Genomic DNA, 144,179 nt, shown 5'->3' with positions numbered 1-144,179 from the left:
TGTAGGGTGAGAGGTGAATAGCATTTATTGTAAGAAGTCAGGTGTGGGAGGTATGGTAGCCAGCCAGGCCACCCCACCCACACATAATATACTACGACATTTAAAGTGTCCCAGAGTGATAAAATGCATAGACAATACACTCATTACTTACCTTAAAATATCTGTAGTCTTACTGTAGGGTGAGAGGTGAGTGAACAAGGTAAAACGAATAAAAAGAGAGAGAACGGGTAAATGAGAGAGGAGAGACACGCAGAGTATGTAAACAAGCAGATGAACACGTCTGGTTTTGGTTCATACACATTCATCTACATGTAACATCTCATATTTATCTTAATTTATTCTACTATGGAGTGTATTTATCATGTTTATGTGTTACGTAGCATGTTTATTATATAATTTTGCAAAAATATCTTAGATGGATTAATGAAAATGTTTATATTAACATAATACACAACATTTAATGCACCTCAGCCTGATTATTATTGCATATTATTATCATTATTAATATGGCATCCTCAAGATTAATAAGGCACTCTTAGTGATTTTAATGTGTGCCTGGATGCCAGCACAGTGTGTAAGTTAATTTAGGTACAGGTACACATAAGTATAATTATCAGTGTATGTATAAAATATGAAATAACTTTAAAACACTTGAAATTTTGGAATGTTTCCAGACATAATAGACACGCGGTGCTCACGGAGAATGTAAACAAACCGGGTGGGGTGCGGTGAATATATTAGAAAGTCAGGTGGGGGATCTGTATAGAGAGTTTTGGTCATAATTTGAAATGTCCGTATTAGCAGAATGCCGTAAGGTGAAACTCTGTAAAGCGGGACCCTACTGTAATAGGCTAGGTATTCTCAATCACTGACCTTCAGCTATATTACAATATCCCTTGAAGATATGTTATATTTTTTTTATAATTACATCATCTTTTCAACAAAGTTGCTCTGTGCTATACTAAATTTCTCTTGCTATCTTTTTATGTAAATAATGTTGTAAGTACATACATTCATCTCTAATTTTTAGAAAGTGGCCATAAATCAGTAATAACACATTACTTCCAAACAAATGAAATGCACCAGTACGTTAAGTCAGGATCAAGGAAAAAATTCTATCTGCATTCTCCAACCTACAGGGAAGAACAACTACTATACCACAGAAAAAAAGACATTAAAGACGGTGATGAACTGGCAGACAAGATCTGAGATAGATAGAAAAACAAAGACCCACAATGTAAACCAGCTTACCTCCTGTGGTCCACAAATCATCTTCAAACTTTGTTCTTATGACAGTCCTGGGTCTGTTAGATCTTTTCTTATTAGCTGCTGCTATTTCTTTCAGTTTCTGCACAGCTTTTTTGGCTAATTTTGGATCTTTTGCTTCTAACTGTGCCTTTTTCTTCATTTTTACAGACAGTCCATCTTTTTTCAATCTGTAATGTAAATAATAGTATGAACAGTGAGGTCCGGGTTTAATTCCCAGCGAGCGTAGAAACATTGTGCATGTTTCCTTACACCGGTTGTCTATATTCACCCATCAGTAAAATGGGTACCTGGGTGTTAGTTGACTGGTGTAAGTCACATCCTGGGACAAAACTGACCTAATTTGCCTGAAATGCTCTGCATAACAAGCTAGGCCTGTATACCTTGTACATGTACTTGTATAAATAAAGACATTATATTATTATTATTACTACTATGTAAATGTGTATGATCATTTGAACTGCACAAAATAATTTCTTGTCAGCCCAAATTATGATTCTATTTATACTTAGAACACATATTTGACCTAGGTAGTAGGTTGGTAGACAGCAACCGCCCAGGGAGGTACTACTGTCCTGCCAAGTGAGTGTAAAACGAAAGCCTGTAATTGTTTTACATGATGGTAGGATTGCTGGTGTCCATTTTTTGTCTCATAAACATGCAAGGTTTCAGGTACGTCTTGCTACTTCTGCTTACACTTAGGTCACACTACACATACATGTACAAGCATATATATATACACACACCCCTCTGGGTTTTCTTCTATTTTCTTACTAGTTCTTGTTCTTGTTTATTTCCTCTTATCTCCATGGGGAAGTGGGACAGAATTCTTCCTCTGTAAGCTATGCGTGTTGTAAGAGGCAACTAAAATGCCAGGAGCAAGGGGCTAGTAACCCCTTCTCCTGTATAAATTACTAAATTTAAAAAGAGAAACTTTTGTTTTTCTTTTTGGGCCACCCTGCCTTGGTGGGATACGGCCGGTTTGTTGAAAAAAAAAAAAAAAACATTTGAATAGAGTATGTATTATTTTGCAACATTTAACAAAATTATTTTCTGATTAAATTAAGTGAATATCTGCATTATCAATAATTAGTAAAAGTTACTTTCCTCCCACAAAAGCAATAAGATTTAGCTTTCTCACTGGACTTTAAATATAAAGTATTTAAAGTTGCACCAGTTGGTAAGTGTGAATTCTTAATATATACAGTTGACAAATTAATAAAACTATGCACATTAATAATTTTATAACTAGTCATTTTCCAAGCAATGGCCCAAATGGAGAGTGGCTGAAGTTAATAACTAAATTCAAGGGCCCCAGTGGAAATACTAGTACCATCCGACTTACAACTTGCTTGATATACGACCACTCATACTTACGACCATACATCTGGCAGGGTTGGGCGGGCCGATGCATACCACCGTACGACAGTTGATCGCTACTCATGGCAATGTGCCATCTCGAGAGAGCTCTCACATCACTCGGGCAGCATCACTTTGAGTTACCCTGCCCTATCAGCAGCATCATACTGTATTAACTGTACTGTACTGTATATATGTACCTGGACAGTAAATTTCACCATGGCCACTAAGAGGAAATCTGAATCTTGCACTGAAGCTTGTGGCAAGAAGGCAAGAAGGCAAGAAAGGCTCTTACTCTCGACCAGAAGATGAAAGTAATTAAGCAGTATGAGAATGGATAAAACGTCAACAACATTTCTCGCGACCTTTAGTAAAAACTAACGTACGATACTATGTAAGTACTTTATATAGCAAAGGTTTGACATTATGCCCTACCCAGTATGTCGGCAATTTTCTAAGGCTCGACTTGTGTCCATTTTGACTTATGAACGGTTGGTTGGAATCAAGCTCGGTCGTAAGTCGGATGGTACTAGTTAGTCACTGACTTTTTTGGGTTATACAATGGAACCTCTACTTACGAGTTTAACCCGTTCCGTGGCCTTGCTCACATCTGGATTTGCTCGTTTGCAGAGTAAATTTTCCTCATTTAAATTAACTGAAATGGAGTTAATTCGTTCCAGTGGAATTCCAGGCACAAAAGAATACTTCAATAATTTCCCTAATATCAACCCTACGGCTTATTTATCACAATCCATCTAATATGACATAACAAACATAATAATGTATCCTAATTTCACTGCAAGAAAAAAAATTCACAGCTATACTGTATAAGTAATTACATAACACGGATAAAACCTCTTTAATAACTATGTAGAAATTGCTGCATGCCATGACTTACACAAATGTATTAAAAGAAATAGGGAATTATCACCAGCCAGAAGCAAGAGAAATTTTTTTTTTATTATTATTATCACACTGGCCGATTCCCACCAAGGCAGGGTGGCCCGAAAAAGAAAAACTTTCACCATCATTCACTCCATCACTGTCTTGCCAGAAGGGTGCTTTACACTACAGTTTTTAAACTGCAACATTAACACCCCACGTATGATGGGAGTGCACTAGTTTTATGTTATATACATACTGTACTACCACAAAAGCATTTCCTCCACTTTAAATCTTAGCAGTGACATAAAATAGATCCCAACTTCTGAAAGTTTCTAGGCCAATCCCCATGACTTCCACTGTCAAGTGATCTTCATTCTCTTCCTCTCAAAAAGTGGGTTATGCTGCATAGTTTACCAATGCACTTGACAGTGACTCCTAATACAGGTAGGTTGGGCACATTAACTACAAGTATTGTATTTTAAATTGCCTGATAAGCACTGTTATACAGGAAAGTACATACCTTGGCTTGTGGGGTGGCTTAACTCCTTGTAAGCCATTTATAAACTGGTGGGCCTTCAATGTCTTCACCTGATGTTTCTTAGAGCTTGGCTTCAATGCAACTTTTGTGGCCTTTTTTGCACTACAGGAATCCTCTGGTATCTTATCCACAGTGTATTCAAAAGTGAAATCTGAATATTTCATGTATATTAAAATGTGTTCATACTATTAATTTGGAGCCAACTAAATCTGCATGAGTTTTAGATTTATAAATAATAAATAAAACAATAGCAATAGTATAGAGGAAAGAAACTGCATAAATTAAACCAAATGCTCAATAATGTTTTAATTAAAATAAAGTGAATACTTGGTATAAAATATTGCACATTTATATCTTAATTCTACTCATATTATCATTCTGTCTATGCATTTGTGTATTCTTTAACTTAACATACATCTAATGTAATTGGACAGAAAAAAGTACTAAATACTGTAAATGAAAAAGCTATAATAATAACTCGCCATCATGCCAAATATAACAAAATAAGACATGCCACCTACAGCCACTTATTATAATTAACTTTCATTCAGTTAAATATTAAGAGTACTGTATATACAGTATTTCTTTTTTCTCCTCATTCATGCAAAAGTAATTTATTTATAAGTAATCACACCTATAAAAGTTTTAAGAATTTTGTTTCTATGGGTTATTCTCTAAGCATAACTATTGTACATAAAAAAAACTTACCATCATCTTTCAACTCCACTTTGGGATCTGCCTCCCCAACATCCAGAAATAGTAACTCTTTATCACATCTCTCCTCTAGGGGACCTCTGTGTAATACACAAAAATAAGATTAATAACAACCAATCATAAATCTACAACTACAAATACATTACAAGGAAAAACTATCAGATATAAGTGTATAGAATAAACTACGTGCAACCTTTCACATGTACAATATAGGTATTGTTTTATTATTTTAAACCAGTTTCATTTTCAAACAAACAATATAAACATGGAAATAAGTTATTATCTGACATTTTTGGGTTATCTTATGATAATCTATAAACTGTATTTGTGTATACCTGAATAAACTTGCTTATGATAATTGTAGTTATGTTTATATGTACCTAAATAAACTTACAACCTAAATCAACATTGTTTTGTAAGAGGCAACTAAAATGCTGGGAGAAATGGCTAGTAATCCCTTCTGAATAAATTACTAAATGTAAAAAAAGGTAAACAGGTTTAAATTATTATTATTATAATCAAGGGGAAGCGCTAAACCCATAGGATTATACAGCGCCGGGGGGACGTGGAAGGTATTCAGGCTTAATTCGGGGAACTGGAGCACAGATCCAATTCCCTAAATCAAGAGCCCCTCACCAACTTCAAGGAACCTTCCGTGAGGTAAACAGGTTTAAAGCAAGTATGAGCCTAGAGACATTACTGCCACTAGGTAGATACCTAGGAGTTAGTGGACTGCTGTGGGCACTGACACAGACATACTGTATATATACAATTCTTGGTATATATACCATGCTCTTCTATGTATGGAAAACATGCAATTACTATTTAAGCCAAAATAATGAAAGTCAGGAACACAAAATAGTAGTATGGCAGATGATTCAAAGTTTATTCTCTATAAAGATTACAATGTTGAATTTACAGAATTTGGTTGTTGTGTGGTTTACATGTAGTTAAATAATGATTACAGAGTGTACCACTAGAACGCCTAGCATGGCTAGGCATTTCGGGCAGACTTAGTTTAATTCTTTGTTTTAAAATATTACAAATTATGAGGTAAGTTGGTATTATGGCTAAGTGACTAAATACTAGTTTGTGAGTTTAGCAATGTGAATGCTTTTGTTTTGGCACAGTACATAGTTTCAGTATTGGAGTATCATAGGATTCATTATTTTAAGATTGAGATTAATATTTCTGTTTATGGTCAAATGGGTGAGTGAGTGTAAGTGTGAACCACCAGGTGGTATTTGTGTAGTTAGTTGATGGGGTGTATCAGGGAGATAAGATGTTTTCTAATGGTAGTTTTGAAGGTGATGAATGTGTCTGCAGTTCTAGAGTTCTCAGGTAGGGTGTTCCAGATTTTAGGGCCTTTGACATACATTGAATTTTTGTAAAGGTTTAGTCGGACACGGGGAATGTCATAGAGATGTTTGTGTCTGGTGTTATGCCTGTGGGTTCTGTCACAACTATCAAGAAAGCGTTTTAGGTCAAGGTTGATATTGGAGTTTAGGGTCCTGTAGATGTAGATTGCACAGTAGTAAGTGTGGATGTCCTGAACAGGGAGTAAGTTTAGATCTATGAAGAGTGGGGGGGGTGTGTTGCCAGGGATGGGATTTAGTGATTATTCTTACTGCAGCTTTTTGTTGGGTTATTATTGGCTTTAGGTGTGTTGCTGCAGTTGATCCCCAAGCACAAATAGCATAGGTGAGGTATGGATAAATAAGTGAGTGGTATAGTGTGAGAAGGGCATTTTGCGGCACGTAGTATCGTATCTTGGAGAGGATCCCAACCGTTTTGGATACTTTTTTGGTTATGTGTTGGATATGGGGGCTGAAATTCAGGTTGTTGTCAAGGTATAGGCCTAGGAATTTGCCCTCATTATGTCTGGTAATTAGAGTGTTGTCGATCTTAATGTTAATTTGTGCATCTCCTGCTCTGCTACCAAACATAACATAGTAGGTTTTGTCAGTGTTAAGTGTAAGTTTATTGGCTGTCATCCAAGTCGATATTTTGATCAGCTCCTCGTTAACAATGGTGTTGAGGGTGGCAAGATTAGGGTGAGAGATGACATAAGTCGTGTCGTCAGCAAAGAGAATGGGTTTCAGGTGTTGGGATACGTTTGGAAGATCACTGATGTATATGAGGAAGAGCAGGGGACCAAGGACACTTCCCTGCGGAACTCCAGTATCAAGTGGCCGTGTTGTTGATGCTGTGTCTTTAATGGTGACATACTGATACCTATTAGTAAGGTAAGATTTGAAATAAGCAAGCGCATGGCCTCTTATACCGTAATGGTCAAGTTTGTGGAGTAGGATGTCGTGGTCTACTGTGTCAAAAGCTTTTCTTAGGTCAATAAAAATTCCTAGTGGATATTCCTTATTTTCCAAAGCTGTGTAAAGCAGATCTAGCATTTTTATGATTGCATCATTAGTGCTTTTATTTTTCCTGAATCCAAATTGGCAGGGGTTGAGTATGTTTTGTGTTGTTATAAATGAATATAGTCTCCTGTGCACGAGTTTCTCAAAGATTTTGGATAGCAATGGTAAGTTTGATATTGGCCTATAGTTGTTTAAGTCTGTAGGGTCACCACCTTTATGTATTGGTGTAACCCTTGCCATCTTGAGTAGTTTCGGGAAGGTGCTAGTTTCTAGTGACTTGTTAAAAACTAATGAAATAGCATGCGAAAGGATATGGGCCCCTCGCTTGTACAGTAATGGTGGGACATTAGACAGATTCCCTGAGTTGTTTTTAAGTGACTTTATAATCTCGGTGACTTCCGAGGGCTCAGTTGGTGCAAGATAGAAGAAGGAATTTGGGAAATTCCCATCTAGGTAGTCCTTGGCATGGGCATTGGTATGTGGGATTTTATTGGCGAGATTAGATCCTATGGTTGAGAAGAAGTTGTTTATCTTGTTAGCTGTGTCAGTGGGATGTAGTGGTGTTTCATTAGGTTTAGTTAGGACAATATTCTTGTTTTTTTTCAGTTTGTGGGTCCCTAGAATCTGAGAGAGTGTTTTCCAGGTCTTTTTTATATCTCCTCTAGTGTCTGTGAATCTACTGGAGTAGTATAGTTGTTTGGCTTTCTTTATTACTTTGGTGAGAACTGATGAATAGTGTTTAAGAATATCTTTGTGTATTAAGCCCTGTCTATATTGCTTTTCATATTGGTGTTTCTTGTCAATGGATTTCAGAATGGTACTGGTTAGCCATGGGCAACCAAGCCGTTTGTTTGTGATCTGTTTTGTTTTTATAGGACAATGTTTGTTGTATAGTCTAAGTAATTTGTTAAGAAAAATGTTTGTCCAGTCATCAATACCATTGGCCTTGGAGAATTCTGTAGGCCAGTCAACAGTCTCTAGGTCAGCTGTGAACTTCCTTATTGAGGCCTCGTCATGGAGTCTAAATGAGACTTTGTTGAATTCAAGTGGTGGTTTACTAATGTTTGTCAGGAAGAAGGTAGGGTAGTGGTCTGTAGTGCTATCTGTGATTATCCCTGATTTAAGGGGGGCTAGTATATTGGTCCATATGTGGTCTATTATGGTTGCACTTGTCTCAGTGAGCCTGGTTGGTTTAGTTATTGTTGGTATGAGAAGTGTGTTGTTCATATTGTTGATGAAATCAGTTACAGGCTGATCATCTAGTAAGCCAAGGTTGATGTTGAAGTCTCTAGCTAAGAGAAGGTGGTGCTTATTCATTTGTCTCTTTGTTATTAGTGACTTTAATTTCTCACTGAAATTTGGGATGTTTGTGTGAAGTATCCGGTAAATGGCACCGATTGTTATAGGTGTCTTAAGGTTTTTTACAGTAAAATTAGCAAAAATGTATTCCCCATATTCATCACTAAAGCAAGTGGTGCTAATACAAGATAATTGGTTAGAGTAATAGATTGCAATACCACCCCCAACTTGGTATGGTCTGCAGTTGTGGATTGCTGTATATCCTGGTAGAGGGTAGATATCTATTGTGTCCTGCTTAAGCTAGGTCTCAGTAAGAATAATGCAGGAGAAGGGTGTCTTTAGTGATTCAAGGAGTGCCAGGAGGTCATCATAGTGTTTGCTTAAGGACCTGATGTTGTAGTTAAGTACTGATAGCCTTTTAGCATTGTTTAGGATAGTGGTGGCTTGTGATGCTGTGTAATAAAGGCAGTTACTTTCCAATAGGTTTTGATTGTGTGTCAGATTATGGAGGTTTAGATCAGGGTCAACGTGATCAATCATCTTCTAGGTTTAAATTATGGTTATTTATATCCTGAGTTATGTGTTGAGTTCTAGTACTGATATCTGTAGTGGTGGGAAGTTTGGACAAGTATATAGCTAGAGTATTTTGGTCATATAGAGTATAGTCACTACTACACATAATGAAGTTGATGTTGTCTATGTGTTGTGTTGGAATGAACTAAAGTACAACTAGGTATAAACTAGTAATATAAAAATACAAATTTAAAATAGAATAAGACTCTCACTTGTAATTGCACTAAGGTCTAATGTAATGACTTTTGTGGAGTCTATGTTTTGAGCTAGAATGAGCTATAGTACAACTAGATTTAATCTAATAATATAAAAATACAAATTAAAAATAGCACCAGTCTCTCACTAGTAATTGCATTATGGTCTAATATAATGAATTTGGTATTGACTATAGTACAGGATAGTAACAGGATATGCAGACCCTTACCCGTATCTCTCTTCCCTTCTTTCTTCTTCCAGATTTTCCTCAACATCGTCTATATTAGTCTTCTTCCTCCACGCTTTCTTCTTATTCTTATTAAAGCGCCTCCTCTTCCTGGGAACAACTTGCTCCACCACCTTCACCATGTTGTCTTGTTTACACGTGTACAGTGACCATCCTCCCCCACCCCGGACCCACCATCACTCCCACCAACCTTCCTCACACTCGCATTATTCTGGTAAGTAAGTAGTAAGTTTATTTAGGAATAGGTACACATAGGTACAATTACCATACCTAGTAACATATGTGTAAATTACCTAGGATAACCCAAAAAAAGTCAGTGATTTGTTTCCATTAAGGGTCCTTGTAATATCTTATTTTGTTATTTATATTCATTATTTGGTTTTTAAAATGTTGCGCTTAATGCTAAATAAATATTTACTTGTAAAACCTCTGCAAATTTGTGTTGATGTTTTTACATTTGTTTTATTTGGTCACATCTCCTTACAGTATTAGCATTAATGATGATAATGATAATGCTAATGATAAGATAAGATAAGAGATAAGATTTCGTTCGGATTTTTAACCCCGGAGGGTTAGCCACCCAGGATAACCCAAGAAAGTCAGTGCGTCATCGAGGACTGTCTAACTTATTTCCATTGGGGTCCTTAATCTTGTCCCCCAGGATGCGACCCACATCAGTCGACTAACACCCAGGTACCTATTTGCTGCTAGGTGAACAGGACAATAGGTGTAAGGAAACGTGTCGAAATATTTCCACCCGCCGGGAATCGAACCCGGGGCCTCCGTGTGTGAAGCGGGAGCTTTAGCCACCAGGCCACCGGGCCACCCGATAATGACTTTATTTCGAATTAAGGTACATAAACAATAATCTGAAAGTTCATAGCATGCATAGCATTTAGATAACATCTCAGAGTTACAGTTCGAATACTTCAAATTCAAAGTTTATTCTCTATAAGGATTACAATGCTGAATTTACAGAAATTTGGTTATTGTTTGGTTTACATGGCGGTGGGCCGCATGCCCAGTATGCTGCAGACATTTCCCCTCTGGTTCGCAACAATGAGGTGGCCGCCCTGTGATCCTTGATTTTTCTGATGAGTTTTTGACCCAGCTCTTTGAGGAACTTTAGGTCACACTTGCCCCTATTGGGATCAAGTTATAGCAAGGGGAAAGACCTTCATATTTGCAGGTCTTCTGGGTCTCCCTGTAGCTGGCAGCTCCACCCCCTTTACCTTCAGAGTATTGCAAGTAGGTGTTTACCTGGAGACCTGGAGTTTACCTGGAGAGAGTTCCGGGGGTCAACTCCCCCCACGGCCCCGTCTGTGACCAGGCCTCATGGTGGATCAGGGCCTGATCAACCAGGCTGTTACTGCTGGTTGCACGCAATCCAACGTATGAGCCACAGCCCGGCTGGTCAGGTATCGACTTTAGGTGCTTGTCCAGTGCCTGCTTGAAAACAGCCAGGGGTCTATCGGTAATCCCCCTTATGTATGCTGGGAGGCAGTTGAACAGTCTTGGGCCCCTGACACTTATTGTGTTGTCTCTTAACGTCCTAGTGACACCCCTGCTTTTCATTGGAGAGATGCTGCATTGTCTGCCGAGTCTTTTGTTTTAGTAGTGAGTGATTTTCGTGTGCAAGTTTGGTACTAGTCCCTCTAGGATTTTCCAGGTGTAATCATGTATCTCTCCCGCCTGCGTTCCAGGGAATACAGGTTCGGGAACTTCAAGCGCTCCCAGTAATTGAGGTGTTTTATCTCCGTTATGCATGCCATGAAGGTTCTCTGTACATTTTCTAGGTCAGCAATTTCACCTGCCTTGAAAGGTGCTGTTAATGTGCAGCATTATTCCAGCCTAGATAGAATAAGCGACATGAAGAGTATCATCATGGGCTTGGCATCCCTAGTTTTGAAGGTTCTCATTATCCATCCTGTCATTTTTCTAGCAGATGTGATTGATACAATGTTATGGTCCTTGAAGGTGAGACCCTCCGACATAATCACTCCCAGGTCTTTGACGTTAGTTTTTCGCTCTATTTTGTGGCTGGAATTTGTTTGATACTCTGATGAAGTTTTAATTTCCTCATGTTTACTTTATCGGAGTAATTGAAATTTCTCATCGTTGAACTTCATATTGTTTTCTTCAGCCCATTGAAAGATTTGGTTGATGTCCGCCTGGAGCCTTGCAGTGTCTGCAATGGAAGACACTGTCATGCAGATTCGGGTGTCATCTGCAAAGGAAGACACGGTGCTGTGGCTGACATCCTTGCCTGTGTCAGCTATGAGGATGAGAAACAAGATGGGAGCGAGTACTGTCCCTTGCGGAACAGAGCTTTTCACCGTAGCCGCCTCAGACTTTACTCTGCTGACTACTACTCTTTGTGTTCTGTTTTTGAGGAAATTATAGATCCATCTACCAACTTTTCCTGTTATTCCTTTAGCACGCATTTTGTGTGCTATTACGCGATTATCACACTTGTCGAAGGGTTTTGCAAAGTCTGTGTATATTACATCTGCATTCCTTTTGTTTTCTAGTATATTTAGGACCTTGTCGTAGTGATCCAATAGTTGGGACAGACAGGAGTGACCTGCTCTAAACCCATGTTGCCCTGGGTTGTGTAACTGATGGGTATCTAGATGGGTGGCGATCTTGCTTCTTAGGACCATTTCAAAGATTTTTATGATCTGGGATGTTAGTGCTATCGGTCTGTAGTTCTTTGCTATTGCTTTACTGCCCCCTTTGTGGAGTGGGGCTATGTCTGTTGTTTTTAGTAACTGTGGGACGACCCCAGTGTTCATGCTTCCTCTCCATAGGATGGTAAAAGCACGTGATAGGGGTTTCTTGCAGTTCTTGATGAACACGGAGTTCCATGAGTCTGGCCCTGGGGCAGAGTGCATGGGCATGTCATTTATCGCCTGTTCGAAGTCATTTGGCGTCAGGATAACATCATATAGGCTCGTGTTTACCAAATTCTGTGGCTCTCTCATAAAAAATTCTTTTAGATCTTCGACTCTCAGTCTGGTTAGCGACTTGCTAAAAACTGAGTCACATTGGGACTTGAGTAGCTCACTCATTTCCTTGCTGTCATCTGTGTAGGACCCATCTTGTTTAAGTAGGGGCCCAATACTGGATGTTGTTCTCGACTTTGATTTGGCATAAGAAAAGAAATACTTTGGGTTTCTTTCGATTTCAATTATGGCTTTTAGTTCTTCCCGCGATTCCTGACTCCTATAAGATTCTTTTAGCTGTAGCTCGATGTTTGCTATTTCTCTGACCAGTGTCTCCCTACGCATTTCAGATATATTGGCCTATTTTAGCCGGTCTGTTATTCTTTTCCGTCGCCTGTAAAGGGAGCGCCTGTCTCTTCTTATTTTACATCTACTCCTCCTATTTCTTAAAGGAATGTCCGCCAATGTGGCGGCACATGTGTAGTCCCAGGCAATCTGCTTACCATCCTTCTGTCAGACCTCTGTACATGGGGTTCCCGTTGAGCTTGGCAACGGGCTGTGGTGAGGCTTCTTTTTATGATGTCGTTGACCTCATGTCTAGCATGCTTCCCTTCTGATGTGGCACACAAGGTCATGAAGTCCGAATTGATCAGCCGTTGCCCTGCCGCAAATACATCTATGTTCGGTGAGTATGGGGGTGGCTAGGCGAAGAGCAACACCAATCCGAATGGCCTGTGGGCCGAGTCGAGTGCCCAGAGAGGAATTGAGAACAGCTAGAAGGAAATCTCCTGCATGCTGTGCCTTCACCACTAGGAGACGAGCTTTGTCCTTTCCTGATGCATTAGTGAGCATTGTGTTGGCTATTGTTTCCATGATCAGTTTGTCCCAGTGGGACTGTTTGTGGTCTTTGGGAGAAGCTGGTCTACTGGAGGAGTCGGCAAGGGTGTCCCACCACACGGCTGCTCCAATGAACCTGGGGTCTTGAGCTCCTACCACACCTCTCAAGCGTTCAGGGGCAATCTCCTTGACTAGTCCATCGGAAGCCAAACACGAAGACAGAAATGCAGGTAAAGCTGCCTGCGTTGCTTTGCGCACCCCTATACCTCCCTGTCGCACTGGGAGGGTTGCCTGATACCACTGCTGAATTCCAGAGACAAATTCAGTGCTTACTTAAAGATTGATCTCAGGAGTGAGACTCCAATCTTGTCCCTAAGATGTTCAGGGAGAATCGCTGCTACAAGCACTCTGGATGCAATACACGAGGACAGAAAAGCAGGTAACGCAATCTGTGATGACTTGCGGACACCAATGCATCCTAGTCTGACTGGAAGTGTAGCTTGGTTCCACTGCCCGTCTTCTAGAGTAAGGTTAAGTACTTTCGTAAAAATCTGCCTCAGAATACTGTCATATTCGTGCAGTATAGGGTTATCATATGAAGGTGCACATCTTAGGAAATATGTCAACCTGGGCAGACTCAAGCACTTTGTGACAAGGTACAAGGCATCGTGGGTGTCCAGATTGCCTATTCGTTGTTCCATTCTCCTTAACTCTTCCAATTTCTTCCTGAGAATTGTGTCAATGGCATTGCTTCCCAGAGGTGCTCCTAGCAAGACACTATTTGTGGGGGCAATAACTGCTGCCCCTGGTAGTTTTGATCTCACTGCATTTATCACTTGTTGACTGACTGAGATGATTTCACATTTGGATGGATTCAGGATGAGACCCATTTCTGTCCCCGTGTCATTACCTGTGTAAGGTCATGTAGGAGGGACTCCTTTGTACCTGCTAGTGTGCTATCATCTAGGAACCAGATGTTTAGCTCGCTGGTCAGTCTGACTGTGATTTCCCTAACTGCTATATATATATATATATATCTTTATATATATTTCTTTATATATATATATATATGTATATATATATATATATATATATATGTATATATATATATGTATATATATATATATATATATATGTATATACATATATATATATATATACATATATATATATATATATACATATATATATATATATACATATATATATTACCTGGAGTTTACCTGGAGAGAGTTTCGGGGGTCAACGCCCCCGCGGCCCGGTCTGTGACCAGGCCTCCTGGTGGATCAGCGCCTGATCAACCAGGCTGTTGCTGCTGGCTGCACGCAAACCAACGTACGAGCCACAGCCCGGCTGATCAGGAACTGACTTTAGGTGCTTGTCCAGTGCCAGCTTGAAGACTGCCAGGGGTCTGTTGGTAATCCCCCTTATGTGTGCTGGGAGGCAGTTGAACAGTCTCGGGCCCCTGACACTTATTGTATGGTCTCTTAACGTGCTAGTGACACCCCTGCTTTTCATTGGGGGGATGGTGCATCGTCTGCCAAGTCTTTTGCTTTCGTAGTGAGTGATTTTCGTGTGCAAGTTCGGTACTAGTCCCTCTAGGATTTTCCAGGTGTATATAATCATGTATCTCTCCCTCCTGCGTTCCAGGGAATACAGGTTTAGAAACCTCAAGCGCTCCCAGTAATTGAGGTGTTTTATCTCCGTTATGCGCGCCGTGAAAGTTCTCTGTACATTTTCTAGGTCGGCAATTTCACCTGCCTTGAAAGGTGCTGTTAGAGTGCAGCAATATTCCAGCCTAGATAGAACAAGTGACCTGAAGAGTGTCATCATGGGCTTGGCCTCCCTAGTTTTGAAGGTTCTCATTATCCATCCTGTCATTTTTCTAGCAGATGCGATTGATACAATGTTATGGTCCTTGAAGGTGAGATCCTCCGACATAATCACTCCCAGGTCTTTGACGTTGGTGTTTCGCTCTATTTTGTGGCCAGAATTTGTTTTGTACTCTGATGAAGATTTAATTTCCTCATGTTTACCATATCTGAGTAATTGAAATTTCTCATCGTTGAACTTCATATTGTTTTCTGCAGCCCACTGAAAGATTTGGTTGATGTCCGCCTGGAGCCTTGCAGTGTCTGCAATGGAAGACACTGTCATGCAGATTCGGGTGTCATCTGCAAAGGAAGACACGGTGCTGTGGCTGACATCCTTGTCTATGTCGGATATGAGGATGAGGAACAAGATGGGAGCTAGTACTGTGCCTTGTGGAACAGAGCTTTTCACCGTAGCTGCCTCGGACTTTACTCTGTTGACGACTACTCTCTGTGTTCTGTTAGTGAGGAAATTATAGATCCATCGACCGACTTTTCCTGTTATTCCTTTAGCGCGCATTTTGTGCGCTATTACGCCATGGTCACACTTGTCGAAGGCTTTTGCAAAGTCTGTATATATTACATCTGCATTCTTTTTGTCTTCTAGTGCATTTAGGACCTTGTCGTAGTGATCCAGTAGTTGAGACAGACAGGAGCGACCTGTTCTAAACCCATGTTGCCCTGGGTTGTGTAACTGATGGGTTTCTAGATGGGTGGTGATCTTGCTTCTTAGGACCCTTTCAAAGATTTTTATGATATGGGATGTTAGTGCTATTGGTCTGTAGTTCTTTGCTGTTGCTTTACTGCCCCCTTTGTGGAGTGGGGCTATGTCTGTTGTTTTTAGTAACTGAGGGACGACCCCCGTGTCCATGCTCCCTCTCCATAGGATGGAAAAGGCTCGTGATAGGGGCTTCTTGCAGTTCTTGATGAACACAGAGTTCCATGAGTCTGGCCCTGGGGCAGAGTGCATGGGCATGTCATTTATCGCCTGTTCGAAGTCATTTGGCGTCAGGATAACATCGGATAGGCTTGTGTTAATCAAATTTTGTGGCTCTCTCATAAAAAATTCATTTTGATCTTCGACTCTCAGTCTGGTTAGCGGCTTGCTAAAAACTGAGTCATATTGGGACTTGAGTAGCTCACTCATTTCCTTGCTGTCATCTGTGTAGGACCCATCTTGTTTAAGTAGGGGCCCAATACTGGACGTTGTTCTCGATTTTGATTTGGCATAGGAGAAGAAATACTTTGGGTTTCTTTCGATTTCATTTATGGCTTTTAGTTCTTCCCGCGATTCCTGACTCCTAAAGGATTCTTTTAGCTTAAGTTCGATGCTTGCTATTTCTCTGACCAGTGTCTCCCTGCGCATTTCAGATATATTGACCTCTTTTAGCCGCTCTGTTATTCTTTTCCGTCGCCTGTAAAGGGAGCGCCTGTCTCTTTCTATTTTACATCTACTCCTCCTTTTTCTTAGAGGAATAAGCCTTGTGCATACATCGAGTGTCACCGAGTTAATCTGTTCTAGGCATAAGTTTGGGTCTGTGTTGCTTAGTATATCTTCCCAGCTTATATCGGTTAGGACTTGGTTTACTTGGTCCCACTTTATGTTTTTGTTATTGAAGTTGAATTTGGTGAATGCTCCCTCGTGACTAGTCTCATTTTGTCGGTCTGGGGCTCCACGCATACATGTCTGAACCTCAATTATGTTGTGATCTGAGTATATTGTTTTTGATATGGTGACATTTCTTATCAGATCATCATTGTTAGTGAAGATGAGGTCTAGTGTATTCTCCAGTCTAGTAGGCTCTATTATTTGCTGGTTTAAATTGAATTTTGTGCAGAGATTTAAAAGCTCGTGTGAGTGTGAGTTTTCATCAGAGCTGCCTCCTGGTGTTATTACTGCAACAATATTATTTGCTATATTCCTCCATTTTAGGTGCCTTAAGTTGAAATCCCCCAGGAGCAAGATGTTGGGTGCAGGAGCTGGAAGATTTTCCAGACAGTGGTCAATTTTTAACAGCTGTTCCTGGAATTGCTGGGATGTTGCATCCGGAGGCTTGTAGACTACCACAATGACTAGGTTTTGGTTCTCGACCTTTACTGCTAAAACTTCCACTACGTCATTTGAGGCATTAAGCAGTTCTGTGCAAACAAGTGACTCTGCAATGTACAGGCCAACCCCCCCCCTTTTGCCTGTTCACTCTGTCACATCTGTATAGGTTGTAACCTGGGATCCATATTTCGTTGTCCAAGTGATCCTTTATGTGGGTCTCAGTGAAAGCCGCGAACATTGCCTTTGCCTCTGCAAGCAGTCCACGGATGAAAGGTATTTTGTTGTTTGTTGCTGGCTTTAGACCCTGTATATTTGCAAAGAAGAATGTTATCGGACTGGTGGTATTGTTGGTACTGGGGGGGGGGGGATTTTTTTTCCGGCATTAGTATCTGTATCTGTTGGTTTGGAGTGGAGGCCATCGACTGTGGTTCCACTCCAGGAATGACTGGATTTGGTGTACGATTTCTGCCATTTCCTGCCAGTTTTTTTTCCTTCCTGGCACTAAAAAACCTCTCCCTCTTGAGTGGCTGTGGCTACCCAGGTTTTCCCATGGCCTGGATGTTTTGTATCTTTTTGTCCCCTTTAGATGGTATGCCTGGCAATTTAAGTTATAGCACAGTCTTTCCTGTACTGAAGAGGTACACATTTCAGGGTGAAAAAGCTTACAGGAAGGGAGTTTGCATTTTCCTGTTGTCATATGGGCATGACATTTTCTAGGGTGGTCATAGTTGCATGTCCCATCTGTTTTTCCAGATTTCCCATGCCAGCAGATACCAAGTGCATAGTATGTGCACAGGCTTGGTTTCCGTTTGCCTTGGGTTTCTGTGACTGTATTCCCTGTTGGTGCATGTTTCCCTGTCTTATTCCTATCCTCCCTATAAGTAGTGATGGAGGTGGCTCAGTGGCGTCCTCTCTGTGGCTTCTTCTACAGTATGGCTCCTCCTGAAAGGGGCTGCGGCTGAGTGGCTCCTTTTCACACCTATGTGCTAATGACCTTGACCTCGCCCTCGAGACCACCTCACCCTCGAGACCACCTCACCCTCGAGACCACCTCACCCTCAACCCCCTCACCCTCGCGCCCCCCACCCACGACCCCCACCCGCGCCCCCGTGCCCCCGCGACCCCCACCCGCCCCCGCCCTCATGCTCCCCCGCCCTCGCGCCGACCCACCCGCCCGTCACGCCCTCGCGCCCGCCCGCGCCCCTCGCGCCCGTCCGTCGCGCCCGCCCACGCCTTCTGCTGCGCCTTCTGCAGCGTCGTCCGGATCGCCCCCGCTCCCTGAATTTTTTTCCGATTTTTTTCAAATTTATTTTTAATTTTCTTGTGCTCTCTTCGAATCAAGTTTTGAGGTTCCCTCCTCCCACTTTCACCCCCCATCCCAATTATTTCTCGATAATACAAAGACTCAATCTCCTTGGATCAGGTTTTTCTCGATATCAAAGATTCCAATTCCTCGGATCAAATTTTTCTCGAAATCGAAGTCTCCATCTCCTTGGATCAAGTTTTCTCGATAATACCAAGTCTCCATCTCCTTGGATCAAGTTTTTCTCGAAATCAAAGTCTCCATCTCCTTGGATCAAGCTTTTTCTTGATAATACGAAGACTCCATCTCCTTGGATCAAAGTTTTTCTCGATAATACAAAGACTCCATCTCCTTGGATCAAAGTTTTTCTCGATAATACAAAGACTCCATCTCCTCGGATCAAAGTTTTTGGATTCCCCCCTCTCAGGGTAAGCATTCAAATGAACTCCTCCTGGGATCAAGGTTTTCTCCTCCATCTCCTTGGATCGAGTTTTTTTGGGATTCCCCCCTCTGGGGGTAAGCATTCAAATGAACTCCTCCTATGGGGCATGGTACTTTCTCTTACTACAGGTCTAAACAAGTGTGACGTCAGTATTCCTCTCATTAAGTTAAATGAAGTAAAAAGTGTGTTTACTCGGCGGTCAGTGACGTCACGTGATGACCTCACACATACAAGCTGAATCTTGTCTACTTCCCCCTATGTCAGTGACGTCACGCGATGACCCCACACACACAGACTGAATCTTGTCGACTTCCCCCTACACATTTCATATACAACATAGGGAAAACATTTTCACTCTTAACCCAGGATAATCCAAATAATTTCACATTTTTTTCGTTAATACCCACAACAATCCACAATTTCTTTACAAAATACAACACAAGTCTAGACATTTTTCTCGTTTTAACTATTTCATCTCAGGTCACTCCCCACGAAGTAACCTTCTCTCTCTCCTCCTCCCCACCCTCCCGAACCCTCACACTCCAACCAACACCTCACAATTTACACTCATAATCCCCAATTTTTTCTCGTTTTAACTATTTCATCAGAAAGTCACCACAACACATATAACCACTTTTCGATAAATTCACTAGTCACAATTTTACATATTACGAAGTTAATACGCACACACACCTCACTTTACTTTGAACACCTTCAAAACACTCTCATAAATCATTTGAATACTCACAAAAATACCTTTGAACATTTCCAAACAACACTGAAACACTTCCAAAATATCATTTTGAATACTCCCAAATAAGATTTGACAGCTCTAATTTATCTGCACTTACACATTTCATTAAATTACAACTCATCCCCCCAAACTCCTCCCTCAGTCTCCAGACTTCACAACATTATCACAAAAACTAACTCAAACACTTTACTTTGAACATCACCAAAAAACACCATCAATTACCTTTAAATACTCCAAAAACATCATTCGAACACCCCCAAATCACCTCTGAATACTCCCAGAACACCTTCATAAGTACTCTTGCACATCATTTGAACACCTTCAAAAACACCTTTGAATAACCTCAAAACACCATTTGAGTACTCCCAAATACACCACTGAATACTACTAAAACACCACTGAATACACTCAAAACACCACCAAAATCACCATAAACTAAGATCAACACCCACATCCCACCCACAACACCAACACATCCCACATCACCCACAACCCACATCACCCACACCCCACAATTTTTTTCTCTTTTAAACTAATTTCATCAGAAAGTCACAACAACAACAACCCACAACTTATAATCACACCTTTTTTTCTCGAATATCCTCAAACAACGCCATTTGAGTACTCCATCAAAAGTACACCACTGAATACTACTAAAACACCACTGAATACACTCAAAACACCACCAAAATCACCATAAACTAAGATCAACACCCACATCCCACAACACCCACAACCCACAACACCCACATCCCACATCACCCACAACCCACATCACCAACAACCCACAATTTTTTCTCGTTTTAACTAATTTCATCAGAAAGTCACAACAACCCACAACTTATAATCACTTTTCAACAACTCTAGTTCGACAACAACACCCACAACCCACAACGCCCACAACACCCACAACCCACAACACCCACAACCCACAATTTTTTTCTCGTTTAACTAATTTCATCAGAAAAAGTCACAACAACAACCCACTTATAACATCTTTTTCGGTATCTCTAGTTCGACAACAACACCCACAACCCACAACACCCACATCCCACAATCCCACAATTTCTTCACAAAATACAACACAAGTCTAGACATTTTTCTCGTTTTAACTATTTCATCAGAAAAAGTCACCACAACACTTATAACACTTTTCAGCAACTCTAGTTCGACTACATTACCCACAACCCTCATCACTTACCATTTTATTCACAATTTATTCGGTACAAATTTTTCCCCTTCTTTTAATTGAATCTTAAATGTAATGCACATTCCTCCCTACATTACTAAAATTCTAATAAATTCCTCTCCATACCCATCTCCTTGTATCCACATAAATTGATATTATACTCACAACAACTAATCTCACTACCCAACTACTGAGACATGTTTCTACACCCTCCATTCTTTTCCAATATATCATAACTTTTCAATTCTATAAATTCTTTTAAAATATTCACATATTACCTTTATTTTCAGTAAAATCCCCCCATATTTCATTAAATTTCTAATACAACCCTCCCCATACCCCTCTCCATCTCACTCACATTTCTTCACATCCACTCACCCGTTTCCCAACACACCTCTTCAGAACAAACACAAAAATCACATTTCACATCCACAAATGCATCTCATCACCCATCTCAAATCCACTAAAATCACTGTAACCAAGATATTCACAAAATTCTATAACCACCTAACACACACAGACAACTCACTTTACTTTGAACACTACCAAAAACACCATCAATTACCATTGAATACTCCAAAAAAATATCATTCGAACACCCCCAAAACACCACTGAATACTACCCAAACTAAGATCAACACTACCAGCTAATATCCATTTTATAGAAATCCCCACATTCCTCCCTACACTAAATTTCTAATAAAATCTATCTCCTCATCTCCACATACTTTAATATTATACTCATAACCACACAATTTTTTCTCAGTTCAACTATTTCATAAAAAAAAAGTCACCGGCACTTTGACTCAGTAATATTCACAACATGTCACAAATTTTTAGAAAACGCTCTTTTTTTATAAATATATCACGAACACATCCAAGTAAGATATGATATAAATCACATTTTTAGCCACATTCCCTCAATTTCGGTAATATGAACAAAATTGATTGGGATAACATTTAGAATATTTCCAAATTACGTTGGAGCACATTCATAAATATATTGGAACACTTCCAAAATACATTAGAGTACTCCAGAATTACTTTGAACGACTCCATTTTTGGATATTTCCAAATTAGTTTTGAAAACTTTATCTTAAAATCGAACATTATTTTCTTGTTGGTAAACACACGCAATGGTAGAAATATTTACTCGATTTCCGAATAGAAACACATTCCTCGCTCTGAGAGACTCCTTGAGCTTATATGCCTTACCCCAAAGTATTGCGTCATGATTTTTGTACACCCCTTCCCCCCTCCGACGACGCCATGAAATGCGGTTCACATCCAAGGTAGAAAATCACATAGTCATCTCCTTACCGAACACCTGCGTCAACTCAGGTCAGACAGACGCCATGAAATGGTGTTCACACCCAAGGTAGATTTAAGATAATCATCTCTTTCCAGACCAACTGTGTCCTCTTGTGCTAAAATTTGGTGAGGTCACAGGGCTGACAGACACCATGAAATTAACTTAAATGAGATATAACATTTGTATTCTACCTCAATCCTTTTTTTTTTTTCATGGTAAGGTTTGATTGATTTAAAATTCATCATGTCTTAAAAACTTTTATTAAACATTTCTCTTTTTAATGAATGAATGAAACATCATATATTATTAATCTTGGTGTAACAACACGCTCTAAACATCATAAATCCTCCTCTCTAAGTCTTGTTCTTCCAAGCCCCGTCACATCGGTACCTGTAAATTTTAATATATTTTTTTATTTCATTAGCATATAATGGGGAGAAATTTGCACCATCACCTGTAAAAGATATAAACCAACTAAAAGTTACATATTTTTTCACTATCCCAAACATATGCTTCTCGTTAACTTAAATATCTTCCCATTCTTGACTTAAAAGCATAATCGTACTGTGTCCCCTTATTAACTTTAATGAATTAAAAGCGTCTTATTAACTATGGTATTTACTACTTATGGTAGACATGATTCTTGGTGTTCAGGTAGAGAGAGAAGGTCGAAATGGTAAGTGACACATTTCATGAAGAGATAAATATGAGTTATATATATTAATTCAAATATATCTCTCTCTCTCTTCAAGTTATAATTACTTCCTCATAATAATTTAAATGAATTAAACCGCTGATACAAGGTAAATAATTTTGCTTACCTCATGAGGGATACCAAGCACTTCCTTCAATTCTAGAAGACAATAACTTCGAATCATCTTCTAATTCTTGACCTTGGTTAATGTTTTTCATTTCTTCTTTGACAACCATTGTTGATCGAATACCTTCTTCCTTAAATTTCATTATCATATCTTCGAGTATAGGTTTATAATGTGTATTCCAGATATAATCATTTGAAGTTTCATACCTCCCAATACCTTTCAGAAAGATAACCTCTCGTATATTTTTATTGTCTTTCACACTTTTTATGACTCTCTCAATGGATTCCTTGAAATATCTTATTCTGTCTGCGATAGTATCTTTCTTTAAACCATACACCAAATGGGAATCTCTTGATTTTTCAATTAAATTTTGAGAAATGGTATTTTCCTCCAATGGTCCAGCAATACCAAATTGGCTTAATATGGCTGCTAAATAAGGAAGATTCAATTTTCTTTGATCCGGTGAAGGTTCAAGCTTGATAACAGTTCCAGGAGTATCACGATCTTCAACACTGCATCTTCTCAGATTAAATAAAGGTTCTCTACTCCGATACACATCAGCATAAGGATATTTCTTACCCAAATAATAACTTGCACCATATCCTTTTATAGCAACACAATTCGCATGGAAAATAATGCAGACGTTGTCACGACAATATTTTTCATCGTACAATTTTCCTTCTTCAATTTTAAAATATTTTTCCATCCTATTGGCTGTCTCCATTTTCTTGAGATGGTTAGTCGCACCCTGGTGGAAGAGGTACTAATGTATGAACAACAAAGAACAGAGATGTTTATACTCATCACCGTTCCTGCCAGACGTATGATCTCTATTCAGTTGCCTAATAAGGTTTTAGAGTGCTGGTGAATAAAACAAAAAAAAAAAGTATTATAGAGATATTTTATTTGTCATATTTTACAATAATGATAACAGTATTTCTATGCCATTTTTTTAATTCCTTTGCAAAATCATGAATAATTTTAAGATATGCATGCCAATCACCTCCGGCTGAAGCACATCCAATTCCTTCTGGAAACACAACTTTTTCCATTATAATCTCGTTGGGATCTGTTAATAACCACTTAACAAGATCATTCATGCACTCTTTGAATATAATCTCACGACCTTTCTTTGTATCTAAATATTTGCATGTATTATAGTAGGCCTTATCAACTTTACAGTTCATATAATACTTATGTGGAGGTCCCATCGCATACTGTGCGAACATATTGACAATCATGGGGTTATTTTTTCCATTATTTACAAATTTTATGCTCCCAAATTTATCACGAGTGACTTCACTAGCTAGATTTGCTTTATGACATCCAGGTGATCTAAATAAATATGGATTGCTAAGTGGTAAAACCTGACTTAAAGCATCAGCAAGACCTCCCTTTTTCAATTTAACAGCACAACAATTTGCTTGTTGTACTAAAAGAATTTTATCACTGCCACTAAAATCTTTTGTAATATTACCTTTCATTAACGAAAGATATTTTTCTTCATCTTTTGTTGCTTCTTTACCTGTAATTTTGATAAAATATAGTATTATATCCCAAAAATTAAGTTTGTTACTCAACAAATGAAAAAAAAAAAATTTCTCATTAGAATTTCTAAAAATTACATTGTGGGTGAATTTACTCAATAATATCTCATTAAAAACTCACGTTCAAAATCTTCCATTGCTATAAGCATTTCTTTATCGGTGAGATATTGTTCAGTCACCTTCCTTCGTTTTGGAGGGTTGTGATCAAGGTCTTCTATCGAATTAATCATTTCTTTATCAGTTCAGTGATGTGTAGATACTTGCTTCTGTAACAAATTTTTTCACATGTAACTTCCACGTCTCCATCTAAATACTCTTGTAACTCAATACAGATGTGTCTTCTTATACTCTTTTCACCACGAGGGTTGTCGAGTTAGTAGTTTTTATAACTATATGTGTAGAGAAATTTGTTCCATGAAAAACACTACGTGGCATCACCATGATGTTAGGTGAATGAACCACCACGAGTTTAGTGTCATACAGGATGGGAATCATAACTTACTTCAATGGTATTATGACATGTTATTACTATACCGATGGTGCATACTTGGAAATGCATGAAGACAATTAAAGGTAAGATAATTTGTTCAATGAGTATCGTGACGTCATGCTTTTAGTTCATTTAAACTAATAAGGGAAAGATGCTCTAACCTGTTTTAACGTGTTGCTGGATAGTGACGTCACAAGCAAGTGTTGCCAAAAAAAAAATTGTCTGAATATTTCTTTTTACTGAAAAATAAGGAAAGTTAACAATGACTAAACATATTATTTGAAATATACAATGGATAATATATATGCTTTGAAGAAATCCCCTGTAATGTGTATTTGTATTATTAAAAAAAAATGATATTCGATGATGACAACGATTGAAATTTTTGGTATAAATATTTGGAGTGAAATTCACTTGATCAGAAGAAGAAATATGGAGGTGGTTGCGACAAAACATACTAGTGTGGTGTTTATAGAAATGTTATATACGATTAAGAGAGTCGAACCCATTCAAAAAAGAGTTGATGCGGAACATGTTCTCTCAAAAGAAGTGTTTGTAGCTGAGGTACGAGAAATGACTCAACGATGGAGTGAAGAAATATTGGAAAATTTATTGTTACAAGAATGTGAATGGAGTAGTCATTTATCTCAAACTTTTATTATACCAAAGCCCAAAAAATTAATTACGAAAATGAATTTTGAAATGGCTGATCCTAGTTTAGGTAAGTTTAATGAAATTTTTCATTTAATACTATTTAGCAACTCTTTATGTGTATGGGAGAGTTGTGTGTAAGTCACCCCCAGACATTGTCCGGAAACCACATGGAAAGCATCTAATATGGGGAAACATGGCGATTTCATTGTTATTTATGAAACGGTGAAAGATCTTCCTTGGTTGGAATTTTGCAACACTGTCAATCAACTCTTAAGGAAAGATGATGAAACATTGAGTGAAAAGAATTTTCAGCGAGTTAAAAATTGGTTAGAAAATGAACTTGATTCACATAAATTCATTGATGAAATGGTAACGGAGTGGAGTGATGATCTGGTATATTATATTTTGGAAAACAATATATCTGAAAACTTTGTCAGTCAAATATTTAATAGACAGTATAATCTGTGCATTTTGCATAGATGGTACAACACAAAGAAGTGGAAATTAATTTGGAGAGAACTTTTCACAGATATTAAACATTATATTAAAAACATTGAGCCTAATGTGTGAGTAACTTATAAGGAAAGCAAAATTATTTACCTTGTATCAGCGGTTTAATTCATTTAAATTATTATGAGGAAGTAATTATAACTTGAAGAGAGAGAGAGATATATTTGAATTAATATATATAACTCATATTTATCTCTTCATGAAATGTGTCACTTACCATTTCGACCTTCTCTCTCTACCTGAACACCAAGAATCATTGTCTACCATAATACTTACATCATTTAAGTTAATAAGACGCTTTTAATTCATTAAAGTTAATAAGGGGACACAGTACGATTATGCTTTTAAGTCAAGAATGGGAAGATATTTAAGTTAACGAGAAGCATATGTTTGGGATAGTGAAAAAATATGTAACTTTTAGTTGGTTTATATCTTTTACAGGTGATGGTGCAAATTTCTCCCCATTATATGCTAATGAAATAAAAAAATATATTAAAATTTACAGGTACCGATGTGACGGGGCTTGGAAGAACAAGACTTAGAGAGGAGGATTTATGATGTTTAGAGCGTGTTGTTACACCAAGATTAATAATATATGATGTTTCATTCATTCATTAAAAAGAGAAATGTTTAATAAAAGTTTTTAAGACATGATGAATTTTAAATCAATCAAACCTTACCATGAAAAAAAAAAGGATTGAGGTAGAATACAAATGTTATATCTCATTTAAGTTAATTTCATGGTGTCTGTCAGCCCTGTGACCTCACCAAATTTTAGCACAAGAGGACACAGTTGGTCTGGAAAGAGATGATTATCTTAAATCTACCTTGGGTGTGAACACCATTTCATGGCGTCTGTCTGACCTGAGTTGACGCAGGTGTTCGGTAAGGAGATGACTATGTGATTTTCTACCTTGGATGTGAACCGCATTTCATGGCGTCGTCGGAGGGGGGAAGGGGTGTACAAAAATCATGACGCAATACTTTGGGGTAAGGCATATAAGCTCAAGGAGTCTCTCAGAGCGAGGAATGTGTTTCTATTCGGAAATCGAGTAAATATTTCTACCATTGCGTGTGTTTACCAACAAGAAAATAATGTTCGATTTTAAGATAAAGTTTTCAAAACTAATTTGGAAATATCCAAAAATGGAGTCGTTCAAAGTAATTCTGGAGTATTCTAATGGATTTTGGAAGTGTTCCAATATATTTATGAATGTGCTCCAACGTAATTTAGAAATGTTCTAAATGTTATCCCAATCAATTTTGTTCATATTACCGAAATTGAGGGAATGTGGCTAAAAATGTGATTTATATCATATCTTAGTTTGGATGTGTTCGTGATATATTTATAGAAAATGAGTGTTTTCTAAAAATTTGTGACATGTTGTGAATATTACCGAGTCAAAATGCGGGTGACTTTTTTTTTCTGATGAAATAGTTGAACTGAGAAAAAATTGTGGGGTTATGAGTATAATATTAAACTATGTGGAGTTGAGGAGATAGATTTTATTAGAAATTTAGTGTAGGGAGGAATGTGGGGATTTCTATAAAATGGATATTAGCTGGTAGTGTTGATCTTTGTTTGGGTAGTATTCAGTGGTGTTTTGGGGGTGTTCGAATGATACTTTTTTGGAGTATTCAATGGTAATTGATGGTGTTTTTGGTGGTGTTCAAAGTAAAGTGAGTTGTCTGTGTGTGTTAGGTGGTTATAGAATTTTGTGAATATCTTGGTTACAGTGATTTTAGTGGATTTGAGATGGGCGATGAGATGCATTTGTGGATGTGAAATGTGATTTTTTTTGTTTGTTCTGAAGAGGTGTGTTGGGAAACGGGTGAGTGGATGTGAAGAAATGTGAGTGAGATGGAGAGGGGTATGGGGAGGGTTGTATTAGAAATTTAATGAAATATGGGGGGATTTTACTGAAAATAAAGGTAATATGTGAATATTTTAAAAGAATTTATAGAATTGAAAAGTTATGATATATTGGAAAAGAATGGAGGGTGTAGAAACATGTCTCAGTAGTTGGGTAGTGAGATTAGTTGTTGTGAGTATAATATCAATTTATGTGGATACAAGGAGATGTTTATGGAGAGGAATTTATTAGAATTTTAGTAATGTAGGGAGGAATGTGCATTCCATTTAAGATTCAATTAAAAGAAGGGGAAAAATTTGTACCGAATAAATTGTGAATAAAATGGTAAGTGATGAGGGTTGTGGGTAATGTAGTCGAACTAGAGTTGCTGAAAAGTGTTTATAAGTGATGTGGTGACTTTTTCTGATGAAATAGTTAAAACGAGAAAAATGTCTAGACTTGTGTTGTATTTTGTGAAGAAATTGTGGATTGTGGGATGTGGGTGTTGTGGATTGTGGGCGTTGTGGATTGTGGGCGTTGTTGTCGAACTAGAGATATCGAAAAAGTAGTTATAAGTTGTGGGTTGTTGTGCCTTTTTCTGATGAAATTAGTTAAAACGAGAAAAAAATTGTGGGTTGTGGGTGTTGTGGGTTGTGGGTGTTGTGGGCGTTGTGGGTTGTGGGTGTTGTTGTCGAACTAGAGTTGTTGAAAAGTGATTATAAGTTGTGGGTTGTTGTGACTTTCTGATGAAATTAGTTAAAACGAGAAAAAATTGTGGGTTGTTGGTGATGTGGGTTGTGGGTGATGTGGGATGTGGGTGTTGTGGGTTGTGGGTGTTGTGGGATGTGGGTGTTGATCTTAGTTTATGGTGATTTTGGTGGTGTTTTGAGTGTATTCAGTGGTGTTTTAGTAGTATTCAGTGGTGTATTTGGGAGTACTCAAATGGCGTTTTGATGATATTCAAAGGTGTGATTATAAGTTGTGGGTTGTTGTTGTTGTGACTTTCTGATGAAATTAGTTAAAACGAGAAAAAAAATTGTGGGGTGTGGGTGATGTGGGTTGTGTGTGTTGTGGGGGTGTGGGTGATGTGGGTTGTGGGTGTTGTGGGGTGTGGGTGATGTGGGTTGTGGGTGTTGTGGGATGTGGGTGTTGTGGGTGTTGTTGTCGAACTAGAGATACCGAAAAAGATGTTATAAGTGGGTTGTTGTTGTGACTTTTTCTGATGAAATTAGTTAAAACGAGAAAAAATTGTGGGGTGTGAGTGTTGTGGGTTGTGGATGTTGTGGGTTGTGGGTGTTGTGGGTGTTGTTGTCGAACTAGAGTTGTTGAAAAGTGATTATAAGTGTGTTGTTGTTGTGACTTTCTGATGAAATTAGTTAAAACGAGAAAAAAAATTGTGGGGTGTGGGTGATGTGGGTTGTGGGTGATGTGGGATGTGGGTGTTGTGGGTTGTGGGTGTTGTGGGTTGTGGGTGTTGTTGTCGAACTAGAGTTGTTGAAAAGTGATTATAAGTGTGTTGTTGTTGTGACTTTCTGATGAAATTAGTTAAAACGAGAAAAAAATTGTGGGGTGTGGGTGATGTGGGTTGTGGGTGATGTGGGATGTGGGTGTTGTGGGTTGTGGGTGTTGTGGGATGTGGGTGTTGATCTTAGTTTTATGGTGATTTTGGTGGTGTTTTGAGTGTATTCAGTGGTGTTTTAGTAGTATTCAGTGGTGTATTTGGGAGTACTCAAATGGTGTTTTGAGGTTATTCAAATGTGTTTTTGAAGGTGTTCAAATGATGTGCAAGAGTACTTATGAAGGTGTTCTGGGAGTATTCAGAGGTGATTTGAGGGTGTTCGAATGATGTTTTTGGAGTATTTAAAGGTAACTGATGGTGTTTTTTGGTGATGTTCAAAGTAAAGTGTTTGAGTTATTTTTTGTGATAATGTTGTGAAGTCTGGAGACTGAGGGAGGAGTTTGGGGGGATGAGTTGTAATTTAATGAAATGTGTAAGTGCAGATAAATTAGAGCTGTCAAATCTTATTTGGGAGTATTCAAAATGATATTTTGGAAGTGTTTCAGTGTTGTTTGGAAATGTTCAAAGGTATTTTTGTGAGTATTCAAATGATTTATGAGCGTGTTTTGAAGGTGTTCAAAGTAAAGTGAGGTGTGTGTGCGTATTAACTTCGTAATATGTAAAATTGTGACTAGTGAATTTATCGAAAAGTGGTTATAAGTGTTGTGGTGACTTTCTGATGAAATAGTTAAAACGAGAAAAATTGGGGGTTATGAGTGAAAATTGTGAGGTGTTGGCTGGAGTGTGAGGGTTCGGGAGGGTGGGGAGGAGGAGAGAGAGAAGGTTACTTCGTGGGGAATGACCTGAGATGAAATAGTTAAAACGAGAAAAATGTCTAGACTTGTGTTGTATTTTGTAAAGAAATTGTGGATTGTTGTGGGTATTAACGAAAAAAATGTGAAATTATTTGGATTATCCTGGGTTAAGAGTGAAAATGTTTTCCCTATGTTGTATATGAAATGTGTAGGGGTAAGTCGACAAGATTCAGCCTGTGTGCGGGGTCATCACGTGACGTCATTGACGTAGGGGGGTAAGTCGACAAGATTCAGCCTGTATGTGCGAGGTCATCACGTGACGTCACTGACCGCCGAGTAAACACAGGTGGGGGTGACGTCACACTTGTTTAGACCTGTAGTAAGAGTACCATGCCCCATAGGAGGAGTTCATTTGAATGCTTACCCTGAGAGGGGGGAATCCAAGAACTTTGATCTGAGGAGATGGAGTCTTTGTATTATCGAGAAAAACTTTGATCCAAGGAGATGGAGTCTTTGTATTATCGAGAAAAACTTTGATCCAAGGAGATGGAGTCTTTGTATTATCGAGAAAAAGCTTGATCCAAGGAGATGGAGACTTTGATTTCGAGAAAAACTTGATCCAAGGAGATGGAGACTTGGTATTATCGAGAAAACTTGATCCAAGGAGATGGAGACATTGATTTTGAGAAAAATTTGATCCGAGGAATTGGAGTCTTTGATATCGAGAAAAACTTGATCCGAGGAGATGGAGACTTTGTATTATCGAGAAAAAAAAATTCGAAAAAATTTTGGGTGGGGGGTGAAAGTGGGAGGAGCAATCCAAAAAACTTGATTCGAAGAGAGCACAAGAAAATTAAAAAAAAATTGAAAAAAATCGGAAAAAAAATTCGGGGAGCGGGGGCGATCCGGACGACGCTGCAGAAGGCGCAACAGAAGGCGTGGGCGGGCGCGACGAATGGGCGCGGGCGGGCGCGAGGGCGCGACGGGCAGGTGGGTCAGCGCGAGGGCGGGTGGGTCAGCACGAGGGCGGGGGGGCACGAGGGCAGGGGCGGGTGGGGGGTGCGGGGGCGCGGGTGGGGGTCGTGGGTGGGGGGGGCGCGAGGGTGGGGGGTTGAGGGTGAGGTGGTCTCGAGGGTGAGGTGGTCTCGAGGGTGAGGTGGTCTCGAGGGCGAGGTCAAGGTCATTAGCACATAGGTGTGAAAAGGAGCCACTCAGGAAAAGGAGCCACTCAGCTGCAGCCCCTTTCAGGAGGAGCCATACTGTAGAAGAAGCCACTGAGAGAGGAAGCCACTCTGTAGAAGAAGCCACTGAGCCGCCTCCATCACTACTTATATATATATATATATATATATATATATATATATATATATATATATATATATATATATATATATATATATATATATATATATATATAAACAAATTTCCTAAATTTTCTTGTGACAGATAAGTGAACTGTAGCTATAAATCCAAATGTACACCTGTTAACCCTTTTGAAACCTAGTTCCGAGGCCATTTGTGTATCCATATGCTCTTGCGCTACCGTCCACAAAATGGATATGGGGTGCACAATAAACTAACCACTTCGGTGGCAAAATCTAAATCTGTATGACCGCTACTGGTTTAGCGCTTTCTCCTAATTAAAATCAAAATAACTGTGAACGACATTAATCTCTAATGGCTGTTTCATCTTATGTAATGTATGAACCATTTCCTGGCTTCAGGCTGTGTTGGTGCACATTTTGTTGGATTCTGAACAATAACTGGAAAATGCATTTTCTAGTCAGCTTTCATGTACCAGAGTATTAGAGTTTCAGGTTTCCTCAACCTTCCACTTAAAGTGTGCCAGCGGGCATGGAACCTGAGGACAGGGGATAGACAGAGAGGCTCTTCGTCCCTCTGTCAATGACCATCGACTTGGAGGGAGATAGGAGACAAGGAAGTCAAAGTAACGTTAGAACGAACAGAGTTGTAACCTAGATGTTACAACTTTGTGAACTTCAGAAGCAGTCTCAACTCAAACCTTTCATCTGCTGTACCGTCGAGGAAGAACTAATGGGTCTAAACAAGAGTCTTCTTGCAGGGCTGCATCTGCTCTTGTTTCCACCTCCCTGGTTAAGAACGATAATAAACTTGTTGAACTAGGCATAAGAATTAACAAATGGGCGTCTACACTACAAACTGAGTTGTTTGCAATCTTAATGACACTGAGCTTGACTCTATCATCATTACTGATTCTATGTCATCACTGAAGGCTCTTGACTTATATAATGACTCCAACAACATGCTCATTGGGGAAGCCAGGTATAGATACTCAAAATTTCGGGACAAAGGAATTAATGTACAATTGCTATGGATTCCATCACACATTGGATTACTCCTTCATGATAAAGTTGACATGTTAGCCAAGAAGAGTACCCAGAAGGAGAATGTAAAATATAACTTTGGCATATCTGTGTCTAGCATTAGGAATAATATTAGGAGAGAAGTAAATAGTGAAAATGATTGTTATAGGAATGCAGTTAGAAGCCTGAGTAGATCTATAACCCACTTTGTTAATATAAACGTAGATAAGTATGTTCATGAAGCAACTTGCAATGTGAACAGACTGACTGATGTTATAGTGGCCAGGCCTAGGCATGGTTACAAGTATTTCTGGCAGTTTGGGAGACACACAAATGATGATCAGACTAAATGCATATCATGTGATCAGGCATATGGTCACTGTCTTGAACACTAAACTACAGACCAGTGTCACTGACGTGTATAGTATGCTTCTCCTACTTTAGCATTTAGGTCCCTTACCACAATTACTCTTTCACTTGGCTCAAAAGTTCTTACATACTCATATGGTCACTTACATAGGCATATGGTCACTGTCTTGAGCACTAAACTACAGACCAGTGTCAATGACGTGTATAATATGCAAAGTCATGGAGAAGATTATCAAGAGGAGAGTGGCGGAACACCTGGAAAGGAACAAGTTTATAAACGACAACCAGTAAGGATTAATAGATGGCAAATCCTGTGTCACTAACCTTCTGGAGTTTTATGACAGTTACAGAAGTAAGACACGAGAGAGAGAGGGGTGAGTTGATTGCATTTTCTTGGACTGCAAGAAGGCCTTCGACACAGTTCCTCACAAGAGATTAGTGCAGAAACTAGAGGATCAGGCGCGTATAACAGGAAGGGGACTGTAATGGATCAAAGAATGCCTGACATGGAGGCAACAACGAGTCATGGTACGTGATGAGGTATCACAGTGGGCACCTGTGACGAGCGGGGTCCCACAGGGGTTGGTCCTAGGACCAGTGCTATTTTTGGTATATGTGAACGACATGATGGAAGGGTTAGACTCAGAAGTGTCCCTGTTTGCAGATGATATGAAGTTAATGAGGAGAATTAAATCTGATGAGGACCAGGCAGTACTTCAAAGAGACCTGGACAGACTGGACACCTGGTCCAGTAAATGGCTTCTCGAATTTAATCCTGCCAAATGCAAAGTCATGAAGATCGGAGAAGGGCAAAGAAGACCGCAGACAGAGTGCAGGCCAGGTAGCCAAAGACTGCAAACCTCGCCCAAGTAGAAAGATCTTGGCGTGAGTATAACACCGAACACGTCTCCGGAAGCACACATCAACCAGATAACTGCTGCAGCATATGGGCGCCTGGCAAACCTGAGATTAGCGTTCCGATACCTAAGTAAGGACTCTTTCAAGACACTGTACACCGGGTACGTCAGGCCCATATTGGAGTATGCAGCACCAGTTTGGAACCCGCACCGGGTCAAGCACGTTAAGAAATTAGAGAAAGTGCAAAGGTTTGCGACAAGGTTAGTTCCAGAGCTAAGGGGAATGTCCTATGAAGAGAGGTTAAGGGAAATCAGCCTGACGACACTGGAGGTCAGGAGGGTTAGGTGAGACATGATAACGACATATAAATACTGCGTGGAATAGACAAGGTGGACAGAGACAAGATGTTCCAGAGAGGGGACACAGAAACGAGAGGTCATTCATGGAAGTTGAAGACGCAGATGAGTCACAGGAATGTTAGGAAGTATTTCTTCGGTCATAGAGTGGTCAGGAAGTGGAACAGTCTGGCGAGTGATGTTGTGGAGGCAGGAACCATATATAGCTTTAAGACGAGGTATGATAAAGCTCAGGGAGCAGGGAGAGAGAGGACCTAGTAGCGTTCAGTGAAGAGGCGGGGCCAGGAGCTGAGTCTCGACCCCTGCAACCACAATTAGGAGAGTACAATTAGGCGAATACTATGGGCTTAATTGTCCACTTATTGAGGAATACAGAGATAGACAGTATAATAACCTATGTGACATGTCAAGATATCTCATTAATGAAAATAAGATACCAGATATACATAGCAAATTTCCTAAATTTGCATGTAACAGATAAGTGAACTGTAGATAAATAAAAACAAGTATGTACACCTGTTAACCCTTTTGGGGCCTAGTTCCTAGACCTTTTGTGTATCCATATGCTCCTGCGCTACCGTCCACAGGATGGATATGGGGAGCACAATAAACTAGTCACTTCAGTGGCAAAATCTAAACCTAAAATCGAGGAAGAAAGAATATCAGCTTCCAGTTTTTAGAAGTTCAGATCATAAAACTAGAGCACCAACTTAAGTAAAAAAATATTGCAAACTAATTAATAAGATCGACCTGGAACATTTCTTATCTTATCACAAGAAGAATAAACAGGGAGCTCTTATCGGCTACTTCGTAAGAACCTGCAAAATGTGCAGCTGTGAATGCCTGGATTGGAAATGTGGCATTATTAGTGGCACCTTTACCTCGTTGTACTTTTCTCCCATACTTCATCTGGGATTGCAGATGAGTCCAGAAAAGAGGACGAAGATTCTGACATGCCTCTTCCCCCCCTCCCCCAGGAGGATGATATAGCTACAGGTCATTGAAAAGAATAGCACTAATGTCGCAGTCATCACTTCAGAAACTATATCAGCCATACCATGCCAAACCAGAACAACGGTTAGAACAGTACTAGTGCTGGAGTCTACATCATTATCTGAGCCTGACGTGATAAATATTACATATGATAGTCTTCACGCTGTTAAAACACTAGAATATATGACCAAGAATACACTTTTAGAGGTCACACCAGCAAATGTACAATGTATGCATTATCCACGGGAATAAATATGAAGAGATTGGACAGGACCAAAAGTGGCTGACATTAGTACATAGAACGCTAATGAATATTATATAGGTCAGTGATTCTTAACCAGAGGCAAATTTACCCCTTGAGGTAAATAATTACACGGCAAGGGGTAAGTATTTGATGTACCTGATAATTGAATAATTTACTTTTTTTCTGACCTTGTTTTTCTGTCCCTTTATGATGGCGATAATTTTTTTGTATGGAAGTAAAGGGTAAATGGAGAAATACATCAAGCCGAGGGGGTTAATGATGGAGGAAAGGTTGAGAATCCCTGATCTAGGTGCTTTTAGCTTATATGAAGAGTTACCAGTCCTTGATTAACCAATATCCCAAACTTGATATCCACCAGTTGGTCTGTGTTGTATTGCTCGTCGCTTCAGCCACCTAGAAACCTTGATCTATGCCGTATGACCTTTTGATTTTCATACTTCAGTGATTCTGGCTCAGACGACCACCATCCACGAGAAACCTAACCTCTCTTATCAAATCAAATCAAATCAAATCAAAAGTTTATTCTCTGTAAAGATTACAATGTGGGGTTTGCATATTATAAAATACTAATTACAGAGAGGGCCACTACCATACCTAGCATGACTAGACATTTCGGGTAGACTAATAATAATTCAAACTCTATATCGATACAGGTTATGGAGCATTACAGTTTGTAAATTTAGCATTGAGAATGGTTTTGTCTCGGCATGATACATAGCTTCCATTAAAGCTCCTATATTGGAGTATCTCAGGCAAACTTATGACTAGTTTAAGATTCATTAGGTAATAGCTTTATTACGTAATTTTATGTTTGCAGTCATTTGGGTGAGTGTAAGTGTAAATTGGGGGGAATCACAGGTATCGAGAGTAGGTCTAGTTTGTTTTTATGTGTGTATTATACAAGTAAGAGAATATGTGGTTTTCATGTAGTTACTTTACATTTTACGAGAGATACAATCTATATACACCACAGAATAAGTATTTTTTTGGAATTTGTTATTTTGGGAGTTATTAGCGAAAATAGTCCTGGGTGGGTTACCTAATTAGGTTCGGTTAGGTTCCGAACTTAGAGCACCAGTAGCTAATATGATAATTTTATCTCTCTCTTTCAACACAGGCAAGATACAACAAACGTAAAAGGTCCAAGAGTTTTCAGTACTCTCCGTCCTTCATAACAGAATTGTCTTCAAGAGGGAACTCGATAAGTTCCTAAAGTCGGTTCCTCAACAGCCTGGCTGTTCTGCTAGCACAAGTAGCCTAATTGATTAAGCCATCTACTAACAGCTAACTTAGCTCTGTGAAGACCTGTTTGCGCGCTCTCTACGAATTGAAGCAAGATGCCCTCCATCGAGCAACTTTACCAACAGCTTAAGGAAGAATTGAGGATGGCGAAGATGGAGATTCGGCGACTGACCGAGGAAAACAAGAAGATTCGTAGTAGTCCTCCTGATTTGAGTTCTCATGTCAAGAAAGGAAACTGGTCAGTGGCTGGACAGCAGGGAACGAAGTTGACGATCAAGAAGACGAATGGAAAGGTAGAAATGATGAAGAAGAAAGAGACTGCTGTGGAAACTGTTGTGGAAACATCTAATACATTCTCAGTGCTACCCGACGAATGTGAATCGACTACTCAGATATGGTAAACATGAGGAAATTAAATCTTCATCAGAGTACAAAACAAATTCTGGCCACAAAATAGAGCGAAACACCAACGTCAAAGACCTGGGAGTGATTATGTCGGAGGATCTCACCTTCAAGGACCATAACATTGTATCAATCGCATCTGCTAGAAAAATGACAGGATGGATAATGAGAACCTTCAAAACTAGGGAGGCCAAGCCCATGATGACACTCTTCAGGTCACTTGTTCTATCTAGGCTGGAATATTGCTGCACACTAACAGCACCTTTCAAGGCAGGTGAAATTGCCGACCTAGAAAATGTACAGAGAACTTTCACGGCGCGCATAACGGAGATAAAACACCTCAATTACTGGGAGCGCTTGAGGTTCCTAAACCTGTATTCTCTGGAACGCAGGAGGGAGAGATACATGATTATATACACCTGGAAAATCCTAGAGGGACTAGTACCGAACTTGCACACGAAAATCACTCACTACGAAAGCAAAAGACTTGGCAGACGATGCACCATCCCCCCAATGAAAAGCAGGGGTGTCACTAGCACGTTAAGAGACCATACAATAAGTGTCAGGGGCCCGAGACTGTTCAACTGCCTCCCAGCACACATAAGGGGGATTACCAACAGACCCCTGGCAGTCTTCAAGCTGGCACTGGACAAGCACCTAAAGTCAGTTCCTGATCAGCCGGGCTGTGGCTCGTACGTTGTTTGCGTGCAGCCAGCAGCAACAGCCTGGTTGATCAGGCTCTGATCCACCAGGAGGTCTGGTCACAGACCGGGCCGCGGGGGCGTTGACCCCCGGAACTCTCTCCAGGTAAACTCCAGGTCACGATGAACGATACCAAGGAAGGTAAGAATATTGTTGTTGTTGGGGATAGCCAAGTTAGGTATATGGATAGGGCGTTCTGCTTGAAGGACAGGAGTAGGAGACAGAGGGTTTGCTTTCCTGGGGCTGGGATGGAGGATATTGTTAGCCATCTGGATGACATTATGAGAGGTAATGGGAGCAATCCTATTATCTGTCTCAGTGCTGGAGGCAACGATGTTGGCAGGCGTAGGAGTGAAGACCTGATTAGCAGGTATAGGTCAGCAATAGAAATAATTAGGAGGAAGGGTGGGAACCCTGTCATATGTGGTATTTTGCCAAGGAGAGGAGTTGGAAATGAATGGCTGTCCAGGGCAATTGGTGTCAATTGCTGGCTGGACAAATGCTGTAAGGAAAATGCGGTAACATTCATTGACAGCTGGGACCTCTTCTATGGCAGAAATGACATGTATGCCAGGGATGGGGTTCACTTATCTAGGTCTGGGGTGGGAGCACTGGCAACTGCAGTGGAGGGAGCTGTTAGGACTTTAAACTAGGAATAGTTAGTGGTATGGGTTTTGGCAGGAAAACAGTGAAGTCCCAGTGTAGTAATATTATGAGTTCTAGGGGAACTAGTAATAAGCAGAACGAGGTAGATATTGAAAAGCCAGTGACACTGGGTGATAAGGACAGTAATAGGTTTAGTAGAAAAACAGAAATGAGCAGGAAGGGTAAAGAGAAAGGAGAGTCCTTCAATGTTTATTATGCTAATAGCCGTAGTGCTAGGAATAAGATGGACGAGTTGAGATTAGTTGCTAGTGCAGGTAACAATGATGCATTTGCCTTAACTGAGACGTGGTTTAATTCAAAAAGTCGGGACATGCCTGCGGAATGTCACATTCAGGGTTTTAAATTGTTCCAAGTAGATAGAAGTATCGGGAAGGGGGGTGGGGTGGCATTGTATGTCCGAGATCGCTTGAACTGTTGCATAAAAACGGGTATTAAGTCTGAAGTAACACATACAGAGTCTGTTTGGATAGAATTTTCAGAGGAGCATGAAAAACTGATTTTAGGAGTGATATACCGTCCCCCAAACTTAGATAGGGACCAAGGGAGACTACTATGGGAGGAAATTGTTAAGGCCACAAGGCACGATAATGTAGTAATTCTAGGAGACTTTAACTTTAGTCATATTGATTGGAATTTCTTGACTGGGAATTTAGAATTATACGACTTCTTAGAAGTAGTTCAGGATTGTTTTTTGACGCAGTTTGTGACAGAACCTACAAGGGGAAATAACCTGCTTGACTTAGTTCTGGCAAACAATGAATCCCTTGTTAATAATTTAGAAATTTCAGAGGAACTGGGTGCTAGCGACCACAAATCAATTACATTTAGCATTGAATGGAAGTACAATAGTAGCGATAACTCAGTAACAGTCCCAGATTTTCGCTTAGCAGATTACGATGGGCTTAGAGAACACTTATCATCTGTTGACTGGGGTAACGAAGAGAGCTATCAATATGACAGTTTTCTGAACACAATACATGCTGCTCAAAGAACGTTTATCCCGTATAAAGAAATTAGATCAAATAGAAATGATCCAAAATGGATGAATAATAGGCTGAAATATCTAGTAGGGCATAAGAAAGGAATTTATAGGCGTATCAAAAGAGGTGAGGTCATCTTATGAATCAGTATATTGACATTAAGAGGGACATTAAAAAGGGGTTAAGAAAAGCTAAAAGGGACTATGAAATTAAAGTTGCTAGGGATTCTAAAACTAACCCAAAAAGTTTTTTCCAGGTCTATAGAACAAAAATTAGAGATAAGATAGGTCCCCTTAAAAATAACTATGGGCATCTTACTGACAAAGAGAATGAAATGTGCTCGATTTTAAATAATTATTTTCTCTCGGTTTTTACACAGGAAGACACTAACAATATTCCAGTAATTAATTTTTATAGTGGGCTAGAAGAAGATAAATTATGTAACATCACAGTCACTAGTGAAATGGTTGTGAAGCAGATAGACTGAAGCAAAATAAGTCGCCGGGTCCTGATGAGTTTTTTTCAAGGGTTTTTAAGGAATGCAAAATGGAACTCTGTGAACCATTAACTAATATTTTTAATTTATCTCTTCAAACAGGTGTAGTGTCTGATATGTGGAAGATGGCTAATGTAATTCCTATTTTTAAAACAGGGGACAAGTCGTTATCGTCAAATTACCGCCCAATTAGCCTGACCTCAATTGTAGGCAAATTACTAGAGTCAATTATAGCTCAGATTATAAGAAGCCATCTCGATAAGCATAGCTTGATTAATGATACTCAGCATGGATTCACAAGAGGCCGGTCTTGTTTAACTAATTTATTAACTTTCTTCAGTAAAGCTTTTGAGGCTGTTGACCACGATGAAGAGTTTGATATTATTTACTTAGATTTTAGTAAGGCTTTTGATAGAGTTCCGCACCAAAGACTGTTAAAGAAAGTGGCAGCTCATGGCATTGGGGGAAAAGTGCTCTCATGGATCGAGTCATGGCTCACAGACAGGAAGCAGAGAGTGTCCATAAATGGGGTTAAATCCGAGTGTGGATCTGTAACAAGTGGCGTTCCACAGGGATCAGTCTTGGGCCCGTTGTTGTTTATAATATATATCAATGATCTTGATGAGGGAATTACTAGTGATATGAGCAAATTGCATGCATGAGCGTGTTTGATAGGAGTGAATGGAGACAAATGGTTTTTAATACTTGACGTGCTGTTGGAGTGTGAGCAAAGTAACATTTATGAAGGGGTTCAGGGAAACCGGCAGGCCGGACTTGAGTCCTGGAGATGGGAAGTACAGTGCCTGCACTCTGAAGGAGGGGTGTAAATGTTGCAGTTTAAAAACTGTAGTGTAAAGCACCCTTCTGGCAAGACAGTGATGGAGTGAATGATGGTGGAAGTTTTTCTTTTTCGGGCCACCCTGCCTCGGTGGGAATCGGCCAGTGTGATAATAAAAAAATAAATGAGCAAATTCACCGATGACACAAAGATAGGTAGGATAATTGATTCAAACGTAGACGTTAGGGAACTTCAGGAGGATTTAAACAAACTATATTCTTGGTCAGAAAAGTGGCAGATGCAGTTCAATGTAGATAAATGCAAGGTTCTGAAGCTCGGGAGTGTCCAAAACCCTAGCACTTATAAGTTAAATGATGTAGAACTTAGCCATACAGATTGCGAAAAGGACTTGGGGGTTATGGTGAGCAGCAACCTTAAACCAAGACAGCAATGCCTAAGCGTACGTAATAAGGCAAATAGATTACTGGGATTTATATCAAGAAGTGTAAGCAACAGAAGTCCAGAGGTCATACTGCAGCTTTATACATCATTAGTAAGGCCTCACCTAGATTATGCAGCTCAATTGAGTTTCTTGAAGAAGAATGCACGATAATTGAACAAGTATTTTCTAAACTCCACTATCCTTGTCACTTCATCAGAGACTGCAGACGACGGGCATTAAACATCTTCAACACACCCAGAGAAGACACTGCCGAGAAGAGATACATAGTCCTCCCCACCAACTCCATTGCCAAACACGTTTCCAATATCTTCCAAGTATCTACCTCCACAACCACGACCATCAAGGACATTACCAGTGATAGACAGGACAAGCTTCCACCCTCTGCAGGGGTATACATAATCCCTTGTAATGACTGCAACAAATTATATGTGGGCGAAACATCAAGGGACCTCCAAACACGTATTTCAGAACACCAGTACGCAAGCAGGTCTGACGACACAAGGAATGCCTGTGTACAACACCGTAATTCACACAACCACTTGATAAACTACAGAAACTCAAGACTTATCGCCACAGAAGACAACACTCAATACCGAAGAATCCTGGAATCATCACTTATTTCTATATCCGACAACTTCAACCAGAATAGTGGCTTCTATAACATAGCTGAACCACTTGCCAAGAAGCTTCATCGCTATCCCACATAAGAACACAGGAATGGAAGAACACTGTAGAAGGTCTGCTCACAAACTTATCCAATCTCCTTTCCAAGCTACCCAAGATTTTAGACTCTATAACCCCACTCGGTACCTGGATACCTCGGTACCTGCAGCATTCTCCACCTGACCTCAACATTCTGAACCTGACTATAAATACTCGCGTCCCTTCCACCCTAGGTAGATCTGTTTGTGACTTGAAAAAGCCCACTGTGTGGGCGAAACGTAGTCAATAAAGGATCACATTATACTGCATATGTGTTTATATTTCCATTGTGTCGGTATTTTATACCATTTATTTCCTTCTCCAGGCTGAGGGACTGACCACCTCAAAAACTATTTCTCCAAGGGTGGTGAACTAATTATATCATGTTTACCTCGCCACTACTACTGCTGACTCCAATTAATTTTCCTCTGCAGTTGACTGAAGAAGCCTACTGCGTAGGCTAAACTTTTCAACAATAAAGACACCCAACTGTTGCACGTCTCACCAATAATGAGGTGTGTGTCACATCCTGGGATTAAAGGACCCAAATGGAAATAAGCCAGATAGTCTGATGACATGACTTTATTGAGTTATCTGAGGTTATTAATCGTCCAAAGTAATCTTATTGGGAGTTTTGCCCTGGATATTACTTCCAGCAAAGTTAGAGAAACTGTTTGAAGATGCTTCACAATCAATGCCGTATTCCACCATTTAAACTCATTTATTATTCATATAACACACATGTTATGATTCAGTTGAATGATAAAGAACTGAAGTTAATTATGAACATTAAAAATGTAAGGTCAATGACGTATTCTGCAAACCAGGGGGTTACTTTCCCTAGAGTTTTATCGTTCCAACGCACATGATGATGGGACCTTTGTCCACTGAAATTCTAATGCATCGTCCCTAAATAAAGAAGAGACACCAATTAGTATAGCTCAAAGGCTATCGCTATACAAAGTGTAATATCAGAATTACTTTATAAAGCAAAATGAATACAGTATATGAAATTGACCGCCGTTGTGCGCAGTTTGAATGTATTTTGTCCTGTTAGTCGGTTTGTAAACAATAGAAGCACTAGCTTCCCACGGCGGGGGAGTTTAGCTGTTATTTTTATCCTATCCGTCACACACAATGTCGACAGCACACGAATTGAGAGGAACTATGGGTCACGGAGGCTTCCATCGCTGGGTGAAGTAAGTTAGAGGTGGAGGATGGTAGGAGAGAGGTGTAGGGCGTCAGTAGCATCACTGGTGCGCGCCAAGCCAGCGGCCATGGCTGGCTCCCACAAAAGCCGAATTCCTCTAAACTCATCACATTTTCACCTTATTAAACTCACCATATACCCTAGTCATGTCATTTTAATTAAAACTCGCCGAAATGAAAGATTATTCTACTTGTATGGCTTAAAAAATATGAGGAATAATCACCAGGGGATTTAAAATTGATGTTTTCCTGTGGTGATTTAAATTACTCTTCCACCCATGGGTGCTTAGCAGGGCTATAAAGGGGGTTAATTATTGGTCATAATGTGGCTAATTGACACGGTAGTTACTCTTCATTGTTTACACATTGATAGGGTTTATAGGATACTTAATAGTTACAGAATAATTGCATGTTGACTTGTTAGCAACTTCCTTTGGACTGCAATTTGAAATTTAGCAAAGTAAATAAGTTTTACATTGGTTATAAATATGTCGAAGTTGAATAAAGTTACTAAGTTACAAATTAGTTACATTGTAATACTTGAAAATCTAATAATTAACAATTAAGTTGATTAGTTATACTGATTTCCAGTTATCTCACTGATGTTACCAAATCATTGTTTGGTTAGGTAAAGTCTCTTGACATTTTTCTATTATTGAAGAGTTCTCCCACATGTAAGTTTAGTAAAATTATTGAAAGCACTAACCTAAACTTAAAATGAAAAAAATAATGTTTGATGACTCGTGGTTAGGTTTTAACAATTCACAAAACCTGTAGCCTGGATTACTTATTGCCATTGATTTGAAACCTCCGTAATTCCGTGCTAGGTGCCATTATACTTATTACATTTATCACCCTTACATTTGAAACTTGCTGGTTGGCCAAACAAACTTTGATAGTTTCTTACAGGAGACTTTATAATGCATAGCATCATTGATATTTATTCTCACAATAGTTATATTATAATTTTTATTTATTATATAGTATAATTTTCATGTAATAAATTGAAAAAGATGTATTTAAGTACAGAAGTAACACATCAGTATTAAGGGATAAAGAAGACATTAATAATATTTACAAATTAACACATTTATGTTGTTGGATAACTTGTCGGTGCACAGTAAACCCCCCTCATAATTTGGGGTGAATGTTCTTAACCCTTCATCGCGCAAGGGGTCCGAAAATTTGAAATTCGAACTGAACTCCCTATGGTGGATAGAGTAACTCAATACAAGTTCAATGATCCCATATAAATTGATTTCTGATGGTTAGTTTTCGAGCAGTTGCTAATCTCCGGAGACCGAAAATATCCGTCTGCGCCCGACAAAGTGATTAAAAAATTTTATGTTGCAAAACTTGCAATTGTTAATAAAACACACCAAAACAATTTTTTAAATTTAATATACAAACAGACAATATAAAAAACATAAATGGAACTTGAATCAAAACATTTTTTAATTGTTACAAAAATATAAAAAGGAAGCAAATCTCAACAATGACAAATTGCAAAGGGATGCAACTTTCAATCCCTATATTCCTGAGATTCATTTGGATGACCAATTATTCTATATTGCTAATTGATGGTATGGTAGTCGCTGAAGCAATTTCTATCACTCTTTATCCAGATTTACTTTGCATACAGAACACTGGAATGAGGATGTGACCAATTTCTTCGAGTGGCTGCAATAGTTGCAATCGTAATACCTTACTTTTTCTTCACTAATTTCTGTTTTTTGGCTGGCCTTTCTTCCTCCTCATCATCACTTGACACCTGTGCATCCGGTGGCAAGTATTCATCACCACTATCCAGCAATTCTGGTTCATCTACCTCTGCTTCTGAGTCACTCTCTTCAGAAACGCAGACATACCTCGACCTGCTGGTGGACTGCTCCCCATAAAACAACTTCTCATTGATCTGGAAGGACAATAGAAACCTCCTGTATAGATCCAGACCACTACAGAGTTCATATATGCAATTGAAATTTTTTTATAAATATTTATTTGACTAAAATTGGACATTCCCGGAAACTCGTGCAAGACTGAAATAATTCGGTATAAAATGTTTGCACTTTTTTCAACTGCATGCTACACTCATATTATGCTTCACACGGACTTTAGGAAATCAGCATGTCATGAAAACTAGCTTTATGAGAGATGAACATATGGGTAGAACAAGGTTATGTTCGAGAGACCTCCAGATTTGTGAAACAACTTTTTTTTTAAACTATACTAGGTACAAATTAATAGTTTATCTTACCCCTACATTCTAATTGTAGTTGCTTGTTGACATGGAAATGTGGAGAGGATTTATGTGGCCCTGCTGGGCTGAGATGGATTGCTGTAGTTCTTGTGCTCATGTGGCTACAGAGTTGTCAGTAGTTGTTGGTTGTACTGGAGTTCTCTTGTATTCTGTAAAATGTCCTGGTCTGTTTTACCCTGCAGTACAGTGAATCTTTCATTTAACCAGACAGATGGGGGGAGTGGGTGGCTGGTAATGACGATTGTGGTTGACTGAGATGTTGTTTTGCCGTGATTGTAATAGTAATGGACCTATCTCTAACAAATGAACTTTGTTCCTTGTTTCTGAATGAATTGACCCGGCAGATATTGTCCGGTATTTCTGAAGTCCATTAAATTAAGGTTCACTGTACTTTATACAGCTGATGATAAGGTATCTTTATATCAGTGCTTCTAGATTTGTTAGGATCCTTTTCAGTAATAAATTCTGCAACTTTACCAATAATATAGAATTGTTTATGTAACTGCTGCAGTGTTATTACATAATCTGTTGCATTGCAGAGAAGCAAGATAGTGATCCTTAGCTCCCGTAAAACAAGCTACAATGTTTTTGTGCTAATGTATATACATTCTTAATGGCATGCCCTTCAAAAATAACCCTGTCTCATCAGTATTAAACATATGGTAGGGAATATACCCATTCTCAGAAGTTATTTGAGCAAAATCAACAAGAGAATTTCCCTCAGGAATGTGATTAGCTGAGGCACTCTCACTGCTAAAATTTATGTTATGAAGTTGATTTAAATTTTTTTTAAAAGCTTTTAAACCATCTAGAACTAAAGATGCACTTGTGAAAGCCTACCTGCCTGCCTTGTACAGTTTAATAATATAGTAGAGTTTTATACCTTATCTGAGTATTAAGCAGGGCCCATTTCCTTGTTTTCTTCTCTGGTCACACATTCAGTAACATTGCTGTTTTAATTAGCTGCACTGGCCTCTTTCACATTCTTTTCGCCACTTTACAGTCTGCTCTGCTTGTTGCTAAAGCTCGTATCTTCTTGTCATTGTCCCTAATTGGACGGATGGCGAATTCTCTCAGAATAAAAAATACTACACTCAGTTTTCATCACACTTTTCTGAAATTTCCACGTTCTTCAATACCCATGGATCTTCACATTTATTTGTTTTGGCACCTCTAACATCACCTTGTATTTTTCTTGAGTGCCACAGTTAACCCATTGACTGTTTCGGTCATATATATACGTTTTACGAGCTAGTGTTTCGGACGTATATGTACTCAATAATTCTAGCAGCTTCATAGCAAGCAGGAGAAAGCTGGTAGGCCCACATGTGAGAGAATGGGTCTGTGTGGTCACTGTGCACTGTATAAAAAAAATCCTGCAGCACGCAGTGCATAATGAGAAAAAAAAAAAAACTCCGACCATGTTTTTGGATTAACCCTTTATGGGGCTTTGAGGTGAATTTTCGTATAGTATTTATGGTTATATTCTCGTTTTAGTGGTCTCATTTGATAGAATGAAAAACATATTACAGATATAGAGATGATTTTGATAAGTTTCACAATGAAAACGACCTTGAAATTGAGCTCAAGGTAGCGGAAATGTTCAATTTTTACCTATGTTCAAGAGTAAGCAGATCACACCACACGTCCAATACACGTCAAATGGGGAGTCTGATATTCTTTCACTAGTGCACTGATATTATTTACACAATTTTTACAGTAATGCAGTAGTCTGCATAACAGTAAATCTTCTATTTTTTGTGTGAATAAAAAATCAAAATAGAAAGCAAGAGTAATATAAGAGGGGCCTAGAGACATGACTAATGAACAGAGGATAGGCTATTTTAGTGCCAAGAATGTCTGCATTGTTTATTCTGGACCCTATTTTGAAATTGGCATCTTTTTTAATTTGCATGAAATTGGCCAAATTGCCAATTTATGACCGCCATTGGGTAGTTGAAATCGGTAAATGGGCAGTTTCTTGTACTTAATTGATAGAAAAAATGGAGTTCTAAAGAAATAGCTATGAATTTGGTCGACTGGAACAAAGGAATTGGCCGAAAATAGGGCTCAAAGTCAGCGAAATAGCCGATGCATATACATCACCGAGATCGCTACCTTTGTGGGAGTGTAATTCCTTAAGTTTTTGATCAAATTTCGTACTTTTGGTGTCATTATCATCGGAAAAAGATTCTCTATCATTTCATAAGAAAAAATAATTTTTTTATTTTTTTTTTCAAAAATTTTTCAACATAGAATGACAGTTTCAGAAAGGGGCTTGCGACAGTCAAAGGGTTAATATTTAGAGATAAGATGGGGTGATGAAAATTCCAAAATCACTTCATGAGCACACACTTGAAAAAGGTATGCAATGCTCCCAGAAAGCAGCTGTGGGCAGTTTGGGTGAAGGTACACTCTCTCCAAATGCTTGACTCTTACGCCAAGCTTGCATTGGAGGGGAAAAACCTGCTGACTACCAAGAGTTTGTGCATAATGTGATTCTTCAATGCTTACAGAGCGTACTATTAAGGCTTTTTAAATTACTTTGCAAAAAGGGGTGCATTTTATCACTTGCATATAGGCAAAATCTGTATATTGTCATTTTTGTATAGTTTAATCTATTTCATAAAATTACTGATTAGCCTCCAGGATAATTTGCTGATATAGGCAAATTATTCTGCAGGTTCTGTTTATCTTTCAAAGTTATATGGCAAAGACAGTGATTCTTCAAAGCACTGATATCCACTAATTATCCAAGCTGCAGTTGTGGCAGTTAAAATATAACCATTAGTTATTCAAAAACATAATTTAGGTTAAAGTTAGGTTATTTTAGGTTAGTGCTTACAAATATTTTTAAGAAATTTGTGTGAGAGCTCTTTGCAAGCAGGAAAATCTGATAATTCTCCAGAGCGATTGATGATTTTGTAAAATTGGTCAGATCATTGGCATTCCTTTCAAACTGAAACTTGATTGGGGTTCCCTATCATATTTTATTTATTTTACCTTGAAGAAAAGTGCGTGTTTTTGTATCTTTAACCCTGGCACTGTCACAAACTGCAAAATTAAATGCTGATAGTGTCGTGATTTAATTTTTTTTTATCTGAAATGGTAGAGAATCTTCTTCTGAAGGTAATAACACCAAAAATGTGAAACTTGGTGGAAAAATAACAATTGTGCAGGTGCAAAGTTGGACTGGGTGCAATTTATTCATCAACAGTTTTGCTCACTGTGAGTCCTATTTTAAGTCAGTTCTATTGCTCAATTGGATCCAATTTCTGGCTGTCTCACTAGTATGCTTTCCATTCTACTGATTAAACAGAAGAATCTGCCCATTCAATTATAAAACGATAAAGTGCACAAGTTTTATAATTTGGCCAATTTTACATAAAATTCAACAAATTCCATCTTAAAAGACTCCAAAATGAACATCGCAGGCATTTCAGCCACTAAAGCAACCTTTCTTCTGTTCATTGATCATGTCTCTGGTCTCTCCTATATAACACTTTTCCTTCATTTTGAATTCAAAATCACACACAAAAATCAAAGTTTTTACCCTCATTCTCGGCTTGATAAAATATAACTAAAAATGAATGGTCATGGTTTAGGTTGTCCCAGTAATGAAGCAGACATGGTAAAAATCCCTGAAATAAACTGAGGGGGAGGGGGCCTACCCTTCCTCAGGAAAGTCATTAACTCTTCCAGGGTTTCGGCCGTACTAGTACGGCTTACGCATCAGGGTTTTTGACGTACTAGTACGCCTAAATTCTAGCGCCCTCAAGTCTAGCGAGAGAAAGCTGGTAGGCCTACATATGAAAGAATGGGTCTGTGGTCAGTGTGCGCGGTATAAAAAAAATCCTGCAGCACACAGTGCGTAATGAGAAAAAAAAAACTTTGAACGTGTTTTTGTTAAAACAGTGACTTTGTACTGTATTTTTGTATGGTATTTATTGTTGTATTATAGTTTTCCTGGTCTCATTTTATAGAATGGAAGACATATTACAGAAATTGAGATGATTTTGACTGGTTTTATAAAGAAAACTACCTTGAAATTGAGCTCAAAGTAGCAGAAATGTTCGATTTTTACCAAAGTTCAAAAGTAAACAAATCATGCTATGCGTCCAATACGCGTCAGCTGGTGAGTCTAATATTCTTTCACAAGTGCGCTGATATTATTTATACCATTTCTACACCAATGCAGTAGTCTGCATAAAATTTCAAAGTGGAAAGCAAAAGAATGTAAGAAGGGCATGGGGACGTGACTAATGAACAGAGGAAATGTTATTTTAGTGCCAGGAATGTCTTTCTTGTTTATTTTGGACCCTATTCGGAAATTTGTGTGAAATTGGCAAAATTGCTAAATTCTGACCACTATATTGGATAGTTGAAATCGGTAAATGGGTGATTTCTTGTACTCATTCGATAGAAAAAATGGAGTTCTAGCAAAATAGTTATGATTTTTGTTGACAAGTACACTGGAATTGGCTGAAAATAGGGCTCAAAGTGGGCAAAATCGCCGATGCGTAAACATCGTCAAGACCGCTAACTTCGCGAGAGCATAATTCCATAAGTTTTCCATCAAATTTCATACTTTTGGTGTCATTATGATCGGGAAAAGATTCTCTATCTTTTCATAAGAAAAAACTTTTTTTTTTTTTTGAAATTTGGCCGACCCTGAGAACAAGTCTCGGAGAGGGCCTGCCGACCCTGAAAGGGTTAAAAATCAGATATTTACAGTGGAACCTCTACTTGCGAGCGCATCCATGTGCTAGTTTTTCCAAATACGAGCAGTCGATGGGTCGATTTTTTGTTTTCATAAGCGAGCAGACCTCAAGGACCTCAAGGCAGGTTCCTTGACGCTGGTAAGGGGCTCTTGCCCCTCTTGCCTCTCGTTTGTTTGTTGGACTATCTTATTGAAACTTGGGCAATGTATGATGGAAAGATGCTTCTTAACATACACCAAAAATGAAAGAACTCTAAGCATAAATAATGGAGCTCACTTTTCAGCAATTAGCCACCCTGTGTTATTAATATTGTTTATTATGTCTTATTAGATGAACTGTGATAGATAAATAAGCCGTATAGATGATATTAGCGAAATTATTCAAGAAGTATTTTGTCCGGTCTCCAGACAAACTCTCGTCCACCACCGACACTACCCATACCACTACATGAATTACTTATTTTATTCATTTTAGGGTATATATATATCAGGTTTCTATGTTATTTATATTATTTATTATGTCATATTAGATGAAGTGAGATAGATAAATAAGCTGTAGAGTTGATATTAGCGAAATTATTGAAGCACAGAATTCCACTGGAACGGATTAATTGCATTTCAGTTAATTTAAATGAGGAAAATTGACTCTGCAAACTAGCAAATCCAGTTGCGAGCAAGGTCATGAAACGGATTAAACTCGCAAGTAGAGGTTCCACTGTACACCATTTTGAGGTCTGCTTCAAGTTACTCTGTCTGAAACTGATCAAGTCATCTATTTCATTAGTATTTCTTCTATTTTATCAGTCCATACTGAAGGACAACCAATGAAACCATAAAAACCACTCTAGAAAGCTCCTCAAATTCACTATTTTAAACTAAACACAAGGTCATGGGTTTTCCCCCGCATCATGCACTGCAGGGGAAGGGGGGGGGGCAGTATTTTTTTTATATTGTAGCTACCCATTGCACAGACCCATTTTCTCATGTTTTCTAAGCTAAAGTTTACTGCTCACAGCATATTTGAAGAGCTGCAATCTGCACGTGTTACACTGGCATGGTAAACCATGAAAGGATTAATGGTACTTAGGCTTGACAAAGCTCCTGGAGAGCGAAACGTTGCCACAATAAATTGTCACATTAGTTGCACTTGTGTCCTTTTACTTTACAAAAAAAAAAGTTGCAAGGAAATTGATTTTTGAAAGATTAGGAGCCAAAATTAATAATGCACCATGGAAATAAACATAATTTGTTTATTTAGGAAGGCTATATATAAATGTACAGTGGAACCCTGAGTTTCAAACTTTCTTCGTTCCAGAAGGCTGTTTGAGTGCCGTTACCAAACGAATTTATTCCCATGAGGAATAATGTAAACTAGATTAGTTCGTTTCAGACCCCCAAAAAACACTTACAAAAGCACTAACATAGTTACGTATTCGAGTTGGGAGCTATTTGAAACTCGGGGTACTACATGTAGTATTCAGAACTCAATAATTTTACACATTGCATGGTCATGGATACAGTATTTATAACTAACATGTTATAATGACTTAACCTAGAAATATCCTTACATTTATAAAAATAGGTAATGTCTGCTTTCTATATGAATGTTACCAAGTTTACAGTACAGTACAGTGCAGTGATATAACAGAAGGCACACTAGCAAAATTGCTAAGGTTTTGGTTGAAATGAGCAATGGTATTGGCTTAAAACAGTACTCTCAAGTGGACAAATTGCTGATGTGTATTCTGCCTTCATAATTCTGTAAGTTTTCCATCAAATTTTGGCAAAATCGCCGATGCATAAATATCGCTGATACATCAAAATTCGCGAGAGCACAATTTCGTCAGTTTTCCATCAAATTTCATACTTTTTGTTTTATTACCTTCAGAAAAAGATTCTCTATCATTTCATAAGAAAAAATAACAAAATTATTTTATGAAAATTCTTGGACCCTGGTGTGCACTTTGAAATTTGGCCTCTGGACCCTGAAAGGGTTAACAGTAATAACAAGTCTTTAATTTTTTTTTTATTTCAGACTGTCGACAGATGACTTGCCACTGATAAGACCTCCAAGACATCACATGCTTGCTCACATAACGGGGGGTTTGACCAATCTCTACGAAGAAGTCAAACAATCCAAGAAAGAAGATGCAGATGAAGTAATAACTCCATATCATGATAGTGAAAAATTTAAGTTAGAATCTAAAAAAGATGAAGAAGAAGCTGCAAAAACAAACAATGGACATGTAGATAATGAAGAATGTGCAGAAAAAACAGATATTGATAATGTAAAGCCAGAAGAAAGTGCAAAAGAAGAAGTAGAAGAAGAAAACAGTTTAGAGAATACTAAGAAAGAAGATAGTGGTGAATTAGATAATACAGAGGATAAAAAGAAAGAAAGCAGCCAGAATGAAAAGAAAGATGATGAGGGAGGAGGGGATCCTAAAAAACAAACTGACGAGGATGAGGAAGAGGAAGGTAAGGAAAATTTTTCCAAGAGTGAAGAGGATGACTTAGATAATGAAGATGAAGAAGAAGGTAAGATAATATCTTGGAAGATTGTAATTATAGGATGCTATATATGAACATAAACATGAAATATAGAGACCAGGTTGTAGACTGGTTGGCTAAAGTTGCCATGGGAAATGGAAGATGATTTCTCTTTTTTTTATTTGCAGATATGCATAAACTTTGTAGTTCCATTTGTTCTTTCTATGTCAGATGCCCTTTGATTCCTATCTTTATTTTCTCAGATTTTTAGTTTTTATTAATTTTATTTCACCTTTGTATTTTTGCTGTGGTTGCATTTATTCTTTCAACTTGTTCATATATTAGCACAAGTAAATGTGTGACAATACATGGTATTGTTCCTTTTTGTTTTTTTAAATGCGTGACAGCCAAACAAGCAAATTAAATTCTGTATGACATTAGGTTCTAACACTTAAAGATAGTAAAAATATTAGGAAATGGTAAACTAAATCATTGTGTTTGCAAAAGACAAACTCAGAAATACAGTGGACCCCCGGTTTACGATATTATTTCATTCCAGAAATATGTTCAGGTGCCATTACTGAACGAATTTGTTCCCATAAGGAATATTGTGAATTAGATTAGTCCATTTCAGACCCCCAAACATACACGTACAAAAGCACTTACATAAATACACTTACATAATTGGTCGCATTGGGAGCTGATCGTAAAGCAGGGGTCCACTGTATTAGAAATAAGAGGATCAGATTCTTGAATGTTTAAAGGTGTGTCATGGGTATATGAGGCATTACACGACAGAAAATAATAAGCACTACCAAGGCCAAAATCTGGGTTAATGAATCGATTCCATAATGTTCCCTCTGTGGGAATGTGTAGATATTAGCGTCATCTGTAAATTAGGCTCAGAACCCCATTGCAGAATATGGTAATATGAGCTTTATGGCTCTGATCTCCCCTATGCCTGTGTTTTTCTCCATTGTTTGAAATTGGCAGTTATTCTTTTTTTTGACAGTGTTTCGTGAGATTTGTAGAGTAACACTATTTATTATATAGGTAATGTTACAGGTGGTAGGCTCTTGAAATGCTGTGATGTGTTTAAAGATTTTTATTATGATAAAGCAAAGTGATAGAAAAAGTTTCAAGAGTATTATATACTACAGGAGGGCCCCGCTTTACAGTGCTTTGCTTTACAGTGTTTCGCCTGTGCAACAGTTTTCAATTATACTCTTTCTTCATGTATTCAGACTTTTTACAATAAATGTTTTCACCACTTGCTATAAACTAAGGACGAAAATATTTTAAGGAAAGTAATGTGTGTACTGTATGGTGGAACCTCGTTTTTCGGCCATATTCCGTTCAGAAGGTCGGCCTAAATTTGAAGCAATATTTCCCATAAGAATGAATGTCAATACAATTAATCCATTCCAGACACCCAAAAATATTAACAAAAAATACATTTTGTAAAGATTAATTGTAGTTTTACATACACAAAACAGTGAGAACTAAATAAAATAAATAAATAAACATTTAAATCACTGTTACATACCTTTATTAAAGACTCTTGTTGGCTTATGGAGAGAGGGAGGGCTGATTATTGTTTGGAAGGGGAATCCCCCCTCCATAAGGACTTCAGGTATAAAAGAACCTCTGGAGTTACTTCCCTGCCTGCCTGCTACACTCCCTGCCTCCCTTCCACACTCCCTGTTTTCCTGCCACACTCCCTGCTTCCCTGCTACACTCCCTACATGCCTGCTACACTCCCTCCATTCTACACTCCCTGCATGCCTGCTACACTCCCTGCATGCCTGCTACACTCGATGCACGCCTGCTACAGTCCCTGCCTCCCTTCCATACTACCTGTTTCCCTGCCACACTCCCTACCTCCCTGCTACACTCCCTGCATGCCCGCTACACTCCTTGCCTCCCTGCTACACTCCCTCCATTCTACACTCAGTGCATGCCTGCTACACTCCCTGCTACACACCCTCCATTCTACACTCCCTGCATGCCTGCTACACTCCCTCCATTTTACACTCCCTGCATGCCTGCTACACTCAGTGCATGCCTGCTACACTCGATGCATGTCTGCTACACTCCCAGTCTCCCTGCTACACTCGATGCATGTCTGCTACACTCCCAGTCTACCTGCTACACTCCCTCCAAGCTACACTCCCTGCATGCCTGCTACACTCATTGCATGCCTGCTACACTCCCTACCTCCCTTCCATACTCCCTGTTTCCCTGCCTCTCTGCAATACTCCCTCCCTCTATGGTACATTCCCTTCCTCCATGCTACACTCCATGCCTGCCTGCTACACTCCCTGCCTCCCTTCCACACTCCCTATTTCCATGCTACACTCCCTGCCTGCCTGCTACACTTCCTGCCCATGGTGGCTTATTTCACAGTCGCACTTAATAAACAAGCCACATCAACTTCCTAATACTGCTGATATACGAGGCAACAACCGAAATACGGAGCAAAATTTCCGCCGAAAAACCAGCCTAAATATGAATTGGCCGATAAATGCAGCAGCCGAAAAACAAGGTTCCACTGTATATGCATTTTTTTGGGCCTGGCTGTATTGCTCACTTAATATATGATAGTATAAACATGTTATCAGGCTTTTATGTGCATTTGAAAGTGAAAAAAGGCTGTTTCACTTTACAGAGATTTTCACTTTATAGCAGTAGCCAGGAACCTAACCTGCTGTATAAGTGGGGGCCCTCTTGTAATTAGAAAAATAAAACTGAATAGTTTTGGTGATGTATTCAAAAGGCAAAGTAGATATGAAAAGATTGGTAATATACTGAATACCAGGAATTTCTTTTAGGCCGATAGTATGTTAGAAATGATGCAAGCAGTAGGACTGCATGACCTATATAGAGTACTGTATATGCTTGCCAGAATAGCAGTATGCAGTCCATTGTGTGCACAAAAAAAAAAAATCCTATTACAATCTGGATAGAAGATTAAGGTATATGATTAGATTGTCTCATAGTAAAGAAAAATTCTTGTTATGTCAGATTCAAATACATTATTAGTAAAGGAGAAAGAATTGATGGTATGGAAGAAAGTGAGAAATGTTTTATTAGTTTTATTTATTTAAATGCAAATTCTAACGGGTTATAATGTAGTGATCAGAGAAGTTTGAAAAGGTGTGCATCCAGTGAACATAAATGAACCTAGAAGGCAAGGTGGAAAGTTAGGTGAAACATAGATCATATTCCAAGTTCAGAGGTGAAGAGATCTTGCTATTGGTGGGATGTCATCTGATTAGGAATTAGTGATAAGTGTAGTGTAGGTTAGGTTTGTGGGTTGGAGTTTAGGATCTCTTCAACTAACTGATTCCCTAATAAGATGTTTGTGGCTGTTTTAAGGGTTCTTTTACCCATGAAACCCAGCATGCAGCCAGGCTTCCTGGCCGACTGCCTTCTCAGTCAACGCTATTGCTGCTAGCCACCTGCAACCCTACTTAAGCACAACTTAGGTGATCTGGCACTTTTTATAGGTAGTTACCCAGTTCCTCTTGAAAACTACCTTTTTTCTGGCAGTAAAATAAACCACTTAGATTTTTAAATTTGCTGTTGTGCTTATTTTCAACAATTTCATCAGGTGTAGGTGAGTAGGATTTAGCAAACAGAGAAGTGTATAAATTAAGTGGGATGGCAGAGAGAGTATGAAATACTATACAGTTTTGTGGGGCAGTAGAGTGGGTCACAAGAGATACTGATAGGTGGCTGATTTTATGTAGGCTTGTAAGGAAAAATGCTCAAGAGAGAAGTACAGGAGTGATATGTAGATAATTTCTCAATCAGTTGCATAATGTTATAGATTGTATTTAGGGCTTTCATTTGTTTCTCATGGCCACCCCTTGGAGGAGGGTTTCTAGGGAAAATGAATCATAGTAAAAAAAAAATGTTGTAGTTATACAGTTAACTTTTCTGTATTCTAAAAAATGCATCATTAAATAAAGGAAATTCTTGCAGAAGAGAAAATACAATATTAAGTGTGGATGGATTTATAGTTTGCATGAGAATTTGCCTGGCTAAATCGATGTCTTTTTAAAAAGGCTTTTCCTGATTTGTCTTTAATTTTTCTAGCAGTTAGATTAATATAAGTGCATTGTACATTTGAACAGCATTCCTTACTATCACTTGTTGCATAGAACAGCACGGTCAGAACCTTAAGTGTTACTTTATGTTTCTGCTAGAAGAGAGAGAGAGACATGTGGGAATATTAAAGGAAACAGTTTTGAGGTAAGGAAAAAAAACATCCTATAGGGAAGCAGTGTTTTACAATTACGGTAAGTGCACTGAGTAATACAGAAATACACGTTATTGTGCAACATATGTAATACAGGTACAGTATACTGTAGTCCAAATTGAAGAGAAGATAAAAGAATGTGGAGGATTCCAGACAAAAATCGAGCAGATGACTGTGTACATACTTAGCTTTGGTACAGTATTTTTTGGCATATCAAACTCTGCAAGGAAAGTGCCTTGATGCTGGTGAAAGGCTTTTGATCCAAATGATTGAAGCCACCCTCCACTTTCTTGGGTTGAACCTGATTACCTCCAGTTTTCCACACATAGTATGACCCCTATGGGTTTAGTGCTTCCCCATGATTATAATATCATAACAGAGTAATAAGGTTTTAGAGGAAATGCCAAAAAATGTAGGACAGTAAATTTAGTAGATATGAATGAAAATCAGAATGCAGTATACAAGGACAGTGTTTTAGTGTTCCTGTGTGTCTTGGGCATACAAAAATGTGAAAAACTTAAGTGTATCATCATCTGGGCTGCTGAATCCACCTGTCAAATGTTGGCAATTAAAACTTATTATTAAATGTACATACTAAGAAAACCAGTCATTATATTTTGCAGAATATGTCTGACTAATAGATGGCATTTTTTCTCAGTTTTGCCTCCAAAATAGTGAATATTGTTCAGCAGCCCTACAAAACATAAAATACAGTAGGTATGTCTTATTAGAGAGGACATTCACAGTCTTCCCAATACTTGAGGTGCATATTATCTAGTTCTACCCATGAATTGCTCTTTTGCCACTGATGAAAGCCATTAGCTATTTATGTTAATTTTGAGTCAGAATATATTTTTTACTGATTGAAAACCATGCAGGTAGAAGTCTGCATTGGGGTCTTGGGAGATTGTCCACCTTGAATAGAGCATGTCAAATTTTCATTTGTCATGCTCATCCATATGCTTACTATAGGGGGGCTATGGTGGCAGCTGGCAAACCCAGATTGGCTCTAGTCCCAGTTATCAACAGTTCATGCTAGTCCAGCATTTCTCCACCAGATTTTTTAGGTTGCCCACAGTCCAAAAATTTGATGATAATAACCTGTCATCCATACCTGAAAATAAAATAAAAAGGAATTTTAATTATCTTTTGCTTGTACATATATTGAAAACATTCACATCCACTTTTGCCCCTATGGTTGATCAATTCTGTATTTTGCAGAAGACTAAACTCTGGGCAGTGGAGTTTTACCTGGGTTTCAAGTTTGCTTTTTATTCTTTTGTATCCCCACCTAACACAGTTGCCATGGAAAGTGCAAGTATCTTGGTCCATGCTTCTGTCCATCACGGTCAACTTGTCTGTTCTTGTTCCTGCAGGCTGTAGTAATCAGAGTGAAAGTGCAAGGAGATCTGAGTGTATGCACCTTATACCTTCCTTCAGATTGGGTTTTAGACTGTTCTACTTTTGCTGACCTAATCTGTGAACTACCCAACCCATACCATTTCCTGGGTGACTTTAATGTCCATCACCCTTTGTGGATGGCTCTGTATCAAACAGGAGCGGTAATTTTCTGAAGATTTTGCTGACTCATTTGAGTGTTAGCAACCTGAATGATGGGTCTCCAACCCATCACACTGTTCATATGAATGCCTTCTTGTGCGTAGACCTCTTGTGCCCTTGATGATTTATTTCCATTGTGCACAGAGAAGGGGCTTACAACCACTTTGTCCATGTTGTCTTTGGAGCACGGCTACCATTCCTTGGTTAGGGGGCTTGAGGTTCCATCTGCCACCCTCTTGTGGAACTAGGACCACGAGAAGCACTTCCAGATTGTGCGTATGATCTAGCGCCACTATTTGCTAGTAGGCTGATATACTGGCAGGTGTTGGCCATGAAGGTGTTCCAGAATGCATGGCAGTTGTCCTGGGTTCATTATGTGGACACAGGATCTTATTCTGTATCTATCCTCCCAGACAGATATAGATTAAGATCAAAAAGATATCTGGGAAAGTATACTTCTGAGCCTACTGCCCAGCCTTCTCCATCATGTACAGGTGGTGAATAACACTTCAGAGGTGGTGAACACCTTTGCTAGGGGCTTCTGTCTCTAGTATTGGGAGCCACAATCCTGAGTTCCTGACCCTAAGGCTTTGGGAGATGGTCTCTTAGCCCATTGTGAGGCCACTGGGAAGTCTTGTGATCATTGTTTGGTGTGGGGGAGTTGTCATCTGCCTTGTTGCTTTTATTGAATACCAGTGTTTGTCATGTAGATCTGGGTCATAAACTCAGCCCACTCAGATAAGCCTGAGTGGTAAATTTTGGCCTGTGTGGGAGAGCATGTGTGCATGCACATGCACAGTATAAAAAAATCCTGTCTCAAGCAGTACATGAGTAGAAAAGCAAAACTCTGACCTTATGTTTAGTTTAAAATACATCCTCTCCTCACTTAGCGACGTATTCGTTTACCAACGTCTCAGACTTACAACAGGCTCTCTGATCAGTATGCATACCTAAATAATGTACATATATTAGAGCTGATTTCCTCTATTCTCTTTATTACAATATACTGTACACTGCTGTATAAACATTTAAAAATATGCCAGAAATGTTATAAATGGTGCAAAGGTGACATTAAAACAATATCAAAGATGGTTGACACAAACCAACTACCATTATAGTATGCTCCTCACTTAGCGACGAATTTGTTTACCAATGTGGTCTTAGAAACGGAACTCTGTCGTTAAGTGAAGAGGCTGTAGTGACTATGAGGGTGTTTTCTAGGATGGTTTTATTTGTTGTTTCTTGGTATCATTTGATACAGTGGAAGATTTTGGTTGGTTTCTGGACTGGAATTAGCTTGAAATTGGGCTCAAATTAGCAGAAATGTTAGATTTTTCCTGAACAGGTAAGGCCTCCCTACACCCTACAGTTTAATAGGTTTTAATAGGTCTGATTAAATTAGGATGCCATAAACCATGACCAGTCATTCCTGATTATATTTTATTTTCCAAGAAACGGGGTAAATCTTCGATATTTTTTTGTTGTAAATTCAAAATGGAAGGCAAATGTAATATAGGAAAAGCTTGGGAATATGATTAATGAACAGAGGAAATATTTTAGTACCTGGAATGTCTACTACATATTTTGAACACACTTGACATAGATCATGACAGATCTATATGACAAACCCTGGCATCAGCAACATAGTTCTACATGATGGACAGTGAAAGGGTTAATATTTAACCTTCTGGGTTATTTAATATCTATTGGTCAACAAGCATTTGTTTGTACATGTATATTGAACATAGTTTTTTTTTTTTTTTTTAATTATAATAAGCATCTATCAGCCTAAAATTGAGTTGGCATTGGCAATAATTTTGGTATCATCCCATCCCTGCTATACAAGAACCATGGCATGCTTTTCTGCTATCAAATAAGACACACCCTTCATGGGCCAAGATTGTTGCAACCTGTCCACATTCTGCCGCCACTATTTTTTGGATGCTTGTGGTATAATACGAAGGTCATGGTGAACCATGGTTGCCCTTGCTTTCCCAGTTGTGCTCTGTTTGCCATCTAAGACTCCAGCCAAAGCTGGGTTATCAGGTACTGCTAATCGCAACAGTAGTTGAATAATAGTATGCATTCAAAGCTAATGAGGCACTATACTTAGCATAGGGTGCATGTATACCTTACTAGGGTTTACCTGGAGACAGTTTTGGGGGTCAGCATCATCATGGCCCAATGCCAGACCAGGCCTGTTGGTGCTAGCTGCATGCAGCCCAATGCATGCACCACACCTTGGCTCATCAGGAACTGACTTGAGAGACTTGTGAGGTTTTCTCATTGCAATAAGCAAAAGTTACCAGCGGGTGGAAAAGAGCCTAATAACATGTTTAGACTATTACATTAAGTGCTCAATATACCTAGGAATAAAAAAAGAAAGTTAAAAAGTAAAATAAATATTCAGTACATAAAATACTTACCTTTAAAATATGGCACTGACTGCCCTTCCCTTATGTAACTGTTGTGTGTTAAAGCAGTAAAAACACAGAAGATAAGAAAATGTGGAACACTGAAAAGAGGGTGCTGAAGATGCAGGGCCTTTCTGTATGTCATGAATGAATTGACACATTTTATGTAGGTTGTAGTGCCTCGGATGCAGCAATGTATCTTTCACGCTTCAAAACATAGTTTTGTACTATTGTACAAGGTGTTTAAGCAAAACACCTTGTACAGTATATCAAGAGATGTACAAGAGTTGTAGGTTTTTACGAAAAAAAAACCTAATGCCTCCCTAAGCTGTCCGTAAAATTCCTAAAGCAGCATCATACTGTAATTAAAATCAATTGAATTTATTTGGACACTTTTTCTAATGCATGTATTGTAATGTGAAACTAATATACATCAAACAGTGAGCCTAATACTGTACAGGACACTTTTATCACCTAACAAATAAGGAATGCAACTGCAATAAAATGTAAACCTTGGAACTAATATAGGTTTGCTTAAAGACCTAGGAAGAATTGTGGAATGTTATTAAGTAGAGTGAGACATCAAATTCCTTTAAGAACGTGACATTCATTTGTGAGCACTAAGACATTATGCACTCTTTTTCTGAACCAAGTAGAAACAAAATAAAAAACTTTATTTCTGTAAAGTGGAGTACTGTATAGTATACAATTAGGGTTGATATGTGTAAACTATAGAAAGCCCCTTGTTATGCAAGGCAGTTTGGGCAGCAGTAAAACTAAATAATAATTACTAGACAGTGAGAAATGTATAGTACATGAGATCCAGTAATTCAATAAAAAAATTCTAAGTAGAGATATATTAAGGATAAAGCTAGGCACCTGAATTGATACAAAAATTGCCCTTCTAGTAATAAATACATGTTGAAGGATTGAACAAGAACAGGGAAAGTATTGGATGAAAAATAGGGTTTCAGGAATTTTTCGACATAATAAATTGTCAGGATCATATTAAGGAAAAGCCCTTGTGGCTTAGCGCTTCTTTTTGATTATAATAATAATAATAATAATAATAATAAGGAAAGGCAGTATTTTTCAACAGTAGTTTGAAGTGGTTGACAGATAGGTAGCCTCTGGAATCCTCAGGCAGAGTTTTTCAGGTTTTAGGTCTTTTTATGCACACTGAGTTTTTGCTCAGGTTTAAGGGCAGGATTGATATTAGAATTGTATGCTCTGTATATGTAGTATGAGTGAATTTTATGTACAATAAGTAAGTTTAGACTTTTGAAGAATGGGTTAATATATATGGCATTGGATTGGATGATCATTCGTGCTTTTTAGTTATTATTGGCTTAAGGTGATTTGCAGTAGTGGATCCCTGGACAAATAGCTTAGGTGTGGTAGGGATAGATTAGAGAGTAGTATAATGAAAGTAGTACTGTTTGAGGTACATAGTAATGCATCTTGTATCTTAGAGAGGATGCCAACTGATTTAGATATTTTGTGCTAAATGTGGATGTTGAATTTCAAGTTGCTGTCAAGGAACAGACCTAAGAATTTTCCTTTGTTTTGTTTTGATATGGGAGAACCATTACTAATGAAATTTAGTTGGACATTTGTAGCTCTGTTCCTAAACAGCACATAGAAATTCTTGTCAGTGTTAAGTGTGAGTTTATTGGTAATCATCCAGTTAGATGTCTTTATGAGCTCCCCATTAACAGTGTTGTTGAGAGAATTCCGATTTGGGTTGGAAATGACAAGAGTTGTGTCATCTGCAAACAGAACAAGTTTAAGTTGTTAGAGTTGCATTTGCAAGATTATTGATGTATATGAGGAAAAGCAGAGGGCAGAGAACACTAGCCTTGGGGGAACCCATTTGTCTGTAGCGCGTGTTGATGAGCTCTTGGAGATGTATTAATGTCTGTTGTTAAGGTAGGACTTTAGATATGCAAGTGCATGACCTCTGATACCATAATGTTCAGGTCTACTGTATCAAAAGCTTGCCAAGATCTGTAAGGTCTAGTGGATGTTCATTATTCTCAAGAGGTGCATAAAGGAAGTCTAGCATTTTTAGAATTGCATTGGTTGTGCTGTTATATGGTCTGAAATCAAACTGTCAGGGGTTGATGAGTTTGAGTGATGCTAGAAAAGGGTATAATCGCTGGTGGGTTAATTTTTTGAAATATAGGTGTGCAGTTATTTACATAAGTTGGGTCTCCTTTGTGTATTAGGGTAACCCCTTGCTATCTATAAGTATTGTCAGGAACATATCTTTATTTACTATAAGTACATTTACATGGTATACAGGCCTAGCCGAAATCAATGACATACTACAATATAGAAAGCTCCTTGTTATGCTGAGCATTTTGGGCAAATTAGGTGAGTTTTGTCCCAGGAAGTTACCCACACCATTCGACTAATACCTGGGTACCCATTTTAAACTAATGGGTGAACAGGGACAGCAGGTGTCTTATGGAAACACATCCCTAATGTTTTCCATCCGTACTGGAGGAGATTCGAACTCCGGACCTCAGTGTGTGAGCTGAGTGCGCTAGCGATTGAGCTACAGGACACGCATGTTGGCTTCTAATGAAATTGCTGGCCTGGAGAGTGTACAGAGAACTTTCACAGCACACAAGTATGATCAAGCACCTAAATTACTGGGAACGGTTAAAGTCCCTTGATTTCTCTGGAACACAGGCGAGAAAGATACACGATAATATACACTTGGAAAATCCTAGAGGGATTAATACCAAACTTGCACACAAAAATCACTTCCTATGAAAGCAAAAGACTTGGCAGGAGATTCAACATTCCCCCAATGAATGCAGGGGCACCACAAGTACACTAAGAGACAACACAGTAAGTGTCAGGGGCACAAGACTGTTGAACTGCCTCCCAGCATACATAAGGGGGATTACCAATAGACCCCTGGCTGTTTTCAAGAAGGTGCTGGACAGGCATCTAAAATCAGTACCTGACCAGCTGAGCTGTGGCTCATACATCAGTTTGCATACAGCCAGCAGTAACAGCTTGGATGATCAGACCCTGATCCACCACGAGGCCTGGTCACAGACCGGGCTGCAGGGGCATTGACCCCTGAAACCCTCTAGATATACTCCAGGTATGACTGGAATAATATTGCAGTGGTGGGTGAAAGCACATGGGCTCTTTTGAACAATAGTAATGGTACTTGCTCTAAATTTCCCGACTTGTTTTTTAGTGAATTTATTATCAAAGAGGCCTTGGTAGCATGAGTTGGAGCAAGATAGAGAGAACTTGGAAAACTTTCAAGATGGTAATCACTCATTCAAGCATTGGTACTTGGGATTTTGCTAATTAGACTTGATCCTATAGTACTGGTAGAGAAGAAATCTTGTAACATATTGGTTGTTTCAACAGGCTGGCTATATGGTTCATTGGGTTTGGTTGGGATATTATCTCTGGTTATGGTCAATTTCTGAGAACCCAGGATTTGTATGTTTTCCAGGTCTTCTTCATATCGCCTCTTATTTCATGGAACCTGCTAGCATAATACAGTTGTTTAGACTTCCTTATTAATTTGGTAAGTACTATACTTGTTACTGTCTACCTTATCTCCTCATTTTCATAGTCTCTGGTCTACCACATTTTATATCTGAGAGATGTATAAGGCTATCCACCCATCATTTTTTTCTGTGTAAATTTCTAGTTTCATCCATGCATTTTCTTATTCTTACTCTACTTTAAAAATCTAATAGTTTGCTCCTTGCTTGGCAGAGACCACTCCATACACAGATGAAGAAGGAGAATTTTCTCCTGAGAAGGAAATGCCACTTCTTGCAGGACGGTTCAAGTATACTCAGGTCTTGGCCAGAGGACAGTCGGCCATAATTATCAAAGTTCTGGTAAGTGCAAGTGGCAGCATGAAGAAAAAGGATAATTGAAAAAATATTCAGGTGAGAGAAGTGCTGTCCAGGGGATATATACAAATTATGGAATAAAATAGCAGTCTCTACTAATATGTACTTGAAATTACAAGGATGCAAAATAATTAAATAAACTGAGTATGTGAAAAAACTACAGCAGTATATTTTGGGATGAAATAGTTTTATGTAGGTACTGATGGTTCTTATTATAATAGAAAGTCTCTTCCAATTGTACAAAAGCATGTGAAGTATGCATTAATGAAGGTAATGAACACATTTATAGGTAATATAAGGCCTAAATTGTAAATGGTGAAAAAGGGTGATATACAGTATTTAGTGTTGTAGAAACTCTTTTAAGGAAACATCTGTGAATCTAAGAATTTCATAGGGTTGTGTGGCCACCAATGCCTCACTCACACAAGAGCTCTAGCTCTGAGCCTGACCAAAGCTAAACACCAAATCCCTCACATAACTACTTTCTCTGAGCTTATAAAGGCCTCTACAACCCCATTCCCCATAACTTCTGGTTTCAGTTTCTAAATGAGTTGTTTGTATTAAAAAGAATAGTAGAAAGGATGGTAGTTTAACTTATGTTGGTATTGTGGCTCATTAGGTGTATAACTTTGATTGGTTAATAAGTGCTCTGTTTATAAGTGTGGATGGAAGTAACTTTAGGTTTTTGTAAGTTGCTAACCTGTATATGACTGCCCTCAAATATTAAATATTGATAGATTTAGTACATCATATTGCTCTATTACAAGTATCTAATTACAGGACACATTTCACAAGAACCGACCTCTGGCGATAAAGGTGCTACACCGAGTTTATAAACCCATCGGATCACAAGAGGCTGATATTCTGTTAGAACTACACCGAGCTGACCCCTGGTTACACGTACCTTTTGCTAGACTTCTGGTATGTTCACTGCTTACTAGAAATTTAGTACATAGTACTGTACTATTAGAGTTTGTAGCAGCACAAATGAATGTAATTTAAGAAGTGCTTGCATGTACAAAAATATGAATGAAAAGTCTCTAATTAAGTCATAATAAATAAAGTGCTGTTAATTTATTAGAAAACAAATATCAATTGTCCGTAGACTTATTTGGCGTTTTAATAATTTTTTCGTGTCTGTCCTTATGATTGAGCAAATAAATAAAACTGGAATAAACAAAAATATTTACATAATGATCTCTAGCATTGTAAACCCATACCAGGTTACTGGTTAAAAAATGAAAATATATCTTGAATTGTTTTCAATAGCAAATTTATAGAAGTGAATTTTTCTGCCTCACCTCATGAAAAAGCTTATTAAAGTGAGAGAAAACAGTGTAAGAAGCAGGTTGACCTAAATCATTCCATAAGCATGATCGGAAACTGTTAGTATTAAAGGTTTTTAGATATGATGTGATAAAACATCATATATTAATACAAAGATAAAATTTTTTTTTTGTTCTTTGGTCATTAAATTAGAAAGGGAGGTTTACAGACTGCTTGAGTAAGTGCATGGTCAATTAGATATTGATGACAACCATTTGTTGTCTTAGAGGAACAGCCAGTGACAGTTTGACTGATTAAGTAGTCACCAAAGAGACCTAGCCTGTGCTTATTTTTCTAGATTAGCATTCACAGTATCATTTGCAAGTAATTTATAAATAACACTGATTAATTAAGGTAATTTTAGTAGGTAGTAGGTTGGTAGACAGCAACCGCCAAGGAAGGTACCACCGTACTGCCAAGTGAGTGTAAAACAGAAGCCTGTATGTATTTGTTTTACATGATGGTAGGATTGCTGGTGTCTTTTTTTCTGTCTCATAAACATGCAAGATATCGGGTACGTCTTGCTACTTCTACTTACACTTAGGTCACACTACACATGCATGTACGGTAGGGCCCCACTTTATTGCATTTTGCTTTGCAGCGTTCTGCTAATACGGCGATTTCAAATTATGACCAAAATTTGCTAAATGGCGAGCAGTCTTTCAAATACAGCAGGCCCCACCTGGTTTGTTGACATTCTCCATGAGCACATATCTCTATTATGTCTGGAAAGTTTCCAAAATTTCAGGTGTTTTAAAGTTATTGTGTATTTTATATGTACAATGGTACCTCAAATTTCGAACAGCTCCCAACTCGAACAGTTATGTTAGTATATTTTTGTAAATGCTTTTGTAAGTGTATTTTTGGGGATCTGAAACGGACTAATCTAATTTACATTATTCCTTATGGGATCAAATTCATTTGGTAACGACACTTGAACAGACTTCTGGAACGAATTATGGATGAAATTCGGGGTACCACTTTACTCTGATAATTATACTGTACTTGTGTACCTGTACCTAAATATGTCTACACACTGTGCTGGCATGCAGGTACACATTAAAATCACTGAGTCTCTCTACTCAGTGCCACATAATAATCTCTTGGGCGCATTAACCCTTTCAGGGTCTAAAGGCCAAATTTCAAAGTGCGCACCAGTGTCCAAGAATTTTCAAAAAATAATTTTGTTATTTTTCTTATGAAATGGTAGAGAATCTTTTTCTGAAGGTAATAATACAAAAATTGCAAAATTTGATGGAAAATTGACGAAATTATGCTCTCGCGAATTTTGATGTATCAGCGATATTTACACATCGGCGATTTTGCTGACTTTGACTCCCATTTCTTAGCTATTTCACTAGTATTGCTTCTATTCTGTCGATTGAGCACAAGATTAGATTTTGCCACCGAAGTGGCTAGTTTATTGTGCACCCCATATCCATCCTGTGGACGGTAGCGCGAGAGCATATGGATACACAAAAGGCCTAGGAACTAGGCCCCAAAGGGTTAACAGGAATACATATGGATTTATATCTACATATCTATAGTTCACTTATCTGTTACAAGCAAATTTAGGAAATTTGCTTAGTATATCTGGTATCTTATTTTCATTAATAAGATATCTTGACATGTCACATAGGTTATTATACTGTCTGTCTCTGTATTCCTCAATAAGTGGACAATTAAGCACATAGTGTTCAAGAGAGTGACCATATGCCTGATCACATAATTTACATTTAGTTTGATCATCATCTGTGTGTCTCCCAAACTGCCAGAAGTACTTGTAACCAAACCTAAGCCTGGCCACTACAACATCAGTCAGTCTGTTCACATTGCAAGTTGCTCCATAAACATACTTATCTACGTTCATGTTATCATAGTGGGTTATAGATCTACTCAGGCTTCTAACTGCATTCCTATAACAATCATTTTCATTATTTACTTCTCTCCTAATATTATTCCTAATGCTAGACACAGTTATACCAAAGTTATATTCTACATTCTCCTTCTCGATACTCTTCTTGGCTAACATATCAACTTTATCATGAAGGAGTAATCCAATGTGTGATGGGATCCATAGCAATTGTACATTAATTCCTTTGTCCCTAATTTTTGAGTATCTATACCTGGCTTCCCCAATGAGCATGCTGTTGGAGTCATTATATGAGCCAAGAGCCTTCAATGATGACATAGAATCAGTAATGATGATAGAGTCAAGCTCAGTGTCATAGGTTAGCTTTAGCGCCATTAGGATTGCAAACAATTCAGTTTGCAGTGTAGATGCCCAGTTGTTAATTCTTATGCCTAACTCAACAAATTTATTATCGTTCTTAACTAGGGAGGTGGCAACAAGAGCAGATGCAGCCCTGCCAGAAGACTCCTGTTTAGATCCATCAGTGTATATAACTTGTGATAACTTGTTACTACCAGCTAGGTGAGAAATTTCTTCTTGAGCAGTTGCTCTAACAAGAGATTTAAGGAAGGGATTACTAGCAATGAGCTTCTTGGGAGGGACTTGTAGGTATGTGATATTAAATGAACACATCTTCCATGGAGGGGTGAAATGCTCTTGTTGCCTACAGTGATACAGTTCATGCAGGTTATAAAACTTAATGCAATTGCACGTTTTCACAATCCATTTAGATCTGTGTGTATTTACCTCTAGACACTTGGTAAGATTCACTGTGACAGTGTCTGGTTCGTTTCTCAACATTCTAATACCGAGTACAGTGTTAATTTCAACAATCCTATCACTGATACTAGAAATACCAAGCTCCTTCCTCATGTTAAGAACTTTTGTAGATCTGGGACAGCCAAGAATAATCCTGAGAGCTTCATTTTGCATTAACTCCAAGGGTCGGAGAGAACTTTCTCTAGCTAATATCAACATGGGAGCAGCATAATCAATTAAGGACCTAACATAGGCTATGTACATCATTCTCACGATTCTCACATTTGCACCATAGTTGGGATTGTAGCCAGCAACAGCTTTGAGAGCATTTAGCCTAGCTTTACATTTCTTGTTTAGTTGTGGTATAGTGGATTTGTTAAAGGGTACATCTACACCAAGATATCTGTAAGTTTTAACGTAGCTAATGATTTCACCCTGCAAATAGATGGGTGGGGGATGTCGTTTGCTTGTTAATATCTTAGTTTTAGAGGAAGATATTATGAGGCCTAGTCGATTACAAATTGCTTGAACTTCATTAAGAATGGTATTCATCTTCTTATGCCCTGTTGTATGGATCATGATATCATCAGCATAGCTTATAGCTATATGTTTAGGTGAGGCAGGTAGAGCATTTAGGAGAGCATTAATCAGAATATTAAATAGCATGGGACTAAGAACTCCTCCCTGCGGTGTACCTAAAGACATTTCTTTAGAATCACTTCTGAAGCCTTGGTAAAGGACAGAGGATACTCTATTTGACAGGTATCCTATTATCCAGCAGAGTAAGCTACCACCAATATTCATTTTGGCTAGTTCATGTAGTATAACGGTTCTGTTCGCAATATCAAATGCAGATTTTAGATCAAGAAAAGTGGTAAAACTAGTAGAGGTGTGTGCAGTGAGAAAGGTGGAAATACAGTTCTGCACACTTTTACCTTTCATGAACCCATAGAGGTAGGGGGAAAGTTGATCTCTGATTCTGTAGTACAGTCTGTTAAGCATCATTCTTTCAAAAGTTTTACAAAGACAACTAGTTAAGGAGATCGGCCTAAATGTATCAGGCTGTTGGGGCTTAGGGATAGGCACAATGAGACTATTGGTCCAGGAAGTAGGAAGAACGCCCTCAATGTAACTGAGATTATACAGTGCCAACAAAGGGTTATCAGGCATGTGCCTTAGAGTTCTGAGAATATCATAGGTTATACCATTCTCTCCAGGAGCAGTTGATCGACCTTTGGTTAATGCATTATCTAATTCATACTCGGTAAAGAGGCAATCACTCTCATCAATATTTTGGCTCATAAAATTAATCAGTTTCAACATTTCTTCAGAAGTACTCTCTAAATTTTTTCTAATATGAGATGGAAGGCTTTCATGCCTGGATGTTTTGGACCAGTCATTTATGAGGTCATTTGCTTTTTCAAGAGGAAAGGGATGAGCAACATTGCCAGTCTTTTTCCTGGTTATTTTATTTATACCTTTCCAAGCCAAACTCAAAGGGGTGGACCTATTTAATCCACTAACAAACTGTTCCCATTCCTGTTGCCTAAGTTCTTCCTTTCTATTCCTTGCATTTGTTAGTGCAGCTTGGAACGTTCTGAGCAGGTCTGGGGTTCTACATTCACGGTATGCTTTACCAATCCTCCTAGCTGCATGTGTTAGATTGTGCAGCTGTGGATCATTATAGTATTTACATTGGTTTTTATTGTTATTTATAGTGGAGGGTTTTTGTTTCCTATTCCTGCCCACTTGATCTGTGAGAACACTCTCAATAGTGGTAATTAAATCATCATTAAATTTTTGTGTGCCAATGGGCTCGTAATTCTTATACCATTGATCCAAGTGGTTAATAAAGTTGTCTCTGTGTTCTGGTTTGAGAATAAGTTTCCTCCTTCTGTATTTAGCTCCTTGATTGCTGGAGATGTGATCAAGATTGACAGTTGTTAAGTTCAAAATATTTTAATTTCAAAATAGGGTCCAGAATAAACAATGCAGGCATTCCTGGAACTAAACTAACATTTCCTCTGTTCATTAGTTAGTTATGTTTTCAGGCTTTACAAATGAATCCCATTTTGATTTTTTATTCACATAAGGAATTTTTATTCAAACCAAAAAATAGAAGATTTACTGTTATGCAATACTGTAATAATTGTATAAATAATATCACCACATTTGTGAACGTATATTAGACCCACCAGCTGGCATGTATTAGACGTGTGGGATCATTTGTTTACTCTTGAACATCGGCAAAAATTTAACATTTCCTCTACTTTGAGCTCAGTTTCAACCTATTTCCATTACTAAAACCAATCAAAATCATCTCTATTTCTGTAATATATCTTCCAAGAAATTGCAAATACAGCTATACAGAACATAAAAAACACTGCAAAGTTGCTGTTTTAATTGAAAATTACGGTCTCAGCTTTTTTCCTCTCATTATGCACTGTGCTGCAGGATTTGTTTTATGTGGTGCACACATACCACATAGATGCATTCTCTCATATCTAGCCCCAAATTTACCGCTCAGAGCTTATCAGAGTGAGCTGAGCTCATGGGGTAGATCTACGGTTTGGACCCTCAACGTATAACCATAGATCTACGGCATGGACCCTCAGAGGGTTAAATGTCATATATTACATTAATATAGACATTTCCATTAATCTATCTATGATATTTTTTCAAAATTATATAATGAACATGCTACATAACACATGAACATGATACATACACCTACAGCATAAAAATTGACGTAAGAATTGACGGAAGAATTACGTTTTCTCTAGTCAAACACCAGTTACTTAACTGTAGAAAAATATTCTTTTCGTATGCCTTCTGTCTGTAGCTATTCACGACCCTTGTGGGTTTAGCGCTTCTTTTTTATTAAGATCGTAATAACTTGTAATAATAATAATTTGTAATAATAATAATTTGTAATAACAACAACTTGTAATAATAAAAATTTGTAATAATAATAATAATCACTCTGAGTAAGTTTATTCAGGTATACACAAGTATGGTTACATAGCTTATCATACATAGCAGCATATGAGTAGGGAACCTATGATAACCCAAAAAAGTCAGAGGGTGAGGCGCATTAAATGTCGTATAAAATGTTAATATAGACGTTTTGCTTAACCCTTTCAGGGATGGTGCTGTACTAGTACAGCTTGCACACCAGGGTTTGTGCCGTACTAGTATGGCTTGCACGCCAGGGTTGATGCCGTACTTGTACGCATCAATTCTAGCACCTTCAAGTCTAGCGAGAAAAAGCTGGTAGGCCTACATATGAAAGAATGGGTTTATGTGGTCAGTGTGTGCAGTATAAAAAAAATTCTGCAGCACACAGTGCATAACGAGAAAAAAAAAAAAGACTGTTTTTGGTTTAAAACAGCGAATTTGCAGTGTATTTTCGTATGCTAGTTAAGGTTGTATTCTAGTTTTCCTGGTCTCATTTTATAGAATGGAAGACATATTACAGAAATTGAGATGATTTTGATTGGTTTCGCAATGAAAGCTACCTTGAAATTGAGCTCAAAGTGGCAGAAGTGTTCAATTTTTGCCGAAGTTCAAAAGTAAACAAATCATGCCATGCATCCAATACACGTCAACTGGTGAGTCTAATATTCTTTCACAAGTGCGCTGATATTAGTATTTATACCATTTCTACACTAATGCAGTAGTCTGCATAACAGTAAATTTATTTTTTTGTGAGAATAAAAATTCAAAGTGGAAAGCAAAAGAGGTGTAAGAGAGGCCTGGGGATGTGAATAATGAACAGAGGAAATGTTATTTTAGTGCCAGGAATGTCTGTCTTGTTTACTTTGGACCCTATTTGGAAATTGGCATCTTTTGAAATTTGTGTGAAATTGGCAAAATTGCCAATTTCTGACCACTTTATTGGATAGTTGAAATCGGTAAATGGGTGGTTTCTTGTACTCATTCGATAGAAAAAATGGAGTTCTAGCGAAATAATTATGATTTTTTTGATTGGAACATGGTATTTAGCTGAAAATAGGGCTCAAATTGGGCAAAATCGCCAATGCGTAAACATCGTCAAGACTGCTAACTTTGCAAGAGCATAATTCCGTAAGTTTTCCATCAAATTTCATACTTTTGGTGTCATTATGATCGGAAAAAGATTCTCTATCGTTTCATAAGAAAAATATAACTCCTGCTGTCCTCTTTCATGTACTCATTCTCTGTCTCTGTCTCTGTCTCTCTCTCTGTCTCTGTCTCTCTGTCTCTGTCTCTGTCTCTGTCTCTCTGTCTCTGTCTCTGTCTCTGTCTCTCTGTCTCTGTCTCTGTCACTCTCTCTGTCACTCTCTGTCTCTCTGTCTCTCTCTGTCTCTCTCTGTCTCTCTCTGTCTCTCTCTGTCTCTCTCTCTCTCTCTCTCTCTCTCTCTCTCTCTCTCTCTGTCTGTCTCTCTCTCTCTCTCTCTCTCTCTCTCTCTCTCTCTCTCTCTCTCTCTCTCTGTCTCTCTCTCTGTCTCTCTGTCTCTCTCTGTCTCTCTCTCTGTCTCTCTCTCTGTCTCTCTCTCTGTCTCTGTCTCTCTCTCTCTCTCTCTGTCTCTCTCTCTCTCTGTCTCTCTCTCTCTCTCTCTGTCTCTCTCTCTCTCTGTCTCTCTGTCTCTGTCTGTCTCTGTCTGTCTCTGTCTCTCTCTCTCTCTCTCTCTCTCTCTCTCTCTCTCTCTCTCTCTCTCTCTCTCTCTCTCTCTCTCTCTCTCTCTCTGTCTCTCTCTGTCTGTCTGTGTGTGTCTCTCTCTCTCTCTCATATTTATTATTTTTTTCTCATTTACTCACCTCTCACCCTACATTAAGACTACAAATATTTTAAGGCAAGTAATGAGTGTACTGTTTATGCATTTTATCATTCCAGGGCTCTTCAAATGCCTAGTATTTAATGTGTGGGTGGGGTGGCTAGATGGAGTTACAATACCTAAAACACTATTTGATACATACCTATCCTACTATTCACCTTGCACCCTATATTAAGACCACTAAGACTACAAATATTTTAAGGTAAGTAATGAATGTACACTATATGCATTTTATCACTGTAGGGCTCTTTAAATGTTGAAGTATATTACCTGTGGGTGGGGTGGGGTGGACTGGCTGGCTACCATACCTACCACACCAAACTTCTTAAAATAAACACTGCTCACTTCTCGCCCTACATTAGGACTACAAATATTTTGAGGCAAGTAATGAGTGTACTGTGTGTGTATTTTACTTTATTGTTTTTTTAATCCTTGTTCTATTGCTAACGTAATACATGTATATATTTTTTTTTTTTTTTTTTTTTTTCAACAAGTCGGCCGTGTCCCACCAAGGCAGGGTGACCCAAAAAAAAAAAAAAAGAAAATCCCCAAAAAGAAAATACTTTCATCATCATTCAACACTTTCACCACACTCACACATTATCACTGCTTTTGCAGAGGTGCTCAGAATACAACAGTTTAGAAGCATATATGTATAGAGATACACAACATATCCCTCCAATGTATATATGTTTAATGTATATATGTTAGTGTAAATTTGTTATCTGAGATATATAAGTGGAAACAAATGATGTTCTGCTTTCCGGCAGTGTCTGCTTTCCAGCAGTAGCCTGGAACCTAACCTGCCGTATAAGTGGGCCCCTACTGTACACGTTTATGTATACACACTTGTCTGAGTTTTCTTTGATTTTATCATAATAGTTCCTGTTCTTATTACTTTTCCTTTCATATCCATGGGGAAGTGAAATAAGAATATTTCCTCTGTAAGACATGCGTGTTGCAAAAGTCAACTAAAATGCTGGGAGCAGTGGGCTAATAACTCCATTTCCTGTATTGCTTACTAAAAAGAAAAAGAAAACCGTCAATGTGGGATGTTTGAATGTGCGTGGATGTAGTGCGAATGATAAGAGATGAATGTGGATATTATGAATGAAAAGAAGCTGGATGTCCTGGCTCTAAGTGAAATAAAGCTGAAAGGGTGGGAGAGTTTCATTGGGGAGAAATAAATGGGATTAGGTTAGAGGGTTCTAATAGAGTTAGAGCTAAGGAAGAAGTAGCAATAATGTTGAAGGATAAGTTATGGCAGGAAAAGAAGGAATATAAATATATAAATTCAAGAATTATGTCGAGTAAAATAAGGGTTGGATGTGAAAAGTGGGTTATAGTAAGTGTTTATGCACCTAGAGAAGAGAGAAGTGTAGAGGAGAGAGAGAGATTTTGGGAAATGTTGAGTGAGTGTATGGAGAGTTTTGAACCCAGTGAGAGAGTACTTGTGGTTGGGGATCTCAGTGCTAAAGTGGATAAAAATGTTGTGGAGTAAGAAGTAGGTAAATTTGTGTGTGCCAGGGGTAAATGAAAATGGGGAGCCTTTAATTGAACTGTGTGTAGGAAGAGGTTTGGTAATAAGTAATACATATTTTATGAAAAAAGAGGATAAGTATACAAGATATGATATAGCATGTAATGAAAGTAGATTGTTAGATTATGTATTGGTGAATGTAAGGTTGATGGGTAGGCTTCAGGATGTGAAGGTTTATCGAGGGGCAACGGATATATTGGATGATTATTTAGTTGTAGCTACAGTTAGAGTAAGAGGTAGATGGGAGAAAAGGAAAATGATAACAGCAAGGAAGAATGAGGTGAAAGTTTATAAACTAAGGGAGTAGGAAGTTAGGGTGAGATATAAGCAACTGTTGGTAGATAGGTGGGCTAGTGCAAGTATGGGCAGTGGGGAGGTTGAAGAGGGATGGAATAGTTTTACAAATGCAGTGTTAGAATGTGGGGCAGAAGTTTGTGGCTATGGAAGGATGGATGTAGGACGAAAGAGGAGTGATTGTTGGAATGATGAGGTAAAGGGTATGATAAAAAAGAAAAAGGTAGCTTATGAGAGGTTTTTACAAAGCATAAATGATATAAGAAGGACAGAGTATATGGAGAGTAAAAGAAAGGTGAAGAGAGTGCAAAGGGAGAGCAAATGATAGAGTGGGAGAGGCACTGTTAAGAAATTTTATTGATAATAAGAAAAATTTTTGGAGTGAGATAAACAGGTTAAGAAAGCCTGGAGAAAGAATGGATTTGTCAGTTTAAAACAGAGTAGGAAAGTTAGTAGATGGAGAGCTAGAAGTATTGGGTAGATGGTGGGATTATTTTGAGGAACTTTTAATTGTTACTGAAGAAAGGGAGGCAGTAATTTCATGCACTGGACAGGGAGGTATAACATCTTTTAGGAGTGAAGAAGAGCAGGATGCAAGTGGGGAAGGAGGTGCATGAGGCATTACATAGAATGAAATGGGGTAAAGCAGCTGGAACTGAGGGGATCATGACAAAAATGTTAAAAGCTGGGGGGAGGATATAGTGTTGGAGTGGTTGGTATTTTTGTTTAATAAATGTATGAAAGAGGGGAAGGTACCTAGGGGTTGGCAGAGAGTGTGTATAGTTCTTTTATATAAAGGAAAAGGGGACAAAAGAGATTGTAAAAATAAGTTAAGTTTACCGAGTATACCAGGTAAAGTGTATGGTAGGGTTATTATTGAAAGAATTAGAGGTAAGACAGATAGTAGGATTGCAGATGAGAAAGGAGGCTTTAGAATGGGTAGGGGATGTGTAGATCAGGTGTTTACATTGAAGCATATATGTGAACAGTATTTAGATAAAGATAGGGAAGTTTTCATTGCATTTATTGATTTAGAAAAGGCATGTGATAGTGGATATGAGAGTAATGTGGCAGATGTTGCAGGTATATGGAATAGGTAGTAAGTTACTAAATGCTGTAAAGAGTTTTTATGAGGATAGTGAGGCTTAGGTTAGGGTGTGTAGGAGAGAGGGAAATTACTTCCCGGTAAAAGTAGATCTAAGCCAGGGATGTATAATGTCACCATGGTTGTTTAACATATTTATAGATGGGGTTGTAAAAGAAGCAAATGCTAGGGTGTTGGGGAGAGGGGTGGGATTAATGGGGAATCAAATACAAAATGGGAGTTGACACAGTTACTTTTTGCTGATGATACTGTGCCAGTGGGAGATTCTAAAGAAAAGTTGCAAGTGTTAGTGGATGAGTTTGGGAGGGTGTGTAGAGTTAGAAAATTGAAAATGAACATACATAAGAGTAAGATGATGAGGGCATCAAACAATTTAGATAAAGAAAAATTGGATATCACATTGGAGGGAGGGAGTATGGAAGAAGTGAATGTTTTCAGATATTTGGGAGTTGACTTGTCAGCAGATGGGTTTATGAAGGATGAGGTTAACCATAGAACTGATGAAGGAAAAAAGGTGAGTGGTGCATTGAGGTATTTGTGTAGACAAAAAAACATTATCGATGGAGGCAAAGAAGGGAATGTACGAGAGTATAGTGGTACCAACACTTTTATGGGTGTGAAGCATGGGTTGTAAATGCTGCAGCAAAGAGGTGGCTGTAGGCAGTGGAGATGTCATGTCTAATGGCAATGTGTGGTGTAAATATTATGTAGAGAATTTGTAGTGTGGAAATTAGGTGGTGTGGAGTTACTGAAAGTATTAATCAGAGAGCTGAGGAGTGATTTGGTCATTTAGAGAGAATGGAACAAAGTAGAATGACTTGGAGAGCATATAAATTTGTAGGGTGAGGAAGGTGGGGTAGGCATCGGCCTCGAAAAGGTTGGAGGGAGGGGGTAAAGAAGGTTTTGTGGGCAAGGGGCTTGGACTTCCAGCATGCGTGAGCGTGTTGGATAGGAATGAATGGAAATGAATGGTTTTTGGGACCTGACAAGCTGTTGAAGTCAGCTTAATATTTTGTGAAGGGATTCAGGAAAACCGGTTAGCTGGAGTTGAGTCCTGGAAATGGTAAGTACAGTGCCTGCAATTTAAAGGAGGGGCTTGGGATATTGGCAGTTTGGAGGGGCATCTAGATTGTCCTATCTGAGCACCTCTTCAAAGACAGTGATTATACACGAGTGATGGTGAAAGTGTTGAATGATGATGAAAGCTTTTTGTTTTTGGGTTTTTCTTTTTTTTTATTTTTGGGTCACCCTGCCTTGGTGGGAAATGGCTGACGTGTTAAAATTTTTTTTTTTTTAATGTTTTTTTTTTCCCATACTATTTAGAATTATGAATATTGCTTTAAAATGTTTGAAATCATATTTGAATTTGATTAAAATCATATGATATTTGAAAATCCTAAAATCATTTACAGTATGATGATAGTAAACATACTTGTTGAATGATTCCAAATGTGTGAGGAATACTGTATTCCAGTTAGAGAAAGCTGATTTCATCACCAGAACTTTTAACTTAATCTTGCTATTAACACATAAGAAATGCTAAATGTTTTAAGCTATTGGGCAAGATGGTATTATACTCAACTATAATCATTAGACTAGAATAGCAGTTTAGCATGCAAGTGATTATTGTATAAAAATTTTATTGTTAAGAGTTTAAAGTACTTTACTGTGTGTATTACATATTAGTTAACTACCAGTAATGCATAACAGGTAAATAACATAGATATTAAATATGAATGTGTTGTGTTTTGTGTTGCAGAATCAGTTTTTATATGGCCCTCACTACTGTCTGGTATTTGAGTACTTGAGCCCAACACCACTATATACTCATTACGATCAGCGGGACATCAGGGAAGCTACAGCCCTACCCCACATCCGTGACTTAACTGTCAAGCTTCTCACCGTCCTTGGTTTCCTTTACAAACAGAATGTCATTCATGCTGATCTAAAGCCAGAAAATATACTTTTAAGAAGTGGTAAGCTTTACAGTACTTTGAAGCTTGTTTACATTTTAAGTTTAATACCTTAGAGATTAAGAAATCTTAATACACTGCACTGTAGATTTAGATTTTGCCACTGAAGTGGCTAGTTTATTGTGCACCCAATAACCTTCCTGTGGACGGTAGCGCAAGAGCATATGGATGCAGAAAAGGCCTAGGAACTAGGCCCCAAAAGGATTACAGGTGTACATTTGGATTTATATCTACAGTTCACTTATCTGTTACAAGCAAATTTAGGAAATTTGCTTAGTATATCTGGTATCTTATTTTCATTAATAAGATATCTTGACATGTAACATAGGTTATTAAGCTGTCTATCTCTGTATTCCTCAATAAGTGGACAATTAAGCAAATAGCGTTCAAGACAGTGACCGTATGCCTGACCACATAATTTGCATTTAGTTTGATCATCATCTGTGTGTCTCCCAAACTGCCAGAAGTACTTGTAACCAGGCCTAAACCTGGCTGCTACAACATCAGCCAGTCTTTTCACATTGCAAGTTGCTCCATAAACATACTTGTCTACGTTCATGTTATCATAGTGGGTTATAGATCTACTCAGGCTTCTAATTGCATTCCTATAACATTCATTTTCATTATTTACTTCTCTCCTATTATTATTCCTAATGCTAGACACAGATACATGTATACCATAGTTATATTCTACATTCTCCTTCAGGGTACTCTTCTTGGCTAACATATCAACTTTATCATGAAGTGTAATCCAATGTGTGATGGGATCCATAGCAGTTGTATATTAATTCCTTTTTCCCGGATTTTTGAGTATCTATACCTGGCTTCTCCAATGAGCATGTTGGAGTCGTTATATGAGTCAAGAGCTTTCAGTGATGACATAGAATCAGTAATGATATTCAAGCTCAGTGTCATAAGTTAAATTGTAAGTTTTTGTAATTAAATATTTATATTTGTAAATTTGACTTACATTTGTTCCAGTCATTATATATTAGTGAAGAAAGTAATTGGTATACACATATTCAAATTGCAAGTTCACTTTTACAGAGGATGACTTGGCATCGCTGATGGTAGTAGACTTTGGCAATGCTCTTCGGAATACAGATGAAGAGCTCTCTCTCTATTATTCAGATTTTGAGCTGCAGACTCTACTGTACAGGGCACCTGAAGTTATTTTTGGAATGAAATTCAGTTTAGAGGTATTTAGTAAATTATTTTGTGCAAGAAAGGTATCTTTATTGTAGATGTTTCGCCATCCAGTGGCTTTATCAATACAGATTCTAGGACATAACTTGAAGACAGTAAGATTATGTACAGAAGATGAGGTAATCAGTCCCTCAACCTTGGAGTAGGTGTGAAGAGCACCGAAGTCATGGAGATTCTGAATCAGAAGCAAGGAGCCTGGCGCTTATATAGTAACCCATCTCTTTGGGAAGGACCTACTTCCACTGGGGAATCCCGCCTACCAGTGACTATGCCTTCGTCTGCTACACCTGACGTTACTATATAAGCACCAGGCTCCTTGCTTCTGATTCAGAATCTCCACGACTACGGTGCTCTTCACACCTACTCTAAGGTTGAGGGACTGATTACCTCATCTTCTGTACATAGTCTTACTGTCTTCAAGTTATGTCCTAGAATCTGTATTGATAAAGCCACTGGATGGCGAAACGTCTACAATAAAGATACCCAGATGTTGCACATGTGTCTTAATTTCAAATTATTTTGTATATGAATTAACATACGTTGAAACGATTATTTTACCTGAAATGTACAGCTTTTTTAAATATGAATGCTAATACTATTTCTGTTATTTACATTGTAATCATTGTGCAAAGTGTCTAAATTTAATTCTAGTTTAGTATTTTATAATTTTTACGCTTTGGTATTTTCTTAACCCTTTCAATGACCGTCACATAGAATTACATTATTGATGCCAAAGTACCTCACGTAGATCTAAATTTTGAATACAGCTCCCTCAGATAAGCTGTGAGCAGTAGTGTGCAAAGTACTAAAAAATCCTGCCTTGTGGTGCATGATGGGAAAAGCATAACTCTGACTTTGTTTTTGGTTTGAAATAGCAACTTCAGGGTGTTTTCTAGGATAGTTTTTATGGTTTTATTGGCTCTCTTGGTATCATTTGACAAAATTTAAGATATTCTGCTGAAATAGAGAAGATTTTGGTTAGTTTCAGGATTGGAAATAGCTTGAAATTAGGCTCAAATAGCGGATATTTTGCCAATTTGACTGAGGAAGGGTAAGGCCCCCTACACTGTTTCAGTAGTATGTCTTCCATTATATTACACAATACCAAGAAAACCATCTGAGAAAACACCTGAAGGTTGCTATTTTAAACCATTCATGCAGTTAGTTTTGTTTTTCCCATCAAACACTGCATGGGGCTATTTTTTTTTTTATATTGTACACACTTACCACACCTATTCTCTCATATCTAGGCCAAAATTTACTGCTCACAGCTTATCTGAGGGAGCTGTGTTCAAAACTTAGATCTGTGTGAGGTACTCTGGCCTCAGTAACGCACTGTAATTGTATATGATGGCCACTGTAAGTGTTAAAGACATAGGACAGCACAAAACACACATAATGACTCTTGTGATTTTGATAAATTGAGTGGCTTATTGCTCATCCAACAGGTTGATATGTGGAGTTTAGGGTGCCTCCTTGCAGAATGCTACCTAGGTGAACCGCTCTTCATGGGCAAGTCCAAGAAAGAAATCTTAAATAAGGTGAAATTTAAAAAAAAAATTCCTGATATAAAGTATACTTCCTTATTTATTAGAGAAATGTGCTGTACGATGGGTGGTAGGTTATTACATGAGCTATCCAGTTTGAGATGAAATTCAAGGTTTGTCAGATCTTGGTATTCATATTTTATTTTCAAACATTTGGAATATCTCGTATTTGAGGATCATTGTGGCATTTAACATTGTCATTTTTATTTAACAGATCACAGCACTGTTAGGACTTTTTCCTCGGGAGTTCAATGATGGAGAATATGCTGAACAGTTTTCAGATTTCGTAGGTCGTCCTATGTCTCGATATCAGCGTTTGGAAAATCTTCGCAAACGTTTAAATGATTGCAAAGACTCCATGTTCCTCATGCTTGTAGAGAGACTTCTTACCTATTTACCAGGTTAGTATCTATTAGTATTGGTTATGAGGAAAACTTACATTTTTTCTTGCTGTGGTACTGCACTCATTTTGCACTTTTTCAATTATTGTAAATTTTCTACAAATTTGACAATATACAGGCACCCTTATTTTAGTAGCCCTTATAGCTTTTTATAGGTGGGAAGTATAATGCCTGCACTTTAAAGGAGGGGTTTGGGATATTGGCTGTTTAGAGTGACAACTGAACTGTTGTATCTGCACACCTCTACAAAGACTGATTATGTATGAATGATGGTGAAAGTGCTTTTCTTTTTTGGGTCACCCTGCCTCGGTAGGAGATGGCCAGTGTGTTAAAAAAAATATTAAAATCGATAATAGCTGTCTTACCAGATGTGCTAACCTCATAATCAAGATTACTGTCCCTATTACTGCAATATCCCCACCTCTCCTTCAGAGTGCAGGCATTGCCTTTCTCACCACCAACAAATCTGGCTATTTGGTTTTCTCTGAATTTTTTTTTTTTTTCAACAAGTCGGCCATCTCCCACCAAGGCAGGGTGACCCAAAAAGAAAGAAAATCCCCAAAAAGAAAATACTTTCATCATCATTCAACACTTTCACCTCACTCACACATAATCACTGTTTTTGCAGAGGTGCTCAGAACACAACAGTTTAGAAGCATATACGTATAAAGATACACAACATATCCCTCCAAACTGCTAATATCCCAAAACCCCTCCTTTAGAGTGCAGGCATTGTACTTCCCATTTCCAGGACTCAAGTCCGGCTATATAAAAATAACCGGTTTCCCTGATTTTTTTTTTTTTTTTTTCAACAAGTCGGCTGTCTCCCATCGAGGCAGGGTGACCCAAAAAAAAGAAAGAAACTCCCCAAAAAGAAAATACTTTCATTATCATTCAACACTTTCACCACACTCGCACATTATCACTGTTTTTGCAGAGTTGCTCAGAATACAACAGTTTAGAAGCATACACATATAAACATACACAACATATCCCTCCAAACTGCCAATATCCCAAACCCCTCCTTTAAAGTGCAGGCATTGTACTTCCCATTTCCAGGACTCAAGTCCGACTATATGAAAATAACCGGTTTCCCTGAATCCCTTCACTAAATATTACCCTGCTCACACTCCAACAGATCGTCAGGTCCCAAGTACCATTTGTCTCTATTCACTCCTATCTAACACGCTCATGCACGCTTGCTGGAAGTCCAAGCCCCTTGCCCACAAAACCTCCTTTACCCCCTCTCTCCAACCCTTTCGAGGATGACCCCTACACCGCCTTCCTTCCCCTATAGATTTATATGCTTTCCATGTCATTCTACTTTGATCCATTCTCTCTAAATGACCAAACCACCTCAACAACCCCTCTTCTGCCCTCTGACTAATACTTTTATTAACTCCACACCTTTTCCTAATTTTCACACTCCGAATTTTCTGCATAATATTTACATCACACATTGCCCTTAAACAGGACATCTCCACTGCTTCCAACCGTCTCCTCGCTGCTGCATTTACCACCCAAGCTTCACACCCATATAAGAGTGTTGGTACTACTATACTTTCATACATTCCCTTCTTTGCCTCCATAGATAACGTTTTTTGACTCCACATATACCTCAACGCACCACTCACCTTTTTTCCCTCATCAATTCTATGATTAACCTCATCCTTCGTAAATCCATCCGCCGACACGTCAACTGCCAAGTATCTGAAAACATTCACTTCTTCCATACTCCTCCTCCCCAATTTGATATCCAATTTTTCTTTATCTAAATCATTTGACACCCTCATCACCTTACTCTTTTCTATGTTCACTTTCAACTTTCTACCTTTACACACATTCCCAAACTCATCCACTAACCTTTGCAATTTTTCTTTAGAATCTCCCATAAGCACAATATCATCAGCAAAAAGTAACTGTGTCAATTCCCATTTTGAATTTGATTCCCCAAAATTTAATCCCACCCCTCTCCCAAACACCCTAGCATTTACTTCCTTTACAACCCCATCTATAAATATATTAAACAACCATGGTGACATTACACATCCCTGTCTAAGACCTACTTTTACCGGGAAGAAGTCTCCCTCTATTCTACACACCCTAACCTGAGCCTCACTATCCTCATAAAAACTCTTTACAGCATTTAATAACTTACCACCTATTCCATATACAGTGGACCCCCGCCTAACGATCACCTCCAAATGCGACCAATTATGTAAGTGTATTTATGTAAGTGCATTTGTACGTGTATGTTTGGGGGTCTGAAATGGACTAATCCACTTCACAATATTCCTTATGGGAGAAAATTCGGTCAGTACTGGCACCTGAACATACTACTGGAATGAAAAAAGTTCGTTAACCGGGGGTCCACTGTACTTGCAACATCTGCCACATTGCTCCTCTATCCACTCTATCATATGCCTTTTCTAAATCCATAAATGCAATAAAAACTTCCCTACCTTTATCTAAATACTGTTCACATATATGCTTCACATATATGCTTGATCTACACATCCCCTACCCACTCTGAAAACTCCTTGCTCATCTGCAATCTTACATTCTGTCTTACCTCTAATTCTTTCAATTATAACCCTACCGAACACTTTTCCTGGTATACTCAGTAAACTTATTCCTCTATAATTTTTACAGTCTCTTTTGTCCCCTTTCCCTTTATATAAAGGAACTATACATGCTCTCTGCCAATCCCTAGGTACCTTCCTCTCTTTCATACATTTATTAAACAAAAGTACCAACCACTCCAACACTATATCCCCCCCTGCTTTTAACATTTCTGTCATGATCCCATCAGTTCCAGCAGCTTTACCCCCTTTCATTTTACGTAATGCCTCACGTACCTTCCCCACTTACTTTCTGCTCTTCTTCACTCCTAAAAGATGGTATACCTCCCTGACCAGTGCATGAAATTACTGCCTCTGTTTCTTCCTTAACATTTAAAAGTTCCTCAAAATATTCTCGCCATCTACCTAATACCTCCATCTCCCCATCTACTAACTCCCCTACTCTGTTTTTAACTGACAAATCCATACTTTCCCTAGGCTTTCTTAACTTGTTTAACTCACTCCAAAATTTTTTCCCTGAATCCCTTCACTAAATATTACCCTGCTCACATTCCAACAGATCGTCAGGTCCCAAATACCATTTGTCTCCATTCACTCCTATCGAACACGCTTATGCACGCCTGCTGGAAGTCCAAGCCCCTCGCCCACAAAACCTCCCTTAACCCTTCCTTCCAACCTTTTCGAGGACGACCCCTACCCCTCCTTCCTTCTCCTACAGATTTAAATGCTCTCCATGTCAATCTACTTCGATCCATTCTCTCTAAATGACCAAACCACCTCAACAACCCCTCTTCAGCCCTCTGACTAATACTTTTATTAACTCCACACCTTTTCCTAATTTCCACACTGCGAATTTTCTGCATAATATTTACACCACACATTGCCCTTAAACAGGACATCTCCACTGCCTCCAACCGCCTCCTCTCTGCTGCATTCACAACCTAAGCTTCACACCCATATAAGAGTGTTGGTACTACTATACTTTCATACATTCCCTTCTTTGCCTCCATAGATAACGTTTTTTGACTCCACATATACCTCAACGCACCACTCACCTTTTTTTCCTTCATAAAAGTTACCGTTTTCACACTCCAACAACGTGTATTTAAAAGCCACTTGTCTCCATTCACTCCTATTTAACACACACACACACACACACACACACACACACACACACACACACACACACACACACACACACACACACACACACACACACACACACACACACACACACACACACACATACACACACACACCACACACACCACACACACCACACACACCACACACACCACACACACCCACACACACCCCACACACACACCACACACACACACCACACACACACCACACACACACCACACACACACCACACACACACCACACACACACCACACACACACCACACACACACCCCACACACACCACACACACACCACACACACACCACACACACACCACACACACACCACACACACACACACACACACCACACACACACCACACACACACCACGCACACACCACGCACACACACACACACACACACACACACACACACACACACACACACACACACACACACACACACACACTCACTCACTCACTCACTCACTCACACTCTAACTACCTACCTACCTACCTGCTAGATGCTAAAGCCTGTAAATTCATTACCCCTTCTCTCCAACTGTTCCCAGGACTACCCACACCCTTCCTACCTTCTACCCAAATTCATACGATCTCTTTGTAAACCCATCCCTTTCATCCCCTCTTCTTGGCTAAACCATCTATACAACCTCTCTTGCCCTCTGAAATATACCTTTGATGTATTTTTGTTATTAATGTTTCAGTGAATTTAAACCTGGCATTATAGGAGTCCAGACTTTTGAAACTTAATTAGACAGGAGAGTTTGCCACTTGAAAATCTGTCCCTGGAATACACAGCATTGTATTTACAGTATCATCTTCCTCCTTCCTTCAGGGTAAAGTGACATCCCACTCCCACACAAGATGAAAACTATTAATATAAGTGATAATATTTTTTTTTTTCCAAAATCTATGTAAATAGGACTCAGATCAGTCTAATAAACTGTGAAAAGCATTTTGATGTTGGAATTTTAACTTGGTAATATTTGTTGTAGGTAGTAGGTTGGTAGACAGCAACCACCCAGGGGGGTACTACCGTCCTGCCAATTGGGTGTGAAACGAAAGCCTGTAATCGTTTTACATGATGGTAGGATTGCTGGTGTCTTTTGTCTGTCTCATAAATATGCAAGGTTACAGGTACATCTTGCTACTTCTACTTACACTTAGGTCACACTACACATACATGTACATGTTTATTTATACACACTCATCTGAGTTTTCTTTGATTTTATTCTTAATAGTTCTTGGTCTTATTACTTTTCCTTTTATATCCATGGGGAAGTGGAATAAGAATCTTTCCTCCATAAGCCATGAGTGTTGTAAAAGTCAGCTAAAATGCCAAGAACAATGGGCTAGTAACCCCTTTTCTTGTAATAAATTACTAAATACTACTACTACTACTACTTCTACTACTTCTACTACTACTACTACTACTACTACTACTTCTACTACTACTACTACTTCTACTACTTCTACTACTACTACTACTTCTACTACTTCTACTACTTCTACTACTTCTACTACTTCTACTACTTCTACTACTACTACTACTACTTCTACTACTACTACTACTACTACTACTACTACTACTACTACTTCTACTACTTCTACTACTACTACTACTACTACTACTACTACTACTACTACTACTACTACTACTTCTACTACTTCTACTACTACTACTACTACTTCTACTACTACTACTACTTCTACTACTACTACTACTACTACTATTACTACTTCTACTACTACTACTACTTCTACTACTTCTACTACTACTACTACTACTATTACTACTTCTACTACTACTACTACTACTACTACTACTACTACTACTACTTACTACTACTACTACTTACTACTACTACTTCTACTACTTCTTGCTACTACTACTACTACTTACTACTACTACTACTACTACTACTACTACTACTACTACTACTACTACTACTACTACTACTACTACTTCTACTACTACTCTACTACTATTACTACTACTACTACTACTACTACTACTTCTACTACTACTACTACTACTACTACTACTACTACTACTACTACTACTACTACTACTACTACTACTACTACTACTACTACTTCTACTACTACTACTACTACTCTACTACTACTACTACTACTACTACTACTACTACTACTACTACTACTACTACTACTACTGCTACTAATACTTCTACTACTACTACTACTACTACATGTGAAAAGTGGGTTATAGTAAGCGTATATGCACCTGGAGAAGAGAGAAGTGTAGAGCAGAGAGAGAGATTTTTGGAAATGTTGAGTGTGTGGGGAGTTTTGAACCAAGTGTGAGAGGTGGTTGGGGATTTCAATGCTGAAGTGGGCAAAAATGTTGTGGAGGGAGTAGTAGGTAAATTTGGGGTGCCAGGGGTAAATGAAAATGGGGAGCCTTTAATTGAGCTATGTGTAGAAAGAGGTTTGGTAATAAGTAATACATATTTTATGAAGAAGAGGATAAAAAAATATACAATTTATGATATAGCACGTAATGAAAGTAGTTTGTTAGATTATGTATTGGTGGATAAAAGGTTGATGGGTAGGCTCCAGGATGTACACGTTTATAGAGGGGCATCTGATATATCGGATCATTATTTAGTTGTAGCTACAGTTAGAGTAAGAGGTAGATGGGAAAAGAGGAAAATGGCAACAACAAGCAAGAGGGAGGTGAAAGTGTATAAACTAAGGGAGGAGGAAGTTCGGGTGAGATATAAGCAACTATTGGCAGAAATTTTTTTTATTATTATCACACTGGCCGATTCCCACCAAGGCAGGGTGGCCCGAAAAAGAAAAACTTGCACCATCATTCACTCCATCACTGTCTGTAGTGTAAAGCACCCTTCTGGCAAGACAGTGATGGAGTGAATGATGGTGAAAGTTTTTCTTTTTCGGGCCACCCTGCCTTGGTGGGAATCGGCCAGTGTGATAATAATAATAAAAAAATTGGCAGAAAGGTGGACTGATGCAAGTATGAGTAGTGGGGGTGTTGAAGAGGGTTGGAATAGTTTTAAAAATGCAGTATCAGAATGTGGGGCAGAAGTTTGTGGTTATAGGAGAGTGGGTGCAGGAGGAATGAGGAGTGATTGGTGGAATGATGAAGTAAAGGGTGTGATAAAAGAGAAAAAGTTAGCTTATGAGAGGTTTTTACAAAGCAGAAGTGTTATAAGAAGAGTAGAGTATATGGAGAGTAAAAGAAAGGTGAAGAGAGTGGTGAGAGAGTGCAAAAGGATAGCAGATGATAGAGTGGGAGAGGCATTGTCATTTTGGAGTAAGTTGAGCAAGTTAAGAAAGCCTAGAGAACGAATGGATTTGTCAGTTAAAAACAGAGTAGGGGAGTTAGTAGATGGGGAGATAGAGGTTTTGGGTAGATGGCGAGAATATTTTGAGGAACTTTTAAATGTTGAAGAAGAAAGGGAAGCGGTAATTTCATGCACTGGCCAGGGAGGTATACCATCTTTTAGGAGTGAAGAAGGACAGGATGTGAATGTGGGGGAGGTGCGTGAGGCATTACTTAGAATGAAATGGGGTAAAGCAGCTGGAACTGATGGGATCAAGACAGAAATGTTAAAAGCAGGGGGGGATATAGTGTTGGAGTGGTTGGTACTTTTGTTTAATAAATGTATGAGAGAGGGAAAGGTACCTAGGGATTGGCGGAGAGCATGTATAAAGGGAAGGGGGACAAAAGAGATTGTAAAAATTATAGAGGAATAAGTTTACTGAGTATGCCAGGAAAAGTGTACGGTAGGGTTATAATTGAAAGAATTAGAGGTAAGACAGAACGTAGGATTGCGGATGAGCAAGGAGGTTTCAGAGTGGGTAGGGGATGTGTAGATCAAGTGTTTACATTGAGGCATATATGTGAACAGTATTTAGATAAAGGTAGGGAAGTTTTTATTGCATTTATGGATTTAGAAAAACATATGATAGAGTGGATAGGGGAGCAATGTGGCCGATGTTGCAAGTATATGGAATAGGTGGTAAGTTACTAAATTCTGTAAAGAGTTTTTATGAGGATAGTGAGGCTCAAATTAGGGTGTGTAGAAGAGAGGGAGACTACTTTCCAGTAAAAGTAGGTCCTAGACAGGGATATGTAATGTCACCATGGTTGTTTAATACATTTATAGATGGGGTTGTAAAGGAAGTAAATGCTAGGGTGTTCGGGAGAGGGGTGGGATTAAATTATGGGAAATCAAATACAAAATGGGTATTGACACAGTTGTTTTTTGCTGATAATACTGTGCTCATGGGAGATTCTAAAGAAAAATTGCAAAGGTTAGTGGATGAGTTTGGGAGTGTGTGTAAAGGTAGAAAGTTGAAAGTGAACATAGAAAAGAGTAAGGTGATGAGGGTATCAAATGATTTAGATAAAGAAAAATTGGATATCAAATTGGGGAGAAGGAGTATGGAAGAAGTGAATGTTTTCAGATACTTGGGAGTTGACGTGTCAGCGGATGGGTTTATGAAGGATGAGGTTAATCATAGAATTGATGAGGGGGAAAAAGGTGAGTGGTGCGTTGAGGTATACAGTGGTCCCTCGTTCGTAATTAATCCGTTCCTGGAGCCGTTACTATAAATGAAATTTACGATTTACGAATCAATTTTCCCCATAAGAAATAATGTAAATACAATTAATCCGTTCCTAACACCCAGAAGTATGAAAACAAAAAATTTTTAACGTGAAATATACATGTAGTACATAAACAATACAATGGGAAATGATGAATGAAACATTAACAGCATAACACTTACCTTTATTGGAGATTCTTCTTAGTGTATGGGAGACTGGAGGAGGAGAGAGAGTGGATTGTTTATAGTTTGGAAGGGGAATCCCCTTCCATCAACACCTCAGATACCATTTGCTTTTCTGGGGTTGCTTCTCTTCTCTGTTTCTTAATGCCACTAGGACCACCTTGAGAGTCACTGGAGTCCTGTCTCACAAAATAACTGGAGAGAGCTCTGTTTCTGGCGTCTCTTTAACACTTCCCTAAAATGGCCCAAGACTTTGTCACTGTACAGTGTACATGTTGCCAACCTGGCTTGCAACAACCTTGTTAGGGTGATGTTTCTCCATAAAGCTTTCCATCTTACCTCACATAGTAAAAATCTCTTTAATTTCTGAAGAGGGCACCTTCTTTCATCTCTCTTCCTCCTCCTCTGCAGCAAGAGTCTGAGCTGCGATGTGTTGCTCTTCCTGCTGAAGCTCTTGCAGCTCCTCAGTGGTGAGCTCTTCATTGTGGTCTTCCACCAATTCTTCCACATCCTCCAAACTCACATCCAACCCCATGGAACTCCCCAGTGCCACAATTGATTTTACAACAGACATAGGCTCATTAGAGTCAGTCCCAAATCCTTTCACTCCCTCCCAAGCCATACCTATAAGGGTTATGCAGTGGAGGATGCTGAAGTGTTCTCTCCAAAATTCCCTTAGGGTCAAGTGAGTGTCTGTGTTCACAGTCAAGCACCTGTGAAACATTGCTTTTGTGTAGAGTTTTTTAAAGTTTGCAATAACCTGCTGGTCCATGGGTTGGAGGAGAAGAGTGGTATTCGGGGGCAAGAACTTTACTGTGATGAACCCAAACTCCTCGAAAATTAGGTCATCCAAGTTTGGAGGATGAGCAGGCGCATTGTCCATTACTAGCACGCACTTGAGATCCAATTCCTTTTCCAGGAGATACTCCTTCACACTAGGGCCAAACACTTCATTGAACCACTCGACGAAAATTTCCCTCGTGACTCATGTCTTACTATTAGATTTCCAAAACACACACAATTTACTCTTCATAACATTGTTTTTCCTGAACACACTGGGATTTTCAGAATGGTACACTAGTAATGGCTTCACTTTGAAATCCCCACTAGCATTAGCGCAGAACATTAGCGTCAGCCTGTCTTTCATAGGCTTATGTCCTGGCATTGCCTTTTCCTCTTGTGTAATGAAGGTCCTCTTTGGCATTTTCTTCCAAAAGAGGCCTGTTTCGTCACAACTGAACACTTGTTCAGGTTTCAGTCCTTCACTGTTCATGTACTGGAATTCATGCACATATTTTTCAGCCGCCTTGTGGTCCGAACTGGCAGCTTCACCATGCCTTACCACACTGTGTATGCCAGTACGGTTCTTAAATCTCTCAAATCAGCCTTTGCTGGCCTTAAATCCACTCACTTCACCACTATTTGCAGGCAATTTCTTTACCAAATCTTCATGCAACTGCCTAGCCTTTTCACAAATAAATGAAGTCATAAGAGTATCTCCTGCTAATTGTTTCTCATTTATCCACACCAATAATAACTTCTCAACCTCTTCCAGTACTGGTGATCTCATTTTTGTCAGCATAGTTACTCCCTTTGCAACAACAACATCCTTTATTTCATTTTTCTTGGCCACTATGGAACATAAGGTTGTGTAGGGTTTCTTATACATCCTGGACAGTTCGGCCACACTTGTACCACTTTCATATTGTTCAATGATGGTTTTCTTAAATTCAGTCGTATTTCTCACCTTCTTTACCACAGGCTTGGCACTAGGAGCTTTCTTTGGAGCCATGGTAGCTTATTTAGTACTTGCAAGCACTAAAATAAATGGAATATTATGAAATATTTCGCTGGAGCACGCGAGGGGACCTTTCCTCACTGGTAAACAATGCCAGACTGGCTGCCGCCCTGGCCCACGCCGTGCGTATGCGTCCCGGACGAACTACGACTCACGAGTCAACCTATGAAAAGCGAGTCTATGTTTATACGAAAATACCCCTATGATTGGCGAATTTTACGATTGCCGGGAACTACGAAAAGCAGGGGACCACTGTATTTGGAGACAAAAAACGTTATCTATGGAGGCAAAGAAGGGAATGTATGAAAGTATAGTAGTACCAACACTTATATGGGTGTGAAGCTTGGGTTGTGAATGCAGCAGCGAGGAGGCGGTTGGAGGCAGTGGAGATGTCCTGTCTAAGGGCAATGTGTGGTGTAAATATTAATGCAGAAAATTCAGAGTGTGGAAATTAGGAGAAGGTGTGGAGTTAATAAAAGTATTAGTCAGAGGGCTGAAGAGGGGTTGTTGAGGTGGTTTGGTCATTTAGAGAGAATGGATCAAAGTAGAATGACATGGAGAGCGTATAAATCTGTAGGGGAAGGAAGGCGGGGTAGGGGTCATCCTCAAAAAGGTTGGAGAGAGGGGGTAAAGGAGGTTTTATGGGCAAGGGGCCTGGACTTCCAGCAAGCGTGCGTGAGTGTGTTACATAGGAGTGAATGGAGACGAATGGTATTTGGGACCTGACGATCTGTTGGAGTGTGAGCAGGGTAATATTTAGTGAAGGGATTCAGGGAAACAGGTTATTTTTATATAGCTGGGCTTGAGTCCTGGAAATGGGAAGTACAATGCCTGCACTCTAAAGGAGGGGTTCGGGATATTGGTAGTTTGGAAGGATATGTTGTGTATCTTTATAGGTATATGCTTCTAAGCTGTTGTGTTCTGAGCACCTCTGCAAAAACAGTGATTATGTGTGAGTGAGGTGAAAGTGTTGAATGATGATGAAAGTATTTTCTTTTTGGGGATTTCCTTTTTTTTTGGGGGGGTCACCTTGCCTTGGTGGGAGACGGCTGACTTGTTAAAAAAAAAAAAAATTGTTATTAATGCTCAATTTTTTTTTTTCAACAAGTCGGCCGTCTCCCACCTAGGCAGGGTGACCGGAAAAGAAAGAAAAACCCCGAACCGAAAATACTTTCATCATCATTCAACACTTTCACCTCACTCGCACATAATCACTGTTTTTGCAGAGGTGCAAAAAGTGTTGGAGTGTGAGCTGGGTAATATTTTGTGAAGGGATTCAAGGAAACCAGTTAGCCGGACTTGAGTCCTGATAATGAGAAGTACAATGCCCACACTTTAAAGGAGGAGTTTGGGATAATGGCAGTTTGAAGGGACTCCTAAACTGTTGTATCTGAGTGCCTCTGCAAGGACAGTGATTATGTGTGAGTGAGGTGAAAGTGTTGAATGATGATGAAAGTATTTTCTTTTTGAGGATTTCCTTTTTTTTTTTGGGTCACCCTGCCTCGGTGGGAGATGACTGGTGTGTTAAAAAAAAAATGCACATATATGTATCTCAGTGTATATACATCAAGATGTGCATAACTCTTAATGTATATACACATATATGTGTATCTCATAGTGTACATACACTATCATTCTTCAAAAGAATTTTTTAGAAAAGTTTAACCCGTTGACTGTTTCGGCCGTATATATATGTTTTACCAGCCAGTGTTTCAGATGTATATACATGTTTATTTATTTATTATCACACCGGCCGATTCCCACCAAGGCAGGGTGGCCCGAAAAAGAAAAACTTTCACCATCATTCACTCCATCACTGTCTTGCCAGAAGGGTGCTTTACACTACAGTTTTTAAACTGCAACATTAACACCCCTCCTTCAGAGTGCAGGCACTGTACTTCCCATCTCCAGGACTCAAGTCCGGCCTGCCGGTTTCCCTGAATCCCTTCATAAATGTTACTTTGCTCACACTCCAACAGCACGTCAAGTATTAAAAACCATTTGTCTCCATTCACTCCTATCAAACACGCTCACGCATGCCTGCTGGAAGTCCAAGCCCCTCGCACACAAAACCTCCTTTACCCCCTCCCTCCAACCCTTCCTAGGCCGACCCCTACCCCGCCTTCCTTCCACTACAGACTGATACACTCTTGAAGTCATTCTGTTTCGCTCCATTCTCTCTACATGTCCGAACCACCTCAACAACCCTTCCTCAGCCCTCTGGACAACAGTTTTGGTAATCCCGCACCTCCTCCTAACTTCCAAACTACGAATTCTCTGCATTATATTCACACCACACATTGCCCTCAGACATGACATCTCCACTGCCTCCAGCCTTCTCCTCGCTGCAACATTCATCACCCACGCTTCACACCCATATAAGAGCGTTGGTAAAACTATACTCTCATACATTCCCCTCTTTGCCTCCAAGGACAAAGTTCTTTGTCTCCACAGACTCCTAAGTGCACCACTCACTCTTTTTCCCTCATCAATTCTATGATTCACCTCATCTTTCATAGACCCATCCGCTGACACGTCCACTCCCAAATATCTGAATACGTTCACCTCCTCCATACTCTCTCCCTCCAATCTGATATTCAATCTTTCATCACCTAATCTTTTTGTTATCCTCATAACCTTACTCTTTCCTGTATTCACCTTTAATTTTCTTCTTTTGCACACCCTACCAAATTCATCCACCAATCTCTGCAACTTCTCTTCAGAATCTCCCAAGAGCACAGTGTCATCAGCAAAGAGCAGCTGTGACAACTCCCACTTTGTGTGTGATTCTTTATCTTTTAACTCCACGCCTCTTGCCAAGACCCTCGCATTTACTTCTCTTACAACCCCATCTATAAATATATTAAACAACCACGGTGACATCACACATCCTTGTCTAAGGCCTACTTTTACTGGGAAAAAATTTCCCTCTTTCCTACATACTCTAACTTGAGCCTCACTATCCTCGTAAAAACTCTTCACTGCTTTCAGTAACCTACCTCCTACACCATACACTTGCAACATCTGCCACATTGCCCCCCTATCCACCCTGTCATACGCCTTTTCCAAATCCATAAATGCCACAAAGACCTCTTTAGCCTTATCTAAATACTGTTCACTTATATGTTTCACTGTAAACACCTGGTCCACACACCCCCTACCTTTCCTAAAGCCTCCTTGTTCATCTGCTATCCTATTCTCCGTCTTACTCTTAATTCTTTCAATTATAACTCTACCATACACTTTACCAGGTACACTCAACAGACTTATCCCCCTATAATTTTTGCACTCTCTTTTATCCCCTTTGCCTTTATACAAAGGAACTATGCATGCTCTCTGCCAATCCCTAGGTACCTTACCCTCTTCCATACATTTATTAAACAATTGCACCAACCACTCCAAAACTATATCCCCACCTGCTTTTAACATTTCTATCTTTATCCCATCAATCCCGGCTGCCTTACCCCCTTTCATTTTACCTACTGCCTCACGAACTTCCCCCACACTCACAACTGGCTCTTCCTCACTCCTACAAGATGTTATTCCTCCTTGCCCTATACACGAAATCACAGCTTCCCTATCTTCATCAACATTTAACAATTCCTCAAAATATTCCTTCCATCTTCCCAATACCTCTAACTCTCCATTTAATAACTCTCCTCTCCTATTTTTAACTGACAAATCCATTTGTTCTCTAGGCTTTCTTAACTTGTTAATCTCACTCCAAAACTTTTTCTTATTTTCAACAAAATTTGTTGATAACATCTCACCCACTCTCTCATTTGCTCTCTTTTTACATTGCTTCACCACTCTCTTAACCTCTCTCTTTTTCTCCATATACTCTTCCCTCCTTGCATCACTTCTACTTTGTAAAAACTTCTCATATGCTAACTTTTTCTCCCTTACTACTCTCTTTACATCATCATTCCACCAATCGCTCCTCTTCCCTCCTGCACCCACTTTCCTGTAACCACAAACTTCTGCTGAACACTCTAACACTACATTTTTAAACCTACCCCATACCTCTTCGACCCCATTGCCTATGCTCTCATTAGCCCATCTATCCTCCAATAGCTGTTTATATCTTACCCTAACTGCCTCCTCTTTTAGTTTATAAACCTTCACCTCTCTCTTCCCTGATGCTTCTATTCTCCTTGTATCCCATCTACCTTTTACTCTCAGTGTAGCTACAACTAGAAAGTGATCTGATATATCTGTGGCCCCTCTATAAACATGTACATCCTGAAGTCTACTCAACAGTCTTTTATCTACCAATACATAATCCAACAAACTACTGTCATTTCGCCCTACATCATATCGTGTATACTTATTTATCCTCTTTTTCTTAAAATATGTATTACCTATAACTAAACCCCTTTCTATACAAAGTTCAATCAAAGGGCTCCCATTATCATTTACACCTGGCACCCCAAACTTACCTACCACACCCTCTCTAAAAGTTTCTCCTACTTTAGCATTCAAGTCCCCTACCACAATTACTCTCTCACTTGGTTCAAAGGCTCCTATACATTCACTTAACATCTCCCAAAATCTCTCTCTCTCCTCTGCATTCCTCTCTTCTCCAGGTGCATACACGCTTATTATGACCCACTTCTCGCATCCAACCTTTACTTTAATCCACATAATTCTTGAATTTACACATTCATATTCTCTTTTCTCCTTCCATAACTGATCATTTAACATTACTGCTACCCCTTCCTTTGCTCTAACTCTCTCAGATACTCCAGATTTAATCCCATTTATTTCCCCCCACTGAAACTCTCCTACCCCCTTCAGCTTTGTTTCGCTTAGGGCCAGGACATCCAACTTCTTTTCATTCATAACATCAGCAATCATCTGTTTCTTGTCATCCGCACTACATCCACGCACATTTAAGCAACCCAGTTTTATAAAGTTTTTCTTCTTCTCTTTTTTAGTAATTGTATACAGGAGAAGGGGTTACTAGCCCATTGCTCCCGGCATTTTAGTCGCCTCATACGACACGCATGGCTTACGGAGGAAAGATTCTTTTCCACTTCCCCATGGACAATAGAAGAAATAAAAAAGAACAAGAGCTATTTAGAAAAAGGAGAAAAACCTAGATGTATGTATATATATATATGCATGTGCGTGTCTGTGAAGTGTGACCAAAGTGTTAGTAGGAGTAGCAAGATATCCCTGTTATCTTAGCGTGTTTATGAGACAGAAAAAGAAACCAGCAATCCTACCATCATGCAAAACAATTACAGGTTTTTGTTTCACAGTCATCTGGCAGGACGGTAGTACTTCCCTGGGTGGTTGCTGTCTACCAACCTACTACCTATATACATGTATACTCGATAATTCTAGCGGCTTCAAATCAAGCAGGAGGAAGCTGGTAGGCCCACATGTGAGAGAATGGGTCTGTGTGGTCAGTGTGCACTGTATAAAAAATCCTGCAGCACACAGTGCATAATGAGAGAAAAAGAACTCCAACCGTGTTTTTGGATTAAAACGCCGACTTTGAGATATATTTTCCTATAGTATTTATGGTTGTTTTCTCATTTTCTTGGTCTTATTTGATAGAATGGGAAACATATTACAGAAATAGAGATGATTTTGATTAGTTTCAAAATGAAAACTACCTTGAAGTTGAGCTCAGAGTAGTGGAAATGTTCGATTTTTACCAATGTTCAAGAGTAAGGAAATCACACCACACGTGCAATACACATCAACTGGGGAGTCTGATATTCTTTCACTAGTGCACTGATATTATTTATACCATTTTTACAATAATGCAGTAGTCTGCATAACAGTAAATCTTCTATTTTTTGTGTGAATACAAAATCAAAATAGAAAGCAATAGTAATATAAGAGGGGCCTGGAGACATGACTAATGAACAGAGGATTTGTTATTTTAGTGCCAAGAATGTCTGCATTGTTTATTCTGTACCCTGTTTTGAAATTGGCATCTTTTTTAATTTGTGTGAAATTGGCCAAATTGCCAATTTCTGACCACTTTATTGGGTTGTTGAAATCAGTAAATGGGCAGTTTCTAGTACTCAATTGATAGATAAAATGGAGTTCTAAAGAAATAGCTATGAGTTTGGCCGACTGGAACAATGCAGTTGTCTGAAAATAGGGGTCAAAGACGGCGAAATCGCCAAGATCGCTAACTTCGTGAGAGCGTAATTCCGTAAGTTTTCAATGAAATTTCATATTTTTGGTGTCATTACCATTGGGAAAAGTCTCTATCATTTCATAAGAATTTTTTTTTTTTTCCAAAAATTTTTTGACACCAGGAGACACTTCAGGATTTGGGGTGGCGACAGTCAAATGGTTAATTTTGTCATCAACGTATATTAAAAACAAAGAGAATTTCAGGTAGGGTAAAAAATTTTTAGTTCTTAAGCTTATTTTGTATTGATGAGATTGTGTATTAGGTCTATAATAGCCACTATATTAGCCGTTGTCTCTGGATAGAGCACTATGCCCATTTTCTTTGGAAAGGATAGAGAATATAGTGTCAAACACCTTTACTGAGTTTTTACTTAATATTTCGGTGCATAATATAAATAAACAGGCAAGAGCATATATAATATATTTTGTCGAAGCTTTCATTATTCTTGGCAAAATAAACACTTTAACCCGTTAACTGTCCAAACATTAATCTGCATTCTCTTGCTCAGTGCTCCGAATATTTTGAAAAAAAAAAAAAAAGTTTTTTTTTTTTTGTTTTTAATTAAAGAGGGCAATTTTCTGTGTGTAATAAGACCCAAAAAAAAAATTTTGAGGGTCAGTACTTACCTAGTTATAAGACCATGAAGTTGGCACTGGTTGCTTATGTGATAATCCCAATTTGTAGTAATTCTTGTGATTTCATAGCCATTGTTTGTTCTGACACTAATATTAGGTACTGAAATATGTAATATTCAGTTAGTCACACACTGACAGGTAAATGTTTTCACCTGCTTTGGTTGCGTACTATTGTCTAGAAATATATATTAAGTATTTATAGGTCCCAGCAATGTTTTAGACATGCTGGAGTATATATGAAACTCCTTGAAGCACGGTGTAAGATGAGTGTCACTCCACTGCTGACAGAGGAGCAGTGGAGTGACACTTGATGATCGTGCACTACCTTGGCCTTGTTTGTTTTCACTGTGACATATAAACATATCTGTCTATCTGTTTGTCTATTTGTCTGTCTTTCTCACTCTGTCTCTGCTTATCTATCTGCCTGTGTGCCTGTCTTCCTGTCTCTATCTGCTTGTTTCTCTTTCTGTCTCAGAGAGCCACTCATGAGCCAACAGGTATTACACATGATGCAGAGTAGTCAGGTCTGATTCCTGAACAAGTGAAAATGCGTATTACTGGCCAGTCATGCTTATTATGCCTTATATCTACAAGCATAGTATAGCACTTTGTCTTGTTTTTTTTTTTGGGGTTATCCTAGGTAAGTTACACTATGTATAATTATTTGTGTGTACCTGTTTGGAGGGATATGTTGTCTATCTTTATACGTATATGCTTCTAAGCTGTTGTATTCTGAGCACCTCTGCAAAAACAGTGATAATGTGTGAGTGTGGTGAAAGTGTTGAATGATGATGAAAGTATTTTCTTTTTAGGGATTTTCTTTTTTTTTGGGGTCACTCTGCCTCGGTGGGAGACGGCCAACTTGTTGAAAAAAAAAAAAAAAACTGTGAGAGTTAGAGATAGACAGAGATAGAGACAGAGATAGAAAGATGGAGACAGATAGACAGACAGATACAGAGATGCAGAGACAGGCAGAGATACAGAGACAGCCAAAGTCAGTCAGCCACCCACCTGGCCACTCAACCTGCCAAAAGACGTTTTACACATGTTGGAGAATTGTTTCTCTTTGCTGAGGGCATAGGTTATAGGACATTCTGGCAGGATGACACTACCAGTGGTATCAAAATTGAAAGGACGTGGCACATATATTACACACGAGTTATCGAGGTTTTTGATATTTCCTCGACCACTTGTGGCCACATCCATCTCAAAGCCACTAAACTCAGGGTCAACATCACTTTCCTCTTAAAAGGGTCATGTTAATATGACATGACATCGGTGAATCTCTGGTGTTTGCCACGTCATTTGCTCTAGCTGGCACTCAATTGAACCTGTGCTCCCACAAAGTGCTAAGTGGTCCCAGATTTTTTTAATACTGTGCACACCGAGTGTTAAGGCCCATTCTATACTGACCAGGCATCTCAGGCCAATCATCCCAAATTTGGAGGCAGGAAAAATAAAACGTTGATCTACGTTTGGAGCGCTAGCGGTAAGATCTACATTTGGACAGTTAAGGGGTTAAGCTATTTATTTGGTAGGTGCCATTAACCTAATCCTGTTGTTTTCATAGTGTGTATATTTCATAGTGCCAAATTACATAAAACTCCAATTTCAGGAACAACTTCCATGTTATGTGAGGTGTGCTTGTATTGTAATAACTGGGTTCATTATCAAGTTATATTTTAAACTAAAAATACAATTTTGTAAGTATATTTTTTACCTTTTCAGATCGACGGTTTACTCCTTTTGAGGCAGCGTGTCACCCATTTGTGGCCTGCTCCACTCCATTTTTGTACCTCACGCCCTCCCCAGGTATATAGTACTTCATCTCTGTGACCACATAAAATACAGCCTCTCCTCACCTAATGATGTACTCGTTTACCGACGACTGACTTACAACAGGCTCTCTGACCAGTATGCATACCTAAATGTATATTAGAGGTGATTTTCTCTGTTCTGTTGTGTACAGTATACAGTACACTACTGTATAAACATTGAAAAATATACTAAAAATGTTATAATGGGTGCAAAGGTGATATTAAAATATCAAAGATGGTTGACACAAACTCAATACTATTATAGTATGCTCCTTGCTTAGCGATGAATTCGTTCACCAGCATGGTCTTAGGAACGAACTCCATCGTTAAGTGAGGAGAGGCTGTATTTGCATTTAAACCAGCGCACAAACTAAAAGGAAAAAGTCAAGATGAGATAAAATTTAATGACTTTCTTTTTACCCGGCAAAAAATTCAGGAAAATGTTTAATTTGAAGCACTATCTGTTTTACCATTTCGTTTAGTACTGTACAGTATTTTTAATTAAAAGAGGTAGTCAAGTAACACACGGAACATTTTTATGGAATATAGGACATTTAGATGCAGTGAATGCCTTTATTAATGACGCTCTGCCCACATAGCTCAGTTTATGAAGTCGGATAATACAGTAGGGCCCCACTTATATGGCAGGTTAGGTTCCAGGCTACTGCCGTAAAGCGGAAATCGCCGTAAAGTGGAACACCCTTTTTTTCCTCTTATAAATGCATACAAATACTAGATAACAAGTTTACACTAACATATATTAAGTTAACAATAGACATTAAAAAACAATAAAAAAGTAAAATACACACATAGTGCACTCATTTCTTACCTTAAAATATTTGTAGTCTTAATCTAGGGTGAGATGATTAGTATTTATTGTAAGAAATCAAGTGTGGTATGTATGGTAGCCAGCCAGACCACCCCACCCACACATACTATTCTATGATATTTAAGCATCCCGGAGCAATAAAATGCATATACAGTTCACTCATTACTTACCTTAAAATATTTGTAGTCTTAACCCTTTGAGGGTTTTGGCCGTACTAGTACGGCTTACGACCCAGGGTTTTTGACGTACTAGTACGCCTAAATTCTAGCGCCCTCAAATCTAGTGGGAGAAAGCTGGTAGGCATACATATGAAAGAATGGGTCTATGTGGTCAGTGTGCGCAGTATAAAAAAAATCCTGCAGTACACAGTGCATAATGAGAAAAAAAAAACTTTGACCGTGTTTTTGGTATAAAACAGCGACTTTGCACTGTATTTTCGTATGGTATTTATTGTTGTATTCTAGTTTTCTTGGTCTCATTTTATAGAATGGAAGAAATATTACAGAAATTGAGATGATTTTGACTGGTTTTACAATGAAAAGTACCTTGAAATTGAGCTCAAAGTAGCAGAAATGTTCGATTTTTACCAAAGTTCAAAAGTAAACAAATCATGCCAAGCGTCCAATACAAGTCAACTGGTGAGTCTAATATTCTTTCACAAGTGTGCTGATATTATTTATACCATTTCTACACTAATGCAGTAGTCTGCATAACAGTAAATTTTCTATTTTTTTTGTAAGAATAAAAATTCAAAGTGGAAAGCCAAAGAAATATAAGAGGGGCCTGGGGATGTGACTAACGAACAGAGAACTTGTTATTTTAGTGCCAGGAATGTTTTTCTTGTTTATTCTGGACCCTATTCAGAAATTGGCATCTTTTGAAATTTGTGTGAAATTGGCAAAATTGCTAAATTCTAACCACTTTATTGGATAGTTGAAATTGGTAAATGGGTGGTTTCTTGTACTCATTCGATAGAAAAAATGGAGTTCTAGCGAAATAGTTATGATTTTTGTCGGCTAGTACATTGGAATTGGCTGAAAATAGGGCTCAAAGTGGGCAAAATCGCCGATGCGTAAAACATCGTCGAGACCACTAACTTCATGAGAGCATAATTCCGTAAGTTTTCCATCAAATTTCATCCTTTTGGTGTCATTATGATCGGGAAAAGCTTCTCTATCTTTTCATAAGAATTTTTTTTTTCTTTTTAAATTTTGGCGACCCTGAGAACAAGTCTCTGAGAGGGCCAGGCGACCCGAAAAGGATTAATCCATTCCAAACAGTGTGACAAAAGTTGAAATTTACGAATGACGAAACCATTTTCTCCGTAAGCAATAATGTAAATCCAATTAATCTGTTCCAGACACCCAAAAGTATTAACAAAAAATATTTTTATACATCAAATATAGATTTACATACAGAAAAGAATGAGACATCAAATATAAAACAAAAATAACATCACACTTACCTTTATTGAAGACTGTTGTTGGTGTATGGAAGACAGGAGGAGGGGAGAGGATAGAGAAGTTACACTAATGTTTGGAAGGGAAATCCCCTTCCATAAGGACTTTAGGTACCAAGTCCTTATCTGGGGTTATTTCCCTTCTTTGCTTTTTAATGCCACTAGGACCAGCTTGACCCCTTTCGCTCAAAAAATTGTTTCATATAACTCTGTTTCTGGCGTCTCTTCAAAATTTGTATCAAATGGGGCAAGACATTGTCATTGTACATGTTGCTGACACGGCTTGCAACAGCTTGTCAGGGTGATGTTCCTCCATAAACATTTGCATCTCACTCCACTTCACGCAAGTATACTTAAGCTTTGAAGAAGGCACCTTCTTCCATCTGTCTTCCTCCTCCTCTGAAGCAATTTCCTCAGCTGTGGTCTGTTGCTGTTGCAGATGAAGGTCTTGCAGCTCTTCAGTGGTTAGCTCTTCAGCGTGGTCCTCCACCATCTCTTCGACATCCTGGCCACTCGCATCCAACCCCGTGGAATTCCCCAATGCCACAGTTGATTGCACAACAGGTGTAGGGTCGACAGGGTCAGCCTCAAACCCTTCAAAATCTTTGTCGAGGACACAATCTGGCCACAATTTTCTCCAAGCAGAGTTCAAAGTCCTGGAAGTCACTTCCTGCCAAGCTTTATCTATAAAGCCTATGCAGTGGAGGATATTGAAGTGATCTTTCCAGAACTCTCTTAGGGTCAATTAAGTGTCTGAGGTTACATTAAAGTACCTTTGAAACATTGCTTTGGTGTACAGTTTTTTGAAGTTTGAAATGATCTGCTGGTCCATGGGCTGGATTAGAGGAGTGGTATTAGGGGGCAAGAGCTTCACTGTGATGAAACTAAACTCATCCACCATTTGGTCATCCATGTCTGGAGGATGAGCAGGAGAACTGTCCATTACCAGGAGGCACTTGAGTGGCAAGTTTTTTTTTTCCAGGAGGTATTCCTTCACACTCAGGCCAAACACTTCATTGAACCAATCAAGGAAAATTTCCCTCGTCCCCATGCCTTACTGTTAGCTTTCCACATCACACACAATTTACTCTTGGTGACATTGTTTCTTGAACACACTGGGATTTTCAGAGTGATACACCAGTAAAGACTTGACTTGGAAATTCCCACTAGCATTACCACAGAACATGAGAATTAGCCTGTCTTTCATAGGCTTGTGTCCTGGGAGTGCTGTTTCCTCCTGCGTGATGTAGGTGCTCTTTGGCATTTTCTTGCAAAAGAGGCCTGTTTCATCACACTTGAACACCTGTTGGGGGACAAATCCTTCAGCCTCTACATAGTCCTTGAATTCCTGCACAAATTTCTCAGCCGCATATTTGTCAGAACTGGCAGCCTTGCCATGCCTTACCACACTGTGTGTGCCACTACGCTTCTTAAATCTCTCAAACCAGCCTTTGCTGGCCTTAAATTCACTAATATCAGCACTCGTTTCAGGCATTTTCTTTACGAGATCAGCATGCAACTGCCTGCCTTTTCACAAATTATTGACTGTTAACTGTTTTTGGTTGATCCACATCAACAATGAATTCTCAACAACTTCGAGTATTCGCGATCTCTTTTTTGTGAGCATATCTACCTCTTTTGCAGCAACAGCTTCCTTGATTTCCTTTTTCTTCGCCACAATGGAAGTGATGGTTGTATGGGGCTTTCCATACATCCTGGCAAGATTGGCCACACGCACTCCACTTTCATATTTTGCAATGATTTCTTTCTTGAATTCTATTGTTTCTCACATTCTTTACCAAAGGGCTGGCATTACAAGCTTTCTTTGGGCCCATGGTGGCTTATTTAGAAGTTGCAAACACAAAAAAAATGGAATATTACGAAATGTATCATGTGGACAAGTGCAGTGATGTTCAGCCACCAATAAACAATGCCACTCTGACTTGTAGTGGTGTGTGGGGCACCTTTGTGTGGCACAGATGCTGGGAGGCCACTTGTATGCGTTCTGGATGAGTGACGAATGGCGAGCCAAATTATGAACCACGAGGCTATATTTTGATGAAAAAATGTTACAAAAGGCAAAATTTACTAAGGCTTATGAAACTCGAGGGTCCACTGTACTGCATTTTTAAAACTATCCCATCCTTCTTCACCCCTCTCCCCTACTACCCTTACTTGCACTAGCCCACCTTTCTGCCAATAGCTGCTTATATCTCACCCTAACTTCCCTCTCCCTTACTTTATAAACTTTCACCTCTCTCCTACTTACTGTTGCCATTTTCCTTTTGTCCCATCTACCTTTTACTCTAACTGTAGCTTCAGCTAGATAATGATCCAATATATCTGTTGCCATTTATAAATATGTACAGTAAGGCCCCGCTTTACGGCGTTTTGCCTTACGGCGTTCCGCTAATACGGCGATGTCAAATTATGACCAAAATTTGTTATACAGCAAGCGGTCTTTTAAATACGGCGCCCCCCACCCGGTTTGTTTACATTTTCCGTGGCCACATCTATTATGTCAGGAAGCTTTCCAAAATTTAAGTGTTTTAAAGTTACTGCATATTTTATATGTACTCTGATAATTATACTTATGTGTACCTGTACCTAAATATACTTACACACTGTGCTGGTGTGCAGGTACACATTAAAATCGCTAAGTCTCTCTCTACTCATGACGCCAATGCTACTTAATAATAATCACTCTTGGGCACACTAAATGTCTTATTTTACATTAATATAGGCATTTTCATTAATCCATCTATGATATTTTCCTCAAAATTATATATGAAACCCATTACATAGCATGTAAACATGATACATACACTCAGAATAAAAATTGATGTAAATATGAGATTTGTTTACAAAGCAGCTGTGTAGGTAGTGTCGGTAGAATTACGTTTTCTCTAGTCAAACACTGGGGGGTAACTGTAGAAAAATATTCTTTTCATATGCCTTTATGTATAGCAATTCACGACCCTTGTGGGTTTAGTGCTTTTTATAATTAATAATTATTATTATTATTAATAATATTAATAATAATAATATTATTATTATTATTAATATTAATACTACTACTAATAATATTATTATTATTATTATTAATATTATCTTCATTCACTCTAAAAATGGCGTGTTGCTGTTTGTTTATTCTGAACTAACTTGTACAACTTGTACACAATGTAAGAGTATTTGTATTGTGAGGTAATTATTATTAAAATAAAAAAATATTGAGGTAAATGTTTTACAAACTCTTACAAATGGACGTGAATGGACTAAAAGTAGACACATATTAATACGCATTTATTTCGCCTGACCAAGTGATCGTCCACTACCTGTTCAGTTTGTGTTCTTACATTGTCTCAACTCTGTATCTCATTCTCTCTCTCGTTTACTTTTTCGTTATCTAGTTGGCTGTTACAAAAAGCGCGATTCTAAAAGCTTAGAGATCTCCAGTGAATACTAGAAAGGACTACCCTTCTAGCATCCAGCCTGTTACTGGGTTTTCGTAACAAGTAGTCAGTATCCTTGTCCAATTATCCATTAGAATTCAGTATGATTCAATAGTGCTTCAGGATTACAACTGGTAGGCTACTAACTAAATAAATTTATTAAATTTTAATTTCTCAAGTCTAGAGGTATATTATCAAATTAAATTAAATTAATCACAGTAATTAAAATAATATCACTTCTCTCGAGTACAATATTATTGTGCTGAAAGCACATATCACATTTATAATTCTTAAGTACCGTCTGGTACATTAACATTTAATAAGATATTACAAATATGTACAAGTAAGTTTGTGTGTAAGTGTGTAAGTGCTCTAAGTAGTTCGTTATGTCTCACGACTCAACTAGACTTAAACAAGTGACTGACAAAGCCCTCACATAAACTAACTTCTTGACCAACTGGCAATCAGAACAGTCTGCTTGAACAATAAAAACGACTGATAAGCCGAACAGCAATATTACAAGCAACTGCGACACAGAATCAGGAACAAGGAGATAATATAACGACACTAAGTAGGGACCATCAGCAGATCCTCCACAAAAGTCACAAAACTCCCATACTACTGAATCTAAGATCAGCATAAGAAAATCCCCGACTGTGATAATACACAGATACCAGTACAAGTTAGGTCAGAAGCTACAGCTCAGGACCTGAGTTGCTCAGTGTGTCTAAGGGACACACAACCTCAGTACAGCGTTGAAAATCACTAAGTCAATACAATGTTCTGTGAACAGAATTCTACAGAACTAACAAGAATAATGAGACAGACAATCTGTCCAACCACCAAGAGAGTCTAGAGCAGACTGAATACTTCACGAGAGGTGAGGACACCCCCCCTCGATCACGTGATAGCTCCCTGGACATTACTGCCCAGCAACAGTCACCGGCAGAATAACAAGCAAAGAGCGATAATTACAGTAGTTAGACAATCAAGACTTGAACTGAGCACACATGTTACATCCTACCTAACAACATAACAGTCAAATAATAATATAAAGCAATACATTTACAATTTAGCTATTATCGCAAATATAAGCAATATAAAATTATATGAAAAGGTAATAATTATATATATACATAATAATCATTGCAACCCATTCAGGGGTTGCAACACTCCCCCAACACGACAAACGGTCGCACTGGGAGTTGCATTAATGTCTTTCACATTATTACTGATTACTCATGATACTTTAATAACAATATAATAAACATTAATCAGAGTCACTCTTGTGCCAAGCACTTCTATAATTTCACAGCATTTATACACTAAGATATGCCCCTAGTACTAGGGCAGTACACAGTATCGTATCTCCACATACTCGTGGTTGCGTACATCAGTGTAGAGACAGGATAGCGCAGACTAGCTTGGCACGTTGAGGCTCGATCATAGTAGTGTAGACAGTATAATAGTCTTGTGTTATAGACAGGAGACAGCATTCCATTCTTAAGTAGTGGTTGTGGAATGCTATGCAGTATGGACATCTGAGTATGAAACAGCTTAAGGTGTGTAGTGAGGGGGGGGGGTCTGCAGCAGGACAGTGTTGTGCCACATGCAGTAACATTGCCCACACAACACTACCCACTCAACACTCAGCTTATGCCTCCTCCTCACACACATCTCATCACTACTGTGAATATATAAATATAATAATTAGACATGAGTATATATAGTTAATATGGGCTGGAGGGATTACGTTACTTTACTGAATTTGACATAGCAAGTAACAAAAGGTATTTGGGCATTAAAATTACGTTAATTTAATGTAATTGATAAGTATTAAGGACGTGACAGAGCGTCAGCAATTACATTACAATGGCCACTTATGTGTTTTATACTAATAGAATAAGGTTGGATTCTGAGAGCCCACCTCATGATCCTAGCATTTTTACTCTTCATAGTGTTTATGTAGGTGAGTCGATTGTGGTCTGAAAAAACGTTAATTTTAAATGGGGAAGTGCCCAAATACATGTCAAAATGTTCCAAGGACACCACAAGAGCTAGAGCCTCTTTCTCAATAGTGGCATAATTTTTCTGGTGTCATTTAAGTTTAGATGAATAGTAACATATAGGATGGAGAATGTCAGTGGATTAGATGAATAGTAACATATAGGATGGAGAATGTCAGTGGATGTTGACTGTTGGAGCAGCACAGCACCCACTGCATAGCCACTCGCATCTATATGTAAAAAGAAGGGAAGATTGAAATTAGGACTTTTCAACACAGGAGCAGAGGATAGCAAGCGCTTCAACCTTTTGAACGAGTCTGAACAATCTCTAGTCCAGGTGAACTGAACTTTGCTACTAGTAAGCTCAGTGAGAGGAGCTGCAATCTGAGAAAAGTTTGGACAGAACCTGCGATAATATCCTGCCATACCCAGAAATCTCTGTACTCCCTTCCTATCCTGTGGCACTGGAAATTCAGAAATTGCACGAACCTTAGCCTCAATAGGAGCAACCTCACCTTGGCTGATACAAAAGCCTAGATAGGTAATCTTGGCTTGACCAAAACTACATTTAGCTAAGTTGACAGTGAAGTTGTAGTGCGCCAGTCTCTCAAACAATGCTCTGAGACGCGTCAAGTGCTGTTCCCACTCGTCACTGTACACCACTAAGTCGTCAAGGTAGGCTTCTACTACTCCTAAGTTGTGGGTCAACTCGTTCATTATACGTTGGAATGAAGAAGCCGCGTTACATAGGCTGAATGGGGTGACGAGGTAGTTAAACAATCCATCTTGAACAGTAAAAGCAGATATTTCTTGAGCACGTTCAGTAAGCGGGACTTGATAATAGCCTCGTAAGAGATCTAAACAGCTGAAAAACTGGGCTCCTGCCACACGGTCAATAAGGTCGTCAATGCGAGGTAGAGGATAACTATCAGGCAAGGTGACAGAGTTCACTTTCCTGTAATCAGTGCACATCCTGAAACTACCGTCAGGTTTAGGCACTAAAATACAGGGAGATGCCCATGGACTTTTACTGCGCTCAATAAGTCCGTGAGATAACAGAAAATCAACCTCTTCTCTCAATGCTTTATGCTTTGTTGGACTCATCCTATATGGTGATTGCTTAATGGGTGATGCTCCCTGTACATCAACGTCATGTACACCTAGAGTACAACGTTTAGGAACATCACTGAGCAATTCAGGGAAATGCAAAATCATGTTTTTAATATCACCAGCTTTATCAATCCCAAGGTTACTAAGAAAATCGTCTAGTGACTGTAGAGTCACTGAATTTTCTAAACGCACCTCTATACCTCTAGAGATGTCAGGTAGACTGACGTTTTCTTCCTCTGTCCTAGGAAGAATAGATGTAGTAGGTAGAGGACTAGCGTAGTATGCCTTAAGCTGGTTAACATGGTACACATGATTAGATTTCTTTTTCCCAGGCGTACGTACCAAATAATTTACGTCACTAAGCCTTTTCACTACTTCCAGGGGACCATCATACCTGGCTTGTAGAGCATGACCTGGTACTAATTTCCAAGCCATCACCTTATCTCCTGCTTTAAAAGAGCGAGAGACAGCACGCTTGTCGTAATGTTGCTTCATTCTAGCTTGGGCTGAAACTAGGATTTTCGAAGCTATCTCTCTTGCGGCTGTCAAATGTTGCTGCATTAATGAAGGTGATGTGCTCAATGATGGATTTGATTTTCCTGTCCACACGTCTTTTAACACTGCGAGAGGACCACGCACTTGGTGTCCGAATATTAATTCAAAAGGACTAAACCCGAGACTTTCTTGCTCACTTTCTCTCATAGCGAACAGAAGAAAAGGTATACCCTCATCCCAGTCTCTAGAAAAATGTTCACAATAAGCTCTCATCATGGACTTCAGTGTCTGATGAAATCTCTCTAGAGCACCTTGTGACTGTGGATGATAACTGGTTGAAAGTACAGACTTTATTCCTAGGTGGGATAATGCTTCTTGAAAGATCTTAGAAGTGAAGTTAGATCCCTGATCTGATTGTATCTCTCGTGGCAATCCAACCTGGGAGAAAAATTTCATCAGCGCTCTCACAATAGCACGAGCATTAATTTTTCTTATAGGAATAGCTTCGGGATAGCGTGTTGCAGCGTCCATAATAGTAAATAAGTATTGGTTTCCGAGTTTGATTCTAGGCAAAGGACCAACACAATCAATAATAAGACGTGAGAATGGTTCACCATCCACGGTGATAGGAATGAGAGGTGCAGGTGGAGGTGTGTGCGCTGGCTTGCCTGTCACGACACACGTGGCAACGTCGCACATGATCAGCTACTGTTTCCTTCATCTTTGGCCAAGTAAAATGTTTTGCCAGTTTACTGAGTGTCTTCTTGACACCCAAATGTCCTCCAATGGGACTATTGTGAGCAAAATCAATGGCTTGTTTATGAAATGTAACTGGTAACACTACGAGATGCTTGACTGTGGTGGAAACACTATCAGCCCGACAACTTACATGTATTTTTCTCCATCAGTACACCGTTACTATAATAGTAACAATTATCGAGATCCTTTGCTTCACTCTCAGTAACTGCTATATCTCTCAGTCTTTCCAGTGACTGATCAACAAACTGATCCTTGATTAAATCATCATGAGTTAGAAATTTAACGTCAGTTGTGTCCTGACTAGGTTGATGACCAGGGGGAGTTGGTGTTAATGATCCGGGGCGCAGAGCGTCACTAAACAACATATTCAAGCCCAAATCATTGTCATCCACTAACTCAACAGGAGATAAGGATGGTTGTTGTATCTTTGACATAGCTCTAGTAATTGCGCTGAGAGGAAATAAAATAAGTTTCTCTCTACAAGCTTCAATGGCATAATTATCAGTGTTATTATCGATCACAAGTGGTTCCTTACATATACCAGCATGAAGGATATCGTTCCCTATCAACAAGTCCACTGACTTGATGGGAAATACACCACTGGATATACCCACTGAAATATAACCAGTATAATAGCTTGTTTCAATATAAACTTTGTGCAGAGGCACTTTTATAACAGCCCCACCATAGGCTTCTAACAATACATCTATCTTGCAATAGGTATCATCATTTATGGGCAGTACATCTTCTCTTAATAACGTGAGATAACTGCCAGTGTCTCTGAAAGTAATTATTTCAGTTAGATGTGATTCGTCACATCCTACTTTACCTCTCAAAAAGTAAGGACTCATCGCTGAACGAATCTTTTCGTCAGATACACTTTCTGACGCTAGTCATCTGTCCTGAGTAACATTATCTAAAACAGTAGGATCAGAGGTATTACTAGGATTTTGGTGCCTTTGTTGCTCGGAAGAGGATACGACTTGTGTGGGGGTGCCAGCCGTACGACTGCTTCTCGTATCTCTTTCTAACTTATAGCAATACTCTCTAGCATGTCTTTTTCTGTTACAATAGGTACATTTAACTTTCTTCTTCTCGATATCAGATTTCTGTCTAGCCACAGAGACAGATTCAGGATTGTGAGTTTTCCTGGTAAAGGTACGAGAAGTTACAGTAGCAGGTACATCAGGCCGGCAATGAGCAGCTGATTTAGGTTGCCAACTTCTAGGACAATCTTTAGTTACCTTGTTTCTCTGTGTTTTAGTATGTACAAGTTTGTGAGAAATCTCGTAATTGTCTGCTAATGCTGCAGTTTCCAGAATATCCGAGGTAGTATGATCGATCAGATATTCTTGTATGTCAGCAGACATACAGTTGTTAAACTCTTCATGTAGTAACAGCTGAACAAGGCTGTCGTAGTTGTTACATTTAGCAGCTCTAGACCATCTCTCAAATGCAACTTTTTTCTCACGAGCAAACTCTACACAAGTTTGATCTTGCTATCGTTGTAACGTACGAAATGCACGTTGATAACTTACAGGTAACAAGTTATATGTCTCTAGAATAGTTCGTTTGACAGCGTCATAACTAATGTACTTGGTAAATGGTAAAGCAGCAGTACAAGTTTGAGCTCTACCTGTCAAAGCTGTGTGCAACAAGGTAGCCCAGTGCTTACGTGGCCAGTTCATAGCAAGTGCCTGGTTCTCAAACACATCAAAATAGGTGTCTAAGTCACTCTCAAAATCTTAGGAACCATTGATGCAGCTTTCTGCACATTAAATGGGTCCTGTGATCTATCAGTCTATTGTCTTCCCAGACGAACATTTTCTCTTTGGAAATCTTCTTCGTTCAATTTCCTCTGTGCCTCTATTTGTGCAGTCTGCAACATAATGAGGCATTCAAACCTCTCAAACTGTTCCTGAGATAGGACCAGTGGGTAATGGAGGAGTAAGGAAATTAACATGTCTTTCTGGACTGTCCTTAGGTCGGAAACTTCGTCCAGCCGTCCCTAGAGAGTCTAGATCTGGTCTAGGATAAGTAGATACAGGTGTAGCATACACAGTACTAGTATGGGGCTGAGTCATCCAACCAGCTATACTCTGTACTATTGTGTCAGTGAGGCGGGAAGGCGTGAGCGGAGGTTCACTAGGCTCAGGCACTTATGCCGTAGTTGCTCTTTCTTCTAAGTCATCAAATAGAGTTATACTTCCTAATTGTGACACTAGGCTTACTGAATCTGAATCATAATCAGACATCTCTGTATGAACAGGAAACAATATATCTTTAATTAACGCTCTGACAGTTTCTGCGGTGTAATTCCTGTTATACGTCACACTGAGATATTTGGCTACTCGCCAACGCGTCTGCAGTTTTAATGTACTTAACTCAGACAAAGTCAGAGTATCAATTAACTGTTTCACTTTGGCATACATCACGTAAATAAGTGTACTACGAGAGAGCGATTATGGGAAACTATAATCCTGATAGGAATTTTAGTGTTGGTTGTCTTAGAGCTAGAGCTCATAAACAGTATTTCCATCTCCTTGGATCAAGAGACTCAGTCAAGTACATACATCCACCTGGTATGTTGTACAAGACTAAACTCAAAGTCTTCAGATTAGGAAAGTAATCAAAGTGTTTGATCATAGAGTTACTAGTATGTCAAACTGGACAATTTCTCCAACACCTTGGATCAAGAACATCCCGGACAGGCCCGCATTTGTTACAAAAAACGCGATTCTAAAAGCTTAGAGATCTCCAGTGAATACTAGAAAGGACTACCCTTCTAGCATCCAGCCTGTTACTGGGTTTTCGTAACAAGTAGTCAGTATCCTTGTCCAATTATCCATTAGAATTCAGTATGATTCAATAGTGCTTCAGGATTACAACTGGTAGGCTACTAACTAGAGAAATTAAAATTTAATAAATTTATTAAGTCTAGAGGTATATTATCAAATTAAATTAAATTAAATTAATCACAGTAATTAAAATAATATCACTTCTCTCGAGTACAATATTATTGTGCTGAAAGCACATATAACATTTATAATTCTTAAGTACCGTCTGGTACATTAACATTTAATAAGATATTACAAATATGTACAAGTAAGTTTGTGTGTAAGTGTGTAAGTGCTCTAAGTACAGTGGACCCCCGGTTAACGATTTTAATCCGTGCAAGAGGGGTAATTGTTATGCGAAATAATCGTTATGTGAATGAATTTTCCCCGTAAGAAATAATGGAAATAAAATTAATCCGTGCAAGACACCCAAAAGTATGAAAAAAAATTTTTTTTTTACCACATGAAATATTAATTTTAATACACACAAACTGAAAAAGGCATGCACACTTACATGACACTTACTTTTATTGAAGATCTGGTGATGATTGATGGGATGGGAGGAGGGGAGAGCATTATCTTCTTACTGTTTAGAAGGGGAATCCCCTTCCATTAGGACTTGAGGTAGCAAGTCCTTTTCTGGGGTTACTTCCCTTCTTCTTTTAATGCCACTAGGGCCAGCTTCAGAGTCACTGGACTTCTTTCGCACAAGATATCTGTCCATAGTGGCCTGTACCTCTCGTTCCTTTATCACTTCCCTAAAGTGTTTCACAACATTGTCAGTGTACAGGTTGCCAACACGGCTTGCAATAGCTGTGTGAGGGTGATTTTCATCCATGAAGGTTTGCACTTCAAGCCACTTTGCACAGATTTCCTTTATCTTTGTAGTAGGCAACTTCTTCAATTTCTCTCTCCCCTCCTCTGAACCAGTTTCCCCAGGTCTGGCCTCTTGCTCTTGAAGTTGATCTATCAGCTCATCAGTGGTTAGTTCTTCATTGTCCTCCTCCACCAACTCTTCCACATCCTCCCCACTAACCTCCAACCCCAAGGACTTTCCCAATGCCACAATGGATTCCTCAACTGGCACAGGATTCTCAGGGTTAGCCTCAAACCCTTCAAAATCCCTTTTGTCTACACATTCTGGCCACAGTTTCTTCCAAGCAGAGTTCAAGGTCCTCTTAGTCACTTCCTCCCAAGCCTTACCTATAAGGTTTACACAATTGAGGATATTAAAGTGATCTCTCCAAAACTCTTAGAGTCAGTTGAGTTTCTGAGGTCATTACAAAGCACCTTTCAAACAGAGCTTTTGTGTACAGTTTCTTGAAGTTGGAAATAACCTGCTGGTCCATGGGCTGCAGGAGAGGAGTGGTATTAGGAGGCAAAAACTTCACCTTAATGAAGCTCATGTCCCCATAAAGTCGCTCTGCCACGTCTGTAGGATGACCAGGGGCATTGTCTAACACCAGGAGGCACTTAAGTTCTAATTTCTTTTCAGTTAGGTAATCTTTCACATTGGGGGCAAATGCATGGTGTAACCAGTTATAGAAAAATTCCCTAGTGACCCATGCCTTACTGTTTGCCCTCCACAGCACACACAAATTATCCTTGAGGACATTCTTTTGCCTGAACGCTCTGGGAGTTTCAGAGTGATACACTAATAAAGGCTTCACTTTGCAATCACCAGTAGCATTGGCACACATGAGAAGAGTAAGCCTGTCTTTCATAGGCTTATGTCCTGGGAGTGCCTTTTCCTCCTGAGTAATGTAGGTCCTGCTTGGCATTTTCTTCCAGGACAGGCCTGTTTCATCACAATTAAACACTTGTTCAGGTTTCAGTCCTTCAGTTTCTATGTACTCCTTGAATTCCTGCACATATTTTTCAGCCGCTTTGTGGTCCGAACTGGCAGCCTCACCATGCCTTATCACACTATGGATGCCACTACGCTTCTTAAATCTCTCAAACCAACCTTTGCTGGCCTTAAATTCACTCACATCATCACTAGTTGCAGGCATTTTTTTAATTAAATCCTCATGCAACTTCCTAGCCTTTTCACATATGATCGCTTGAGAGACGCTATCTCCTGCTAGCTGTTTTTCATTTATCCACACCAATAAGAGTCTCTCAACATCTTCCATCACTTGCGATCTTTGTTTCGAAAACACAGTTAAACCTTTGGCAAGAACAGCTTCCTTGATTGTCTTTTTGGTGCCCACAATAGTAGCGATGGTTGATTGGGGTTTCTTGTACAACTTGACTAGGTCGGCGATACGCACTCCACTTTCATACTTATCAATGATCTCTTTCTTCATTTCAATGGGTATTCTTACCCTTATTGGTGTACGGTTGGCACTAGAAGCTTTCTTGGGGCCCATGGTCACTTATTTTCCAGAAACAGCACCGAAAACACTGTAATAATACGAAATATTCCGAGTGTATGCTTGGATGTTAGCGCGGAGGCTGGCTGGTAAACAATGGCACGGGCGGCACATGTGAGGCTGGCTGAGGGCGCACATTGGACGCGTCTCGGACGAAAATCGGTGAGCGAGTTTTTAATCGGTATGCACGGCAAAAATTTTGCGATTAAAGTAAGCGGTATGCGAAATAATCGCTATGTGATGCCATCGTTATGCGGGGGTCCACTGTAGTTCGTTATGTCTCACGACTCAACTAGACTTAAACAAGTGACTGACAAAGCCCTCACATAAACTAACTTCTTGACCAACTGGCAATCAGAACAGTCTGCTTGAACAATAAAAACGACTGATAAGCCGAACAGCAATATAACAAGCAACTGCGACACAGAATCAGGAACAAGGAGATAATATAACGACACTAAGTAGGGACCATCAGCAGATCCTCCACAAAAGTCACAAAACTCCCATACTACTGAATCTAAGATCAGCATAAGAAAATCCCCGACTGTGATAATACACACATACCAGTACAAGTTAGGTCAGAAGCTACAGCTCAGGACCTGAGTTGCTCAGAGTGTCTAAGGGACACAACCTCAGTACAACGTCGAAAATCACTAAGTCTATACAATGTTCTGTGAACAGAGTTCTACAGAACTAACAAGAATAATGAGACAGACAATCTGTCCAACCACCAAGAGAGTCTAGAGCAGACTGAATACTTCACGAGAGGTGAGGACACCCCCCCTCGATCACGTGATAGCTCCCTGGACATTACTGCCCAGCAACAGTCGCCGGCAGAATAACAAGCAAAGAGCGATAATTACAGTAGTTAGACAATCAAGACTTGAACCGAGCACACATGTTACATCCTACCTAACAACATAACAGTCAAATAATAATATAAAGCAATACATTTACGATTTAGCTATTATCACAAATATAAGCAATATAAAATTATATGAAAAGGAAATAATTATATATATACATAATCATTGCAACCCATTCAGGGGTTGCAACATTGGCTCTCATTGACGATGGCATCTAAGGTTAGCTGTAATAAAAAGAGAAGTCGTAAGCCTCTTGCTTTAAGTACCAAGTTAGAGGATGGTGTGCCATTCTGATTTTATTCAATAAACACCCTGCTACTCACCTCTCACACATTAATATTAATATTTTAAGGTAAGTAATAAGTGTACTCTGTGTGTATCTTACCTTTTATTGTGTTTTTAATGCCTATTTCTATTGCTAACTTAATATAAGTTAGTGTAAACTTGTTGTCTCGCATTTATTGCATATTTTATATGCTCTGATAATAATACTTGTGGAGCCGGGTGGAGGGACAACATTACGTTTTCTCTGTTCAGCCATCAGAGAAAACGTGTATGAATCTGCGTTTGGCCCAGCCACTCCCCCACTCCGCTTTTGTTTACAATTTTCGGCATGAATTATTCATTACTTCTACCTTCGTTTATGATGGCATCTAAAGGTAGTTGTTAGAAATGATTAAATTCAGTGAACAAGGCATGTCGATGTTAATAATATGGCTCTGGGCCACAGTGTAGGTAGCCGGTAGGTGTAGCCCAGGCTACACCTACCGGTTACACCTACCGGCTACCTACACTGACTTTATACAAATAAATACCACTCATCTCTCTTCCTATATTAAGACTACACATATTTTAAGGTAAATAATGAGTGTACTGTATGTGCATTTTACCTCTCTGCGATGTTTTAAATATCGTATATTAAGTATGAGACTGGGAGCCAGGGCTACCTACACCTGGGCTACTTGCACCTGACTTCCTACAAATAAGTACTACTCACCTCTCTCCCTACATTAAGATTACAAATACTTTAAGATAAGTAATGAATTTACTGTGACTGTATTTTACTTTGTGTTTTTAATGCCTAGTTCTATTACTAACTTAATATAATTTAGTGTAAACTTGTTATCTGGCATTTATATGCATTTATAAATGGAAAAAAATGGAGTTCTGCCTTAGGGCGATGTCTGCTTTCCGGCGACAGCCTGGAACCTAACCCGCTGTATAAGTGGGGCCCTACTGTATATCCTGAAGCCTACCCATCAACAATTTATCCACCAATATATAATCTAACAAACTACAGGTTGCCCTCCACATTCACGAGTTCCACTTTTGTGGACGTCAAACATTCACGAATGCCCATCCGTCCAGTCATATTTAAAATATGTCATTACGTATGTTAGGAATTGTGGCAGTGGCAGAGTTTGTTTGGAGATAGGACAAGATAATCCTTCAATATGACACTAATATCAACTCTCCAGCTTATTTATCTATCACAATTCATCTAATATGACATAAACAATATTAATAACATAGAAACATGACATATACTCTAGAATGAATAAAATATGTCATTATGCCACGAGTGTTGTTGCATTGTTGTTGGTTGTATAAGGGCCACTTAGAGCATAGTGGTGGTGAAGGCGGCAGCAGAGGCGGTAGAGACAGTGGTGTTGTCAGTCGCCCTATATAACTCCAACAACATTGGAGGAGTTAGGTTCTTGCTATCCTTTTTCTATTGATTAATTGCTTAACTTACTACACTGTTAATACAACACTTTATCACTGGCTGGCACTATAGCCTTTATCGACTCGTGCTGCTTTAGTATCGTACATATTGTAGAATCACTAAAGAAGGCACATTCTCCCCTCTCTATTCCTCCTCTACTTTGGTACTGTGTTACAAATTCTTTCTTGAATTCTGTAGTCTTTCAGCTTTACCAAAGGGCTGGCACTAGTACAATATTTTACGATGTTTTCATTTGTTTTATGATTGTTCATGGTTCAGTAGGTTAAGGAAGCAGTATTGTTAGGCTAAGTAAATGCTATTATTATATTTCCCTACAGTATGCACCAAACATTTGCGATTTTTCAACATTCGTGAGGTTCTTGATCCCCTAACCCTCGAGAATGTGGGGGAGACCTGTACAATGGAACCCTGGATTTCGCATGCACCAGATATCGGACTTTTTAGATTTCAGACACTTTTTTGTGCGAAATTTTGCTTTGAATTTTAGACCTTGTCCTGGGAATCGCAAGTATCACAGTACACGTCTGCCCGCCCGGGGAACGCTGTCAGTCTGGCTTTGTCACTGCTTAACCCGTAAACGGTCCAAACGTATACATACGTTCTCTCGCGTAGTGCCCCAAATTTTTTGAGGAAAAAAAAGTTTTTTTTTTTTAATAGGAGAAAAGAGCCTATGGTACCCAGGCATCCCCGATTATTTTGATATGGCGCACAGTGAGTGCGCACGCCCATTCTATCATGTCTAGGCGAGCCAGGCTTATCGTGGCAATGTTGAATGTATGACAAATAAAACGTATATACACCTACCATCCGACTTACGACCTGCTCGACTTACGACCACTCGACTTACGACCGTGTTTTTTATGCCAAATTTCTGGGAAATAAACAACTATTTGTGTTGTACACAGTGTTTATCCTAAACCTTAGAGTATAAAATACAGTACTAACAACATAAAAAGTAAAGTAAAACATGAAATACCAAAATAAAACAATAAAATAGTCATTACAAAAATGTTTTGTTGATATTCAGTAGTAAAGTTCGACTTACGACCATTTTGACTTACGACCGGTTTCTCAGAACCGAACTCGGTCGTAAGTCGGATGGTGGGTGTATACGTTTGGGGCACTAGCGGTAAAAACGTATATATACGTTTGGACTGTTTACGGGTTAAGCATTCATCCGAAACATTTCGCAATTCTTGTGCTTGTTTATTGATTGTGACTGTGAAATAAGCCACCATGGCCCCAAAGAAAGTTCCTAGTGCCAGCCCTTTGGTAAATAAATTGAGAAGCACGATAGAATTAAAGACAGAGATTATAGAAAAGTATGAAAGTGGCGTACGTTTAGCTGAGCTTTCCAGGATGTATGGGAAGTTGAAATCAACAATCTTGTCCATCCTGGCAAAGAAAGTGCTATATTACATCTTGTATATTTATTTATTCTCTTTTTCATAAAATGTGTGTTACTTATTACCAAACCTCTTTCTACACATAGTTCAATTAAAGGCTCCCCATTTTCATTTACCCCTGGCACCCCACATTTACCTACTACTCCCTCTACAACATCTATACCCGCTTTAACATTGAGATCCCCTACCACAAGTACTGTCACACCTGGTTCAAAACTCCCCACACACTCACTCAACATTTCCCAAAATCAATCAATCTCTCTCCTCTACACTTCTCTCTTCTCCAGGTTCATAAACACTTACTATAACCCACTTTTCACATACAACCCTTATTTTACTCCACATAATCCTTGAATTTATACATTTATATTCCTTCTTTTCCTGCTCTAACTTATCCTTCAGCATTATTGCTACTCCTTCCTTAGCTCTAAATCTATTAGAAACCCCTGACCCAATCCCATTTATTTCTCCCCACTGAAACTCTCCTACCCCCTTCAGTTTTGTTTCACTTAGAGCCAGGACATCCAGCTTCTTTTCATTTGTAACGCCCACAATCATCTCTTTCTTATCATTCGCACAACATCCATGCACATTCAAACATCCCACTTTGATCGTTTTCCTATTTTTCTTTTTTAGTAAGCTATGTGGGAAAAGGGGTTACTAACCCATTGCTCCCGGCATTTTAGTTGCCTTTTACACCACGCATATCTTACAGAGGAAATATTCTTATTCCACTTCCCCATGGATATGAAAGGAAAAGTAATAAGAACAAGAACTATTAAGATAAAATCAAAGAAAACTTAGATGAGTGTGTATACATGCATGTGTAGTGTGATCTAAGTGTTAGTAGAAGTAGCAAGAAGTACCTGAAATTTTGCGTGTTTATGAGACAAAAAAGACACCAGCAATCCTACCATCATGTAAAACAAATACAGGCTTCCATTTTACACTTAGCACTTAGCAGTTCGGTAGTACCTTCCTGGGCGGTTGCTGTCTACCAACCTACTACTACAATTGTAGTAGTCATAAATTTAAGTAATTTTCCTGCAGGTGTATTGAAGTTAAATGTGAAGCAGAGCTTGGTGAAGATGTTTCTAATAGTATCACAGTCCTCTAGAAATAACCGGCTCCGAGTATGTAACCCAGAGTTTGTAGAAGATGAATGCTATGTTAAAATCATTTCCAAGTTGCACCTACCATCTTACAACATACATAACTGCAGAAAAAGCACTTAATATTATGACTTCACCCAAAATAGTGAAACAAATTGACACAGATATATCATTTTTCTCACTTGTAGTGTTCACAACCACCTCACTAACACGCTGTCCAGCAGCTTCATCATTATCATTCCAGTCATCATTGACACTACCATCAAGGACTTTACTGGAACCAACCAAGTATCTGCTTTCCGTATTTTGCAGCATCGAAAACTCTATTCCCCCCCCCCAAATAAGTCTCGAAAATGTGCCTAATGTCTTGGAGGCCAAAGTACTGTTTTTATTTATTTTTTTTTTCCAAAATTTAATCAGTCAGAATTGGGGAAGAGGTGTCCTTGATAATGGAGCATCTTGTTCACCATAAAATACAGTAATTTCTTGTAATAGATATGAAAATGTTATACAGTAGAACTTCGGTATACGAAAGCACCACCATGTGAACTTCTCAGGATATGAACCGTTGATTGGTTGATTTTTTGCTTCTGGATATGAAAAAAATTTCAGGATGTGTACTTCCCCCTCAAGGGAGGTTCCTTAACCCCTTGACTGTCGCAACCCCAAATCCTGAGGTGTCTCCTGGTGTCGCAAAATTTCTGAAAAAAAAAAAAAAATTTTTCTTATGAAATTATAGAAAATCTTTTCCCGGTTGTAATGACAGCAAAAGAATGAAATTTGATGGAAAACTGATAGAATTACGCTCTCACGAAGTTAGCGACCTCGGCAATATTTATGAATCTGCTATTTCGCCCATATTTTCAGCTAATTCCATTGTTCCAGTTGACCAAACTCATAGCTATTTCTTTAGAACTCCTTTTTTTCTATCGATTGAGTACAAGAAACTGCCCGTTTACCGATTTCAACTACCCAGTAACATTGTCATAAATTTGCAATTTGGCCAGTTTCACGAAAATTAAAAAATATGACAATTTCAAAATAAGGCCCAGAATGAACAATGCAGACATTCCTGCCTCTAAAATAACATTTTCTTTGTTCATCAGTCATGTCTCCAGGCCCCTCTGATATTACCCTTGCTTTCTATTTTGAATTTTTATTCAAACAAAAAATAGAAGATTTACTGTTATGCAGACTACTGCAATATTGTAATAATTGTATAAATAATGTCAACCCATTCATGACTGCATATTAGAATGGCTACTTGGACATTTATTGGAAAATGACATCATTTGTTTACTTTTGAACAGTGGCAAAAATCCAACATTTCCTCTACTTTGAGCTCCATTTCAAGGTTCTTTTCATAGTAAAACCAATGAAAATCACCTCTATTTCTATAATATGTTTCCCATTCTATGAATTGAGACCAAGAAAACGAGAATACAACTATAAATACTATATGAAAATAGACCACAAAGTCGGCATTTTAATTAAAAAAAAAAACGTCTGAGTTTCATTGTGCACTGCGTGCTGCAGGATTTTTTTATATGGTGCACACTGACCACACAGACCCATTCTCTCACATGTGGGCCTACCACCTTTCTCCTGCTTGATTTGAAGACGCTAGAATTTATGAGTATGTATACGTCAAAAACAGTGGCTCGTAAGACGTATGTATACGACCGAAACAGTCAAAGGGCTAAATACTTAAATATTTATTTCTTTGCAAAGGTTACAATGTGTGTTTACATATCATAATATGATTGGAGCAAAGAAAGCCACTATCATGCCAAGGCATTTCGGGAAGACTTAACCTAATATACATAGACTATTAACCCTTTCAGGGTCCAAGGCCCAAATCTGGAGTCACGCACCAGTGTCCAAGAATTTTCAAAAAAAAAAATTTGTTATTTTTTCTTATGAAATCGTAGAGAATCTTTTTGTGAAGGTAATAAAACAAAAAGTACAAAATTTGGTGGAAAATTGACGAAATTATGCTCTCGCGAATTTTGATGTGTCAGCGATATTTACGAATCGGCGATTTTGCCGACTTTGACTCCCATTTTAGGCCAATTACATTATTCCAGTCAACCAAATTCTTAGCTATTTCACTAGTATTACTTCTATTCTATCGATTGAGCACAAGAAATCGCCAAGTCAACTGTTTCAACTACAAAATAAAGTGATCGGAAATTGTTAATTTGGCCAATTTAACACAAAGTTCAAAATATTCCAATTTCAAAATAGGGTCCAGAATAAACAATGTAAGCATTCCTGGCACTAAACTAATATTTCCTCTGTTCATTAGTTATGTTTTGAGGCTTTACAAATAAATTCCATTTTGATTTTTTATTCACATAATGAATTTTTATTCACACCAAAAAATAGAAGATTTACTGTTATGCAATACTGTAATAATTGTATAAATATCATCACCATATTTGTGAATGTATATTAGACCCACCAGCTGATGTGTATTAGACGTGTGAGGTCGTTTGTTTACTCTTGAATATCGGCAAAAATTTAACATTTCTGCTACTTTAAGCTCAGTTTCAAGCCATTTCCAGTGCTAAAACCAATCAAAATCATCTCTATTTCTGTAATATGTCTTCCATTCTATCAAATGAGACCAAGAAATCGCAAATACAACTATAAAAAACATACGAAAAAACACTGCAAAGTTGCTGTTTTAATCGAAAAATCATGATTTCATTTTTTTTCTCTCATTATACACAGTGTGCTGCAGGATCTGTTTTATGTGGTGCACACATACCACATAGATGTATTCTCTCATATCTAGGCCCAAATGTACCACTCACAGTTTATCAGAGTGAGCTGAGCTCATGGCGTAGATCTACGGTTTGGACCCTGAACGTAAAGCCGTAGATCTACGGGACGGACCCTGAAAGGGTTAAGTCTAGACAGGTGAAAAGTAATGGTTACCAATGTTTTGCTGATGGTGGCTTCAACTACTGGCAGCCTTTTGAAGTTTCTCCTTACTGTTATTATTACTTATATTGTATTATTATTATTATTATTATTATTATTATTATTATAATTATTATAATTATTATTATTATTATTATTATTATTATTATTAGTATATACTTGGTGAGGGGCTCTTGATCTTGGGAATTGGATCTTTGTTCCAGTTCCCTAAATTATGCCTGAATACCTTCCATCCCCTCCCCCCCACAAGTGCTTTCCCATTATAATAATAATACAATAATATAATAATATAATGCATGTAATAATAATGTACTAAAATATTTATAATAAATGTCGCTAGATGGCAGTGAATAACACAACAATGCGGGAGAAGTTATGGCCACCTCCACTTGTCACATAGTGACATATATTTTATTCATTCTAGAGTATATATCAGGTTTCTATGTTATTTATAGCTGTATAGCCCTTGTGGCTTAGCACTTCTTTTTTATTATAATAATAATATGTTATTTATATTGTTCATTATGTCATATTAGACCAATTGTGATAAATAAATAAGCCATAGAGTTGATACTAGCATTATATTGAAGTGTATTTTTCCTGCCTCTGAGAGCAGGAATTCTGCCAGAAAGGATTAATGGCTTTTCATTTAATTTAAATGAGGAAAATTGACTCAGCATATGGACAAATCAGGATGTGAACAAAGTCACAGAACAGGATCAAGTTTGTAGGCCAAGGTTCCATTGTATAGGAGAAACTTCATGGAACATTGCCCACAGGCCAGAGAACACCAGCAAAATGTATAATACAACAAGAAATGTATGTATTATGCAGACACTGACAATCATCTCAATAAAGGGACAGATGCTTAAATAGTTATTGAGGAATGAGACAAAGATGGAAGATGTTTAGAATCTGCTGTTATTAGTATTTCTAGCACTATTACACAGAACCACTGTAGTTTCATGTTAGCTAAACCTTTAGTTTAAACCATATTTGCAAGTTATCATTTGTCCAGAAGCCCACATAACCAGGTGTATAACCTGCAGTGCCCCCTAAACCTGAGATGCTCTAATGCACTTCAGTGTCCTTTGTCTGTTCCTGCATATATATGCCCTTTTCTTATGTATTCTGTAATGACTTAATAAAGGCTACTTTGTCGGTAAAACATCCACTGCCTCTAGGTGTCATTTACTCCTCGTTAGTATTTACATACTTTTCCAGTTCCACATATATTTTTGTTTGGGTTTAAGGTGTCCATCCCATAGTGAAATTACATTTAGCCTTCTTGGATAAGTAGATTTGGCTGCTTCATTTAAAAAAATTTAAATTTACTTAATATTGCTGAAACATTATTTATCCTAAGCCTTATCAAAAGTTTTATGGATGTGTTGCAGGATGGATATGGATATATAAAGGAAGAAAGTTGAAAGTGAACATAGATAAGAGTAAGGTGATGAGGGTATCAAATGAGTTAGGTAAAGAAAAAGTGGATATCGCATTGGAGGGAGGGAATGTGAAAAAGTGAATGTATTCTTATATTTGGGAGTAGACTTTACATTGGATGGATTTATGAAGGACAAGATTAACCATAGAAGTGATGAATTACAAAAGGTGAGTGGTGCATTGAGGTATCTGTGGAGACAAAGAAGGGAATGTACGAGAGTATAGTGGTACCAGCACTCTTGTATGGATATGAAGCATGGGTTGTAAATGCTGCAGTGAGGAGGAGGCTGGAGGCAGTGGAGATGTCGTGTCTAAGGGCAATGTGTGGTGTAAATATTATGCAGAATTCAGTGTGAAAATTAGGAGAAAGTGTGGAGTATTTACTACAGTCATAAGTAATAAAACGAGTGATGGTAGCATTGAGGTGAAGGGAATCACAGTATACATAAATTAAGCATACAATCGATGAAAAGGCATAAGTCTACTGTGTGACGGGTTTTCCCCGTTACCTCTACTAAGCTTTACTGCTATGGAAGTGCAGGGGAAAGTTACCGTAGGCCTAGTGCTGTGTGAACAATATAACGATCCCAGTGCAGTGCAGTGAAAAGAAAAGTGTATCTTGAATGAATACATTGTATATCCTTAAGATAACCAGTGTACAACACAGTGTGACAAAATACCAGTGATAAAATAAATGGAAATAAAATAAAAAACAATAGTGAAGTGTGGCAGTGGTGGGACAATCTACTTGTCCTGGTGTTGACATGTGACAAGTGATACACCAAGGTTTCAGTTACCACATATAACGAATAGACTAGGATACCCAGACATAGTTAGACTAGGATACTGAGACAGTTAGGTGGTACCACACAGTGGGTCGTGTTTTGTACCAAAGGTCTGTTTCTCATCTCATAAGGAATATAGTGAATATAGTGCATAATATATGGAATATATTCATGGGTCGACCATCACCTGCGAAAAAAAAAAAATTGTCAGAGGTGACAGTGAAGTGCAAACTATCATACAAGTGTTATAACGAGGAAAAAAGGATATAAATAAGCAGTGATATAGTAAACTGAACCTATGGATAAGAGTTAATTCTTTTAATCCCGAGTGTAGTGTAAAACTATGGTATAAATTATATGGGAACAAGTGGGGAAGTGCCACCCACACCCCACCTCCCAGCCCCCGCCTCGTGCCCCCAACCCATTCCCCAGATCCTACACCACCCAACCAACAATTCCATCCCCCGGCATCCCTCCTCGCACCCTCACCTTCTTTCCACAGACCCCTATCTCCCAGCTTACCACCCCACTGCACAGCCCCCTCCTCCTATTGTCCCTACCCTCTACCCAAGGATACCCACCCCCCACCTACCAGCCACTCCACCACCAGCCGCACATAATAAATACACCATCCACCACATACACCTGTTTAAAAGTAATCATGGCCAGGAATAAAGGCTGTTGTATATATGAAAAAATCTTTGGGAGAAACATAAGGGGCATTGATTGTGAAATATGCAGTAAAACATCACATATATCATGTACAAAGCTGCATGCAACCATGACAAATGACCAAAAACACGAAAGTCGTTTCTGGATTTGCCCCAGTGAAAGGGACAGCTGGTTAAGCATAAGAGAGGTACTGAAAAGTGAAAACCTAGAAAACCCAAGGAAGTTTCTAAGGAGCTTGCCAGAGTTATACAAAGAGTGGAAAACAGGGGAAAAGGAACAAGAAAATGAGGAAAATGCAAATAGAGGTGAAAACCAAGGAGTGAAAGTAAGAGTAAGCGCAGAGAGATCACTGAATTAGAGCAAAAACTTAGGATGTCATACCTCACAGAAGAAGTACAAAGGGAACAAAAGGCCATACAGGACATTGCAAGAAACCCAAAATAGTTCTATTCCTACACAAAATCCAAGCTAAGAACTACCTGTAGAATTGGACCACTACTGAGAGGAGACTCGTATACTGACGATGAACAGGAAATGAGTGAAATCCTAAAAGAACAGTATGAGCCGGTGTTCAGCAACCCACTAAATGACAGCAAGGTAGAAAATGCAGAAATATTTTTCACCCCAGAAGAAGGCCGTGCAGACCAACTAACTGACATTAGTACAAATCCCATAGATTTTGAAAAAGAAATGGAAAACATGCCCACTCACTCAGCACCTGGACCAGATTCATGGAATGCTCCATTTATAAAGAAATGCAAATTACCTCTAGCATGAGCCCTCAGTACTCTTTGGAGAAAGAGCTTAGATCTAGGTAAAATACCAGAGGCCTTAAAGAGTGCAGACATAGCTCCTTTGCATAAGGGAGGTAGTAGAGCACTAGCTAAAAATTACAGACCAGTAGCCCTAACCTCACATCATAAAAATCTTCGAAAGAGTGATGAGACGGCAGGTTACAAATTTCATGGAGCAGCACAACCAACATAACCCAAACCAGCATGGCTTTAGAGCATGACGATCATGCCTGTCACAGCTGCTGAGCCATTATGACAGAATTACGGAGGCACTGGAAAACGACAAAAATGCACATGTGATTTACACAGATTTTGCAAAGGCGTTTGACAAATGTGATCATGGAGTGATAGCGCACAAAATGAAGGCCATGGGCATTACGGGGAAGGTAGGCAGATGGATTTTCGGTTTCCTAACACACAGAACACAAAAAGTAGTAGTGAACAGGGCAAGATCCAGCATCAGCGAGGTCAAAAGCTCAGTGCCCCAAGGCACTGTCCTGGCACCTCTGCTGTCCCTCATCCTCATAGCAGACATAGACAAAAACACCCGGCACACTTTTGTATCATAATTTGCAGATGACACTAAAATAAGCATGAAAGTCAGTATGGTAGAGGACACTGAAAAAGTACAGGAAGACATAAACAGGGTTTTCCAGTGGGCAGTGGAAAACAACATGACGTTCAGTGGTGATAAGTTCCTGCTGCTTAGATATGGAAAGAATGAAGAACTCAAAAGGAGCACTATATACAAAACTCAAGAGGGTCACCAAATAGAATGTAAGGAACATGTAAAAGGCCTAGGAATAATTATGTCAGCCGACCTTTCTTTTAAAGACCATAACAAGACAAAGATCACGACAGCCAGGAAAATGACTGGGTGGGTATTGAGAACTTTCAAAACAAGGGAAATAATGCCGATGGTGACACTTTTCAAATCGCTAGTGCTCCCTCACTTAGAATATTGCTCAGTGCTGATGGCCGCGTTCAGGGCGGGAGAAATATCTGAGCTGGAACAAATACAGAGATCATTTATGGCTCATATTGAGCCAGTAAAGCACCTAAACTACTGGGAATGCCTGCAAGTCTTGAACATGTACTCATTGGAGTGGAGGAGAGAGAGGTACATGATAATATATACCTGGAAGGTACTCGAGGGCTTGGTCCCAAATCTGCACACTGCCATAACAACATACTGGAGTGAGAGATATGGAAGGAAGTGTAAAATAAACCCAGTGAGCAGCAGGGGTGCGGTGGGGACACTAAGGGAATACTGTATCAACATCCGGGGTCCCAGACTTTTCAACATCTTACCAGAAGATATCAGAAACACTGCTGGAACAAGTGTTAAAGCCTTCAAGAGGAAACTAGACAAGTATCTTCACCAGGTGCCAGATCAACCAGGCTGTGATGGATATGTGGGGCAGCGGGCCTCCAGCAGCAACAGCCTGGTTGAACAGGCAAGCACCAGACGAGCCTGGCCCATGGTCGGGCTCAGAGAGTAGATATGTTCTCGAAATTCTTCAAAGGTATATCAAAGGTAAGGTATATTACTAAAATATTATTCAACGGGCTGAGGAGGGGTTGTTGAGGTGTTTTGGTCATTTAGAGAGGATAAAGCAAAATAGGATGACTTGGGTGTGTAAATCTGAATTGGAGGGGAGGAGAGGTAGGGGTTGTTCTAGAAATGGATGGAGGGGATAAAATGGGTTTTGTGCACAAGGGGCTTGGATGTACAGTAGGCATGTGTGAGCATGTTAGTTAGGAGTGAATGGAGATGATTGGTTTTTGGGACTTGACAAGCTGTTGGAGTGTCAGCAGGGTAATATTTTATGAAGGGATTCAGGGAAACTGGTTAGCCGGATTTGAGTCCTGGCAGTGGGAAGTATGATGCCTGCGCTTTAATGGAGGGGTTTGGGATATTGGTTATTTGGAGTGATATCTGAACTGTTGTATCTGGGCACCTCTGAAAAGGCAGTGATTATATGTGGATAATGGTGAAAGTGTTTTATTTTTCTGGGGGGGGGGGGATCACCCTGCCTCGGTGGGAGACCGCCAACATGTTGGAAAAAATAATTATTTTATTTTTGATTAATATCTGTTGAAATGATAATTGTCATTTCTCATGTATTGAGGTAATGATGATTAACTTTATTAGTAAACATTTCTCTTCCACAGGTTACATCAGATATCCAACTGTATTGCTAGACATGTCAACTTACCCATACCTCCCTGGCCTCCCTGATGATGATGATGAAGATTCTGCTTCTGCCCATGGCAGAAAGAGATTAGCATTGTTTTCTCGGCATAAGAGGTCTAATCAATCAAATACATCTGGGCAGTCTCAGAAACAAGGCCAGAATGCTGGGCAGAAAGATAAGGAGGGACATGGTCAAGGGCCTAATACTGGATCTGGAGGTCAAAGTGGAATTCAGGGTAATGCTGGGCAAGGTGGGAAAACTGCTACACGTTCAGATGTAAAAGAAACTCTCAAGTCAATGGGGCTAAGGTGTGAAGATTTCACAATCAGTGTTTACTCTAGGGAACAAGCACATGCCATATTGAGGCGACAGGGAGTAGAAGTAACACCAAATAACCTGCCACCTAAAGATAAAGCTACAGCGTTATCTGGAAAAGGAGGGTATAAAAATGCTAAATCAACTGAAGTTCCAAAAATAAGTCATAATATGAGAACAGTCAATGCAACAAACAGCCGGAATGCCATTGCACACTATGGCAGTGACGATGATGATGACTGTGTCATTTTAGATCCACCTGATATGCCTAAATGTCCACCAAAGCTTCCACAGCAATTTCAGTTAATGGGTACAACAGTCCAAGTGAATCGTGGAGCTAAACGACCAAGTAGGCCTATGGCAAATCAACCTCAAGCCAAGAGACCAAATGCCAGACCAGCAATGTATTATCGTAAAGATCACGAGCAAGATTATGGTGCAGAGGCATCAGTTCAAGATACATTAAAAAGACTCAAGAACTACAATATATCTATTACATGTAGACGGAATGCATCTGGTTTAAGACCGCAAGGTAGTATGGTAGACAGTGAATCTGATATGGAAAATGATAGCCACTTAGAATCTGATGATGATGGAGAAGATATGACTAAGTACCTTGAGTGTCAGATAGGAGAAATTGAGGATATGCAAGAAATGCAAGAGGAGATTTTTGAAGAGGATCTAGATATTGACTGTGATGATAAAGATGATGCAGATTATAATCCACGTGGTAAGAAGAGAAAGCAAAAGAATAAATCGCCTCGCAAAGGAAAGAAAACCAGTGAATGTGGATCAACTGGAGATAGAGCTAACCGTGACTCAGGAGTAGATGAAATTCCAGAAATAGTTCCAAGTGTAGAAATGGCAGAGTTGAGTGATCAGCAAGGTTCGCATCATTCTGAAAATGAATATGATCGTGATCCTCTTGCAGATGAAAGTTTTGACAATCATAAAGACTTGCAAGACATAATGGAAAATGCTGCCCAGTTAGAAGATGATCAAAATCATGACAATAGTGAAGAAAATTACAATGAAGAGAAAGCAAATGAGGACAATCCAGATGGGGAAGAAGAAACAGAACAACCAGAAGAACAGGAAGAACCAGAAGAGCAAGAAGAGCAAGAACCAGAAGAGCAAGAACAAGAACCAGAAGAAAATGGTGAATATAGAACTGGAGAGGAAAGCAAGGAAGAAACTGAAAATATTTTAGGAGAATTTGTGGAAACTGAGGAAGCTGGATCTCCTGCACCAAAGGAAAGCAATACACATGATGATGAAGAAGAAATAGATGAAGAGCTAGAAAAAGAGCTTCTTGGTGGAGATATAGGAGATGGAGAAGAAGGTGAAATGGAAGACTTGTAAACATGTAAGTTTTCTCAGCATTTGAAGTATTTTATTAAATTTGTTAATTTTTTATGGGGAGGGGATTGATTACCAATTCTGAAGTCATAAACAGGAATACAGAATGTGGTCATGTCTCGTACATCTACCTTTTTCTTTTTTGCTGATGACTAAATTGTCTTAACAATTTCCATTAGTGGGGGTATTCACACCCTGTTGGTGCAACATATTAAAAAGTTTACAAGTAAAATCTAAGTAGGATTTTGAACTAGAAATGACTTTGTGGTTGTGTAGATTATTTACAAATATTCGGTGTAGAGAGACTATTGAAGCTGAGGTTTGATTTAATTTGAAGCTCATAAGCAGTTGAGCATATTAAGTATTTCCTCCCCATTTTAAATTTATTTTAGAATTTTTAAGTGCATAGTAATTTGGAATACTTGTTTCAAGGGAAAACTTGCAGCACCTGAAAGTACAAGGAATATGAAGAATTGGATTTGGCACGTAGCTACTACAGTGTTCATTTACCAGATGTGTGGACATACTTTGCTAGATATTTAGTTTCTCATTTCCATTTATTGAACCTTATCTTACCTGAGATGCACATGATTTGTGAGAGAAATTCTTGACAAACTTAAATTGGAAATGAAACCTGGACATCTTTTCTGTCTGTTTTCGATCATTATCAAGTCGCATGAAAATGGTCCATGGTAGATAGAAATGCCATGAAGCTTTCCTTTCCAATTTGTGAGTTTATGTAAATAGTTCCAGTCACAATATATGTGATTTATTCTTTGAGAGAGAGAGCATTAATTTTGAGATATTGCACTGCAAGATGCATTTTGATATTTTCATAATTTTACAGAATTCTTCTGTTACTTTAAAATTATCACTTTCATTTCTTCTAAAAGTATCTAATTTGTTAGCACCACTGCATATTTATACAGTGTCAAGGTGTTAGTTATCAGACATCAGTTGAAAAGGATATTTAAGGTGGTAAATTTTATATAAAAAAAAAATGTGGTAGAGTTTAAAGTATCAGTATTTTTAACCCTTTAGATTTCCATAACTTGGGAATGACTACAAATTCATAATTGATTATACAAGAGTTAACTTCTCCATATTTTTGCATGCTGTATGAAGTTGACAGTTAAAAGAAGCTTGTTTCAGAATATACAAGATTACTAGGACAGAATAGTGCTTGAATAATTAATTGGTGGCATATGCTAATATAAATTTGTAATTTAAAATTTCTTGGCCTATATCTTTTTGTTCTTTTTCTCTCCAGGAATTTGGGGATAGAAATACTGTTAGAAGATTTGGTCACTTCATGTGTAAGTTTGCTTTAATTTGCATTATCAAATGAACTTATTTTTTTATTGTGATATTTTAATTGAAGATGTTAGTTACATTGCCATAAGCAACTGAGCAGGCTGGGTCTCATTAAAAAATGTTCACGTGAAAACTCAAACCTAATTTGAAAGTGACTGATATAAGAGGGTCATAATTAGATATTAAGTATGTATAAAGTGTTAGCCTCATGTGACATCAGGTTAAAATTTAGAACATTTGTCATGTTAAATAGTTAATAGTGGATATTCTTTTACACCAGAGTTATTTAAACCAGCCTCTTGCCAACTTCCTGTACATGTATTTGATGGAGATAATTTGAATATTGGAAAAAAAATATTGTTTATTTACCCTTGTCACTCATTACATCCAAGCATTTTCCATCTTGCTTTGTGCCATTTACATGTACAGTATAATGCAGTAGTTTAGCATATACAACTTTCATTTGATTGTCTAAATATATTTTGAGTTTTAATGAATCGCTAGGAATAACTCCTAGGATGATATTCACGGGAAAGCATTAACCCTTAAACTGTCCAAGCAGATCTATGTTCACATGTGTAGTGCTCCAAAAGTAGATCTACGTTTTTTTTACATATTTTCAAATATAACAAAAAAGAAAAACGTAGATCAGAGTTTTTTTTTTACACGTTTTCAAATGTAAAAAAAGAAAAGAAGATCTACTTTTTTTACATACTTTCAAATGTTGAAAAAACGTAGATCTACGTTTGGACAGTTTAAGGGTTAAATCCATAGTCTTACAGTGCCTGTTGAATGAGGGAGACTCATATTTGATCTGAAGAGGGTAGCTCCAATTGTTGAATGAAGAGTCCTTCAGAGTTAATCCATAATTTAGAGTATACTGGACTTACTCCTCTTCATTATAACCCTTCACTTTTGCTCCTTCTGCTTTGAACCATCCACCATCTTTTGAGTCACCTCTAGCTGGACTGTTCACCAGATGCCATTCTACTGACCATCTTTAACCCTTTCACTGTCGGTCCCGTAATATTACAGCTTTGAAGCCAGTGTTGGTCCCATAATACTATAGCAAAATTCTAGCAGCTTCCAATTTTGTGGGAGATGACTGGTAAGCCTACACATGAGAGAGAATCTGAGTGGTCAGTGTGCACAGTATAAAAAGAAAATCCTGCAGCACTGCGTGCTGCAGGATTTTCTTTTGAATGGTTTACAGAATAAAAGTACCTTGACATCGAGCTCATAGTGGAAATTTTCAATTTTTGCTGATGTTCAAGAGAAACAAATCACATCACACGTCCAATACTGGTGGGTCTAATATGCTTTCACAAATGTGCTGATATTATTTCTACCATTTTTAAAATAATGCAGTAGTCTGCATAACAGTAAATCTATTTTTTTTTGGGGGGGGAATAAAAATTCAAAATGCAAAGCAAGCATAATATAGGAGGGGCCTAGACGAATGACTAATGAACAGACAATTTTATTTTAGTGCTAGAAATGTTTGCATTGTTAATTTTGGACAATATTTTGAAATTGGCCTTTCTTGAATTTTGCATGAACTATTATTATAATCAAAAAGAAGCGCTAAGCCACAAGGAATATACAGCGCTGCAGGGCAGGAAGGAAGCGAGGGCATCAGGTGGCAAAAGGGAGATGGATGAGTAATAGGTTACGGATAACAGCGGGGTAGTGGATGGTGAAAGGGTAAAGGGCAGCAAGAGACTGAACTAGAAAGGGCTGAGGGGAGTGCGAAAAGTATCATCAGAGTTTGAGGAGTAAATCAGTCGTTGTCAAGAAGTCAATGAGAGAGTCAGGATTAAAGGAGGGTCCATCAGCAAGAAGGGAAGGTAAAGAGAGAGTAGTAGAACGAAGACGACGACGGAGGTAAATTCTGCGTGCTCGTTGATAGAGAGGGCAGTCTAACAGAATGTGGCTAATCGATACTGGAACTTGACACTGCTCACAGAGAGGAACAGGGTGCCTCTCCATGAGATACCCATGAGTAAGACGAGTGTGGCCAATGCGAAGGCGGGAGAGAGTGGTCTCCCAACCTCGGCACTGATGACAAGAAGACGGCCAGTAACCTATGCTCGGTTTAATAGAATGAAGTTTGTTACCGAGCAGAGTTGACCAACGTTGTTGCCAATGGGTGCGAAGGTGGGTAGCTATTGCAGCAAAACAGTCCAGAAATGGAACACCTCGATAGGAAATTGGTAGGTTATGTACTGTTGACCGCGCAGCAGTGTCTGCCTGTTCATTGCCCTGTACGTCGACATGACCAGGGACCCAACAAAAAACAATATCTTTATGTTTGGTAGAGATACGGCGTAGCCAAAGTTGGATACGGAGAACGAGGGGATGAGATGTATCAAATTTTCGTATAGCCTGTAGAGCACTAAGGGAGTCTGAGACTACTACAAATGATGACACAGGCATAGATGCGATACGAATAAGTGCTGCAAGAATGGCATACAGTTCAGCAGTAAAAATGCTAGCTGAAGATAGTAAATGCCCCCGCACGACGCTGTCCGGAAACACTGCTGCGAATCCGATGCCGTCTGAAGACTTAGAGCCATCTGTGTACACAGCGGTGGCATGAGAATGGGAGTGGAAGTGATCAAGAAAAAGAGAGCGGGAAGCCACCGTAGGCAGTTGAGCTTTCGAGCAAGGGAGTGAGAAAGAACAGACCCGAACAGCTGGAACTTCCCAAGGGGGTAGGGAAAAGTGAGATGCTACATGAACATATAAAGGTGGTAACTGAAGGGAAGACGAGTGAATGTAGGTGAAGAGAAAAGGGATGGAGCAAACAGGGGTGGCGAACGAATAAAGAATGTCTACTAATATTGGTGACCGTTCTATAAATGGAAGGATTGTGTAGATCTTGAGAGCGTACATAGTAGCGAAGGCAATGGGCATCACGGCGATCAGACAAGGATGGAACATTCGCTTCTGTATAGAGGCTCTCAACAAGGGAAGAGCGAAAAGCACCAAGGCACAAACGTAATCCTTGGTGATGGATAGAGTTAAGGCTAGAGAGAGTAGCAGGAGAGGCCGCGGAATAAATCTGGTCACCATAATCGAGTTTCGATAAAATGAGGGCTGAATGTAGGCGAAGCAGAGTTCGACGATCAGCTCCCCAGGAAAGATGAGCAAGGGTTTTAAGAAGGTTTAGCCGGCTGTGACAAGTTGCCTTCAGAGAGGTAATGTGAGGTTTCCAGGATAACCGACGGTCAAAGAGAAGGCCTAGAAACCTGACTGTATCACATTCGGGGATACGGGAGCCATAGAGATACAAAGGATGATCGGAGATAACAGAGCGTCTAGTGAAAGTAATTTGGTGAGTTTTGGTACTTGAAAATTTAAACCCATGCGTGGTGGCCCAAGTGGAAACACGGTCGACCGCATGCTGGAGAGAAACTGCAATAAGATGACAGTCAGCGCCTGCACAAGCAATAGCGAAGTCATCAACATAGAGTGATGACCAAATATTGGGTGGAAGAACAGAGGCCAAATCATTTATAGCAAGGAGAAAAAGTGTTGTGCTTAGAACACATCCCTGAGGGATACCTTCAGCTTGGACGAAGTCCGGGAAAGAACATTATTGACTCGAACAAGGAAATGTCTGTCAGTTAAAACATTCTTAAGGAAGGATGGTAGATTGCCTCGGAGGCCTAAGGAATGGGCCCGGGCCAAAATATTATACCTCCAAGTTGTGTCATATGCCTTCTCAAGGTCAAAAAATATGGCAATAACTGAGTGATTATTCGCAAAGGCATTACGAACATACGTATCCAAGCGTAGTAAGGGGTCTATGGTAGAACGACCCTTACGAAAGCCATATTGACTAGCGGAGAGACTGTTGTGTGTCTCTAAATACCACATTAAACGTCGATTTACGAGACGTTCCATCACTTTGCAAACTGCACTAGTAAGAGCGATGGGGCGATAGTGGGAGGCATCATGTCCTGTAGTACCCGGTTTTCGGAAAGGGAGAACAATGGCAGATTTCCACAGCTGGGGAAGAACTCCTTGTGCCCAAATAAGATTGAAGAGGTGTAAGAGGACTACAAGGGCTGACCGATGTAAATGTTGTAACATACGAATATGAATGTCGTCAGGCCCAGCTGCCGATGATCGGCAAGCTGAGAGCGTTGCCTCCAGTTCTTGAAGTGTAAAAGGCACATTATACTGTTCTTCTCTGAGAGAAGAAAAGTCCAAGGGTACTAACTCTCTGGCAGACTTTGAGGAAAGAAACGAGGGGCATAGATGGAGCCCTCGGGAAATACGGACCAGATGTGTGCCAAGTTCAATGGCAGTGTCGAGAGGGTTTGCTACATCAACACCAGCGACCCGTAGAACAGGAGCCGGGTCAGGAGAGTATTTACCACTCAATTTCCTCACTTTTTTCCAGACTGCACTCATAGAAGAAGCAGAGGTGATGGTGGAAACATAGTCTCGCCAAGAAGTGCGTTTAGCTTCACGGATGACACAGCGAGCGATCTCATGCTTCTGCTTAAAATCAAGAAGTCTCTCAGCGGTTCTATTGTACCGGTACCTGCCCCATGCAGCATGTTTCAAACGTACTGCACGAGCACAAGCAGGAGACCACCAAAGCACACACTTCTGAGAATGCCTGCTTGAGGTTTGGGGTATAGAATGAGAAGCTGCAGTATAAACTGACGTCGAGAAGATGTGTAGGAGCTCATCAATGGAGGATGAAGAAGGAACCTCACTAAAAGCAGTGAGGTGTGAGTAAAGATCCCAATTTGCCCGATCAAATTGCCAGCGAGGGCTACGGAAAGGTGGTGAATAGGAAAGAGAAGTAAGAATGATCGGAAAATGATCGCTGTCATGTAAGTCCGGTAGAACAGACCAGGTGAAGTCTAGTGCAGTGGAGGAAGAGCAGACTGATAGATCGATGCAAGAGAGAGTATGAGTACGAGGATCAAAATGGGTGGGATTACCCGTATTTAAAACATGGAGGGGGTGAGAGGCGAGAAAAGCCTCCAACTGGATGCCATGTGAGTCACAATGAGACCCCCCCCCAGAGGAAATGGTGGGCATTAAAATCACCAAGTAACAGAAGTGGTGGTGGTAAGGATGAAACCAGAAAGGCAAAGTCTGGGATAGAAAATGCTCGAGAAGGAGAGAGATATAAAGAACATATTGTAAACCACTTATTCAAGTGGATACGGGCTGCAGTGTAATGCAGCGAGGTATGGACAAATAGTTGACAGTACGGAATATCATTGCGTAGAAGAAGGGCACTTTCATTAAAGGTCCCATCTGAGAAAGGATCCGAAGAATACAATAAATTATAGCCTGAGATAGGTTGGAAAACAGCCGAGTGTAATTTTGGTTCTTGTAAGCAAGCACCAACAGGGGAAAACCTGGAAAGCAACATCTGAAGCTCACCCCGATTACCCCTGAGGCCGCGGATATTCCACTGTAAATAGGCCATGATTGGCGATGAAGAAAATACCAGGAATCTGTAGGTAAAGGCACCTACGGACTAGAGGGGTTAGAAAAGTCAACATGTGGTGGCATTGGAAGACGTTCAAGTAGCGAAGGAACGGAGCGTTGCGAAGAATGGGGTTGTGAAGATGGAGGAGAGGGAAGAGAAGGAACAGGAAGTGAATCAGTGTCCATTGAAGGTTTAGTCTCTGCAATATATTCTGAAATGGCTTCAAGTGTTTCTGAATTCAAAGATGTATGGGAGACCATATTGGAGATAGAAGGAGGAGGGTGAGTAAAGATTGGGACAGTAATGGACTGTACCAAAGTAGAGGGGGAGGGAAGAGTGTAAGGGACTGGAGATGAAGTGTGGGGGGGGGGACAGAAGAGGCAGAAACCTGGGAGGTGGCAGAAGAGGGAGAAACTTGGGAGGGGACGGGGGTGGAAGGCATAGTACGAGGAGGAGGGTGAATCTCCACACTTGTAATAGAGCCAGAGAGAGGGGAAGAACTAGGTACAGAGACTTGAAAGGTAAAGTGTGGAGGTGGAAGAAGGGAAGGAAGGGGCAAAGAAGATTTGAGCAATATGGATTTTTTTGACTTCTGAGTAGAGGGGTGATTGGTATTAGGTGTCGTACGAGGTCTTGTCGATACTGGGGCTTGTGAGGAAGGACGCGAAGATGTGAGAACAGACTGAGTTGTAGTCGGGACGTCAGAGCCAAGGACAGCAAAAGGATTAGATGCCGTAGTGGCTATAGGAGGGGTAACAACAGAGGAGGCTGCAGAAGATGGGACCCCAGAAGTGGGGGGATGTTTGGAAACACGAGAATAAGAAACACGGGGTAGTCTCCCTTGGAGGCGGAGATGAGTAACTGCCATAGCATAAGGGAGACCTTCTGCCTCTTTGAGCCAACGGATTTCACGTTCATTTAAGTAGACCTGGCAACGGCGGGAGTACGAAGGGTGAGCTTCATTACAATTAAGGCAAGATGGAGGTTGACTGCAAGATGTATTAGAATGGTCGTCGGCGCCACAGACTGGGCATTCGGCCATAGATCTGCAATATTTCGCTGGGTGACCAACAAAACGCCAGCAATTTCTACATTGTTGCGGTGTAGGTATCACCTTTCGAACTTGTAACCGATGTCCTGCGACATATACAGAGGAAGGGAGTTCTCGGCTGTCAAAAGTTAAACGAGCCACATTGCAAGGGTAACGTCTCCGCCCCCGGGCAGGAAGGACATAAGTGTCTACTTTGAGAATTGGGAGATCCTGGAGTTCCAGCTGTTCAAAAATGTCATTGCCACATGACTGGAAATTCTGTTGGACTATGGTATGGGGCAGAATGACAGTACCACTACAAGAATTGAGAGAAAGATGTTTTTCAATAGTGATAGGAGTAGTATCGATATTCGAAAGGAGAGAAAGATCATGAGCTTGGGTAGCATTCTGGACAGTGACGATGCGCATACCGCTCTTGAGAGCATGAAATGAAATATCTCTACCAACATGACGCAGGAGCGCTTTGCCAATACTATGGTCAGAAAGGTAGGCAGAAGAAGAAGTCGGTCTTAAAGTAAAGAATTTAGTCCATTGTGTGGTCTGAAACTGAGCGTGGAGAGGGAGTGCTTGACGTGTCGGTCTTTTCCGAGTAGAATGGGAAGGTAACGAAGGAGCATCATTAGGAGATTGACGTTGGCGTTTAGGAGTAGGACCGGAGTTGGTCCAGCGTGAAATGGACGGGCGATTCGAAAATTGCCGTACCGTAGAGGGAGAAGCCGGAAGCATAGTCAAAGGAGAGCGGAGTTCAGACAAATCGAAGGAGTCAGTCGAAGCCCCGGTACCTGAAGCGGGTGAGGAAACAGCACCAGCAAGAGGTACAGGGGTATCAGGAGTGTCCGAAGAGTGGTCTAAACACAAGGCAGGGTCAGAATGGGGTGCGGTATCAAGAAGGGGCCCGGGGGTAGTGGGTTCATGGACTAGGGCTGCCATGGTTAGGTTACTCCTTTGCTTTTTGTTTTTAAGAAAAAAAAAGAAAGAAGAAAAGAAAACAAAAATAAAAAAAAGAATAAAAAAAAGGGGGGAGCGGGGAGGAATAGTTCCCAGGAGGAATGAAAGGGCCGGAAATCTCCCTCCGCACCCAAGAGGACCTCAGCACCGCTAGTAGCGCAGATGCAGCATGGAACCCGTGCCATACCCTACCCTTCATGCCAGTAAACCAGCAATCCGGGATAGCAACCTCACATCTGCCGAGCTACCTCGGTGGACAAAAGAGAGGGCGGCCGGATATCTGCCACAAAGCATACCTCCTTCGGCCACCACCCCTGGAATCCGAAAGGTGGCTTCCAGAGATACACCCGTCGCCCGAAAGACACCCAAAGCTACTCCGGGATACCAGAGAGGGATCGGGACATCCCCAGGCAATCCAGATTCCACGGCAAACTACGCCACCGCCAAGAACCTCAACGGAATGGGATGGACCCCGGTGTCCTTTCCCCTACCTAGGAACTAGCGCGCCTGTGGGAGAAATCCCAAAGGCCAAAAAGAGGAAGGGCAAAAGGGAGGGGTGAGGAGGAAGAGGAGGAATGGAAAAAGGGGAGGATGGGATAGGGGAGGGGAGAATGGGGGGTAATTAGGTTCGGTCTGAGGAAGAAGACCGACAGGGCTAATTCCTCAGACCAAGAGCCTCTTCACCACGCCAAGGAGCCCCCCTTGAAGAGGAATTTTGCATGAAATTGGCCAAATTACCAATTTCTGATTACTTTATTGGGTAGTTTAAAAAGGTAAATGGGCGGTTTCTTGTACTCAATCGATAGAACAAAAGTACTTCTAGCGAAATAGCTATGAATATAGTCGAATGGAACAATGACATTGGCCCAAAATAAGACTCAAAGTAGGCGAAATCGCCGATGTGTAAATATTGCAGCCACCCCTAACTTCACAAGAGCATAATTCCATAAGTTTTGGATCAAATTTCATACTTTTGGTTTCATTACCATCGGGAAAAGATTCTCTATCATTTAATAAGATTTTTTTTAAATTCTTTGACACCGAGAGCAAGTTTGTGAGCAGGGGTCTTGACAGTGAAAGGGTTAATAAGCTAGGTACTGAACTCTCTGTCTACCATGTATTTAACTTTCAATCTTTGCACAGGGTAGCTAGCTCAGAAAGATGCCACCTATTTGTGTTCAATCTGATTCTTGCCTAAATAATGACAAAAATATTTAACTTGTCAACAGATTGTCCTTGTTTACAGAGCTACTGCTCATTAATGCATTTGACATTAGAAATGCAACCGAGATTGAGACTTAACCCTTAAACTGCCATTCACATCCTCAAATTGAAAGCCTGAAAGCTCCTTCTGTTCCAAGAAGTTTGATAAAGTAAAATGATTAAATTTTCTAAAATGTTAGTATCTTTTTCTAAAGGTAATGACACCAGAACCCCAAATTTGATGTAAGACTTTTATGGAATTATACAAGACTGAAGTTGGCTGTTTGGGAGCACTTAATGCAACAGCAATTTCATGGGCTTCTGAGGCCTATTGTTGTCAGCCTATTCGAATGCTTAAATTGACCCAGTTACTGGCCATTTTGCTAGTATGCCTTTTGTGCTATCCATTGATGCAAGAAACTGCTTATTCATCCATGAGTGTGTCTGGAATTTGGTAATTTTGCACTATTTTCAACAAATTTCAATTTAAAAAGAGGCCAAAACATGCAGGAATTCCACCCACTAAACGAACCTTCCCTTTGTTCAGTAGTTACATCCCCAGACATATGCCCTCCATTTTTGATATACTGAAGCATGCATGTACACACACAAAAAGAATCTTGAATGTGGTTTAGTCCTTTCAGAGAAGGTGCCGTACATGTATGGCTTGGGAGCCAGGGTTGGTGCGGTACTTATATGCCAAAATTCTAGCGCCTTTAAATTGAGTGGGAGAAAGGTGGTAGGCCTATATGTGAGAGAATGGGTCTGCATGGTCAGTGTGTGCAGTATAAAAAAATCCTGCAGCACGCAGTGCATAATAAAAAAAAAAATCTGACTTTTTTATTTCAAACAGCGACTTTGCAGTGTATTTTCATATGGTATTTATGGTTGTAGTCTTGTTTTCTTGGTTGCATTTGATAGAATGGAAGATATATTACAGAAATAGAGATGATTTTGATTGGTTTCACAAGGAAAAGTACCTGAAAATTGAGCTCAGAGTAGCGGAAATATTCAACTTTTGCCGATGTTCAAGAGTAAACAGATCATGCCACGCATCCAATACACATCAGCTGGTGAGTCTAATATTCATTCACAAGTGCCCTGATATTATTTATACCATTTTTACAATAATGCAGTTGTCTGCATAAGAGTAAATCTCCTATTTTTGGTGCCAATAAAAATTCAAAGTGGAAAGCAAGAGTAATATAAGAGGGGCCTGGAGATGACTAATGAACAGAGAAAATGTTATTTTAGTGCCAGGAATGTCTGTCTTGTTTATTCTGGACCCTATTTTGAAATTGGCATCTTTTGGGTAGTTGAAATTGGTAAAAGGGCGGTTTCTTGTACTCAGTCGATAGAACAAATGGAGTTCTAGTGAAATAGCTATGAGTTTAGTCAACTGGAACAATGAAATTGGCCTCAAAGTGGATGAAATAGCTGATGTGTAAATATCACCGATATCGCTAATTTCGCGAGAGCGTAATTTCGTAAGTTTTCCATCAAATTTCGTACCTTTGGTGTCATTACCATCGGGAAAAGATTATCATTTGTTAAGATTTTTTTTTTTCGACCCTGAGAGTGAGTTAAGGATCAGGGGTCTCAACCCTCAAAGGGTTAAGCTGACCCAGTTAATTGAAGTAGAAATAATAAAAATCCATAAAACAAAATTACCCATAAAATTTTTCTCCATTTCAATGTCTATTTCAGGCCATTTCAGGTCCTAACCAGATTAAAATCTTCAGTTTCATTAGTATTCTTGTTCCATCTATGGGCACCAAAAAATAGCCAATAAAACTACAAAAACTATCCAAAAATAAAATGCTCCAGTGACGTGTATTTTAATGACATATTTTAACTATTAACAGTGGTGACATTTGATGAGCTTTCGCTTTATTTGTTTTCACTCTTGCACATAAACATGTCTATCTGTCTCAAAGAATTGCTCATGAACCATCTGGTATTACACACGATCACTATCTACAAGCACAGTAATAGCACTTTGTCTGGATTTTTTGGATTATCCAAGGTAATTTACACTATGTATAATTGTATTTATGTATGTGTTCCTATGAGATAGAGACAGATAGATACAGAGAAGCAGATGGAGATAGAGACGGCCAATCAGCCAGCCTGCTGAAATTACGGTTCCAGACTTGTTTCTTTTTACTTAGGGCATAGGTTATAGGACATTCTGGCAAGATGACACTTACCTCTTAAAAGGGGAGTGTTAATACGACATGACATCAGTAAATCCTTGGTGTTTGCCGCGCTGTTTGCTCTAGCTGGTGCTCAGTTGAACTGGTGCTCCCACAAGGTACTAAATGGTCTCAGATTTTTTTAATACAGCACACACCGAGGGTTAAGACCCATTCTATGCTGACCAGGCATCTTAGGCCAATTGTGTCGAATTTGGAGGCAGGAAAAATAAAACATAGATCTATCAAACCATACCACGGGTGGGGATAGAACCCGCGATCAGAGAGTCTCAGAACTCCAGACCGTCGCGTGGCTAACGTGATGGTCTGGAGTTTTGAAACTCTGATCGCGGGTTTTATCCCTGCCTGTGGTATGGTTTGTTTACAATCGTGTCATTACGATTTCATGAGTCACGTAGATCTATGTTTGGAGCGCTAGCGGTAAGAAAGTAGAGC

General features: G+C 39.1%; 3 protein-coding genes across 4 annotated transcripts in view; 1 reads left to right on the top strand and 2 right to left on the bottom strand.

Annotated features, from left to right (window-relative positions):
- Positions 1-9,635, bottom strand: part of LOC128690865 (ribosome biogenesis protein NOP53) — a 39,366-nt gene extending 29,731 nt beyond the window's left edge. The window contains exons 1-4 of the mRNA XM_053779620.2: positions 9,434-9,635; positions 4,757-4,842; positions 4,031-4,199; positions 1,252-1,436 (exon numbers count right to left, since the gene is read on the bottom strand). Of these exons, the coding sequence (XP_053635595.2) occupies positions 1,252-1,436; positions 4,031-4,199; positions 4,757-4,842; positions 9,434-9,573 (580 nt within the window). The 5' untranslated portion in view covers positions 9,574-9,635. The remainder of the gene's footprint in view (positions 1-1,251; positions 1,437-4,030; positions 4,200-4,756; positions 4,843-9,433) is intronic.
- Positions 9,636-23,877: 14,242 nt separating this feature from the next.
- LOC138853181 (uncharacterized) lies at positions 23,878-24,778 on the bottom strand. Its single transcript, XM_070088487.1, has 2 exons — positions 24,644-24,778; positions 23,878-24,500 (listed from the first exon to the last, which is right to left on the bottom strand). Exons 1-2 carry the CDS (start codon positions 24,750-24,752, stop codon positions 23,878-23,880), a joined length of 732 nt encoding a protein of 243 aa, XP_069944588.1. The 5' UTR covers positions 24,753-24,778.
- Positions 24,779-43,017: 18,239 nt separating this feature from the next.
- Positions 43,018-132,959, top strand: LOC128705542 (uncharacterized). 2 transcript variants are annotated; one of them, XM_070088285.1, is made up of 11 exons: positions 43,018-43,158; positions 52,184-52,626; positions 64,633-64,760; positions 65,556-65,696; positions 78,288-78,504; positions 79,549-79,700; positions 81,156-81,248; positions 81,469-81,655; positions 100,489-100,572; positions 129,852-131,555; positions 132,819-132,959. In XM_070088285.1, the coding sequence occupies exons 1-10, from the start codon at positions 43,097-43,099 to the stop codon at positions 131,549-131,551; spliced, it is 3,207 nt and encodes a 1,068-aa protein (XP_069944386.1). In that variant the 5' UTR covers positions 43,018-43,096; the 3' UTR covers positions 131,552-131,555; positions 132,819-132,959. The 2 variants fall into 2 exon arrangements, with proteins under 2 accessions (XP_069944386.1, XP_069944385.1); XM_070088284.1 differs by having other exon boundaries at positions 52,184-52,686.
- The last annotated feature ends 11,220 nt before the right edge of the window (positions 132,960-144,179 follow it).

Source organism: Cherax quadricarinatus, chromosome 24 (assembly GCF_038502225.1).
Source record: "Cherax quadricarinatus isolate ZL_2023a chromosome 24, ASM3850222v1, whole genome shotgun sequence".
Classification (NCBI taxonomy): Eukaryota; Metazoa; Arthropoda; class Malacostraca; order Decapoda; family Parastacidae; genus Cherax; species Cherax quadricarinatus.
Note: the sequence above shows the minus strand (reverse complement) of the source record. Positions and strands in the feature narration are given on the sequence as shown.

Bases quoted from the DNA above. Each gene is read 5' to 3' on its own strand.
- LOC138853181 (XM_070088487.1), bottom strand. From the start codon at position 24,752: ATGATTAATTCGATAGAAGACCTTGATCACAACCCTCCAAAACGAAGG. The intron at 24,501-24,643 runs GTGAGTTTTTAA...TCAAAATTACAG, and splicing joins AGCAATGGAAGATTTTGAAC to GTAAAGAAGCAACAAAAGAT.
- LOC128705542 (XM_070088284.1), top strand. From the start codon at position 43,097: ATGTCGACAGCACACGAATTGAGAGGAACTATGGGTCACGGAGGCTTC. The intron at 52,687-64,632 runs GTAAGATAATAT...CTTGCTTGGCAG, and splicing joins TAATGAAGATGAAGAAGAAG to AGACCACTCCATACACAGAT. The intron at 78,505-79,548 runs GTAAGCTTTACA...TCACTTTTACAG, and splicing joins AAATATACTTTTAAGAAGTG to AGGATGACTTGGCATCGCTG.